Source organism: Sinohyriopsis cumingii, unplaced genomic scaffold (assembly GCF_028554795.1).
Source record: "Sinohyriopsis cumingii isolate HCF-2022 unplaced genomic scaffold, ASM2855479v2 utg001870l, whole genome shotgun sequence".
NCBI classification, from domain to species: Eukaryota; Metazoa; Mollusca; class Bivalvia; order Unionida; family Unionidae; genus Sinohyriopsis; species Sinohyriopsis cumingii.
In genome coordinates, this window is record NW_028316076.1 from 1239749 (window position 1) to 1372954 (window position 133206).

The 133206-nt window shown below is 36.9% G+C and overlaps 1 protein-coding gene and 2 long non-coding RNA genes across 4 annotated transcripts; 1 reads left to right on the top strand and 2 right to left on the bottom strand.

Moving 5' to 3' along the window:
* Positions 1 to 19269: 19269 nt before the first annotated feature.
* Positions 19270 to 21148, bottom strand: LOC149771414 (uncharacterized). Its single transcript, XR_016418297.1, has 2 exons — positions 21015 to 21148; positions 19270 to 19753 (listed from the first exon to the last, which is right to left on the bottom strand). It is a non-coding gene; the product is annotated as an uncharacterized LOC149771414 (long non-coding RNA).
* Positions 21149 to 67468: 46320 nt separating this feature from the next.
* LOC149771415 (peflin-like) lies at positions 67469 to 103902 on the bottom strand. Of its 2 annotated transcripts, XM_089948511.1 has the most exons (6): positions 103776 to 103902; positions 92435 to 92461; positions 88054 to 88222; positions 80039 to 80203; positions 72327 to 72470; positions 67469 to 68193 (listed from the first exon to the last, which is right to left on the bottom strand). In XM_089948511.1, the coding sequence occupies exons 1-6, from the start codon at positions 103803 to 103805 to the stop codon at positions 67967 to 67969; spliced, it is 762 nt and encodes a 253-aa protein (XP_089804637.1). In that variant the 5' UTR covers positions 103806 to 103902; the 3' UTR covers positions 67469 to 67966. The 2 variants fall into 2 exon arrangements, with proteins under 2 accessions (XP_089804637.1, XP_089804638.1); XM_089948512.1 differs by lacking the exon at positions 92435 to 92461 and having other exon boundaries at positions 103776 to 103901.
* A 256-nt stretch (positions 103903 to 104158) lies between these two features.
* LOC149771416 (uncharacterized) lies at positions 104159 to 113176 on the top strand. The gene is made up of 2 exons (XR_016418296.1): positions 104159 to 104232; positions 112623 to 113176. It is a non-coding gene; the product is annotated as an uncharacterized LOC149771416 (long non-coding RNA).
* The last annotated feature ends 20030 nt before the right edge of the window (positions 113177 to 133206 follow it).

Sequence of the window (133206 nt, forward strand, 5' to 3'; positions counted from 1 at the left end):
CAAACTGGAGTGTTACGACACATAAAATATCAGCTGTAACAAGATCATCAGGAAGGCCAGCGATTTATTTTCTAGATTCACTAGCGCCACAACGCGGATTTACCAAGGAGGAATTACAAATAATTCCAAATGATACTCAATTACCACCATCGTCGTTAATGTGAAATTTAATTCTACCTAACTGAGATAATTTTCTTACTCGAGACACGGCCAGATAAACTAAATTTGACCAGGAAATTCTATCATCGACAATCCAGACTTGACCATCTACTGTTAATCCTTGTGATGAATGTATCGTTGCTGCGTATCCGAGTTTCCATGGCGATCTTTCTGCGTTTATTGCATCATTGACAAGATTAATATCAACGAAAATAATATCATTCAAAACTAATATTTTTTCTTCTCCACATGGCAAAATAACATTGATATTTTGTTTCCTAGTATCAGTTGGCCTATAACACAACGGCACCTGCAACGTTGGAAATTTCTCACAGTGAAGCTTAAATAGTATTTCTTGAATATTATCACGAATAATTTTTCTGCTAGCAACGATCAAATGATCAGGACGCCACAAATTTAGAAAATTATCCATCGAAGTTTCGTCAATTATTTTTCTCATCACATCACATTGAAATTTATTAGGTTGCAATCGAATCATTTTTTTAAACTCGGTCAGTAAATTATCATTAGATCTATAATCAGCGTTAATTTCTTCATAATAATCTACAAAATTTCTAAGCCACCTGTGAGGAGATTCACCATCAATAGGATCAGGTTGGCCGTGATCTCCGCACATTATTACTGCGGTGTTTTTCTCTTCCAACCAACTTAGGAATGATTTTAGTATAACTAAATTTACTGTGCAAATTTCATCAAATATTATAATCGTATTAACGTACTTGTTTCCCATTCGAGCTGGATCCCACAATCCACCACTATATTTGAAATAACTGTGATAAGTACAAGAATTAACGCCACGTTGTTTTATTTCTCTCGCTAGTCTGTGAGTTGGAGTCAACACGATCATATCAGAGTTTGAAAATAAGTTTATTGCTCGTGTTGTTTTACCACTACCGCCAGGACCATTTAGGTAAACGAATTTGTTTCGTGAAATTGGATCAAACACTGATACTGCTGTTGATACTTCATCGCATTTATCTTTATGAAATTTATCGCAATCTTCTACATCCGCGTCCTCACAATAATCTAGAATATCCTCGTTTTTTATTCTCCAAGTTCCCCAAGAACCATCGGTGATTAAATTTTCTAATCTACACTGGAATTTCTTATCGATATAAAATGAATCCGTTGCAACCCTTACCGCGATATCAGAAAATTTATTTATCATTGACAGCAAATTAATACTCACATAGGCGAGCATTGATGATCTTAAATGAGTATACTGCGCGGATTCTCCATCGAGATAAGTTATCACTGTTCCTAATTTTTCTCCATCAATAATAATATTTTCTCTACTGCAAAATATTCCACGAGACACTGTATCGGCAATAATAAAATCCATCTCAGCATCATTGATAAATAACCTAGCGTGGCGATGTTTATGATCAACTGATCCTCCTTGAGTAAATTTACCAATTATTTTTCTTCCAATATCTTTCGCGTTCTCACAATCCGTGGGTAACCACACCTCGGTCTGCTTTCTATACGATATAATCGCTTCACTTACCGTCAATGATATCAACATCGACGAATCCAGCATATATCTCAACAATACCGTAGGGACCCATCTTCGCTGAGATAAATGCCGACCAAACCAAATATAACAAATTTTATGCAAATTTTCAGCAAGTTCGAATGAAGTAACATGAGCGAATCCGGTCATGACAAAATCGGGTAACGGTCCGTTAATTGCAACTCTAGTCATCTCGTTGGTGGGATGACCGAATTTAGCAAAGTAATCTGCACAATCACCATATCCAAGGAAACTTCCAGGATAGCATGCGCTCATATCAACGGAAATCATATCCTCGAAATAATATTTGGTATTCCATAATCCTCCATGGCCGTATTCGATACAACTAAGTTGAATATCATTGAGAAATTCATTTCTTGTAGGTTTCCACGAATTTCTTTCTCTAGCAGCATGAGCAGCAACAGACGAAATGGTAAAGCAATTTGTCAGTAATCGATCTGGATTTGACGAATACTTCTCCGCGATATTTTTCATCGATTCATGTAATATTTCATCTCGGTAAATATCTCCGCGTGGTAAGATAAATTGATCGTATCTTTCTTCGCTAGAAAATAACCAAATCGATATTGGATCGGACTTGGCTAATAGTTTGATATATCTAAACATTGCATCGGAACTATCTTTGGATTCCACGGGATAAAACTTAACAACACGATCTCGCGGGAATATCATTACCGACTGACTCCACGCATGTGAATTATGATCAACAATTTCGATTGGTGTTCCTCGAGAATTATACGGCGATGAATATAATATTTCACCCGATAGTGTTTTAACCGTAATAGGAAATTTAAGTTTCTTACTTAACGCAGCAACATCATCGATTGATGCGCCATCAACAACTGTCTTTGCCCATGAATTAATTTTATCCAATCTCAATTGAGTTAGACCAGATCCGCGACGAGCATTTTTCATGTGCTCGATAACTCGCTCAGCTACACAATTTATTATCGGAGATTCCCTCATCGCAGGTAGATTTTTCACATCAGGATTATTATTCAGCCGATAAATTCCATAAACAACAGCACTAGAAGGATACGCCCTAGCATAATAAGGACCATCAATCCCCAGCAGCAATCCTGGTTTCGAATTTTTATCAAGAACAACATTTTTCTTACCACCGCGTACCGGATCTCGTTTATCACGAATAATCCAAATGTCATCGGGCATTTGTGCAATAAATTTTATTCCGAAAATAAATCTCTCTTCTTTGTGTGAGTTTTTTATATGTTCGATTATCTTTTTCGCTCGCTCTAGATTCATCGTAGCATTAACAAAATTAGTTTTCCAAGTTGACCAAACATGAATCGCTCCATCATCGAAAAATTCCTTCTTCGCACTATCAACTTCAGGAATGATATATTCTGCCTCATCAAGATCAAATATATCCATTATTATATTTTAGACAAATATCTAAATATAATGAAGCAATGCGCGTGGATAACAGTTGGATCAACAAAATCATGTAACAAATCCTGCAGAGGTGAATATTGTGGCGCTCATATATACGAAATTCGACGAGGCAACAAAGGACCACAACGATGTTTAGTTTGCCAAGTTGGTATTCGAGGAAAAACAAGATTATGTTTCTCTTGTGGAGGGAAAAAATATCGTGAGTTACGGAGATATTATGAAAAAAGATCCTCGTCAGTGATAAAATGTGAGGAAGATTATATTAATCGATTCAAAGCAAATTACGATTTAAACAAACAGAATATCATATATGGAACTGAAATTGACGATTCCTGCAATGAAAATCACGAACGAATATAGATCACATCCTACCATCGAGGGATACGAGGCATCTAAAGATGGTAACGTTAGAAACATTAAAACAAAAAATCAAGTTGGATGTATTGGTAATACGGGATATTTCAAATTTACATTTGGTAAAAAAGGAGAAAGAACAAAATGTTATCTCAATCATAGATTTGTGTACGAATGTTATTACGGACCAATAGAAATTGGATTTGTCATCGACCACATTGACGGAAATAAACTTAATAATAAACTTATCAATCTTCGGGTTGTAACTATGAGTCAAAATTCGAGGTTTGGTAACACCGGCAAATATCCTAAGTATTCGAGGGCTGTTAAATCAGTGAATCAAGCAACAGGTGAGGAAATCGCGTTTACATCGATGAATGCAGCAGCAAAACATTTCGTTATTGACCCAAATTCGGTACGAAGTGTTGCAGAAGGAAAATATAACGCAACATTTTCTTATGATGCTGATTCGTGGATTAAATTTTCCTATACTCGAATAATATTTGATTCGGAAATCGATGAAGAATAATTGAATATCTCCGCAAAACAAAAAAAAAAGATTAATTTTTTGAAAATTCTCCTGGGTTTTATTTATTTTTTTCGCCCATTTTTCCCACGGAGATAGATTTGGAAAATCTCACTTGCGATTTAAAAATCAGAGATTCTCACGATTTCACCAAAAGATTGATACTTACAGTTTCTCCTCGTATATCAAGTAAATTTCCTTTCTGATCCGTTAGTTTGAAATTTATTCTTGTCAATAATCGATTATGACATCGCAGGTAAAATGGATTCATTGGTTCTTTTATTATCAAATAACCAGGAGATGCGCTAGGTGAAAATGAATATAAAATAAAACCCTGATGGGCTTGATTTGATTCTGACGCATCAACATTATAACTACCCTCGACAACATCCGCGTGAAGATAAATCGCGATAACTTCCGTTATATTAACGATACCCGGCGATATATGTCGTCCACCTTTGTCAGGATCGTTATTGTGTTTAAGAATCAATTCTGAATGTACTTTTTTGGTCCATGAGGCATGTAATTTCGGAAATAAATCATCGATGGTATCAGTGACGGATTTTCTCATCGCATCAAAATCAGAATTGGGAAATTTGAAATTTGGCAGTGTTTCCTCGGTTAATTCAAATACTCTCATGAATTTTTGTTTCTCACCCGAGTTCTTGATCAACTCGAATTTGCTAATAGGAAGAACATAGTCGGCAATTGATATATCGTCGACTATCGCCCGAATAAACATATCATGATAATATTCAATATCATTCGCAAGTTGATTTAAAATTTTCACGTGTTTTATAATTTCGTTACATGAACCAGATTTATTTAGGATGCATTCATGAAATGATCCTCGCAATAAATTTAATTGTAATTCGTGTTCTTGAATAAACTCGTCTAGTGTTCTTCTTACCAAGATACCGTCTATGGGGGCTATTATCCTGTTAATGTGGGTAGCGTCGAAGATTTTCACATCTGGGGGGATTTTAGGAAGAGGCAGCCATGAGAGAATTCTTTCGTTAATAAAAGTGAAAGCGAATATTACTAGGTTAAATTTGTGGTTATTCATGAGATTGATGGCGCTGTGGATCAGAGGTTTGTGTTTGATATCTCCATACCATCCTTCGTCGGTTGTAAAATCTTCCTTTTTTGGTTCCGGTAGTTCTGGAAGGGTTTCATCATACCAACCTGGAATAATAACATCCGATTTCTTTGGTTTTATCAGAGGTGCGACCTCGGGCCAACCTAATATATTTCTAATCGATGATTGGTAAATATCTACCACGTACGGTGATTTCACTTCTATCATTGACGATAGTGTTGGATCATGTGAAGATATCTTTATGCCCGGTTTAGCATCGCCGGTTAAATTTGATATTCTAGTGGTAAACTCATTATTTAGCTGATCAATTTCGTAACTACCGGTTGGTATACCAACGACGATCCAATCGGGTGTTCCATCGGGTTTATTTTTATTTGCAAAAACAAGTGAATTATTTGGCATCAAATTACCGAATGATTTCGATCTAACATTAGGCCAGCTGTTGTAGACACGCAACTGTGTTAATGCAATTTCGTTAACGCTAATTGGTGTTGAGAAATTAATACTAAACTCGGGTTTCGTTGAACTTAGCGATATTAACGTTGTTGTCGGCGGTGTCGTGTTTGTCACGATCTGGGCTAGCTCGGACATTATTAATATTCATTTGTTCAATCTCCGAGTAAATACTAATCATTGAAGAAAATTCTAGATCGGATATAATACCATCGTTGAGACTTTCAGAAAGTAACAATGATAACTTCGAGTACGCGTCATTTACCTTAGTTAGTTTACTTTTGTACGAAGATAACTTTTCACTTGTGCACGAGGATATCTTTTTTGCGATGATATTAAGAACACCCGCGATTGCTGTTGTTGACGAGATTATTATTGTTGCTACAATTGGCGCTATCATTGTTACCGCGGATAGAATTATTCCTGCACCAGCGACTACCGCAGATACCGCGTACACTGCAACATCAATGATAACTAATTTGCGCTGGTACTTATTTATTTTTGTTTGATAATCGTCAAGTTGTTTTCGCAACGAATCCTGCCATGATCGCGCCTGATTGTAACGGTAATCCGATGCTGTCATTTATTAGTATCTTACAATAACAATTGCGGATAATATGGCGTACGTTCGGATAAAAATTCGAAAATTACAGAATAATACACTACTCCCATGCTGGTTCCTGGCGTGAATATTGATCTGTCTGGCGGTTCTAGCGTGAATGTTGTTTTGCTATATTCACTTAACGAAATAATAATAAAAAATCCAGGGCAGAATTCATAAATTTTATTATTCTGATTCGGTTGTACCTTAAATTTTATATCGGAGATAATATGTGCTCGATATATGCCAGCAATTGGCGCGGTAAATTCAAAAAAATCATTATCGGGTGTCCAGACAAAATTATTCATGGTTAACACAAATGTTAGATTGCATCGTATAATTCTATTATCTATCAATTTATTTGGTATATATAATTTCTTCAATATTGGGATATCCAACGATGATATTTTTGTGTTGATATTGTTAATTTTTGTGGTTATTTCGATAATTTCCTTATCTAATTGCTTTACGTCAGTGACGTGACCAGTTTTATCGACGGATTGGTCAATCTTTGCTATTGTAGCGAGAAGTTTCGTGTTTAAATCTTGAATTTTTTCATCGTACATTGATGTATCTAACTTTTGACGAGCCAATTCACGTACCACGTTAATTTCATCGTTGATGGATTTTATTTGTCCTTGCATCGCGTTAATCCCTCTGGTAAATTCAGGAACAACAACATTACCGAGTTTAATAATTTCCTCGTTGATTTTTTTGTTGAGATCGTCGATCGATGGTTTCTGACCCATCGAGATATTTACTTCGTTAATTTTGGCAAGAATATTAGTAATTTCCTCGTTGATTTTTTTTATTTTTTTGTTGAGATCGTCGATTGATGTTTTATCGATTTTCTGACTCATCGAGATATTTACTTCGTTAATTTCGGCAAGAATATTAGTAATTTCCTCGTTGATTTTTTTTATTTTCTCGCTAAGATCGTCATGTGATGCTTGATCTGATACGGAGGAAGTATCAATGGATGTTTTTATATTCTCGTCAAATTTTTTGCTAAATTTAGCTAAAATATCGTCAAGTTTTTTAAGATCGTTATTTAGTTTGTTAAGTCTTTTTGTCATTCTATCTTGAAGTTCGTCGTGTAATGCTTTATCGGCCTTCAGGGGTAACTTTGCTATAATATCGGCGATATCAGCAACAGATTTTAATACCATCTCCGATTGGCGAGTAAATTGACTAATGTGATCGCGGTATTCGTCTCGCTTGATTATGTCAGTTATTTTAACGTTGCTAGTTTGTAATCGCCCTTCTGTATTTTGAAAAACAGCAACTTCACCAGGATCAACTTCTGACAGCGATAAAAGATTGTTAATATCGCTCTTGGTTGCAAACTTTGATGTATCGATGTCGACTGCGTCTTTTTTTTCTTTCCTAAAGAGAGATCTACCGTAAATGTCAACCATGATATTTATCTACGGTATATTCAAATAAAATTTTGCGATAAGAGTTGGATGATTTTGAAATTGCATCAAGGACGTTAATTGTCTCCCGGCCGCATATTGGTGGATCTACTAGTGTTTGTGTTGGAAGTGTTGAATACCAAACCGGAAGTTTTAATTTTGACACGTATTTGATAAATTCATTTGGCGGTGCTAATCCGTATGAGTCGAAGTAAATAACTTCGCGAGGATTAATCGCATACGCAACCCAGTGAGTGCCAGGGCCGGAATTTTTATCAAGGTTTATTATTCCTGTCTCGGTGAGATTTGGTTTATCTGGTAGTTGATCTCGCATAAATACGCCTCTGAAAAATTTTATTTTCTTTTTTTTTGCTTCACTTATTAAATCTAAATTTGAGGCTGGTAGGCTCGACTTAGACCGGATCCGTACGGGGGTCGTCTTAGGTAAAGGCCTGATCCTTGTTGCGGCTGCAATAATTTTGTGAGAAGGGGGAGAAGAGGGAATATCCCTCCCTTTTTTTTGCGATATCTTCCTCCGACGATCTTTTTTCCTAATGCGGTACTTATCCCACCGAGTGCACCTAATCCTATTGTTTTTGCAATCATGGGGGCCGCCGCAGCTATTAATCCTGGAATAGCGGCGAATAAAGGAAAAATACCACCTACTTTGATCATATCTCTGATTGCTCCTATTGAGAGATTCAGACGAATACCAGTATTTGCTGATCTGGCTTTGGTGAAATGTCCGTGTTGATTTTTAGTTAACGATAGTTTGTTAGGTCCACCGTGAAGTTGATTACTTTTCAAAGTTAAACTTAAACCTCGTCGCGCTGCTGTTGCTGATTGAAGTTTTTTCACCTGACCGGGGGTCAGAGTTACACTAACGTGATCGTATGGCATATTAATAATCACTTTTATCTAAATTTAGAATTTGTTACATGTTCTCTACGGGCGCGTCAATAACTCTCATTCTACCACTGATACCTTCCAGGATCATTGTTCTATCACTGAGAATTACTGCGAATACCTTATATAAATTATTTCCTGTTCGAATTCTAGCTTTGAAATGAATATCGACGACGGATTGCTTTATCAAATCGAGATGTTCCAAGGAAAAGTAATAAATAGGATAAAGTTTATTAAAATCTAGTTGTGATATTTGCAATCCAGTATCGATATTTTGATCGCGACCCATGAAACTTAACAATCGATGATATGCGCGAGCTGTCGAATAATTTTCAAAATTGATGGATATTTCCTCGGATGGCTCCTGTTGGCCATTTACTCTCAGTGACACATTTGTTGCGCTGATATTATCGAATATCATGTGGCTATATAATTGATGATATCTTCGTGTATGCAAAAAAGCGACAAAGATATGACGTGGCGCAGAGGTACCTTGCTGCGATGCAATGCGCCAAGTAAAATCACCATCAATATCAGTAGTTGTGGAATCTGTTGTTGTTGTTAGCCATGACATGATAGATTTACCACCTTGATTCATAAATGATAATAATTTTTCTTCCACGATTAATGATGGAGTCATCGCTGGCATCCACAAGGTAAATTTTAGTAATCTTACCCTACCTCCATGATTCGTGGTATCATTTGCACCTACCACGTTCGTTTGGTAATTGATATCACCTTCTCGCCAAATAGCATCATTACTATCTGCTTTTCTAATAAATGTTACGGTATGCTTTGCTCCGTAAATAACTTTTCTAAAATGCCTGCAAAATCCAAATATATGAGATAACGGAATAGCACAAGAGAATTTTCTACGTAGATCCCACAACATGGATTTTCTCGTGGCAAATCCAAGATTATAATCAGGATTAGTGCCGAGGGGAAGATCTTGGACATTATTAATAAGGGCTGGGGGGGCGGCGCGATCTCTAGGTTGTCCGATATCAAGCGGTCTATTATCAGGACGATCAGAATTATCTTTGGCAAACATCATACCCGGACCAGCTGATCTGGTAAAATCATCCGAGTATCTCGCTAGACCTATTATCGTTGTTGCTAAATCAACATCATTGGTAATTGACTCAATCTCTTTTCCATCAATCATGTAAGTGGCGCTCTTGAATAATGCCATAATACCGTTATTAACAAATCCGACTCTAAAATCTGCTCCATAGAGAGTAACGCCGTCATCTCTAGTAATTTCACCGGTAACTTCGATATATGCCTCAGATGGAAGAAAATATCTTGTTGTATCGTGAACTTGAATTTCCAGGCGATTATCAGTATTTGGTGTAACTGTGTCGTACGAGAAATACTGAAGATCTCGCATTGATGTGTCTCTACCTACTGGCTCGTCCATGTCAAATACTTCATTTGACATTTGTGAAAACATTATTATTAATAATATCGTCTAAAACGAAGACCATCACCTGAAACAAAACTTGTATTTGCTAGATTTGTCCTAGCAACATCCTGCGCTAGATTTGTCTTAGCAACTTCCTGTGCTAGATTTGTTATAGCAGCTTCCTGTGCTAGATCATTTATTTTTTTATTTGCCGCATCATTTATGGCCTTACTGACTTCAGGTGGCATTTCGCTGGTAATGGGTAATTTGACGGGTTGCTTTTTACGTACTAAACTTAATATTTTATCTTTGATAGCGTTGAAGCCTTTACTGGCCAAATTACCGATACCAGAAATGGCAGTCTCGCCGATCTTTCCTATCGCTTTCAACCCAAATTGCTTAATCACGGGTCCAATTTTAGGTATTACTCGCGTGACAAGACTTCCAACGATATCGCCGAATCCATTACCGTGAATATATTTGTATACTGGCAATCGAGAGTTTACTACGCGAACTAGTGTTGGTCTGCGTTGATTTTTGTGAATAATCATATTATTTCAATTATGTTGTTTTAATCGATAAGCTCATCGACAAACTCCTTGTAAATGTGAGAATCGATGATACCACCACGGAATAATCGCTGACAAATATCTGATGCTTCGTTGACTATCTCACGAGAGTTATTTCCGGCTCGCTTTCCTCCGATTAATACTTCGAGGCGAGATACGTCGTTGACAACACTGTCAGGGCAAACTGAATATCCATATCCTTTTCCTTCCCTTTTTGTTTCTGGAGATTCCAATGGCGTTACGTAAAATACTTCATCTGACGGCGTTGAAGATAACCCTGACGACGATGACCTCGGTGGCAAATCCCCTGCAGGACTATCTTGTTTAGGATATTTTTCCCTTATAGTAAGAAGATTACTAATATAAGCCTTTTCAGGAGTACCACTACTTTCAGGTGGCGAACTTTTAGGTGGCAAAATTTCCTTACCTGTAGGTAATGAAAGGAGAGTGGGACGAGGAGGAAGAGGTTGTAATAAAGTAGAAATTTCTTCAGGTGATGGTTCGAGTTTGGGGTATATTAATTTAGAAATAAGTTCCTCTGTTGGATTATAATATTTTTTAGGACTATCTTTTTTAGGTGTTGCTGAAATTGATGTTCTTGTTTTTCCTTGTGATAACTTTACTCTCTGTTTATGAACATCTTCTGTAAATTTCTCAAAATCTTCATCGGAATATCTTACTGGTTTTCCTAAACTACCAAAATACATCATCGCATACCAATCAATTGTGTTAACTTTATCAGCATCAAATTCTTTTCGCAAAAATAATCTTTTATTTTCCGTAGAATCATCCGCAGCCATTTGAACTACTGAATCATAGTTGCGAGTTAAATGCAACATGTTTGTATTCAAATAATTATCCGCTGTTACACTAGGATCAATTTTAAACACACTACTAGCCGGTGATGATTTATATTTAGGTACAATTATCGGTTCATCACTCTGATCTTTTTTCCTTCTTGATTTTCTTTCCTTTTTCTGAGGTGGAGTTTTTTCTTTTGGTCTAGCTCCTAATTCCTCTGGTTGAAATATTGGCTCCTGTGGTTGAATATCTTCCTGTGGTGCTGCTTTTCTTCCTCGTGTTTTAGTTTTTTCCTTCTTCTCCTGTTGTTTTCTTTCTTTCTCTTGCTGTTTTCTTTCTTCTTTTTCCTGTTGTTTTCTTTCTTTCTCCAGTTGTTTTCTTTCTTCCGCCTCTTGCTTATTATATCTTTGTGTATCTCTTGCTGTTTCTAAAAATCTTCTGTAACGCGGATCCGCTGTCTTCCTTATTGATGTTGTTTGTGTGTAAATTTTATATACCATATCATACCAACTATCGCGAGTTGCATATCTTTTTTTTCCCACTGCAGTCAAATATTCAGTTCGACCACTAAAATATTCCTCCGCAAATTGGCCAACCTCATCTATATTATACAATGTCGAGAGGGGCTGCGATATTATTTCCCATCCCTCATCGGTGAAATTTTCTCTTAAATTATCGATATTAAACTTCCCTTTTATCATTGCGATTTTTCTTCCTCCCGGTTTTCCACCTCCAGGTTTTCCTCCATCAGCAATTGCAAGTTGTTGCGCCGCTGCTGCTATTGCTAATCGCTCGGGTAATGTTCGTGATTGATCCTCAATACCTTTCAACATAGGAAAGATTCCACGTTTTCTAGCATCTGGATCTTTTTCGTCGCCATATACAACCTGCTCAATTGTTCCGGTCACTGGCTTCAACCATTTTGCCGAAGTTTCTGAAATTCCATGTTGCATATCTTCGTAATCACGAACATTTCTCTTAAATAATTGTTTTGTCGGAATGAACTTCTTTAATGTCGCTAATTGCTCTCGTGCTAATCTGGCCGAATGAGGTTCTCCAACTGTGCTAACTTTTCGACTCATCTTATTTTCAACTATATTGTTTTATTGTGAAATAAAATTAGTATCCGCAGTCCGAATTTGCAATCACAAATAAATTTTACAATACCCCCCCCAAAAAAGCTGCTATTTTTTTTATGCCCGAAAATGCAATTTTGGGGGGAATTTTGCGGATTATTTTTCGTAGAAGGCGTTATTTTTGAATTCTGAGGGTTCTACGGAGAAATGTTCGGTGAGAGGCTTAAATTTATCTGAGCCACCTGGTCTGTACACCCTCCCTGCTGCTTGTAGTTATATCTCTCTTGAAATTCGCAGTTTATTACTTAACTAAATTCACGAATCACTGTGCAACACAGCTTTGCAAACAGGAAAATTATGAAAAGCTAATTGCACCGAATTGAATGGCGACACACCCCATATAATAAAAGTGTGTGTGTGTGTGTGTGCGCGCGCGCGCTGACAAGTAAATTTTAAAAATAGTTCCTGACTGTCGAAGTTTAGACATTTTGAATCGGTGCGTGATTTATGGTGGCTGTCTACTAGGTAATGGATATTAGTCCCGAGTCTCTCACAAGATGCATTTAAATCACACCTAAATTGTCAGTGCAGGATATAGTGTACCAGTAAACATTATACACAAAGTCTAGTGTCCACTTTCCACTCATGCCAGTATGGCTCCGACTTATGTACACTCAATTACAATGTGTAATACCCAATGTTTGTTTGGTTAACACGACTCAAGCTACACATTGATGTGGGGTGGTAAACTTTGTTTGAATTACAAATTGTTGCGTTCCCAGGTTCGTCAAGGTCATTATGGAAGGTATTATAAAAAGTGACCCAAAATTCGGGGGTGTAGTGTTAATGACCGCTCATGTCATTAACTTAGTGGTTTTTGATAAAATTGTTACTTAAGTAGTGTGTATTCTGGATGAACATGCCAAAGATGAAGTATTTTTCATGAAGAAACGTGTTGTCATCAGCCCTCAGTGTTCATAAAAGACCTCACTTTTTTTAGGACGATTTTTATCTTGAAAACAATCACATCTTCCATGATCATTGTACTGTGTGTGTTTTTTTACGACCAACATAATTTTTACATTAAAAATGTGGATCAACATGTAATGGCGCGTTTTTCATGAGGAAACTTAACATTCATCATTAATATTATATTTTTTATGAAGAAAGAATGTCTATCGTGAAATGGGGCACTTTGTTCCTGAAATGTATGCATCGCCATGTAAAGACACTTTGTCATCAAGAAAGTGACATTCTTAATAAAAATTATACCTTTCACAAAAAGGAAAATTGTGCCTCACCCCAAACCGGCCCCCGTCTCTGTGACTATGTTACAGCCCCTGTATTCATATGTAGTACAAAACCTGACCTTAGGGATCGACCATTCAATTTTTACGGGGGAGCTTGATATATGTTGAAGAATAAAAATCCTTCATATAACATGAAGATAATTTTTTGAAATACATCATGTCCATTATATTAGATGCTAAAAAATATAGTCTTGTAAAAGATAAATCCTGGCTTGAGAGAATATCCCAGGAACCTCCATTCCTCCAAAACTTAAATAAATGGCCGGTCCTTTACGTGTCTAATTTAATTTGCTTGCCCTCGGGGTTCGTGCGTCCAACAACTACTAGAAGACAGGGCAATAAATGCGCATCAACAAATGTGCGTTAGCCATGGTATCTCCGGGGTTTAGCGATAATAAATATGCGAGAGTAATTGACCTCGGCAGCTCCATTTTATTTTAGCTAGCATTACTTATCTAATCGATCTTTTATTGTCATATTATCCTATTAGCAAATAAGGATTCCCCGGACAGTAATTGTGTTTTAAATAATATGAACGGAGAGCTTACACGATGGTCAAAAGGACGAGAACTAAAATGTGTCATAAATGTCAGTAAAACAGTGCTGTTTTCGAGTAAAATGTAATAGCTAGATGGTATAATAAAATAAAGTTAAGCAAGTAAAAAGTTAATATTCAATTTGAACTGATATTTGTTACATATGAAATAATACATAGTAACAGTCTTCAATTGAGATTCACTTTTTCGTGAACAAGAAGTATAATATTCTGAAAAAGCGCACGAGTGTCATCAGTACGCGTTAGACACTTGTTTTGTCTTGTTTTGTTGTTGGGCTTTTGGGAGGAGGGTAATACATTACTTTTATTTTAAAAAATATAATGCTCATAAATATGGAACTTATTCAAGAAAAGTATATTTATGCTGTATGTTGAAGCAAAAGGGTATTTTCTGATGGAGAAAGGCCATTGTCATCAAGGATAAATGTGTTATGAAAACAGTACCCGTTCACATGCAGTGCAAATTTTCCTTTTGCGTGAAGCATGTTAAATAATGATGAAAATGTTAACGTTTTCGGAAGAAAGAGTAACAATCACAAAGATTTTTGACTTTTTCGTTAAGATAAATGGACTTGTACTCATACGTTTTTTCACTGAAACATCGCTTCGTTTCTTATATATTATGATAGGGTACAGTTATAAAAATTTAATTTGTATTGTTTGTTAGTGTGTTTAATCCATGACTGTACGGTATGTATATTTGTATTTTGGACCTGACCTCGTCTAAAATTACGTTCCTGTTCTACATGACCCATAAACTTTTATTTGGGTTAAAAAATAATATTAACATATTTCCCTATGAGTGTGGATTAAAAAATAATACACAGTTAATATTTCCCTATAAGTGTGGGTTAAAAAATAATACACAGTTAATATTTCCCTATGAGTGTGGGTTACAAAATAATACACAGTTAATATTTCCCTATGAGTGTGGGTTAAAAAATAATACACAGTTGATATTTCCCTATGAGTGTGGGTTAAATATTAGTTTGGTATGAGTCATGGATATGTTTAGCATGTTCTTTATTATAATTTTGATAACAGATTTCATCTTGTAAACAACCAAGTGTTCTAGAAGGAGAATTCTGCAAATAGATTTGTTATTTTTAGAAAATGAAGTTTTCTTAGCATTTAGTTGTGGTATGTATATTTAATTTAATTGTTTGTCTTTTATTTTTAATTTTTTATTATTTCATTAGATGTTATTGTAATGTAACATTATTCGCTGGACTTGACCTTGTCCAACTGTGTTCATTTCTACTTGACCTGATTCTCTGTTGTTCATTTTTTTTTTTATTTCATTTACGTAAACAACTAATAATAGCTTCATTATTTTCTTGTTATTCAGGTAAACAAAGAAGGAGTAAATGTGTTAATCATGGTCAGGGTTTTGGAGATTCCTAAGTGAATTTTGTAGAATATTGTGTTATAAAAAAAAACAAGGCTCATTAGATCATTCTAGGAGGTTATTTTCCATTAGTTAATGGTTGACTTTAAAAAATTACAAGGGTGACCTGAGGTCAGACAGAGAACTATATTATCTTGTGACTATGTGGATTGTACCAGTTGTGCTTTAACATCTAGCACTTTACGTTGTGTTATGTTGGGACCAGTTTGGGGTGAATTTTATTTTCTTCAAATTATTGAATTCAAGTGATTATTTTCTCTGGAAATGTAAACGTGCCCTGACAAAATTCTTGGATAAAGACATTCACTGGAATTTATACTGAATTCAAGTCTGGAATTATAGTTATGTGATTCAACAAGAAACATTTGACACATCAGATCAAAACATACATCATCGCCTTCAAATTTTGAATTTCTTCGGAAATTGAAATGAATTGTATTCAGGACTTTTTATTACTAGGACTTGTGTCTTTAATTCTTGGATTAATTTTGGATTTAATTCGCAATACCGTACGTTCTTTTCTTCTTCTCATTTTTCACTTTGTATTCTAGGGAAATAAATTGTTTGTTAAATTTTACAAAGCTTGTTGTCTTCACTCTTTTGTGTTACTTCTTTTAAGGACATAGACTAGTAACAGATGGCTAGTATGCCGCATTAAAATCTCCTACATTTTGCAACCCCACCCCACCCCGAATTTGTGGATCAGTCACGATGACCGATCCTGCTTCCATTTGAATCCCTAAGCACGTACCTAGATTTCCCCGAGTTCCCTTGATATTAATCCTAACGCCTAATTCAGAAAAAGCACACGATACCTGCAACTGCGCTAAAGTGTGTGGAAAAGTGTAAAGAAATGTTAAAATAATAATCCAAGTTTGTATCTTAAACAAAGTGTATTTAACAAATATAAATAACTGAGCATGCTGTAATGATCATTATAAGGAATGATAAACTAGGATGAAATAAATACTAGTCATTTATTTTTGTATTAGCTCGGACGATGTGACTGGTGGTCTAATTAAGAAGGACAGTGTTACCATTTAGAGTAATTACACATAAATAACAAAAAGAAACCAAAACGAAAAGAAAAACATTACAACATGAAAGATTAACAAAATTACACATTGACATCAATACATATTGTATGTGACTGAGCTTATACATTTGTGTCTTCCCCAGCCCTCGCTCGCTTGTCATCTAAGAATTCCCTCTACTTCTTTTCTGGTTCCTGGTCTCTCAAATTCATCCAGACCCCCTTTCTTTTAACAATATCTTTAACGAGAGAAACTATTTATTAGTTTTCCTCGGAGCTTAAATCTGGCTTCCATTAGAACTTAGACTAATGCAATTCGCGAGGGAAATTTCTTAAAACTTTGAATTCCGCATGGGAGCACACACACACACACACTCTCGTTTAGCTTAGGCATTCGTGATTACTTCCTTTAACCACCAAATACGATTTATAACATACACGCCGATGTCAGAATAACTCTCTCTCTCTCTCTCTCTCTCTCTCTCTCTCTAGTCCGCCTTTATTAGCAACCATTCTAGAAAATACCGTTATAAAACATCTGTTTCAAATGACCCAAGATTTCCCACAATTTTTGTTCTGGCTTGTCTCAACTCTGTCATTTTCCACTATTCAACATTACGTTAACAATTGTCTCTTCCGTTTATTTGACCATTATCGAACGGACTTTAATTAAAATTCACTTATACCTCCAAACAAGAGTTTAACTAGCACAAGCTACCAAGGTATAGCGAGCCTAACACATGAATTATAAGGTGTCACGCTGACCATGACAGAATGTACAGTGAAATTATGTATGAAAAATATTTTGCATCATCTCGAGCTATTATAGAAGCTGTAGAAATCATAATGCTACTATTGACACCATAAAGGTGCTACAGAAGCCACACAGACTGTAAAGTTGCAATTAAAGCCTTAAAAACCCTAAAAGTGTTATAGACCACTTTACGGTTGTTATCTCCCCTTGAAAGCACAAGCGCGCGTCTCGGTGCAACTGACATCCGGATAGTTCAATCAATAAAGATGGCAGATGTAGATTTTTTTTTTTAATATGACAGAGCGCTCATGTTCCGCAAACAAGATCGATATCTCACTATCTTATAAAAAAAAATCCATCAATATTTGATCAATTGTTTTTACATCTTCCCCCCCCCCCCACTAACATGCGTTGTTCCCAGCTTTCAAGTAAATGTTTTCTGCCCTTTCAAAACTTCATTATCTTTCCATTACTACCTCTAGTTTGTATTATTTGATTATGCGAAAGGTTATCCTGCCTAAAAAGATTGCTATTGCAATTTATCGCGCTTGAAGAATAATGAAAATATGTTTATTGTTTACAGCTTTAATCATTGCAGTTACTGGAGGTTGAATGACAATTAAAAAAATTCTAACTTGACTTTTGAATTATTTATTTAGGTTGTTACATTTCTATTACTGTTCATTATATTTGTAATGAAATAACTTGAGTTATACCTAGGAAGGATAATTTTTCAAAATGCACAAATGTCATCCACGCTTGAGCAGACAGGCGCACGTACGAGTCTCATTGATGATTATTTTATTTTTATTTCTTCGAACCGTTGGAATGTTTAGAGTATACACTTTGGAGATATATCGCTGCTAGACACACTTTGCATGTATAGGACATTTATGGTTCCCACCTATCTTATCGGCCTGTTTGTATGTCTGTCTGTCTGTCTCATTTCATCTGGTGCATGTGTTCATACGTATATTACATAAACATACTTTTGGTTAAAAACGAGTATATAATGGTGCTAAGATAGAAAGAATGACTGATAGATAAAGATAGCAAATATGAATTTGTGTGCGTATCAATTTAATTGAAGAGCATGTTCTTACAAACTGAATCGGATTACAATTAGTACTTCCAGTTCAGTACCCACGAATGTAGTTCTAGTCTATTCCTAGAACATTTTTTCCTCTCTCATTTTGGTGGTGATAGAAGAGTTTTATTTATGCATTTTTGGTAGGGACTTAAAGGTAATTGTTTATTCTTGATAATATGAGATCAGGGTGTTGTTGTCTGTGTGTATTTCGGCGACAGTGCGCAGTGAGTAATAAGGCCTTAGTGATAATCCGGAAGTGAAATATGTGTTTTGTTTACATGCTGCTATGTTGACAGTTCAACATCTCAAAAAAGAGCAGGTCAACCCTTGACAAGAACTTCACCGCGAAGTCATCTTTGAAGGTATTTTAGATGAACATATGATTTGCATTGATTGTCACACAGTGGAAAAGTCAGTACTGAGAAACAAATGTAGAGAATATATAGTAAAATTAGTTGTGTTCTATGTCCTGAGAGTCTCTTTTTTAAATCATACTGTCTGCAATTTTACATCCGGTCACCTGGATCAATATTGATTTAATACATTAAGACCTCAAAGCTTTTATACAGGCCATGAAGACACTGAGCCCATAAAAAGCTACAATAACAACCTTGAAGACCCGAACGCTAGTATAAATTTCCATTAAGGCCATAAAAAGTAAGCAGAGATCGGCGACGCGTCATGTAAATGTGTTATGCGTATCATGTGATCCACAAAAGTGAAAATGTAGGACAAACAATGACAGCCGCTGATAATATAGCATGTGTATGGAAATACAAAACAATGGCATGGAACTGCACTTTTATTGCTGATTTTATACAAAATATATAAATATAACGAGTAATTGACATGAGTATTTGTTTTGATTTAGTCGATATGGAAGACATTTTTAATTCATGTTTTTAGAACATTTTTGAAGAGTTAATCTACATGTATCATTTCAAAATAAAATAGCTGTATATTCCTTTAGTGATAATACACTTGTACACACACTAAGTTTTAAAACTGACGGCAATGTAGAAATGTTTATAATTTGGTAAATAACATGCCATCCTGAAAATTTCATGAATCATTTCACTTTTAGACAGATAATCAAAATAAAATCTATCAGTGATGCAAATTTTTGTCATTTTTAAGGAAGTTTTCACCATTTTGGAATCATTGTTTCCTTTATATTTGTATTGGCAACCACACCACTGCCATATTAGGTAGTTTGCGTCCCAGCATCACAAACAGGCGTTCCTTTATACATAATGGCCTCTTCTGGTATCTACAAAAGACAGAAGTACATATGTTACATATCACAGTTGAATTTTGAATGTGTAAGATTTATAAGTTTGTTTACTCGTGTTTTTATTTTTACCATTAAAAAGAAATATCTGAATAAAGTTTCCTCCCTATTAAATAAGATGCCATATGAACAGTAACATTGTCTCACTATGTAACTGCAAATTCTGGCAATACATAATTTATGCCCCATGGGTCCCACTACTAGTTTTATGTTGTTGTATAGAAACATCTTTGTACAGTTTTGTATACCAAGCCTGTAATAATCGACCCCCCCCACACACACACACAAAACACACAAACACACTTGCACTGAGCAGTCCTTTATATATAATAATGAAGTATACAAATGAGTGAGGAGTCAGGACTCCATACAAACATAACTGGTCTATTCTAAACAATGCAATAAAGTTACTCAGTTCACTAAAGGGGCCCCGAGTGGCCGAGTGGTCTAAAGCGCTCTCCGTTACGGATCACTGCCATCTCACCTCTGTCTGCGTAAGTACGAGTCTCGGATTAGCTAATGTGGGTATGCGAGAAAGCTTGCCAGTAGCTTCTCGTGGGTCAGTGGTTTTTTCCGGGGTTTTCCCGGGTTCTTCCTCGATCATTAATACTGGCCGCTATGTATAGCCTATCGTGTACTGAAAAATGGCGTTAAACCCTACAACAACAACAACTGTTCACTAAATCCTAAATGTGTTTTCTTATTTATGTTGTATATACATACACTCTTTAAAGTTTGAGCTCTTGTGTGCCTTTTCATTTTTTATTTATTTATCTAGACCCCTTTTGTTTCATTATTGGGTCCGCTCCTGTGTCACGGAACTGATAGGCTTTGCATTACTAGTACATCTATTAAAAACACCCCCACCCCCGATGTTAATCGAAAATGTTTTAATTTCTAACTAGATGTAAATGACGAACCTTATTTGGTGTAAGTGTTGCTGGGATAGGGTCGGGATGATCTTTGGTCGGTCTATTCCCACCTATGAAATGTGTACTGCAGACATATGTCAATCTTGTGATTATTTTGTCAAATGTACAAATTCCCCTTCCACAAGCACGCACCTAACACCCGCAATTCTCGAGATTTTTGTCCGGTTTTGGAAATGGAATCCAAAATACACACGTCATATGGACATAGTACACAATTAATTTTACTATATATTCTCTACATTTGTTTCTCAGTACTGACCTTTCCACTGTGTGACAATCAACGCAAATCATATGTTAATCTAAAATACCTTCAAAGATGACTTCACGGTGAAGTTCTTGTCAAAGGTTGACTTGCTCTTTTTTTTAGATGATTGACTCAACATAACAGCATGTAAACAGAACACATATTTCACTTCCGGATCATCACCAAGGCCTTATTACTCACTGTGCACTGTCGCCAAAATGCACACAGACAACAACACCCTGAGCTCATATTATCAAGAATAAACAGTTACCTTTAAATCCCTACCAAAAATGCATAAATAAAACTCTTCTATCACCACCAAAATGAGAGAGGAAAAAAAAAGTTCTAAAAATAGACTAGAACTACATTCGTGGGTACGGAACTGGAAGTATTAATTGTGATGTAATTCCATATGTACACGATCTGACTAACTACTATCACTGTTACAAAGTCCAAAGTAACAATGTCTTGAAGCACCGCGCTTTTTTCGCTTTTCAGGGATAGATGCAATCTATTCAGTGTGTTCCGCCATTTATATTGTAGTACAAAAGCCGGTTTATTTGTCCTACATTCTGCAGCTGAGTCTGCGAGCTATCAATAGGCGTGCTATTTTTAAGAATTAACAGTGTCGGTCGATCTCTGCTATATAATACACGAGCCTCGAATCCAGATCTACTTATTTAACCAACCGCCTGGGTATTGTAACTGATAGGAAAGCATGACAGACGTGCTTAGGGTGACTAATCAAATGTTGGGGTATATCAATTTGCTAATTGATTTCAAATTTATGTTTTATAATGGGTTTCAGTGCTCACTAAGTATTTATTACACCGCTCCGGTGGCCTTGTGGCTAGAGCGTCCGCCTCGGATGCGGGAGGTCGTGGGTTCGATCTCTGGCCGAGTCATACCAAAGACTTACAAAAATGGTACTAACGGCTGTCTCGAGGTTAGTGTTAGGACTGGTCGGCCTGGTGTCAGGATAATTTGACTGGGTGGGACATCATGATACATGTCTGCTGGACATCTCTATAAACTGTCACACTGCAGGCATCGTAGCGATATGAAACATTATTAAAGCTACGTTACAAATCCAACTCTCACACACCCACTTAGTAGTTATCATGTACAGGTAACATACCTCAACGCGGGCGCACTCAACCAAACTAGGTATTTGATTGTGCGTTTCTGACACACGCCAATGACCTATTTTATATAATTTCCTGCATACAGATCAGAGACAAAACGGTCACTTGATCTCATTCCTACAGCGTAAAAAATATGTTTCATTTGGTTTCTTGTTTACAGCACACCAACATAAGTAGGTTATTCAGTGCCGAGGCAATGGGAACGTAGGCGCCAGCACTTATGGACAAGGAGGGGAAGAGGATCTGCCGTCCCCCTCCGGATTTCACCTTTAAACATGTTTTTGGCATATTTCTGTATAACTTACTATCTGAACACTACATGCTTGCTACCCTCCTGAAAATAAATCTGATGGCGCCTCTGAATGGGAAGTAAAGAAAGTGTCTTGCACAAGAACGCACCACAGTTGCCGACATCGACTGGTGCAATGGTAGGATTCGAACAGAGAAAGCAATCAAATTTACGAATTATGATTGTCTCTTGATCCATAGAGAAAATCCAGTTGCACCTGTTCCACTATATCTTTATCCTTAAAATTTAAGACATGCACACCTTCAGCTGGAAACTAACGAACAGGTTTAATTTACAGATTTCAGTTACAGAAAATGAGTAGTTCAGCATAATATAAAATATATCGGTTGCAAGCTTATATTTTTCGTTATTATTTTAGGAATAAATAATAATAATAATGAGGACTTGTACAGCGCCTAATCTTTAGAAGCTCTCAGCGCTTTACAACATTAGACAACACCTAAAACATAAACAAAACATATATAATGATATAATTACAACCAACAAACAAAAAACACCATGAAACATACGACATGCTGAAAATATTCAAAGTAGGAAATATTATTAGGTCTTTAAGTTTGTTCTTGCAGTTGAAATAAGTGAGTTTTAAGAGCTCTCTTGAATGAGGTCACTGTGTCGTTGTGTCTAAATTCAGTGTGCAGTTCGTTTCACATTGCTGGGCAGTGGTATGCAAAAGAACTTTGTCCATTTGACTTCGTTTTCATTGTCGGAATAATGAATATACGATTGTCAGAGGAGGAGTGTAAATATATTGCTGGTGTGTACACATGGGTGAGGTCGGATAGGTATGTTGGACTGGGGTCCATCAGTGAAACGTAGCACAGAGAACAAATTTTGTGTTTCATTCAGGATCGAATGGATAGCAAGTGTGCGGTACAGAGCAGCGGGAAGGTGTGCTCTGATCGTGGTACTCGAAGTATGATCCGAGCAGCTGTGTTTGTAACATTTTGAAGTTTCTGGAGTAGATATTGAGACGAACCAGACATAATTGAGTTACAATAGTCCAGTGTTGAAAGTACTAATGAACACACAACTGTTTAGTGGCATCAAATGAAAGATATCTGAGAATTTAGCTGATGCGTCTCAGCTCAAGATATGCATCCTTGTATATGTTCATGACATGCTGGTGCAATGTGAGAGTACTGTCGAGAGTAACATCTAGGTTTTGTACTGACTGTGAATGTAATGTTGATGTTTCTGATATTTATTGTTTGAGATAACGGATGTGATTGAGAAAATAGTTTGTGTTGTGATCATAACAGCTTCAATTTTATCATCATTCATCTGCAGCTTGTTACATGTCATCCATGATTTCACATCAGAAATGAATCTCTCTACACCTTGGATGGTAGCACCAACTTCCATTGGGTGGCTAGATTTGTATATTTGGGTGTTATTAGCATACAGTTGTTGAGACACTGGATGATGATCTATGATACTTGAGAAGGGATGAGTGTATAGAATGACGACAACAGGTCCAAGAACAGACCCCTGTTGAACATCACAGCATAGATCAGCTCGGCTGGAGTGTACTCCATATGCGGACACAATTTGTGTCCTGTTGACCAAGTAGGACTTGAAACACAGTAAGGCTGTATCATGAATGCCAAATACATGCTGGAGACGGCATAGTAATATCTCATGATATGTTGTGTCCAATGCTGCAGACAAATCAAGGAAAGTGAGGACTGTAATCTTGCCGCTTTCCAAAGCAGAGAGAATCTCATTAACTAATTTTAGAAGAGTAGTTTCATTACTGTGGCAAGAGCGATATGCAGGCTGTGCATTGCTAAACAAAAAGATTATTTGAATTCAGATGAGTACAAGTTGGGATAGGACAACGTTTTCTACGATGTTTATTTTTTATATGAATGGGAGATTAGAAACTGGGCGGTAGTTCTTTAAATCGCTATGGTCGAGTGTTGGTTTCTTCAGCCGAGGCTTTACAGTTTTGAAAAATGATAGGAATCACCCAGATGAGATAGAGGCATTACTAACATCAGTTAGTGAAGGCAATACTGGATCTAAGCACTCAAGCAGCAGTGATGTTCGAACTGGAACAAGTTCACATGAGTTTGGTGCAGTCTTCATCACGAGTATACGTACTAAATCCATAGAGACAGGTTTAATTCTGTATTGCAACTGTATGGTGACGACGAGCCAGTTAAAACTGTGTTGTTAAGCTTATTCTAATGGTTTGTACTTTGTCACGAAAGAGCAATCTCAAAGAGCTCTTTGCAGCTGAAACCTTCAGTGATCTTAGTAGTGTATAGGGTTGATTTCGCTGCATGGACTATATTTGTGAAGTTCTTAGCGGCTTCGTATGTTTGGTTATGAGTGGTAAGTCTGGTGGAAAGCAAAAGCCTCTCAGCTTTACCGCGGTCTCTTTTAGCAGTACGAAGCTGGTCCCTAAAACTGCTATACCACGGAGAACACTTTTGAATTCATACTCTGCGCTTGGTTGCTGGGGCATGATTGTCAAGCAACGAACGCAGGCAGTTATCAAGTTGTTCTGCTATAGGAGGTAGGCAGGTTGTTACGTTTGCTTGGATGTCTCATGCATTAGTTTGGTTCTATTTCTCTTAGTAGAAAATAAAGGTGGAGGGTTAGTGACTGATAGTACAAGATGGCATACAATGCAGAGGTTATCTGATGCAAGTTCGTTTGATACCAGGGAGGACCGTATAATATTATCATCAGGTCTATGAAGAATCCAGTCTAAAATGTGACCATGTTTATGGGTGAGTTGGTTAATTGACTGTTTAAGGTTGAAAAGTGTAGGAGTTTTGGTGTGTATGGATTTCTAGGACAGTCAAAATTAAAAGCTGAAATCTCCAAGAATAATCAGGTTGCCACCTATCGAATTTTCCATACTCAGGAGATTCGGAAACTGCTACAAAAAGAGAGATTCAGTCAGCTTGTTTTTTCTACTAGGAGGATGGCCGTAGAGGCAGAAAAAATGGACTGACCTTTTCTCCAGTTTGAGTGTGGTTTGAACTAGTTCAAACGATGTGTGGTAGAAATTGAAGGTTGTGGTGTGGTTAAGACGTTTGATCATGGAGTTCTGTGCGATGACAGCAATTCCACCTCCGCGAGAGTGGCGGGGGAACGACTTGATGGAGTAACCGGTGGGTGTTAGATCCGCACACTTGGGGTCATTGCCTGATGTTTTTAGCCATGTTTCTGTCGTTCCTTCATAAATGTTTTCAATAATGCTTGTGTATGTAATGTTCATTCCTGCGAGTATGTGAAAAACCTCATTAGTAAGAATTGGTAACATTTAAATGTGTAACAGACCAATCAGAACCCTCTGTGCATGAGGCATAGTCCCACTAGTACTATCTACAGGCGTCTGCCTCTTTGATAATACTCTGTGTTAAGACCTCACAGTAGTCATTTGTATATTTTACAGTTATTGATAGAACACGGCGTCTCATCTTATGTTTGAACGCAGTAACACAACATGGTGTCAGAAGTGTGATCATAATTGGAATAGCACGTGGAACGTAAATTGATATTTTGATACAATAACTTTACAATCCACGGAAGATTTTGCACGAATTTCAAACCTTCAAAACGTTGAAAATTCTGCATACGAACCTAATACCTTAAAAATGGGTCTTTCCGGCGTGCCAGCCCCTAGTCTAAACCTGTAGTGCACCTTCCGCGGTGAGTACTTGTCGCACTTCAAGACAGACTCATAACTGAACTTGATCGCATGGAAAATGAAAATATCATCGCCTCGGCTATATCACCTACAGCATGGGTAAATTCTATGGTTGTCGTAGAAAAGCAATCGCGTAAACTAAGGGTATGTCTCGACCCACAAGATCTTAATAAAGCAATTTTGCGTCCCCATTACCCTATGCGCACATTAGACGATATCCTACCCCAATTATCAGGTGTGAAATACTTCACCAAATTGGATGCATGGTCCGGATACTGGGCAATAAAACTGTCACGTGACTCTTCATACCTCATAACTTTCAACGACCCTTACGGCCTTTACCGTTTCTTGCGTCTCCCATTTGGTTTGAAATAATCTCAGGATGAATTCCAAAGGTAGTTCGATGAGAGTTTTGAAGGTTTATGTAGTATCGTTTCGATTTGCGACGATCATGATACAAATTTGAGAAAGGTTCTCAAACGTTCCCTATAAAAAGGAATCCGGCTAAATGAGGTAAAAATAGAAGTATGTGTTACAGAAGTACAGTACTTCGGGCACATTCTATCAACAGAAGGTCTCAAACCCGACCCTGACAAAGTAGCAGCGGTCAGAGAAATGGAACCCCCTCGTAACTTCGCGGAGTTAGCAACACTCTTGGCATGGTTAGCTACTTCTCCAAACTAGCGCCAAATTCGACAGAGGTCACCAGTCCGTTAAGACAACTTTTAGCGAAAGACGTAGAGTTTCCATGGGACTCTCCGCAAACAGAAGCATTTCAAAAAGTCAAAGACATAATTACTACAAGCCGGTGACCTGTTCAGTCCTATTTTGACCATAAGAAACCACTGACTTTGCATGTTGACGCGTCAAAATATAGGCTCGGTTCCTCCCTAATGCAAGATGATAAGCCCGTGGCTTATGCATCAGAATCCTTGACTACAACTGAAATTAATTATGCTCAGATAGGGAAAGAAATGTTCGCTATACTGTTCGGATGCAAACGGTTCCATCAATATGTATAGGTGAGAAATTCACGTTCAAGCTGACCACCTTCCACTTGTCTCTATAATGAAAGAGCCCCTCTATGCAGCCCCAAAGCATCTACAACGCATGCTTTTGCAACTGCAGCGTTATGACCTAGAGGCAAAACATTACCACGGTAAGAACATACCCGTAGCAGATACGCTCTTCCGTAAGTTATCTGATACACACCCCACCTTATCTGAAGGTATAGATATGCATGTGCATATGGTGTTATCGGCATTACCTGTATCTGTTCAGAAGAAGGAAGAAATTCAATCTCTCACTGAACAAGACCCACAGCTGGTCATATTGAAACAGGTCATACCTGAAGGTTGGCCTGAAAAGAGGTCAAGCTGTCAATTTGAGATTATTGACTATTGGAATTATAGAGATACACTTTCAGTTGTAGATGGGTTAATCTTGAAAGGTCAAAAAATAGTCATACCGCAAGTCCCCAGGCAGAAAATGCTAGAAACTGTTCATTCGGGAAAGTGTCTCAAAAGAGCCAGAGATGTCTTGTTTTTGCCAAGAATCTCAGTTGACATTTCCAATTTAGTGTCAAAATTCTCTATCTGCTTTGAGCGCAGAAGTTCTAACCAAAATGAATCTCTCATCCCCCATGACGTCCCTGAATGCCTGTGGCACAAAGTCACATAGGATAATATAGAGCACATTATTGTAGTAGATTATTTCAGTCACTACTTTGAGGCTAAAGCACTCGCAAGCTCAGAAAGGTGCACTATTTTCAATCACATAAAAAGCATATTCGCACACTTCGGAATACCGGAAGTCGTTGTCAGCGACAATCACAACTGCTATTCTTCCCAATAGTTGGCAAGCTTCGCAAAAGAATGGGACTTTAAACATGTTGCATCGAGTCCCACATACTCTTAGTCAAACGGCCTAGCGGAGAAAACAGTTCAAACTGTAAAAATAATTATCTCAAAAGCAAACACCGATGGCAGAGAGCCGCTTATAGGCATATTAGAGTATCGAGCCACTGCTCTTGATATTGGGTACTCACCAGCACAATTGTTGATGAGGAGACAACTCAGATTAATAAACCCAACAACCCGCGAAATAATTAATTCCCAAAACACCCATCACCGCTGAGAACAAAAGGACAATTACACTTCGCAAGACGAAAACATAATTATTATGATAAGAGTGCAAAAACAACCAAAACCACTAAAACCACTTAAGGAAGGGGAATCAGGCAGAGTTCAATTGAAAGGTCATAACTGGGAACCTGGCATTATAATAAGAAAACAAAACGAAAGGCCATACTCAGTTCGCACCAAAAGATGGTACCATTTATCGACGCAATATACGTCAGCTCCTGAAAACTAATGAAGCACACCCCCTGCAATGTAATATAAATGAACCCTTCTCTCAGACTGAAAATACAGTGTGTAAACTGTATCACTTCCCGCAAATGCCAGTAAATCAGTTTCACAATCAGTGGAATCTCAATGTTTCAGCCAAAGTACGCCTGAGCCTGACGCAATAATCTCACAAGATTGTCAGCAAAGCGGATACTACACACGTATTGGAAGGCTAGTAAAACCAAAGATAACAGAATCAGAGTAATATCAGTTCCTAAAACCTGCATATATCCAAGATAAGAAACAGTTATGAAATCCTGTGCTCATAGATAAGAGAGACTCAGCTAATAGAACAGACATTAGTGTAGTCCTAGTTTCCCCTGATCCTTGCCATCCAATTTTTGATATTTGGACATTTATGTCGGGTGTAGGGTCAGAGTCCACTGCCTATCGAAAAGTTGGAATTCGCCGACACCAAATACCGCTTACCAACCGGCCTAGCAAACTTTAATGACCTTTCATCGAGATATTCCTGCATGAAATCGATAGGAATATGATTTATTTTCTCAGAAATCGCCAGTATAGCATTCTTTTTATCTTTAATCCGCTGACAGAACAGCCGAAACTATAGCTTTATTGAAATTTGACTTGGAACTCGCCATTTGCATTCCGAGTCACATGACTACACAACTCTCGCGACCTACATGTCAATGACGACAGAGTTGAAATAATCATATACTATCAAGAATACACCATTCCTAATGTTGCTGTAGGACAAGAAATCGAACATATAATTGAAAGTCAAGTAACGATTATTGAAAAATGAAAGAACACAAACTTCTAAAAATATATTTATTCTGAAAACAAAGACCAGAAATCTGTAAATGTTGCAGCAACTTAGAAACAAACTAATTCAGCAAGCGGAGAACACAGATCAGTGCGGTAGTCACGTGATACCAACAAAACACATCACGACACATCCTAAGTACTTGATGAATCTGGGTTTCTTTTCAGCGATATCCACAGGTTTCTGGTAGTTGTTATCAGAATAGATATAACGAGAATTAAGGGTGCATTATATTTATGTACAAACATTACGTGACTTTTAATTAATAAATTAGAATTCTATGTACAACAAATGTGGAAATGGTTTTTGCTGACATCACGTGACTATGGACCTCTGGTGTCATTATCATGTAGGTTGCGAGATTTCTGTAGTCATGTGACTCAGGATGCAAATAACGAGTTCCGTGTCAAATTTCATCAAAGCTCATGTTTCATCTCGTCTGTCAGAGGATTAAATATATAAAGAATGCTATATTCGCGATTTCTGAGAAACTAAATCATATTCCTATCGATTTCATGCTGGAATATCTCGATGAAAGGTCATTAAAATTTGCTAACCTGGCTAGTAAGCGGCTACCCTGTGCCGATTTGGCGTCGGCGAATTTTCGATAGGCAGTGGACTCTGACTCCACTCCCCCCTCCTCCCATTACGTAAAAATGTCCAAATATCAAAAATGGAGTGGCACTTGCAAGGGTCAGAGGAAACTCGGACTACCATTAGTGAAGTACAATGTATGGTTTTGTTGATAAACACAGACGGTGATTCAAGATAAGGACCAGCTGTGTACATTAAATCCGAATCAAACAAGCAACTGGATCTTTAAAAAATGTACAATGCTTTCTCAGTCTGTCCCAGAGATTATTCTTGAATCATTGTAATCATTGCTATCAAAAGAGTTTGATTTTGATATATTATTTATTATGGCTCACCATTAATTTAGGCAGTTTATTAAACGTTTAGTAAAACCTTTTCTTTGTAAGAAGAGAGATGTCACATTATACAGGTGTAGGAGCCCCGAGTAGCCTAGTGGTCTAAAGCGCTCTCCGTTGCGGATCACTGCCATCTCACCTCTGTCTGCGTGGGTTCGAGTCTCGGATTCGGCCAATGTGGGTATGTGAGAAAGCTTGCCAGTAGCTTCTCGAGGGCCGGTGATTCTTTCCGGGGATTGCCCGGGTTCTTCCTCCACCATTAATACTGGTCGCCATGGATAGCCTATCGTGTGCTGAAAAATGGCGTTAAATCCTACAAAAACAACTGACCAATCAGAACCATCTGTGAACGAGTCTTTGATACCACTTTGTGCTAAGACCTCGTTGTAGTCGTTTGTATATATTAAAATTACTGGTAGTTATGTTTTAACGCAATAACGCAACAGAATTTAATAGAAAAATCAGCTAGAGAATTTATACCAATTTATATCCGGACTCAAGGTCAAACCATTCTTAATTAACCAGCTTAGTCGGCCTCGCCTTAACCACAAGTGGTACAATGACACGGGTATGTTGGCACAGGTATGTAATCAAAATACTTATGTCTTCCCACGCATATCACGCTGTTACTCGCGTGAATTCGTGCAGAGAAACGAAATGAAGAGGCGGGATACAAATAATATTGACTCATGTCAAGAGGTTCAACCAAGTATTATATATATCGTTCTTTCTTTCCTTCCTTTCTTCCTTCTTTCTTTAGCTTGTATTGTCCCCTTCTAATGCATTGTTTTGCCCGCTTTCTGTCTTGTTATTGGGACGCGAAATTACACAAGAATGTATCTCTCCTTGTCAGTGTCGATTTGCTACCTTGGCATGTCCGTTTGAAATGCAATTGTCTCCCATTTCCATGTTATGATACAGCCAATAATGTATTATAAGTGGTGTTAAAAGCAAGATAATACAACTCTGCCTTACCAAATATATGTCATGCCACAGAGGCTTCGAATATCCTACAGTACCGTACACCAAACTCTCTCTCTCACACACACACACACACACACACTCTCTCTCTCTCTCTCTCTCTCTCTCTCAGTATGAGTATGTTGTGCAAGTGTTATTCGATTGTCTTTACATTTGCAAAAGATATGATAATCTACGATGCAATTTTATATATATATATATATATATATATATATATATATATATATATATATATATAAATTTATGCAACTTAAAATTAAAAGTTGCGATTTAATTAAAACCGCCTAATTGGTTAGATTTGTGCTCGTGAATGAAATGTATATACTTTCTGTACTAGCTTATAAGTCTGGTCCAGTTTCAATCAACGCATACCCTGATCTACTGGTACATTATGCGAGGGCAGATCAATGTCAATTTTGTTTGTTCTATTGATTACTCCTCAGTGGGACTCGACTTACAAGCGAGTAAAGACGATATCATTTTGTATACCAATTGGCTGAGTTTTAGACCTGGGTACCACGACAAATTTTGTGCTACGGTATTTTTTAACAAACCGCGACACGTATCACGGTATACCTAGGTATTTTTTAACCTACCGCGACATTTATCACGGTATACCGCAAATATTTCAAGGACCAACAATATAATTTTTTACGGTAGGGTCCTGTCAATTATTTTAAAAACATTTCCGTCTCTCAGTAACGTGGGGAAAAAATACCTTGTTTTAATTTATAGCACACCTGTACCATACTATATTCATTATATTATTTGAAGAAACAATACTGAGGTAAAAGAAAAGAAGATATTCCGGCTCAAAAGAAAATCTCTGCTTCACACAATCCACCCCCACCCCTTATTGTAATATAAACACTGAAAAAAGAGACATGGTTAAGTTATTCTCTAGCTGACATCCTGTTAAAAACATTGTGTTGACGTTAGAGAGCTTGTTGATAAAAACTTAAAGTATTCACAATGCAACCTACGATTTGCTACCTTCACTATTGATTCAATAGGTAGGGAAACTTTGAGTGGGACGCAAACACCTTGACAAAATGTGTATCAGGGAGGGCAAGTAATTTTAAAATAAACTTACGTAAACAAACGAGGAAATATTTAGTGAACTTGAGAAATTATGTAAAATTTAAACAAAAACAATTGCTCCCCATAAAATCGTAGGATCGTTCGCAGGCTTTCAAAGAAATACATGTGGTTAACACATTAACATACGCTAGTAAATTATTTCATAAGAATATCTTTCACAACATCCCATCTGGCCACCATTTTGGCATAGGCCGCATATGTCAAACGTATTATTAAAAGATCATAAATATAATATTTGTAATATTCAAAATCAATTTGAGACAAAAACAACTATTTCATACAAATAATAATAATCATATGAATAATAATAATAATAATAATAATAATAATAATAATTTTTAACAAGCGTTAATATAATTAAATTCGTAACAAGGTTAGTGTGGGATTTCCGCACATTCCTTACTGATGGAACTAAATGTACCGGTATAGCGAAAATGTACCTTGGTATATGTCATCGGACAAAATTCTAAGGTAAACCTATATACCGGAAATACCGCAAACATGTATTCCTTTTGGTGTTTGCAGTAAAAAAAATTTTTAACTTATACTGGTATAAAATGGAGAAATTACAAATCCAAATACCGTTTTATGCCGTTTTAAAAGGAAGACGTCATATTTGAAGATAACTTTGCAACTGTTTGATTTTATGTTGTAGATTTGTATTTTCAAATGCAAATTGTTGACTTTGGTTTTGGTTTTTATGGGTTTAAAAAACATTTATCAGCACATGAAGAACCACCGACCCACGGGAAGCTTTATCCCATACCCATGTTGATTGAGTCCGAGACTCTAACCTACGCTGACAGAGGTGAGATGTCAGTTATCTTTATATTAGAGTGCCTTAAACCGCTTAGCCACCCGGGGCATTAAACCACTTTGCCTCCCCCCCCCCCCCACTCCCCCGGCGTTTAGACCATTTTGACACCCGGAACCCAAGAAACTGACAAAAAATCGACTAAGATGTAAGATGTAAAGAAGGCATGTGTTTTTATGTTGATGCAATTTGAAGTTACTTTTAAAAAATTTACTTCCGAAAATTATTAAAAACGGAAAAAATATTCCCTCTTTAACAACAGCAACAAACTTCGCCGTCATAAAGTTCTTCCATAGAAATAAAGAGTCAGGTCAACAGTTCCATCCAATAGATATCCTGCTTGTGTTTCTTTGTGATTGTCCTTTGATCTCAAGTGCTAAAGTACCAAGTGTGGACCTAATTTGCAAATCAATAGGGGGTCAGATATAGGTTAGAAACCAAACCATGTGTAATTCTGGACCCATCTTGTTGGTTGATTAACTTTCCTTCTTTCCGTCATTATTTCTTTCTTTAGCACGTTTTCTTGATGTTTTGTTGGTTTGTTTGTGTGGTTTTGTGTGCGAGCATGTTATGCTGGTGTCTATGTAATATTGTGTATGTCTTCTGTATATGGGCACTTTATGATGCAGTCTATGTATTGTGTATATACCTTCTGTGTGTGAGAATGCTATTCTGGTGTCTATGCGATATGTGTATACCGTATGTACGTGTGAGAACATTATAATGCCGTCTATGTATTGTTTATATACATTCTGTGTGCGAGCATGTGTAGACATGTATACCGTCTGTGTGAGAGAATGCTACGCTGGCGTCTATGTAATATGTGTATACCTTCTGTACGTGTGAGAACAGTATAATGCCTTCTATGTACTGTGTATATACTTTCTATGTGCGAGCATGTGCATACATGCATACCTTCTGTGTGTGAGCACGTTATGCTAGAGTCTATGTAGTATGTGTATACCTTCTGTCATCTTCGCTAGCCAAGGTTCCGATTAATTACCCTATTTGCAGATAGGGTAACTTATCGGAACCTTAGCTAGCGAAGATGATCTTCGGTGTGTGTGATCACATTATACTGGTGTCTGTGTATTGCATATATAATTTATGTGTTGGAGCATGTCGCGCTAGTGTCTATATATCGCATATATACTTTGTGTGTGTGAACACGTTATGCATGCGTCTATATATATATATATATATATATATATATATATATATATATATATATATATATATATACATTTTGTGCGTGCTGCCGTCTATTTATTGTTTACATATTTTATGTGTGTGAATGTATTGTGTATATTCTTTGTGTTTCCGACATTCTCTGTGAGCATGTTATGCTGGTGATTGCTTAGAAATCTTGACATTTTCTTGGATCTTCCTCTCTCACTTGATTATCGTTCATACGTAAGCCCTTATAGGACTGGAAATAGTTAATGAAAACAAATGTTACATTTACTAAAGCATGTATTGCAGCGTGTTGTATAAACGCCATATCACAGCCACTTTCTGGTTGGAAATGAAACGTACCCTGACACCAATATGAGCTATTTTATCGTGACATTCGAACTGTTTAAACATTTTGAAACTTTTCAGCTTCACTCATCACTGTATGTTGACTCTGTGCTCGAGGTACCATCCGTATTTAGAGCATTTTATTATCCAGTGTATCAAGTACTTCACAAATTGACTTACAACACGGTCACTATCATATTGTTACAAGCATGGGGTCTCGAGTATGTGAGAAAGCTTGCCAGTAGCTTCTCGAGGGTCGGTGGTTCTTTCCGTGGATTTCTCGGGTTCTTCCTCCACCATTAATACTGGCCGCCATGTATAGCCTATCGTGTGCTGAAAAATGGCGTTAAACCCTACAACGACAACGACGACATGGGGTCTCGAGATAACACTTGTCAATTTAAGTGTTTTTAATCGTGCAAATATTGCACTCAGTGTTTTTTTAATCACCCAATGACCACAAACCACGAAGCATTAATTTCACACTTGCATGTATTTCTCTTGTTTCAGATTTGTATGACTTAAAAGTGAGCCTTTTTGATCCAAACACCTTGTACGAAGATTGTTTCCTATTTCAAATTACTAAACTCGTGAACTCGTTTACCTAAAATTTCCAGAAAATTCCAGGGGTCACGAAATTATCTAGGGCCCAATTTACGAAACTTATCCATGCTATCATAAAGTCTCGTGAATGATGTAAATTGTGACGTCTGCTTCTAAAACTTGGCTAATTACTCGGTTTGAGAAATATACTCCAAACACCGACTCCCTCTAATTATACAAATATTCCCTAAAATCGTACTAAGCTACAAACGGAGATGTAAACACAAACAGCACATACCTTAGGCTTATTACAATATTTATAGAGACATTCCATAATTAGTATAATATTCACTACAGTTACAAAATCATTATCTTCATACACATTCTCAATGCCATCATGGTCACCATCTATGTCATTATTGTCATTTTGATTATTATTACACAGTGAAATAACTGACTGAATTTGTATTAGTGAATGTCTAATGTAATACAAACAATGTGTCCTATTATTTTACTTTTTATTTTATTTTTTTTCATTTCTCTGTGAACAGATAATAGATACTGAATATGTGAAAGATTTTTTTTTTAATCATACATGTAACATATACATTATTATTAAATGCAAAACTCCAAACAGGGGATACTAAAAGAGACCATTGACCATACGGACATTAGCATTTCAAATGTAGGTATCCTCAGTAGATTGCACTCTCAATGACCCTAGATATTTGTCCGTATTGTACCATACTTCGTGACGGTCATTAGCACAACACTCAGGTATATAGAGACTGTCATTCTCAAGGTTAGGATTATCAATTATAAATCACTTTTACATCATGGTCAGCGAACTATTTTATTTCGTCACGAACACGGGCTAGTGCAAACTTTTCTATTGAGAGCCTGCATGTTTCGATCACATGCTATCCTTGTCATATGAATGATCTCTTCGTCTTCACAATTATCATATTGAATGTAATTCTTCCTTTTGGTCTGACTTTTTATCTTTTCTCCATCGTTACTAACATTTTATTTATAGTATGTTCGCATCTTTACTCTCAAATATCCCATTTGTTAGTAACTATGACATATTGCCATTCATATAAGTAACAAAGAGGATATTTTATACCAATCTGTCTGAGTATTTACTGATGACCATAAAGAAGGGTAAGATGGCGAACTGATGAAAAAGTCAGCAACACAAGGGGGGACGTAGCTACAGTGTATAGCAGATCATGAAATTATTCAACTGAAATCTTATAACGAAGGATGGAATACTCTCTCTCTCTCTCTCTCTCTCTCAACAAATCTTAAATATGTAAAGAATGTAGACAGTCAAGTCTGAATTAATGATGAATCCGGAAGTGCCGTCAAATATGTCTCAAAACAAAATTCCAAACAACAAAAGTAGGCTTAAAGTATTAACTTCATTTAAAAAAAAAAAGTTTTCCACGTGGGTCGTACATTACCAGTGATTGAGCTTCCATGACCAGTTTCTAATCGATCGATAATCATTGCTTCAACCAAGAGACAAACTGTACAAATATTTAGGAAAAACTATGTACTAAACATAAGTAATTTTTACTCTCATAAAAACAATAAAAATCACATTTGAAAACAATGGAGAGATCGGGGATTGATGAGTACTGATTGCAAGCGAAACTTGACTACGAATTTGGGTGTAGAATCGGTTATGCAACTAGACTGCAGACACGTCACGATCATACAATGCAAGTTTTAATGCAAAAATAAACAAAGTAAAGAACCAAAACCCTTATGGTTAACTCACAATCATCAACTTCTTTTGGATACAACTGTCGTGATGTTTCTGCAGTGCCCTATTCAACCAATGATCACTGTATCATTCCGCTCACGAAATATGTTAAAGAAAGTAAAAACTCTCAATATTTTCACACGAAGACAAAGTACACACTCTGAAGCACGATGCATGCGAGGTAATTTGTGTAAAGTCCTGTCCTGCAAGTTTTGTAAAATTTTGAAACTTCTTTCTATCGACGTAGTAATGCATCCGTCGATGACTCGAAATGGAGAAAAAACATCTACATACGCAGCTTTCTCACATACCCTCACTGACCCAGCTCGAGAATCGAACCCACGCTGGGAATATGCGAGAGCCCACATATAAATAACCAGTCATGATTATGTCAGGTATTATATCTTTCCCTTTGCAGTATAATTAGGTCATAGTGACTTGCGTTTTGTTGTGAGTGGGTGAAAGTTTAAGATGCATTTAGATACTAATTTTCATAAGTATATGTGAACTAGTGTCTAAAATTTGTAGGAAGTAGCGAGTTAATAGCTTAAAATACAACGGTCTCTTAAGCATTCAAAAAATAGGTCACAGTGAATTAATCCTTGTCTGCCATGGTCACGTACCCAACGAGAGATCAACATAGTAATTTACTTAAGTGTAGGTAATAAAGGGTCCAATATATGACGATGATTAAATAGCTGAAAAGAAACAAGTCACAAAAGAATTAAAAGTGCCACAGTGACCTAGTATTATAGTTGCTTTCCATGAGATGCATCCACTGACCCATTTTCATGAGTGTATGTGAAATGGGGTCTGACAAAATTCGGGCCTAACCGACCGATAGCTGAAAATGATAGCTGAAAAGTGGGTCACAATAATCTAGTTTTGCATGTTTGAGTTACTCCTGTTAACATGCATCAGTTACCCATTTCGATGAGTGTATATCCACCTGTCTACGATATAAAGGACATTACGAACCAGTGGCTGAATATGCAAAAGCCGTTCAATCATTAGAGTGACCTACTTTTTGTTATTGTTGAGTTACACGTGTTGTCATATCCACTTAACCAGATTTCATGCGTGTTGTAGAAACAGTCTCGAACACGTGTTTATGTTAGTGTACAACTATAACTTTTTGCTAATCAGAAGATTAGTTTTTCGTTTTCTATTCTGGAAACGTTGATATTTTACGAACATATCTTTAAAAATTCCTATATTCTATGTTATGTGTATAAGAAGACGGACTTCCCAGTTAAAAATATTATCCAGGTAGTAATTATTCGCTTCATTAAACATACTTAGCCAAATAACATATACTTGTCATGATACAAATTAGTAAACCGCACAGGTGGCCTAAGTGGTTAGAGCATCGACCTCGGATGTAGAAGGTCACGGGTTCGAACTCCGGCCAAGGTCACGCACCCAACGAGAGATCAACATACCAATTTACTTAAGCGTAGGTAATACATAGCCCAATATATGGAGGGTACGATGACTAAATAGCTGAAAAGAAATAAGTCACAAAAGAATTAAAAGTGTCACAGTGACCTAGTATTAGAGTTACTCTCCATGAGATGCATCCACTGACCCATTTTCATGAGTGTATGTGAAATGGGGTCTGACAAAATTCGGGCCTAACCAACCGATGGCTGAAAATGATGGTTGAAAAGTGGGTCACAATAACCTAGTTTTGCATGTTTGAGTTACTCCTGTTAACATGCATCATTTACCCATTTCAATGAGTATATATCCACCTGTCTACGATATAAAGGACATTACGAACCAGTGGCTGAATATGCAAAAGCCGTTCAATCATTAGAGTGACCTACTTTTTGTTATTGTTGAGTTACACGTGTTGGCATATCCACTTACCAGATTTCATGCGTGTTGTAGAAACAGTTTCTAACACGTGTTTATATTAATGTACAACTATAATTGTTTGCTAAACTGAAGATGAGTTATTTGTTTTATATTCTGTAAACGTTGATATTATACGAAAATAAAACAACTTTTATCTATAAAATAAATCCTATATTCTAGGTTATGTGTATAAGAAGACGGACTTCCCAGTTAACAATATTCTCCAGGTAGTAAACTTGTCATGATACAAATTAGAAAACCGCACCGGTGGGCTAAGTGGTTAGAACATCCGCCTCGGATGTGGAAGGTCACGGGTTCGAACCCCGACCGAGTCATACCAAAGACTTATAAAAATGGTACATATAGCCACACACACACACACACACACACACACACTTGTTTGCAAAGAAGCCAAAATATTAGCATTTGTTAGTCAGAAAACCAAAGAAGAAAACGCTGCAAACAATTACAAAATGTTTTTTGATACAGAACAAAGTTGATTACGTCACTTCTAGTTTGCGTGTATTTGTATTTTAAAGGGTGGAAAAATTCTCTCACACACAAACATATTTACGTGGTCGCTAAAAGGCTAAACTCACAGTGTGCACTGCATATACGTTTCTCCGCGAATTTTGAGTCCTAGCGTGCGTTTATGCAATAATCATAATGGTTGTTTGCTGTAAGTAATGAGACGGTCTATAGCGATGATCTAACCACATCCGCGTTTATTTCTATAACTTCATTTGAGATTGTATCACTTTGTCAGATAAATTCTTACCAGCTTTTGTCGCGTTAATTTCAACCAGCAAATGTTCCTACTAATGGCTACAATTGGGGCAATTCCCCTTAATAAAAGGGCTGGAAGCATTCCCGTGAGAAAGTTTGAAATCCGTCCATTGTCCTTGAAAAATGACGGTAGTCAGCATGAAAAAGAGCGGTTCACAGTGTTATATATAATGGTCTGTACATAAAATTATACTGTATTCGTGTATAATGGTCCATAAATAAAATTCTAATGTATTTATTTAGTGTTTAGTTTTGCCCGTCACCCCTACCGGGGTATAGGCCGTCCACAAAAGATCGCCAGAGGCTTCTGTCCTGTGCCATCCCTTCAAGCCGACTCCAGGTGTGACCCATCTTAAGAAGACCCTCCCTCCCTCAAGGTTTTCAGTTTCTGGTTTTTCTTCTGTTGGCGTTTTTGTAGCAAGTTGGGGTTTTACAGGGTCGGGTTGGTAGCCCGACGCCCAACCCTCCTCCTTTTACACCCGGGCTTGGGACCGGCCATGGCGGAGTTTATTTAGTGTTTACTATTATATAATTCCTTATGTCAGATTGCACTAGAATGATGGGTTCATCCTAAAGACATCATTTGATCCTTTACTTTGTGCGCGCGATAAACACAAACACACACAGAGTCTGTACTGAGTTTTGAGCTTTCATGCATTTCGTCTAAATCGCCTTCAGCAGTGGATACTGAATGTAATCAAGTGTGAAAGACTGGTATTTTTCATGACCTCACATTCCATTTGTTTAGATCCAATGTTGAAGGCGAATTAGTCGAAACTCGGAAAGATTTTATATTTTTTGTATACAACAAAAGTCTCTTAAAGTTTCCAAATAAACCTGCCGTATCACACTCAACAGTCGAATACGAATGTAAACAAGTAGATGGTGACGTTATGTATACAATCTAACGGTTTGGTCTCACTAGAGCGAATCCCATTTGAGCGACGCTCAGTGAGGCGCTGAAAAAAAGAATTCTCATTAGGGCTAATCCCATTAAGGCGCAAAAAAATCTCACTAGAGCGCATTCCCAATAGGGCGCGGAGAAATAAAATTAAGTTCAACAAGATTGAATTGCCATCACGTTTGATGTTATATATATATATATATATATATATATATATATATATATATATATATATATATATATATATATATATATATATAACGGCGGTCTCGTCACTATTAGAAAATAATTACTAGACAGAAACCAGAGAACCATGAATACACATAATTTTATACAAATATTATACCTTACACCGGTTTATTCTTTTTTGTACGCAAATAAACAAGTAGATAAAAAATGTAATGTAAATTAAAATATATAAAGTGGTCATTCCTAGCACAAACACGATATTACATGAATAAAACAATATAGATACATATATAACACAAACACAATACTGCAATAGATTGATCCTTGGTCAAGATCACTATAATTTAGAGACCATGTTATAGAAACCAGTCGCAAGACCTAGTGTCTGAAGAAGGAAGTATATGTCATAAAGAAATATACCGGGAAGGAAAACAAAGAAACGAGCTCCAGGGACACTATGAATACGACACATCGTAAAGTAATAAAATGCAAAGATCAATGATCAACCCCCCGAACGAGAATAATAAATACTTTGTTTCTTCAAAATTCTTTTGATTAGTTCGCGCTCTAGTGATACTAGTTCTTCGCGCTCTAATGTGATGCGCCCTAATAAGATTAGCTCTAGTAGGACAAAAATATTTTTTTGCGCTCTAGTGGGATAAGCTCTAATGGTTTGCGCTCTAATGAGACGTTACCAATCTAACGTTATAAGAGGGGTGGACACAGCGCGATTCGCGAGCGGCATGCGGTTCGCGAAAGTTTGTGGAGCGGCTCTTACGACGTACATAAAATAATTAGATTTTTTTTTAAAATTATTTGTATCCAAATTTGCTAAATAACAATGAATAATTTTTCATATTTACGTTTCCAAGATGTTTGCAAAAATATATGGACGGCTCTTTATAATACTGCCTCCAATAAGGTGATCTAGTTGGCCACATTGTTATAAAATAGTGAGATATATAGTTACCGCAAATAATTAAACAGCATTCAACCAGTCATCTATGAGAATGTATGTAAACCGTTTGTCTCATATGTATTGTAATATTTATGTATGAAAATTAATTGAGCAGAATTTAGTTTGCATATGCAGTAGGTGTTGTTTCTTTTCGTCTCATTTTATATTTATTTTTAACCTTCACCCATATAAACCCATACAAACATTGTGCACCAAATGTTTTTTGTTCATAGGTGACTTCGTTAACATGTGGTTTGGCATTCTATGATTTGCTTCTCAAGTGCAAATTCCGTTAGATATTCCTTCGAGATACTGCTTAATTATGTCCGTTCCCGTTTTTGCCTCATATTTGTTATGTGTACACATGCATATAGAATTCTCACTATGGAGGAGACAAACAAGAATGAATGAGCACGAATTTAGGGCCAGCGTGACCTACTTTGACAGAAAAACAAGACACTCATCAAGAAGTAGCTACAGAAAGACACATGACCTCAGGACAACAATCTTTGGAGATCTCGTTGGATCGTGATACTTAATTGTAAAAGATGAACGGATACGCGGGTGGACAAGTTTCACTGTATAATCAACCTTCTGCAACTGAGTGCATATAGCCATCTTTTTATTCTAAATTACACCGCATAGTGTATCTGGCAAAATTTACTCTTTCTTAAATCGGAAATGTGTTCTACATGTAAAAAGTACTTTGATCATATATTAATATTATTATAGAAAATACATTTATTTTCTCTCGTAATAAGACAGACATTGTGCCATCTCAAGGAAGTATAACTACCCGCATCACTATATTTGTTAATTATGAATAAAATGCGTCATTTCCAAAACGAAGAAATAACTCAGGAATAATAGTAACATCACATGTCAATGTGGAATTCCGATACTGAATAATTCTATTTAATTAAAGCAATTTTGCTCATTTGAATGAAACGTATTGCTGATTCTTATTGCATCGGCTGAAAAACCGCTGTTCTTTAGCCTCTTGTCACGAATTATAAAATTTAATGTGAAAACGTGTAGCTCAAGATCAACAAAATGGAAGTGAACTAAAACTACTTCAGCCATTAAACAGATAGTTCACATAATTTTTTAGATCTCTCTCTCTCTCTCTCTCTCTCTCTCTCTCTCTCTCAGAATTAGAAGCCGCAAGAATAAAGTTGCAACTTCGCACTCTGTGAACATGACTGACAAGGGGGGGGGGGGGAGCAACCTGGTCTGAACAGCACTTTTAATTTTATAAAAGAATTGTTTTGTTTTGAACAAGAACTAGGAGGGACCCAGTGTTTCTTACCCTATGTCCCATGAGTGCTTTCTACGGCCCTGTCTGTGAAGACTTTACATCTTGCTCAAATATAACCCAAGCCCAAACCTTTTGGCGCTTCTATCGTCATTGTGTAAGTATTTCGATTGTTGCTTAATAAGACATTACACCTCGTCCTTCCTCGATTTCCGTCTTACATAGTGTGATATGTGATTGATTTACACCTCATTTCTTTGTAACAGTTCGCGTAACATCTTATTATGTGGGGGAGGTGTGAAATTCTTACTCTAAAAACAGAATGGATTTGACATAACTTTGCGCTGCATAGATTTATTTGGGTCAATGATATATTAAACTATAAACTAGCCAACTGCATTCCATATATCGTGACCGAAAGATGTGACACCTTATTACTGACATACTTAAATGGTATGCCGTCACCCTGTCGCCATCATGTCCTCTAAATATCCAAGTTTGAGTAATCACAAATGTCTTCTAGTTCCCACGTTTCAGATCAGTTAATTTATATTTTCATAATATGTTAAACCACATTGCAACCGATGGTGTTTAAGCGCGTGCATACATACGTATATTATAGGTATTACCAGACGGAAATGCATTATATGTTAAAACTTGTAAAAACAAATTAAAAAATAAAGTTGAGAACTTTTTTGGTCGTACAAAATGGAAAAAGGCATCCTATTTTTTGCACAGTTCAAGCTTGTAATCCTTTATGTCACTTTTTTCTATTGGATTCAGAATGTCGCAAAATAGTGTGCAATTAAGCCTGTGTTCAACGAAAAACAAGCAAACAAAATTTCCACCTAAAATTCAGGTTTAAAGAGGTTCAAGGTTAGGAGGGGTGTCTTACAGCTTGACAATTGTGTTAATGAAACACTAGGAGGGGTGTCTTACAGCTTGACAATTGTGTTAATGAAACACTAGGAGGGGTGTCTTACAGCTTGACAATTGTGTTAATGAAACACTATTTAGGAGGGGTGTCTTACAGCTTGACAATTGTGTTAATGAAACTCTATTTAGGAGGGGTGTCCTACAGCTTGACAATTGTGTTAATGAAACACTATTTAGGAAGGGTGTCCTACAGCTTGACAATTGTGTTAATGAAACATTATTTAGGAGGGGTGTCTTACAGCTTGACAATTGTGTTAATGAAACACTATTTAGGAGGGGTGTCCTACAGCTTGACAATTGTGTTAATGAAACACTATTTAGGAAGGGTGTCCTACAGCTTGACAATTGTGTTAATGAAACATTATTTAGGAGGGGTGTCTTACAGCTTGACAATTGTGTTAATGAAACACTATTTAGGAGGGGTGTCTTACAGCTTGACAATGCGCAATATGGTCGCTTGATCTCGTTCGAGCGTTTGTTTATGCTGTCGTATTAATTTTTGTGCTAATGAAACGCCATTTTTTATATTGTTCCCAGTGGAATGAACTAGTTTACGTGTATTTTATTGGGAGTGACGCAGATTTCATATTCTACATGGTGATTTGCAAAAGATAATGCAACGCCATTGTTGTGTAATGGGCTCGTCAGAGTCTTCTAAAAGTAGAAACAATGAAAGTGCACGATAATCTCTCTCTCTCTTGCTCACATGTATGGCTGTTAATACATTTCATCATTTTTTCTCTCAATATTTCAACTTTTGAAGGTAGAAAGTGTCAAGTGTGTGTCTTGTTTATGCCTGTAAAGAATTTTTATGTATTATATTCTAGACATTTTCATTTAAATGTAACCATATAAGGAAAGCACACAAAGAGGCAAGCTGGTAAAATTCGAAACTGCTTTTGTATGGGTTGAAGTGTTTGGTAATTCGCCCTTATCGTGTAAGCTTGAAAGCTTGCAATAGTATTAATTAACGTCTCCAGCCCGGGCATGCAACCGAGTGTGAAACAAGGATCAGGGGCAATCAGCTATTATTTATAAGCACTTGACTCAATTAAAACGTGTATAGACATAATCCAATCTATTTTGAAAATATTTTATCATGTTTATTAAAAATTGCAAAACAAAACACTTCACACGTTAATATGGTTGCGGAGTGACAAAGTTATTCGAACGTCCAAGAGTGACAAATACGCTGATAAATACAAATTCAAAAGGCATAATTATGAAATCTGGCTTGAGAAATTATTTCACTTTAGCTTTTCACTGTAAAGTTAACAATCACAAGTCACGTGAGAGCATATATTACAGCGGAGCGTTGTAACATTTTCAGTGGTAACTGTTGTAATTCGTGGAATCTCCCCGCTCCCTATCCCCTGCGTGTAATTAGCCTAAAGCTGGCGAACAGTAGGGTCTACAAGCAGTACCTTGATTAATACCTTATTGTTTGCTACGTAAAGAGTCACGTGATACGATCAACACAAAGATTTTATATATGGAAAAAACTTATACAGTGGAGACAATTGTAAAGACCACAAAACGGGTATAGAGTGATTAATGAGGTTTTTCTGTTTTTAATTGATAACTTGTGTAATTATGCTGACGTTTGATACGAATATAAAAGTTTTCCTATTTTTAATTGATACATTCAAAATTATATTAATTGATACATTCAAAATAAGTCGCATTTTAACGGATATTGCAGTAATTAAACAATTAAGTGTGGACTGTCGGCCTAGACCATAAAAAGACAAATAGACTACAATAATGACAACTCTTGGAATCACTCATATTGCTTCTGACTAAAATAGGAGCGAAGCAATAGCAAAAACGCTTCCATTATAGAGTAACTAAATTTTTAAAAAATAAATCTGGCATGTATTTGTATTTGGCATTTAACTGAAACAAATCTGCATTCACGGAAACTAATAAGATATTGACTGATAGCTGATAAAAACAACTTCCTTCCACGTTGTATGGAGGTGGATTACCGCCATAATTCTATGCGCGTGTTTTCTAATCTTACTTGATGCGTTATTGTTTGAGGAGTGATTGAATTTTAATGAAGCTAATCTTTGTCAGTGACGTCACGGAGGGGGGGGGGTGCGGACCGCACCGGGTGACACAGCCAGAGGGGTGGAATCAGGTCACAATTAGTACTTCCAGTTCAGTACCCACGAATGTAGTTCTAGTCTATTTTTGGAACATTTTGTCCTCTCTCATTTTGGTGGTGATAGAAGAGTTTTATTTATGCATTTTTGGTAGGGATTTAAAGGTAATTGTTTATTCTTGAGAATATGAGCTCAGGGTGTGGTTGTCCTTATGTATTTCGGCGACAGTGCACAGTGAGTAATAAGGCCTTGGTGATGATCGGGAAGCGAAATCTGTGTTCTGTTTACATGCTGCCCTGTTGACAGTCCAGCATCTCAAAAAAGAGCAGGTCAACCTTTGACAAGAACTTCACCGTGAAGTCATCTTTGAAGGTATTTTAGATTAACATGATTTTTACTGATGTTCACACAGGTGAAAGGTTAGTACTGAGAAACAAATGTAGAGAACATATAGCAAAATTGTGTTCTATGGCCGGGTGACACCAAAATGTTTATAAAATTTTTAAACTTTTGTGCAGGAAGGGGTCCCGGGGGGTGGGTGGGTGACACCATGAGTTACCGCACATGACTGTCTATAAATATTTTGAAATTTGTTTTCAGGAAGGAGGCCCATGGGGGTCACACCATGAGTTACCGCATTGGGTGACACCAACCCTAGTGACGCCACTCATCTTTGTATACGAGATAAATGTCGCGCCCGGTTTTCTGGAACTTTTGTGCAGGAGTGGGATTTTTTTTAAGTAAGACTTCTTATTGGTGGCGCTATACAGTTTTATATTTTCAGAATTTTAAAGAAAAAGAATTTCCCCGGCTTTCCTCACTGGTTATACTGGCTATTTAAAAAAAGACCTTGTATATCTTATGTATAGTTCAAAGAACCTTTAATTCCCTTTATTTTGATGGATGATTGATGGGTGTAATATGGGTTATAGAGTATACAGCTTGGCCTTTCTCCAGATGTGTACCTTTCAAAAAAGTGCTAGCTCCACTTGGTCATTTTCACTTCCTGAACTTCAGAGGTAAATTGTATAAAAAAAAGAGTCGATAACTTTTTTTTAACATTTTATGTATTTGGCAATTCATTCATTGCACTTTTCCTTATTTTATTAGCTGATATGGATAGTGTACTTTAGACTAATTTTTTCAGGCTGATGTTATGAACCCAAGGGAGCAGTCATTTTAGTTAGCAGTGTGCTTAGATCATGTACAATTTCCAAATATCCAAAGAAATGTCAGTCACATTACATTAATGTAGCATAGAGGTATACCAACATACTCTCCCCTGTGCATGTTTTAAATGCAAACAACTTCACCTTACAGACGTCACTCTCTCAAAAGTACATAATAACTGGTGAGCGCCCCCTTTGTCATGAAGATGCAACTATGGCCTACTTTTCATGTTCTATTAACCATAGGTACATGTTTACTTACTTGAAATATTTTAAATATTCATTCGTTTAGCGTGTTTATGTGTGATTTGGATTTTTAACGTAGCTTTAACTATGTATGCGGTGTGTCAGTTTATAGTTACGTTTAGCACTGGGGCGTTATGCCGTAGAGCTGTGGCATCATGTCCCACCGTCACGTAATCCTGATACCAGGCCGAACAGTCCTAATACTACTCTCTCTTAATGCTGAGCGCCAAGCGAGACAGTTACTTTTATCATTTTTTATAAGATGTTGGCTTCCGTTATTGCAGCTGGAAATGTTATAATGTCGAAAACAAATAACTGTTATCGAAACTAGAATGGAAGTAGTTCGGGATCAAAGTTATGGAGGGGCATGTCCGCCATAATTATATGCATGTATTTTCTAATCTTTCTTGATGCGTTATTGTAACTGGCTGCTTGCAAGTGCTACTTTCACAATTATATCCATGTATATTGCATTCTTCATTGATGCAAACTGTACATGGCAGGTTGCAAGTGCTATTTTCCTTCTGCATTATTGTCAATTGCCGCTTGCAAGTGCTGCATTCACAATTTTAGTCATGCATTGTCTAATTTTCAAAAATAAAACTCTGAATGGCTGCTTGCAAATGCTTAGATCTACTTTCCTTCTGCATCATTGTATGTTGGAATTTGCCAACTACTGAATTGTCAGTTATTACAAGTTTTAATATTCTATTTATAATCTTGCCTTATCACAAGTTAAACAGATTTAGAATCAAGCACATTGCAAGTTTGCATCACGGAAGTTAGCATAATACCTCATACTGACAACAGATGGCGCTGTGAAACGTCAATTTGCAAACAATACGACTAATCCCCTAACCCTAGCAACAAGAATTTATATCACTTTACGGCATGTTTGGGGCGTCTTCGAATTAAAGGACCGAATAATAGCCAGCTGATTTATCAGAGTAGTGTGTGTGTGTGTGTGTGTGTGTGTGATTAGGATTTTAACGTAGCTTTTAACAATTGTTCAGTCATATCGCTACGATGTCTGCAGTGTGGCAGTTTATAGTGATGTCTAACACTGGGCATGATGTCCCACCCAGTCACATTATCCTGACACCAGACCGACCAGTCATAACACTAACCTCGTAAAACTGAGCGCCAAGCGAGGTAGCTGTAAGCACCAGCTTTGTAAGTCTTTCGTATGACTCGGCCGGGGTTCGAACCCACGACCTCCCGCTTCTGAGGCGGACGCTATCAGAGTATTAACATTCAAAAGAGAGGTGACATGCAAGAAGCACAAAACAAGCTAAATGTATTAAATTGTATACAATTAGATGTATTTACACTGTTATATTTTCGCTGACCCTTCCCACTCCGTTTTTATTTGGACATTTTATGGGTGTAATTTATCACTTCCGCACGGTGGCCGAATAGGGTAGCCACCTACCAGCAAGATTTAAGGTAAAATTTGTTTATATTTCCTCATTCACAATGTTATCAATTTAGAACATGTTTATTATATTAGAGTAATGCAGTGCAAATTCTGCTTTTTGTATCAGTAAAGACCTCGTAAAGTTTGAGCAGGTAATTACACCTCAAGGCCGTACTTTCTCTTTCTTGCTTATTCACGAGAGAGAGAGAGAGAGAGAGAGAGAGAGAAAGAGAGAGAGAGAGAGAGAGTTGTTATTGTAAGGTTTAACGCAATTTTTCAGCACACGATAGGCTATACATGGCGGCCAGTATTGATGGTGGCCGAAGAACCTGGAAAACCCTCAGAAAGAACCAACGACCCACGAGAAGCTACTGGCAAGCTTTCTCACATACCCACATTGGCCGAAACCGAGACTCGAACCCGCGCAGACAGAGGTGAGATGGCAGTGATCTGTAACGGAGAGCGCTTTAGACCACTCGGCTACTCGGAGAGAGAGAGAGAGAGAGAGAGAGAGAGAGAGCATTACAAAGCCGAGGATTCTGTTTATTCTCTCATCCCTATCAAATTTTTGCTGTTAATCTGCAGTATACAGCGGCAGCTTATATATGATGTGCTATCGATGTTGCTTTAAAATATATTATTTTTGGCGGGAGCTTATCCTTTGTTTTCACGTGACGTCACAAAACGGGTGTACTTCCATATCCGCCATTTTGAGCCCCTAGCCCCTCTAATCGGCACCTAATAACATTGTTCTTCCCGCATAATTACGAAGGCACGTCTCATTTTGTGCATAAGAATATAATAATATAATATAATAATACATCATATTCTATTGTGCATGTCAACTGCACGAGACCAAATGCTTGACTTTTCTACTCGTTTTCTTCAAGTCAAACATTAAATTTCAACCAACTTTGTTATTCTTTCATAAACAAATTGATCGATCGATAAACAAACGCATACACAAATGGATACACACACAAGTAGAAGCATTTAATGATTTTCAATTTTCATGGGCTGAAATCAATCATTTGGTTATCTTTCAAGTTAAAAAGCTAATTGTTAATATATAATTTCATATTTCTAAAAGCATTTCAGGAATACTTCGTTTTGACATTCGACACAAAGTCATGTTCCGTTTGGCAAGTGTTTCGTTTGAACACACTGAAGATGACACTTCTTTCAATAAATATCGCTTTCATTCCGTATCATCATGCGTCCATCATCTCCACAACAAATACAATATTTGACCATACTAATTAAACTGGTTTGTCAACTGTCTTGGGCACAAACACCTGTTGTCGCGAAAAGTATTTGTACATAAAAGTTCTGGCATAAAACACATGCTATGAAATTGTAATTCGTAACTGATATTGTATCCCGAAAATCATTGTCCGGAAATACTCTTTCAAGATGACAAGCTTAGGGATATGATACGACACACTTTTTAAAAATGTCAATATTGTCTGTTTGTTAAAAAAGAATGCATTACTATTTCATAGCAATATACGTGATTACGGTTCAGATTCACTATTCTGTATTTCGATAAAAGCAAGGGCACTTCCAGCCTTATTTTTATTTTCGTTCTATAGGGCACTCAATTTCAAGTTTAATCTACGTATTGTTTCAATGAAGTAAATGTCCTTATCGACAGTTAAATCAGATTATTATCTTGAATATATATGATGACCAATGTTGACAAAGGTTTGTTTGAGACTCAAAATGGCGGCACAAGGTGCGCGCGCATTGCATTGTGGGTATTTGCGTACTCAATCGTGACGTCTGTGAAAACAACCCATATACAATAGTGTCACAGGAAAAGACAGACGTATGTGAGGTGCGTCAAAATGGGTGACGTAGAATACGATCCTGACAACCAGGGGTTGACTGATGAAAGCTCGTTAAGAACAGTACGAGGGAATATATCTTTGTCATTTCTGACCATTTATTTGCTAAAATAACGAATGTTTCCAAAGTAATGACATATATCACTAAGAAGTAGATTTCTTAAACGGTTAAAGTAATCAAGTGCGTAAAAACTGGGGTTAATGGACCACCCTGATGTAGTTGTTGTTGTTGTTGTGGGATTTAACGCCATTTTTCAGCACACGATAAGAACCCGTTTTTGTTTTTGTAAGGTGCTATAAATCACTTTGATCTTCGAGAAAGCACACGGTTTTAGAGAATGATTAAAACTTCTTTCCTAACGTACACCTTAAAAAAGGGGACTTGTGGGGGCACTCACCAGATAATATGTACTTTTGAGAGAGTGACGTATGTAAGGTGAAGTAGTTCGCATTTAAAACATGCACAGTGGAGAGAATGTTGGCATACATCTATGCTACATTAATGTAATGTGGATGATATTTCTTTTGGATATTGTACTTTTGGAAATTTTATAAGATTTAAGCACACTACTAACTGAAATGACTGATCCCTTGTGTTAAAAAATCAGCCTGAAATTAGTCTAATGTACACTATACATAGCAGCTATTAAAATAGGGAACATGAATTTTGCCAGGCTAGACAATACCAGCTTCTGAAAGTGCAATGAATGAATTACCAAATATATAAAATGTAAAAAACGTTATCGGCTCTTTTTTTATACAATTTACCTCTGAAGTTCAGGAAGTGAAAATGACCAAAAAGAGCTAGCACTTTTTTGAAAGATGCACATCTGAAGTAAGGCCAAGCTGTATACTCTATAACCCATAGTACACCCATCAATCATACACCAAAATAAAGGGAATTAAAGGTTCTTTGCATTATACCTAAGATATACAAGGTCTTTTTAAAATAGCCAGTATAACCAGTGAGGAAAGCCAGGGAAATTCTTTTTCTTTAAAATCCCAATGCAAAATACGAAACTGTAGAGCGCCACCTGAAAGAATTACAATGTTTATCGACAAAAAATGAATGCCGTAAAGCTCCGTGGGGAGCATTCATTATTTGTGATAAAGGATAAACGTAAAACCTTTAGAACGCCGTCTGTGGTCATAATGCCATGCTAATCTCTAGTATGCCATTATGACAACAGGTGGCGAAAGGAGTTGGACAACAAAGACGGTACTGATAAAACTTAGTATTTGCATTGTTGTAAGGCCATATCTTCGTGAACACAGCAGTTGGAAAGATGCAATTGTAATATGGCAAGTTTATAAACAGAATATACAAAACTTGTAATAACTGACATAGCATTTGCCATATGACAAACTATAGAATCAATTCAGTAATTGGCAAAATGCAAGATACAATGAGGCAGAAGGAAAGGTGATCTAAGCACTTGCTGGCAAAGTGCAAGATACAATGAGGAAGAAGGAAAGTTGATCTAAGCACTTGCAAGCAGCCATTTACAGCTTGCATCAATGAAGAATATTAAATTTATGACTAGAATTATGAATGTGGCACTTGCAAGCAGCCATCAACAATACTGCAGAAAGAAAGTAACAATTGCAAACTGCCACGTACAATTTGCATCAAAAAAGAATACTATGTACATGGATATAATTATGAAAGCAGCAATTGCAAGCGGCCATTTACAATAACGCATCAAGGAAGATTAGAAAACACACGCATAACATTTTGGCGGTAATCCACCTCCATAAACTATACAGCATTGCTGCAGTAGTCCAACTGTCCTTGCAACGGAGGGGTTAAGCGAGGGGAAATTTCGTTTTTGTTTCAATTATTGAAACAAAAGTAATGATATGATACTTGAAACGAGCATTGTAATTTTATTTAAAAATGAAAAACTAAATTTCCCATGTTCGCCTCGTTTTGAAAACCGCAAGCTGTACGCCTCCGAGTATAAAGTATTTGATCTATTTGTTTATTGTCGCGTGCCAACACATTTCCCTTAAGATGAAAGAAATTAACAAATCCGCCTATTTCAAGGGGCGCTCAGGGGAACAGTTTTTACATAATTTTCAAAATATAATAAAATTTGTATTAATAAATTTGAGATGGGCACACTTTTAATTATTATTATTATTATTATTTGAAAATGATATTGTTTATGTCCTGGATTGAAAAATGGATCAGTTAGATCTATTTAAAAAAACAAAAAACAATTTCCTTTTTTACAAAGATGGGAATTATTCATATTATGGTTTCTTTATAAACACGTGTGTGTGTGTGTGTGTGTGTGTTTGTGTGTATTTATAACGTAGCTTTTGAAAACAATTGAGTCATATCTCTAAGCTATGAAAACAGTGTGGTAATTAATATTGATGTCTAGCACTGGGGCATTATGCCGCAGACATGTAGCGTCATGTCATAACACTAACATCTTAATGCTGAGCGACATGCGAGGCAGAAGATAGTACTATTTTTATAAGTTTTACGTATGACTTAGTCGGGGTTCGAACCTCAACACCCCGCACCCAAAGCGGACGCTCTAACCACTTAGGCCACCAGAGCGGTCCTTTGCAAACAAATATTGGAATTGTTCATATCTTTGCACGGGAATTATACATATTTTGTTCTCGTAGCAATCAAATGTACTTTTTTTTCTAAATCATTGTATTCATTTCTTCAAACTGACTAATAGGTGGATGCAAAGCGTTGTCAAATGTAAGTTCCATTAAAAGGAAGTTAAACGAATTACATTAGTAACTGGCCTGTATTAAAAAGGCCGAAATTATAAATGTATTACGTTGGACTAAACCATTAGCAGACTTGTAAGCATTGGCAGTAGTTGATCCCCAAAGAATCGAAACCATCAAATGGTGTAAATTTAATAATTCAATTTTCAAAGTTATAAATAAAAAAACTTTTTAGATCACAAGAAACGGTTGTGTGTGTGTGTGTGTGTGTGTGTGTGTGTGATTTGGATTTTTAACGTAGCTTTATAATTTTTCAGTCATATCGCTACGATGTCTGCAGTGTGGCAGTTTATAGTGATGTCCAGCACTGGGGCTTCATGCCGCAGACATGTAGCATAATGTCCCACCCAGTCACATTATCCTGACACCAGGAACCCACGACCTCACGCATTCGAGGCGGACGCTCTAACCACTTAGACTACTGGTACGGTAGAAACATTTGTTAAAAAGGGTAGACATACATGATAACTAGCACATTAAACTTGATGAGATCAATATTGTTTTTTTAGCCTAGCTAACAAAAAAAAAACCAAATACAAAAGCAAATCATATTCTTATCGAAATCTCTAAGATTTTTCTTAACGAATAATGTCAATTTTGGTGATCTTAAGGAGTTGGAAAGATGACTGCATTTGCATGAATATATTTTCAGAAGCAAAAAAGAAGCAACGAATGTAAACAAGGTGACAAAATAAACAAATAGCGGTGTTCAAATGGACGGAGGGGCCACGAGTGGCCGAGTGGTCTAACGCGCTCTCCGTTACGGATCACTGCCATCTCACCACTGTCTGCGTGGGTTCGAGTCTCGGATTCAGCCAATGTGGGTGTGTGAGAAAGCTTGCCAGTAGCTTCTCGTGGGTCGGTGGTTCTTCCCGGGGTTTTCCCGGGTTCTTCCTCCACCATTAATACTGGCCGCCATGTATAGCCTATCGTGTGCTGAAAAATGGCGTTAAACCCTACAACAACAACAAATGGACGGACTGTGTTGACACCAAAGGAATAGCGGTGTTCAAATGGACAGACTGTGTTAACACCAAAGGAATAGCGGTGTTCAAATGGGCAGACTTTGTTAACACCAGAGGAATAGCGGTGTTCAAATGGACAGACTGTTAACACCAAAGAAAAAGCGGTGTTCAAATGGACAGACTGTGTTGACACCAAGGAAATAGCAGTGTTTAAATGGACAGACTGTGTTGACACCAAGGAAATAGCAATGTTTAAATGGACAGACTGTGTTGACACAAAAACAGGACCGACAATGATAATAATAATAATAATAATAATAAAGGGTTGGACTTATTTCTAGTAAAGCGAACAAATAACGACGGGTATAATGGAGGAAATGGACAAAACGACAATCCTTTAAGCATTTTTTGTAAACTACTAAAGCCACAAAGCTGAAATAGCCGTAAACGTCGAACGTTTACTGACACGCATACAAAACATAATGAATTTTCTACATAAATTTGAATCCATCCCTAATAGAAAATAACATTCTAATTTGCATTGATGCAAAATCTATATCTTGCATTGTCCTCATACCCAAAATACGCGATGCCTGAAAGAAAGCGCGTGAACTTCGAAAATTCAAGTCGATTCCAAAGAAAATAGTCTTGCAGCATGTGTACGTGATTTTAGAAACAGCTTTTAATTTAGTGATGTACATCATTTTCAGAAAACATGCATGGCTATCAGCACTGAAATGGGCAAGAGTTATGCATGCAAGTGTCTAGGAGAATCGAGAACATTTATCTAAACAACAGACAAGAGTTATGCATGCAAGTCTGTAGGAGAATAGAGAACAACCATATAAGTACAGCTCAGAAATATGCAAGAGTTATGCACGTATGTGTCTATGAGAACAGAGAACACCTACCTAAATACAGGCAAGAGGTATGCACGCACGTGTCTAGAAAAATAGAGAACACCTATCTAAAAACAGGCAAGAGTTATGCATACACGTGTCTAGGAGAATAGAGAACACCTATCTAAAAACATGCAAGAGTTATGTGTGCACGTGTCTGGAAGAATAGAGAACACCTATCTAAGTAACAGACAAGAGTTATGCATACACGTGTCTAGGAGGATAGAGAAAATCTATCTAAGTAATAGGCATGAGTTATGTATGCACGTGTCCAGGAGAATCGAAAACATTCGTCCAAGTACAAATCTAAACAAGCTGGCTGAATCGGGAGTTAATGCGCTAGGGTATGTGGTTGATATGCGCCTTGCCCCTGTTCCCTCCCCCTTCCAGATGACCACGAAACAATTAGAATGTTTAATATGGTAGGTTTTTATTACAGTTCGAGGGTTAAACGTATGTCCTGGAATTGCTTTAAATGCACAAACGTTCACGAAAGGTTACATTCCACAGACTCCTCGCCAGTTTGTTTTGAACCCTCGTCCACTCCCACCCCCAATCCATATTTCTGGAGCCGTCCATGTAAATTTTATAGGCTTGTTTATACTTGGTGAACATTAAATTCATCCAAATATCCAAAATAAGATGTCCTAAATTCATTTAAAGAAAAGGAAGAATTGAGACTGACCTTCTCTGTAAACCAACGAATAAACGTAAATAACTATATATAAAGTCGGATCGCCCGAAAACATGTCCCGCAAACAATAATATCTGTCTGTGTACGGGTTTTAAAAAATATGCTCAGAATGTCGCTGCAGGTTTTTTGTAAAAATAATAAAGATATATTTTAAAACAAATAGAACATTTAAGATATCGGGGGTAATCATAAAAATGATTGCTAGAGAATTCAACTGGATAAATGACTTGAAGTCATTACAAAATCAGATATAAGAATACCACTGGCAATAACCTATTTAAATATTACACCACATGCGTAACAGGAAGGTGGAAAATACTATATCAACCTTCATATTTTCCCAGAACCACCATTAATAACAAAACAAGCTCTGTCTACATCATACATAAAGAAGGTCTTGTTACCTATAAGGAAATAAAACTGCAATTTACCCAGCATCACTTGATGGAGGAAACTTTGGATGCATATTGAAGCATTATGCCACATCGATTGACATATCGATTGCCGGATTATACTCGTAATTTACAGAATTTACTGTTCAAAAAAGTGACAAAATCATATATTGTAAGATAGATCATTAAATAAGTAACGAAAACGAAAGTGAAACCAACTATTTAAGTAATTTTCTAAGTTACAAATTGTAAATTTAAGAAACACTTCAGTATGTGAATTAAATACCAAATAATCCTAAATGTCCCATCACAAGTCGAAAAGTATAGAATGTTCCGAATGAAACCCAGTAGATCCTAATATTCTGGTGTTCCGAATGAATTCCAAAAGTCCTGAATGTCATGATGTGCCACAATGATATAATCCAGATTGGTTTTCAATGAGTCTTCAGTACTCCAATTTAGTAGTGAATAAATCCACATAGTTAATGAGCACTTTATAATTCAGTGAATATTTAAATAATTCATCTCATGGCCACTTAGCAATTCCAATGAATGATTTAAATAATTCCTCTTGAATTATATCTGAACACAACTAAATATTATACAAAAGAATGATTATGAAACATGAATGAATATATTTTCAGAAATGCTCTATTTATAGAGATACAATAGAATGTTCTAGAATCCCCTAGACGCGAGTCATTTCTAACGGGGAAACTTCCATCACATCGTTTCTAAAATAATCTGAACTCATAATCTTATTTACAACGTATACTCATGGACAAAAGTTAACTATATAAACATATCATTCACAATTTATATTAGCCCTAAACACAATCTACAATCATGGACAAAATTTTGCAAACACTATTGCTCTATATAACATGAGTGCGTTAATGAAGCAATTAATACATTATATAAAATAATGTAAATCGTTTTAGGGTTTGGGTTTACACAAACTAAATAAAGTAAGTGTGTGTGTGTGTGTGTGTGTGTGTGTTGGAAAAGAACTTTTTTTTTACTGGCTACTAACTCGTAAATGGTAGTGTGTTCATTCGAAGAAGAAGAAAGAACCAATGAAAAGTGAAGGAAAGAAACAAATAAAATGCATGATAGGAAAATGTTCTTGTAAAGCACATTTATTTCCTATGCTGCACTGAACAGCAAGGGTCGACACCAATTCTGGAATAAAGAAATCATTAGCCTAGAATATATTCGACATTTGTACAGAAATAAATGCATAAGAATTACAAATAGAAATTTCGTGTCGAGTGATATCCCTTCTTTCTTGCTTGAATTTATTCATTTGCATCTTTCCCTCAATGGTGCCCCATCATATAACGGCACTTTTTCGCGCTATTGGACAATAGATGACGATGCAGTTTCAACAGCTGTCAAGTTCATACCAGGTGCAAGCGCGTGCGGGCGTGCAGACAGAATAGGGACACAGAAAGCAGCTGCGTACCGGGCTCGCGACAGATGTCGACGATGAAATTTAATTAAAAGGCACTTCTGACAAAATGTGACGGAATTACAAAGCATACATATATCTAAAAGAGAGAAATGTTTGATTGCATTTTGCATTTGAGATTGCATTTAATTTTATTTTTAGTATCAAAAATTCATTAAAAATGTATTAAAATTAATCACCAATGAGTGGTACAAACATTTGTACTTTCTGAAGTTGCCTATGAAGCTGCAAGTTTCCCCCAACACCAGTCCTACCATGCCTAACCGCATGAGGGCGCATCCCCAAACAATATAAGAATGATGTGTACATGTACAAGCATTCAGCATTCGCACCCCAAGGTGACTGGATGACATCAATGAGCTGCGTCAATTTATGCATAATAACGCGTATTTGCACGCATACACGTGAGTGTGGTATTAAGTTGCAGCAACACCCATTATATAACAAATATGAAAACAGTATTGACCATACAATAGAAGTAGCTGGCTGAGAGAGAGAGAGAGAGAGAGAGAGAGAGAGATTTTTAACGTAGCTTTAAAATTTTGTCAGTAATATCGCTACGATGTCTGCAGTGTGGCAGTTTATAGTATGTCTAGCAAAGGATAGTAGCGAAATGGCAGGGAAAAAAAATCTACTTATATCTGAGGGAGAAAAAAAAATCATTTGGTTTATAGAAATAATATTCGGTTAATAGATGTAACAAAGATCAACACTTAAATAGTGTACAGCTTGTCTCGCCCGATCATTTCTTTCCACACGGAATGTGTGAAATCAGGTTGAAATTCTAAACTACGAAACGCGAGGAAACTAAGACACTATTACGATGAAACAGCCGCTGATTGAGGAGTGGCAAAGTCACTCGAGGGTTGATTTTATCGGCGGTATGCAAACATAAAAGGTCCCCACGATTATCGTTCATTTTATCAGCACAGGGTATTAATTCAAAGTAACTGACGCTAACAGTGCCCACAACAAACTGCAGGCTTTTATCCTTGTTAAAATTGCTTGATAAGTAAAGACTAAATTGTGTAATCTACATCCATATTTTATAACTACGAATTAATCCAGCCATAGTAGTATACTATATCCCGTCTGAGATACTTTAAATCAATGGACACGCATTATCACATACAATACACTTAGACAAACAAGGCCCTTTCTCCTCTCGTGTTAGTATATATACCACGAACAGCATAAGCTAACTAGCTAACCATCTAGGCGGCAAGCTATCAAATAGTTACTTGAATACAAATGATCCTGAAGAAAATTTATAAAACTTTAAGATGGGCAAAAAGCAAATGACTCTCTCTCTCTCTCTCTCTCTCTCTCTCTCTCTCTCAGACCTGTTTTGACTTCACACACAATTATTTCATAGAAACAACTCAGACTGATCTGAAGCTCGGACGCTACAATTCTTGGTTTCATTTGGACACAAACTTTAAAAGTTTCTAGTAATATTTTCTAAACGATAAATGTAGCTCGAGCTGATATGCTAATGTCATCCATAAGATATATTATCTGAAAGTGTCAAATCGTTTAGGAGCCTCGGTCTTGAAAGTTTTATGAATTTAAAGGCATGAGGCCACTGAGGTCAGCACATCAGGACAAGATACGTCTATTAAAATGTTTTTCTGTCCGTCAGGCGGTAATCAATTTCAGCTTCCGTTTCCATGACACTAGATATCACTGTCCATTAAATCTCGCTCTCCTTTCGTTCATCCACGAAAACACACAGGGTCACTAATTATGAGCTGAAATCCGCCCCAGATGTCCGATCCAATAATTTCAATGCCCAACCAGTGATTAATAGTGTTTGTTTTATTTTCGTTTCGCTCACGGTAATTATTTTTGTTTTATCAGTTTGACTTGAATATTATTATCTGTGGCAATAACATAATCTCGAGTGACTTTGACACTCCTCAATCAGCGGCGTTTTTTTCTTTTTTCTTTCTTTCCTAATGGTGTCTTAGTTTCTTCGCGTTTCGTAGTTTAGAATTTCAACCCGATTTCACACCTTCTGTGTGGAAAGAAATGATCGGGTGGGACAAGCAGTACACTATTTAAGCGTTGATCTTTGTTACATCTATTAACCGAATATTACTTTTATAATCTTTAAATTATCTAAGAATTACAAAGAACTGTAGACACTACAGCACCATACTGACTACAGTATACGTCATCGCCTTTCATTTTGGATTTTCATTAGAATATTTCATTAGTAGGACTTCTAAAATTTAATTCGTGGATTATTCTTTGATTTTTGTTGGATTTGATTCTTAAAACCATAGGTTCTTATTTTTTTATTGTAACATTGTTTTTCAAGGGAAATAAATTATTTTTTAAAAATTTCAAAGTTTGTTATGTTCACTCCTTTTGTTACGGTTTATTAGAGCCTAACCACGTAACCTAAGATGGTTTCGCTCTAACATCTGAGTCGTCGAGTGAAGGTGGTTTAATTGCTAAGAATTTGCTACATAATAATCTTTAAATTATATAATTCAGAAATGTATAAAATATTAAATCTGGTAAAAAATAAAAATAAAAATTTACCAAATGCAGGCTTACCCCCTTTTTTTTCTCGTTGTGGGCGTGGTGTGTTGTCACTATAAGGCATCATGCTGATGTTTAACCAAAGACATATATAGCACATATATTGTCAACTTCCCCGTTGTCTTTGTCTTATTTAGTGGCACTCTTTTTAAGTGCAAATAAGGGCAATGACACAACGAGTGTCAGGTAAGGAGCCATTCATGCTTCAGCGGTTGCCAACGAGCCAGGGATGTAAACTACTGGACCACGGTATCTGTAGGTACAACAATTACACTTTAGATGTTTGCTTTTAAGAGCGACACGATTTGTGAGTCGAACACTTGTGACGTCATTTTGACAATATAATATCAGTTGATACAGATATATGTGATACAATGCCTCAGAGATTTCCTTATCATCAGACAGAGATGCAGATTTCTGCTCATATTTACACCCTAAAAACTGTCCTTAAACCTTGAATATGGCTCTTAAAATTAATATGGCCCTTAAAATTAAAATTAGCTTTTGAAATCGTGACACATACGACTTAAATGAATGAAAGGGGGAAGGATGTATAAAATAGACCAAGTTGTATGTAATTCACAGTTGCAATGGTGTTGCGGTACAAGTTAGTTCGAAGACAGAATTTTATGCACGTGTTTAAACCTTGGAAATGGCATAGAACATTAAGATTAACTTTTCTAAAGCTTTATACAATCGGAAAAAAATATTTAGCTATTAAATGATATTAAATATGGCTTGAAGAATTACATAAAAGATAGGCAACGGGAAGACACGCCCACCCCCAATTTGAGTAACGATGCTTATGCTTAGACCCTAAATATTAAACCTGGAACATTTCCTTTAGAATTAAAAATAACTTTGTTATAACTAGTGCAATCAACGGCAAAATTATTCAGCTTTTAAAATACGGAAAATATGACACCTGAATGGAAGCTGAATAAATGCATAAAATAGAATAACTGATAACGTATGTTGCAATGGAAATGAGGTAGACATAATTTTGTGTGTGCTCGTGTTTAAACTTAGATATAGCTCCTAACGTTAAAATTAGCATTTCGAATGCATGTTCTATCAGCAATACCTTTATTTAATTTTCCAATAATACAAAATATGACTTACGTGAATGCATCTTGCATGAAATAGAGCCCTAATAAGTATTTGAAATTATTTTAGTTCAAAATATTTGCAAGACAATAATTTTATGTTGGTATATAAACCTTTGATATAACCCTCAAACTTAAAATTAGCTTTCCTGAAGCAGAAAAATTATTTAGCTCTAAATGTAACAAAATATGACTTCATTTAAGGAAATGTGAATAAATGCATAAAACAGAACAACTTGTAGGTACAACACTAAACGTTATTTTAAAGACAGAATAGCATGTTCGTATTTAAGCCTTTAAAAAGGCCCTTAATATTAACATTAGTTTTCTCTAAGGTTTTATGATATTAGCAGAAATTTATTTAGCTTTTACACGATACCAAATATGACTCGATTTATTGCAAAATGAAGAAACGCAGAAAAAAATGGACAATGTATTACCCGCCAATTTGACTATTTACGCGAACTCTTAGATTTGTTAGCCACTTACGGAAATCCTTTTTCTTAGAAAATATCGTAGAAGCGATTCAAATAATAAAACCATTTTTTATTTTCGAGTTAAATTTCAATGATATGTTCAAGAGAGATCACAGGAAATAAGAGCAAACACAATTTAGAGATGCAATATTAAGAATCGTGTTCTTTCCATCGACTTGCAATATAGCTCCCATAATACTAGTAGTTTTCTCGCTTAATCACGCAGTGCGACGAGATCTTTTGATAACAAAATATCTGACCTGGCCTTACCAATGCCTCTGTTACATATATATGTGTGTCTGTGTGTGTTTCTAGTTTATACACAAGTTCTAAAGTTTTACAACTTTCTCTTGATGTATTAAATTTACAATGTATTTCATGAGTTTAAAGTTTTCTCATCTGTACTAGATGAGGACACTCAGAAACAAAAGTCAGTTTTCATCTCTCTCTCTCTCTCTCTCTCTCTCTCTCTATTTTATTGGAAGAGGGTGGCACTGATTGACTTATTTGACACTAAGTAATCTTGATCTGCCTAATATGACATACATTACAACACCTAATATGACGTACATTACAACACCTAATATGACGTACATTACAACACCTAATGTGACATACATTACAACACATAATAAGACTTGCATTACAACACCTAATAAGACTTGCATTACAACACCTAATATGACATGCATTACAACACCTAATATGACATACAACACCTAATATGAAATTTGTGTTTTCTCGAATGCCACATGCTAGTGGCTTCATAAATATTTAATGAATACAGTTGATACTAAATGCCATCAAAATGTAATATTTGTAATGCTATGCAAATGCCACTCATATTGTGCTCTCTGATACTACGTAAAAGCTCAGACATGTAGACAGGTTCACATACCTCGGCAACACCCTCTCACAAGCAGTCCACATAGACGATGAGGTCAATACCAGGATTGCCAAAGCCAGCGTAGCATTTGACAGACTCCGGTCAAATGACTGGGATAGGAGAGGCATCAAGATTGCCACCAAACTCAAAGTCAACGTAGTGGCTGTTCTCCTCACCCTCCTATATGCTTGCAAGACCTGGATTGTGCATAGCCGCAATGTTAAAAATCTGAACCACTTCCATATGAGCTCCCTGAGAAAATTACTGAAAATCAAATGGCAGGACAAGGTACCGAACACAAAGGTGCTCACTAAGGCCGGCATGACAAGCATCCACACCATGCTGTGCAAGGCACAACTCCAACAACTTCGATTGGCTGGCCATGTTGTCCACATGCCGGTAGAATACCTACCTAAGAAGGTCTTCTATGGAGAGCTACAGCAAGGCAAGAGATCTCACGGTGTTCAAGAAAAGAGGTACAAGGACACCCTCAAGGCATCGATAAAAAACTTAGGCATTGACCCTGACAACTGAGAGTGTCGCTGCTGATCTAACTACTTGGTGTAGTCAAGTCAATGCTGGTGCTGCAGCCTTTGGGCAGAAAAGACTGGTGGATGCAGTAGAAAAAATTAATATTTTTGTGTTTTTTCATCATGTGCAGTCAATATTCTTTTTAATTTTTAAGTAATTGTCTATGATTTTCTAATTATTCATGTTCTCAGGTGGGAAAAAATATCACTAAACAATGTGAGTGGCTCAGCTGAAAAAATTTCATTTCCATTTATACTGCCAGCTTAAGCAGAGAGTGCTGATTTCAGATCAAACAACTCAAAGAAAGCAAAGATAAATAATGTATCATTAACAAACTGATGGCTTCAAATATATGTAAATATTCATACAAGAAATGAATGTTCTGAAACAGATCCTTTGCACTGGCATAGAATGCATATGTGATGATAACATGTTCACAACAATATTCAATACTGCTATTGTTGTTTGTTCCTCCATTTCAATTTCGAGCACCACAGTCAGTACGCACAATATATATCAGTCAGTACGCAAAATATATATCAGTCAGTACGCAAAATATATATCAGTCAGTACAAATAATATATTTCAGTCAGTACACACAATATATATCAGTCAGAACACACAATATATATCAGTCAGTACACACAATATATATCAGTCAGTACACACAATATATTGTTCTGCCAGTGCATACATCTAAATATGTACTTGCTACACCATGTATTTGCCCACTTCACATCATATGCACCAAATTTCAGTAATATCTTAAAACGGTTTTCAAGTTTTGCCCAGACACAAAAATTTGGATAACTGATAGATGAACAGGGAAATGGACAAAATCATTAAATATATTAAAATTGTAAAATTGTAAATAGCAATAAACACATTTGGACCAAAAGTCTAATGAGCACCATTTAATACAGTAGAACCTGTCTTGAAAGACCACCCCATCTGCCAAACAAATATGGTATCTCATTACAGGTTATAATACTATATAATCTGTGCTTTGAGGACCTGGTCTCTGAAGAGAGGTGGTCTTTCATGACAGGTTTCACTGTAGTGATATCTTTAACAGTTTGGGTGTCACATTATGCAAACAAAAATGTGAATGATTGATTGGTCAACTGATTGACAAATGGACAGACAGATAGAATCCATTTCTATATCACTGCTAACTTTGGTGAGGGATAATTAACCTAATGACTGAATAAGAGTGGAGATGTCCATTGAAAGTAGAAAGTAGAAATCAAACCCCAAAAGTCCTTTATGTCAAAACAAAGGATATGGAACAGTTAGCCTTAAACATGCTGGTGAATTTAAAACAGAGCCCAATTGCTACAATTTGCATGTATCCCATCTTTTGCAAGCCTACGTAAGGTAAACTTCGAAATCATTCAAGTTTCATTTCCAAAATGATCATAGAAGTAAAATTCTACTTACATGGTGAAATGGATTTAACTTAACAATTCCAAAGAAATGATATGACTTGGCAGTGCATTCAGATATCCAAGTCAGGACTCTTTAACCCTGTATGACTTTGCAGTGTATACAGATATCTAAGTCATGATTCTTTAACCCTGTATGACTTTGTAGTGTATACAGATATCCAAGTCATGACTCTTTAATCCTGTACGACTTTGCAGTGTATACAGATATCCAAGTAATGACTCTTTAACCCTGTATGACTTGGCAGTGTATTCAGATATCCAAGTCATGACTCTTATCCTGTATGACTTTGCAGTGCATTCAGATATCTAAGTCGAGACTAAAGATGCCAATTGAGTACCCGGATAATAGGGTACCTGCCTGTTAATAATAACCCAGGCAATAAAATGAACAACTGGGTACCCATTAAAAAAATAATATTCCAAATTCAGATCTACACACAGAATAATGCTTACAGTTCAAGGCTCATGTCATGTTCATGTTTAGTCATCATCCCAGGGGCTTGTATGGCTGTTTACTATTTACTTGTCATACATGTACTAACTACAAGGAAGGACACTTCTCTCCTTTCTCATCTGACCTATTTAAGAATCAATGCTAACATCTAAAGCTAGACTCATAACTCTGTGCCTGTCCATGGTTTGTGCGCATTTTTCTTGCGACTTAAACGCGCTTGTTTTGAGATACTGATGACATTAACTAGGTCAGAACCTTTCATTGACAGCAACAATAAGTACTGATTAAGAAATATTCAACGAAATAAAATTAAAATATGTACAGTATTACAATTCAAATAAAAGAAAGCACACTATAAATGCCCTTTTAAACTAATGCTGTTTTACTGTTCACGTTTGTTTACTGGACCTTTTTTTATTATTAGCAGAGGCAACACAGAAACTTGGTTACCGCAATATGCATTCCTCGTACCATGTTAGGAAAAAATGAACGAAATGGACAACTATACAGAATGAAATTTTTCACTGAAATATTTCAATATAAAGAAAATCTTTGTTATCTAATAACACGGAAAACAAATCTAACGAAAACTAATCACGTGTAAATATGGTAATTTTTGCATTAATTTTACTTGAGACAGTTCCAAGAAAACAGACAAGATTGTTGTCATAGATTCATTCTACTTTGATACTACATACATAGTGGACCAGTCTAAATTTAAAAAAAAAGGTACCAGATATAAAAAAACGGGCTGTATTGATGTGACTGAGGGATGTTATATAACTGAAATATGTTACAGGAGAGGTATTTTTGTGAAACTTAAAAACGTGTTGCACCGGACCGTTGTTGAGGGATGAACAATGGCAGGTTGAGGATACTGCAACAGTCATCATTTGTTGACTTTACAACTATTCACGAAAGTTACTGTAGACAAATTAAAGTGAAATAATTTATCGATTTCTTTTTTGTCTATACTCTTGTATTAACTACTAATCCACATGGATTTAGCCGATTTGTGACAAAAAATTTAAACTGCAGATCCAGGCAAGTAGCAAAAATGTACGTTATATAAAATAAATATGTACATTTTCATGAAGTTTTCTGTAATTATGGCAGGTAATATATAGACCTCTTTTTATGCTCAGATTACACTTTTGTTACTTATATTAGTAATAAATAACACTTATATCTCTCTTGGAGGTTGTTATGTGTGAACCTATGACAAAGAACACATTTAATACAATTATCCTTTGATCAGGTACCAGGTAACAGATCGCTAGGATTGATTGGTACCTGGTATAAATTTCCCAAAATTTTGATATCTCTAGTCAAGACTCTTTAACCCTGTATGACTTGGCAGTGCATTCATATATCCAATTCACGATTCTTTAACCCTGTATGACTTGGCAGTGCATTCGTATATCCAAGTCACGATTCTTTAACCCTGTATGACTTGGCAGTGCGTTCAGATGTCTAAGTCATTAATCTTTAACCATACAGAACTTTGCAGTGTATTCTGACACACACCTCTTTTACCTTGTATGACTGGCAGTGCATTCAGATATCCCAAGTCATGACCCTTTTACCTCATACAGCTTGGCAGTGCATTCAGATATCCAAGTCATGACTCTTTTACCCAATACAACTTGGCAGTGCATTCATACATCCAAGTAACGAATCTTTTACCCTGTATGACTGGACTCTTTCACCTTGTATTAAATTATGCCCTTATCTAAGATGTAATGATGTGCACGATTGCACATGGATTAAAGAAACTCAACATTCATGATCTTGGCAGCCATGTATAGTTAGTATATATCAAGCTAATAATCCAAGAATTTGGTACCCAGACCTCGTCAGCCACCTCAGTGTGTCCCTGGGAAAAGCACTTAAATCCCATTTTCTAAGCACTGTAAAGCCAATAACATAATAAAACCAACAAAATGAAACAATAAAAACTTCCACAATGTCACATGATCAATAATGATATGATACGAGTTTGGATTTCCACTAAAATTCACAAAAAAAGTTCAACGATCTCTCTGACAAGCATAAGATTGAAATCATTCATTATATTTCGTTAACTAAACCCATGCTTTAGCGGGCAATACTGTTGTAGCCTCAATCTATCCATACATCATATTTCTGGATAAACCACTCAAAGTAAATTTATGAAACTCTGAAGTTGTAAACAAATTTACATAATTATATTTATAAAATAAAAAATGAAAAAACAATTCACCAGAAAAACATTTATTTGTGTCAAATGACAGTTGAACAGCAGACATGTTTTAATAGAGAATTAACTATGTTACATGGCTAAACATATAAGAGAAAAAGTGACCAAAAAATAAATGAAATACAAATTAATGTCTTAAAGTTATGCAGGATAACAAATAAGTAAACAGGAATACAAATTTTCATCTGGAAAAGACTATATTCTGCAATATGGTGTTCAGCGCACTGGCTCTTATATGGGTGTTCAGCGCACTGTCTCTTATATTTTGAATGAACATCCACAAAATAGGACTGATGTCAGGAATTACATTTCTAATTTTCTACAAAAAGAGTGATGCAGCTACCGTCACTCATTTACAAATTGTCAAAACCCTCAATTATGTAGTCTTTTTCTAAATTCCAATACAATCTAATCTTGTACAAAGAAACTGTCTTTTTAGTGGCTGATTAATTCTGTTAAAAAATGTGTTAAAGTTATAATTCTGTTAACAGTTAACTTAGGGTTTATTTGAAACAGCCATTGTCATGAAATCCTCATAATTTATTCTAATTTGTCCCTGCATGGAAGTATCCCGCTGTCTGAACATGTCTGTCAGGGATTTCAACATGACGCATGCCTGGATGAAGTTGTCAAGGGTTAGACATCTTCTGGATTGGATGTCAAATTTGATCACTACCATTTGGACAAAGTTGTAAGAGAGATTGTAGCCCATGCTCTGCAGAGCTGTAAACAGAAAAAGTTATTTATGTTTCCCAAAATATGCATAAAACTGTAAAGTAGGAATATGAGTGACAATTTTTTAAAAAGGATTTAGTGCTTTCAGACTGAAATTATGAAAATAAACCTTATTACCTTTAATAGTGCACTATCTTTACTTTTACAATTGTTAAAATTAAAATCCATTATTTCTAGTCAAAAGTGCCAAATTTATATGCCTTTAACAAACACCTGCTGTATAGCATGTATAATAATTCAACTTTTTTAAGTGGGAGAAAAGCATAAAGAAAATTATGCATTCACAATGCTTATAGCATCCCCACCCGTGCAGTACTAATTTTCTGAAACCTGCATGAACCAAAACATGCCTTTCTGAGCACAAAGCACAAACATCAACACCCTGTATTCAGTGAATCAACTTTTAATTGCTACATTTTGTCACAAGAATGGATTGGGTGTATCAATTCAGATGGTATAGTAATAGAGTACTTTTCAATAGTTAAGGTTTTCAGCCCAAGTTTGGATGTGACTTTTAATGCTTCATTTGGTGGTAACAGTGAGATCATGCACACAGAAGGCCTTTAACATCTGACATAAAGTTCAACTTTCAGCATAAGTATGAGGGTTTACATGGTATGGATAATGGTGAGACAAGGACAAGTCTTAGAAAAGCATGGGGACTGTCAAGGTGTTGTAACACTGATAACTCAAGTCTTAAAGTGCCCATGTATATATGTGGAGGCACATATCTGAGGTTAACATGCATCTGACTGTCCATTTCAGAGAAATGATCAAGAGTCTGTGCAGAGGGCTTTTCCATTATCAACAACACTAAGCCTGACACATTAAAAGTTCAGGGAAGTTAAATTCTTGGTTGGGCTAAGAACATTTTTCATAAGTCTTGTCTGGGACAAATTTCTATCAACTTGATGGATTTACAGGTAGCATGTCAGATGATCACTCTCAAATAAATCAGCTGCTTTCACAACTCAACTAATTTTTTTCACCACATGTATGATATATTGTATATCAATGGGAGATAAACACTAAAAAGACTACTCATTTACCTAAATCTGTTACCTCCCTTGATATTTATAATTTACTTGAAAGTGTTATTAAATTTGTTCAAAATGTTAGAAAAACAATAGTTTGTTACTATTATTAGCAACAGAAACTACAATTTTTCAAACAGAATAGATGCTATGCAACAGGCAGGGTTGTACTAAAATACCACCAATGCAAAACTGAAAATTGCTGTTATATTTTGTTTATTGTCCAGCTAACCTGAACTGATTCCAGACAAATTCTGAAAATGACAGACTTAACAATGTAATTCTGACTTTGGATGCCTTGTTGAGAATATAACTAAATGGAGTGAAAATGTCTTCCTCATATCCAATACATTTTTTCATCCCAAAGCACAACAGAACATTTTATCCTGTGTTTTGGAATTAAGTTGGAACCAGTTGTCAAAACAATTTATTAGAAGTACAAAAAAAGCAAAACAACAACACCCGATACACATTTTTGATAGCATTTTCTTGCATTTAAATTAAACCACAATCAACCATCTGCCATGCTCAAACACAACTGTAAATCCTGTGATTGGATGCCCCCTGGTTACTTGGTTTCAATGCCTACAGTATCCTTTACTGCTGGATGAATTTTTTTCTATTATCATACACCACAACCCACTTATAATCTGGCTGGAGTTAAACTAATTTTAATTATAGCAATGTAATAATTGTTGTTGTGGGGTTTAACGCCATTTTTCAGCACAAGATAGGCTATACATGGCAGCCAGTATTAATGGTGGAGGAAGAACCTGAGAAAACCCCGGAAAGAAAAACCGACCCACGAGAAGCTACCGGCAAGTTTTCTCACATATACACATTTGGCCTAGCCCGAGACTTGACCTACGCAGACAGAGGTGAGATGGCAGTGATCTGTGATGGAGAGCGCTTTAGACCACTCGGCCACTGCAATGTAATAATTGCATGCAGGTATATTACATATAGCTTTTCCTGGCACTTTTCCATTCCAAACTGAATTCTCCTCCTCACTTAGTAATCGGAGAACAAATAAAACACTGTTCTCATTTGAAGCCTTTGTTACTTCTGTCACTTGAAATATCATCTTTCTTTGACATGGACAAAGACTAAAGGACATCGGAGTTGGGAGGAAGGAGGTATTTGCTACTAATAGCAGCAGGTATTACATAATTAAACTTAGTTTTATCTAAGCAACTACATTCTAATAGCAGCAACACATTATCTGCTATGATCATATTTCTGATGTTTTCAGCGCTGAGGGAGGCTGATGATCCACTCAAACTGCTGTCAGAAAGAACTTACCATCTGTTCCCAGTATCATGCTACAGTAGGTTGGAATTTGACTTGCTGGGCTGATACAATCAGACCCAATGAATAAATGCACTTGTTCTGGTGCACTATCAAACTACAGTCCACTGAATAAATGGTAGAGAAAGACTGCCAAAAAATGTCTATCATGATGTCATCTGAGAGGAATGATTAATAAAGGCTCAAGATGCAGTAATAACCCAAACTTCATCAACTCAGTTTAAGTGAAATACTTTGAAACCCTGATTGAAAATTGGTCTTGGTGGCTTGATCTTTTGATATGAGCCAGCAGTAAAGCTGTAGATTGTGTGCAAGAGGGATCCTCTGTGCAGAGAGTGCAGATCCCACAAAAAGTGCCACTGATCTCCATGCCCCTTCAGGAATCAGCAAGCTGGTGACTTCCTTGTAGGGCCCCCGAGTGGTCTAAAGTGCTCTCCGTTACAGATCACTGCCATCTCACCTCTGTCTGCGCCAGTCTGAGTCTCGGATTCAGCCACTGTGGGTATGTTTGAAATCTTGCCAGTAGCTTCTCATGGGTCAGTGGTTCTTTCTGGGTTCTTCCTCCACCATTAATACTGGTCGCAAAGGATAGCCAATCGTGGGTTGAAAAAAAAGCATTAAACCCCACAACAACAACAATTTCCTTATACCAGGAAGTGCCATTTATCCCTTTTGGGATCAGTTGGACAGACTCTGCCTGTCTCTTTGTGGGACTGACAAAGTCTTTACACCAGAAAATGCCTCTAATCATCACCATCTATCTGGGATTGGTGAGTTGGTGGCTTCTTTACAGCACAAAGTACTACTGATACCTCCCAGAGCAGCCTGACATATTTCCTTACACTGGGAAGTGCTACTGATCCCTATTGGGACTGGTTTGTCTGGTTTTTAATGCCCAGAAATGCCCCTGATCCATCTTGGGATCAATCTACTTGTGACTTCCTTACACAGGGAAGTGGCAATAGTTGCTCCAAGTACCAAAGTGGGGATCCAAAGGAGAAGATTCAGTTCCTTTACCTCTACTTTTACAGAAGCAGTGCTCTTTGCTAGGTCCCACACATCACACACACACAACATGCAGAGTGGACAGCTGACCATGCAAGCATACTAAAAACACGTAAAACAAGTGTGTGTGTGTATTTGCGTGGGTGGGGGTGGGGTATGCTACAATAAGCATTTTTTTTGTGGTCATGTTTTCCAATTTCTTGCGACATCCTTTAAGGTTAAAAGAAAATCACTAAAATAAATGAGCAGAATACAATTATAAAGGGTGTTAGCTATCATAACACTAGTACCAACATTGGCGAAAATTTACAGAAACACTGCTTCAACTAGTGTTGAATTTTACCAAAATAACAGATGGTGACATAGATAATTGAAAATAAACATAAGAACTGGAGCATAAAGGTCAACTTCAAGACCAAAATGGATGTAACTGACTGAACATCAAAATGGATATACCTGACTGAACACCAAAATGGATATAATTGATAGAAGCTATGACAAAAGATACAGAGACACATCTTATACCGCACTAAGTACAAGGAAAAGAAGGGCAATATTTCAAATTACAAAAAAGGACACAGGCACCATACTGAGACTGTTTTTGTTCTAGACCTTCCATTAGTAACTGGAGGAAGGAATTTTCACATTAGACTGGGGACTAGTGATAGAAGAGATAACAATGTAATACTTGCAAGTAATATTTTGCTACAATTAAAGGTTTTCCTAATTTGCTGCCCTATGTTACTATCTATCTACAATATACATAAAACCAACCTGTTTGTAACTCCTGTGCCTCAATGCTGCCAGATCTATTGATGTCAACGCTCTCAAACACTCCTTTCCACTGCTGGATGTAATTCCACAGTGCTTGAAACTCATGAAGTTCAATGGTTCCAGTTTGGTCTCTGTCAAACATTCCTAGAAAATAAACAATAAATCAAGACCAAAAGTCCCAACATCAAGGATTTGTCCAACTACCTACCCCTCTGACTATTACAGCTGGAAATGTTAACAGTTAAATTTGCCTAAGAAGCCAGTAGGTGTTATTACTTTTGTTTTATCCAAGATACAGCCAGCATTATTGAAACTTCTCAACTTGAGTTCACGTGCGACCCAATTTATGACACAAACTCCACAAAATACTCTATGTTGCTTACTTTGCTGAGGCATATTCCAGGAAAGTCAATGAAGCATGAAAAGTTGGACAATGTTACCTCCTTCTGCCCGAGTTATGCATAACCCTCTATTACGAATATACCCATAAAGTTTCATGATTGTATATGAAAGTCTAAAGAAAACCTGAGCTGAATGTTGAACCCTAAACCTGATGCCCATGCCAATATAACAACACACTATTTTCAAAAAGGTGATACCTGTTTCTTTCATTCCTATGTGATAACTATTTCTCACATTCCAGAGTGAAACATATTTTTTTTCAAACCCATAAATGTGTTAAGTTTGCCTATGTGAGAAAAGGATGAACATCTATGAGCACTCACTGACAACATAAATAACAGTTCTCCATTTAAGAAAGGTATGTCCATACCTGTGTACTCATTCACACTACATATAACAGCTTGTCCATGTGAAAAAAGTATACCACATAGCTGGACTCATTGACACTGTAGATAACAGTATCCCTGTGAGAAGGGTTTGCCCACATGGATGGACTCATTGACGCTGTAGATAACATCAATATACAGATGACATCAAGAATGGTTGCAATGTTACTTGTGCTTTTATGACTGACAAGCCAAATCTTGCTTACCTAGATATTCATCCACATTTACAAATTCTTTGTCTCAAACAATAATTTGCATGCTCTTTCTAATGAAGTAAACTGTTTAGAAAATACTAAATATTTATAAAGGTACATCCATACCAGTGATATGCCGTCTTTCTTTCCAACTTTCTTGTAAAAAATTGGAGCAAAAATATCCAGCCTATGCAAAACTGAGTTCCTGCCCTCAAATACTAATCCCTGGTTAAGACTTCTCTATCCCACATCAATGCATACCATGGATTCTATTAGTGAAACAATAGTTATGAATAATGTTATCTTCAAAGTTTTCATAACTGCAAAATTATCCATAGAGTCATCAAAAACAATGCCCTCAAATACTAATCCCTGGGTAAGACTTCCTATCCCACATCAATGCATACCATGGATTCTATCAGTGAAACAATACTTATGAATAATGTTATCTTCAAAGTCTTCATAACTGCAAAATTATCCATATAGTCATCAAAAACAATGCAGATGGTTTATTTGGTCAGATTCTTACAAAAATTTTGCCTTGGAATTAAATATATTCTTTTAGAACTGAGTATGTACTCAAAATTGAGGATATATTGCATAACAGCCATATAAAGAGTGCATGTACACAAGACCTGGTCCATGTACAAAGAGTCTGGTCCCAAACTCATGTACACAAGACCTGGTCCATGTACAAAGGGTCTGGTCCCAAATTCATGTACACAAGACCTGGTCCATGTACAAAGAGTCTGGTCCCAAAGTCATGCACACAAGACCTGGTCCATGTACAAAAGGGTCTGGTCCCAAATTCATGCACACAAGACCTGGTCCATGTACAAAAGGGTCTGGTCCCAAACTCATGCACACAAGACCTGGTCCATGTACAAAAGGGTCTGGTCCCAAACTCATGCACACAAGACCTGGTCCATGTACAAAGGGTCTGGTCCCAAATTCATGTACACAAGACCTGGTCCATGTACAAAGAGTCTGGTCCCAAATTCATGCACACAAGACCTGGTCCATGTACAAAGGGTCTGATCCCAAATTCATGTACAAAGGGTCTGGTCCCAAATTCATGTACACAAGACCTGGTCCATGTACAAAGAGTCTGGTCACAAATTCATGTACACAAGCTCACCACAAACACTTCTGAAACCTTCCACCATCACTATGGTGATATGTCTCAGATCACATACACCTCAAGGCAAGTTCTTCAGTGCAATGTTGCTAATTTACATTCAATGCTGAAGAAAGTACAGGAGTTTTGAAAGCTGTAATTCATTGTTGACTACTACTGAAAAAATATTTTTTATAACAAATTTCAATTATATATATATATATATATATATATATATGAATGAGATGACTGAACACTGTACCGGTATCAACACCTAAGAGAGTTAACTCTGTCGCACATATGATGCATTTCATCTTGTTTTCCACTATGTTCTGCATCTTTAAAACATCAGTTCACATGTTTTTGCCAAACAGTATTTTATCAGTATTCTAAACATTTTTAACATTATAAATCACGAACTATATTCATTTAAACAGAATATTGATTTTGTACATGACAAACTCAAAATGTTTTCGTTTACACATTTAAGCATGACAGGCACAGGTGACATGGGCAATGATTTGCCAAGAGATACCTGTAGACTGGTAGCCTCCAGTCTTTTATGTCTCGTAATAATGCAAATTCATAGATTCCTATTTAGATAAGCCATATTTTGCTGAGGATAAAGTAAAGTAGTAGTTAAGCAGATAGTAAGTAGAGGTGCACAGTATTACCAATATACCATTTTACTGCTTGTACATTGGTAGTTTCCATCATAAGTTATATACCGAAAATCCTGAGGAATCTTGTTACAATTTTCATGATATTAACAGCATGTTTCAATATTCTTGACAAATAGTTTAAGAAAATATCATTTTTTTTTACAGACCGCTCTGGTGGTCTAGTGGTTAGAGTGTCCGCCTTGGATGCGGGAGGTCATGGGATCGATCCCCAGCCGAGTCATACCAAAAACTTATTAAAATGGTACTAACAGCTGCCTCACTTGGCGCTCAGCATTAAGAGGTTAGTGCTAGGACTGATCGGCATGGTGTCAGGATAATGTGAATGGGTGGGACATCATGCTACATGTCTGCGGCATGATGCCCTAGTGCTAGACATAACTATAAACAGCCACATTGCAGACCTCATAGTGATACAGGGATCGTCCTGGGCTTCGCCAATGTCGCAAATTGCGATTTTTTTTCCTTATTGGCGACAAAAATATCCCATCTGGCGATTTTTTTGGCGACAGACTTTTTGGTTATTTAATTTGTACATACAATCATAGATTTGGACTGGATAAATTAAAAGGGAGAACAAAAGGAAGCCACAAACTTGACTAAGCAATGCATTGGAATCAATCTGTTACACAAACAATCCTTTGTTCGTATTGACAACCCCATCTTTACAGTGCATTGTTACATCATAATCTGCTTATGCTGACATCTGGGCTGAGTACTGTATGCTGTGATACAGTCAATCATGCTACCGAACTATACCTACAACTGACCGACTTCTGAAGACGCGAATAGAACAGATACAATTAACTGAATGTCTAAATCTTCTGTTGTTGTTTTTTTTTTTTTTTTTTTTTTACATATACCAGTACAGTAGTTTTGCTGAACCTTCATAGAAAACTGATAACCTTTGAAGTACCGACTACTGTGTATAAATACAAAGGAAATGGAAAAATCTCAATCACAATTATGTCTGTCGCCAGTGCAGCATTTTACTCATTGATCTTTTCCTTTTGCCATCAATCCGTGTTACGGCTGCTGACACTTAAACTCCGAAACGAGAAATAGCACAAAAAAAAAAAACAACAACCAGTTTTGCATAATTAATAATAATTATTTATTTCTCAAAATACAAGAGTGAAAGAACCTCTAAATTGGGTGTGAATTTTATGCTTATATATACGGTCCAATATTGCCAGGTGTTGACTCGTGTAAGTTTCATTCGTGGGAATGGAGATCCTATTTTGTTTGTCGAGAAAATTTATACAGCATTCAGTGATCATTCTTGGGATTTAGGAAGCAATTCACTACAAGCTTTGTGAAGCTAGCCATAAGGGGGGATGGACTGCTGATAGACTACTGGTGTCACCTGTCAGTGCTGTGGACTGTGAACGTGGATTCAGTAAGATGAACCTCACAAATACTGACATCAGAAATAAACTCTGCATCTCATCTCTCGAGAATTTCATGAGAATCAGCATGTACAGATGTGAAAAATTAGACTTTGAAACTGCATTCAACAAGTGGGCAGCCCTAAAATTGCGACGGATCTTCATGTAACACTTTGTAAGATTTTGTTAATGCTTGTTGTAATTAAAGAATTAACTAACCCATCTTTTGTAATTTTCATTGCCTGTTACATTAATAGACTGAATTAACACTTGGAAAAATGTACACTACTTGTTCTGGCGACACTTTTTGAAAATTGGCGACAAAATATTGAGGTTGGCGATTTTTTTGGCGACAGCTTTTTAAAAGCCAGGACCATCCCTGGTGATATGACTGAAAAATTGTTAAAGCTATGTTAAAAATTTGAATCATATCACAACATCATTTCTTGTACAAAACAGTTGTATCTGTCAATGACAACAATTATAATTCTATTCATAATCCTTGAATCACATCTTTGATACTTGTCATGTATGCCAATGTGGTGGACAAACGAAATGTGAAACAGATTTGGGCAAAATACTACTTTCAGATCAATTTCTGATTAAAAAAGCACACTTGTTCTCCCTCTAAGCTATATGTAATTTCTCAATCCACTAATTTTGTCGTCTGTTGAGAAAGCATATTAATGTTTACTGGTCCTCTATGATAAATATCTTGCATGGGTGTTGGCATCTTATTATATCAATAGTGTACAAGCAATTGGTTGGCTTCAGTATCACCACTTCATACTTTTATCAATAGTCCTCATCCCACTGGAGTTACAGCTTTTCAATTGCAACTTGTACGACAATTGACTTACAAAAAGCAAATTAATTTGCTGTAAGGTACTGGCCATTTGATTATCAAGGAGGGGGACAATGACTTTCTTTTATGCTGAAATATTTTCTTTTTCTTTTATCTCAAGATAATTAATATTCTTTCCTAATAACATCATGGATATAATATGATGTTATTTTGTCCTAATAACATTGTGGATATAATATGATGTTATCTTGTCCTAATAACATCATGGAAATGTTTTTTTGTTCTAATAACATCGTGGATATAATATGATGTTATTTTGTCCGATTAACATCATGGATATAATATGATGTTATTTTATCTAATAACATCATGGATATAATATGATGTCATTTTGTCCTAATAATGGATATAATATGATGTTATACTGTCATAATAACATCATGGATATAATATGATGTCATATTGTCCTAATAACATCATGGATATAATATGATGTTATATTGTCCTAATAATATCATGGATATAATATGATGTTATATTGTCCTAATAATATCATGGATATAATATGAAGTTATTTAGTCCTAATAATATCATGGATATAATATGATGTTATATTGTCCTAATAACATCATGGATATAATATGAAGTTATTTAGTCCTAATAACATCATGAATACAACATGTTTTTTTTTTCTAACAGCATCATGGATATAATATGATGCTATTTTGTCCTAATAACATCAAGGATATAACATGTTATTTTGTCCTAATAACATCATGGATGCAATACGATGTTATTTTGTCCTAATAACATCATGGATATAATATGATGTTATTTTGCTATCAATCAGAGCAAGATTTGTTTTTGCCCAGTTATTGACAAACAGAATCAACAAAAAAGTGTCAGGTTCCTGCCCCAGAGTATTGAATTGTTGGTTCCAAATATAATTGTGGTATACCATGGTACATCTCACAGTATGTTCAGAAATACTGCAGTAAAATTTTGTTGGCAGTACCCAGCTCTAATGATTAACACGGACATGTGGGTGGGTGGGATAATATAAAGTGTTCTGTTTTAGTGCTTGTATACCCAAGTCACATATTGCTTGAAATTTGACCAAATCATCAATAGCAAAATAAGTCACTTGATGTTAGGCCTTATTTAAGCATAAATTGTGTGTTGAAAAGTTTGAAGAATCAACAACTAGTACATCAACATTATATCTTAAAAATTCCAAACAAATACATCCAAATATGTCCTATCCAATTTAAAAGTGACAGCCTAAAATCAAGGGAAAAATATTTCTTACAGGTTTAAACTGGACCTTTTTATAAACTCGATCAATGAATTAAACATATAGCTGGTATATCTGCAGTTCTTCACAAAGAAATCACTGGTTAAACTATGCATAACCAAACATCAGATCCCAAATTTTGCACAGCTCTGATTTCCTCCTCCATTCTGCCACAGAAGTCTGGTCTGCATGACCCATCAAGTCATTGCCTTTCCAAATGTCAGATACAATGACTGTGGAATAAACACGTCATTTTTAAAGAGGCCATCCATTCAGTATATTATATACACACATAATAACACAAACTATATTATTACATCTAGTACTAGTAAAACATATGTGCTTTATCCTACACAAACAGCCTATAGTATTTGCACACCTTTCCTTTTGTACCCCCTACTTAATTAAACAATGAAATGCATCATGGATATAAAAACAAATGCTTAAAACTTGTAATTTTATTGATTAATTTATAAGTTCTAACCTGACTGCAGCTAAGGGACCCCTAACACTGTGAACTTGTTTGCATTTCAAAGCAAACAGAAGCTCTTGATGTAAACAAGCATACATAATGCTCACTGGGTTCCAGAACAGTCCACTGCAGCCCAAACTGTTGTCTGCATGCAATATTTGCAATGTATAGTTTTAATATTTCTAAAGATAAATCGTACACACCTGTTCAAAGAGATACAATTCCAAATTATACGGAATTACAGAGATTATAAAAAATGATGAAAAATCATATCTGTTGCTTGAAAACTGAGACTCACTCATGCAAATATGGTGAAATGGAGGGGTGGGGTGGGGCTGATATTTTGCATATGTACTAAATAGAGGGCCCCCATATATGTTTGATAAACTGTTCCTGTTTATGGAATCACATGAAAAAAGTTAGGTTTATGAATCTAAAATCTACAAAGATATCACCAGAAAACTGATTATGGTGCAAGAGTAACATACCAGTGACCAGATGGTCTTGTACTTATATCAAAACTCTAGAATAAACAAAGATGCAAAACACTGCATTCAACAATACGCAAGAAAATAATTTAAACCCAGGTAACAGTAACATCAAATACAGGTCACACTGACTTATGTTTGCTTATTATTATGTCGTGCTTACCACAATGCATTCAGACACAGATACATGATGCTGCAGTAACAAATCTTAAGAAACCGAAAACAAAACTTAACCGATATCACTGAGGCATAAAATACCAACTACACTAATCTGCCATTGGTGGGACAGTGTTGTACTTTCCGAAACACATAAACATGCAATGTTGTAGGACTGTGGTCAACAAAACAATACCTGAAAAACTGATATAAATGAAAAATGTCACTAGATGTAACAAATGGTCAGACGTACACTCAAGGTTCACATTATATGCCCCAGTGACATAACAAAAAAGTAAATACACAAAATGTATCAGATTAAGAACTAACCAATCATTAATCGACATGTCTCTGGGTTGAAATGTGACCAGTTTGAATTAATGAGGGCTTGCTGAAGCTCATGGGCCGTAATTCTCCCACTTCTGTCCTGGTCCACTGACATAAACCACTGGTACACCTGGGGGTCAATTCCTGGAGGTATTCCACCATAACCACCTAAAAGAGAAATTCATTTGGCAGTGCTTTCTTCAGCTGATAAAAATGTTAATTAAACTCCTTTTGCTAAGCATATCACTAAAAACAATTATGTCAACTAAAGAGACTGCATTATGTATATCACAATGCTGCTGACATAATATCGCACATACACAAACAAACTCACTTGGAATATCAGTAATTTCAATGACCTATATATACCTCTGACCTGGAATATCAGCAATTTCTACAACCTATACATACCTCTGATTTGGAATATCAGTAATATCTACAAGCTATACATACCTCTGGCTTGGAATATGAGTAATTTCAGCTAAATTCATAGGGGTTATCACTTGTGTATTGAATGTTTTGAAAAATGTATATTTTTACACAAGTAAGAATCCCAGCCCAAATTTAAAGGTGTGCTACTCTAAACTGAATATATATTCCCAAGAGCAATAGGCAAAAGAAGATGCCACTTGCTGACCATAAAAGTAAACATTTAGGGATAATTTTAAGCCATCAAACTGACAACAGTTTAAGATCAGAGACTCCTCTTATAAAATAAGTAATGAAAAGGGTTTGGAAAGTGACTTTGTCAGCAGTGTGATTACCTAGTACTTAATGCTCAAGATTCCTGAATGTACTGCACATATTTCACTGACTTCCTATTTTTATTCTGCAGTTTTATTTTGGTGCCATTAATAAACATTTTTAGGAAAAAAATTTAGTAAGAGAATTAGAGACATGCACATCATTTTAGGTCCAAACTATCTCAAGAGTTCATAGCGTTATGATATTATCTCACTGTGCTTTATTTAATTTTACCTCAGCTTTTGTCTGAATTTTGTTAAGCATATAATTGTAGATACCTATATCTTGCTAAAAACCTTTGAGAACTAATGTCAAGGAGGCCATATTGATTATTCCTCGAGGTAGCCATAATGAACTGACGATATTCTTCTTATTCCTTTATTTATTATTATACCACTATGCATCTAACTATGAACCAATGCACTTTCATCTTCTCCATCCAAATTGGATCTTAACCCCTGCTCCATTCTAACTCTACTTACTGCAGTCTTACTGACCATGCCTCATCTCAGATCCTGCACCCCCCTCCTTAGCTTCATAATTAGCATGGGTCTGGGGTACCCTGACAGAGCAATAATCTTATATAGTGACAATAGTGTCATTAAAGCTTCACAGTAAATGTTGATTTTTATAAAAAGGATTACCTTAAGTTTTATAAGGCGTGAGAGAACAAGTTCAGAGATGCTGAAATTCTAATGGCTGTTGCAAGATATTTTTTCCAAAACTTAACAGGGCAGCCACATATTTGTGAAATTGAACATAAAAACATTCCAAAAAGATATAACAAGTTGTGACTAAAAAAAACTTTCGCATACATAATTATTAAAAGTACTGGAAAATGTAACATTTTCAGGTCTGGTTATACTTATTGCTTTAGTATTAGTATTATACTTCCATGATTAACTGTTTCCTTTCAAACTAATTATTTGTACAACAATATTATATTCCACTCTACTGTCTTTTTTAAAACAATAATTATTCACTGACAACAAACTGAGGTACTACTTAAAAAATACAAAACACATACTTAAGGGAATTTCCAGTAAAATCAGATGGTGAATTTCTTTTAACAGGTCCATAAATACGTCTTCAGAGAATTATAATAAAAGTATATTGTTCTTGCTAGTATCTTAATTTGAGGCATAGGATTTATGTGCTGTTTTCTCTAGTTATTATGTTCTGACACAATAACATAACCACACAGTATGAGAGATCGATGTAAGGGAACTGATCATACAATTGGGGGGGGGGGGCATGGCATACTAATGGGAGTTTAGAATTGGGGAGGATTACGGTCCTTAAATATAAAGAAAATATTTTTGCTCCGATTCAATGAAGAAAAAAAACTATTTTATTCGTTATGTTACCATGCTTAAAAGAAAAAAATATTCCAGCTTGAAAGAAAATCCCAGGTCCCACTCCACCCCACCCTAATGTATGTAATACAGACCTGAAGGTAATTAATAAATGATAAAGATTCTGATAAAATTCAAGAGATAAGCTTTCATGTCTCTTTTATCTTGTATTCTGAGGCTATAGAGTACTTAAAAAACTGGGGGGAAAAAATCACCAAACACAGTCAAGAACACATCCATTGCTTGTCCAACAAAGAAACGATGTAAGAAGTTTAGTTGGCAATATCTTTATTGACTGTTTGGCAAAGAAACAACTGGTAAAATTGAACCAATGACCTATGAATTAAAGTTCATGATGGTAGTTAGCTAGCAGTTTAATGCATAAGCAAATCAAACGCAAGCTGATATTATATTTGAAAATTCCTATGATGGATGTAAAGTTGCTCAGAGTATGAGCTGGTCAAAACCTTTGACCTATCAGGCATGTCCAACAAACACACACACATATATATATATATACAACACACACACACACACACATATATATATATATATATATATATATATATATATATATATATATATATATATATATATATATATATATCTCGCAAGCCAATTGGGAAAATTCTATAGATCATACTGTACTAACTTAAAAGATTCTAATAAGCTTGTACCCAGAACCTAGGGGTTACCAAATTTTTGGGGAGGTGTACCAAATGCTTAGAATTAGATAGCCAAAGCAATAACAGAATTCTGGGTCTGTGCTACTCTATGTTAATTCAGATAGCTTAGGGATGCCAGAATTCTGGGTCTGTGCTACTCTATGTTAATTCAGATAGCTTAGGGATGCCAGAACACTGGGTCAAGACTAAACTATGTTACATTTAGGTTGTTGTTGTAGGGTTTAATGCCATTTTTCAGCACACAATAGTCTATACATGGTGGCCAGTATTAATATTGGAAGAAGAACCTGGGAAATCCCTGGAAAAAACCACTGACCCTCGAGAAGCTACTGGCAAGCTTTCTCACATACCCACATTCGCCTACATATAGGTAGCCCAGTGAGTAACTACATGGTTTCATGGCTTGTTCTACATTTCCCGACTCTTAGAAGTATTTCAGGAAGAAAATACTTGTAAACGTTTCCTGCCTTTTGCTGGCTGTAGGTAATCCTGATTATGTATAGGTAAGGGTTAGGTGACAGTGGTGATAAAGCACCATACAATTAAGGTACCTTTGTAAAGGAAGAAACAAATAATAATGTGAACACTGACAGTGGAATCCAGGTGAGTTCTCATCAATATTAAGCTGCATATAAAATATCAGTTCAATATTCAGGGGCCTAACTGTACTAAATGATGATACTGGAGATGATGATCAAACTCACTAAAATTAAATCAATATAGATCTGCATCTAAACTTTTATTGAAATCCAAACATATCAACAATCCTGCAGATTGAACACTGACAAATCAAGCAATAATATGGTGTCATCAACATATTGTTAAATACCAAGGTTATTTTTTGTAAATGGAATGTTGACAAGCCTGAAAATCAGAAAGGTGATGCTACAAGCTGACCATGAACTTAAGAAACACTGACAGTCAAACTCAGCTGTCATCTCAATCATATAAAGCTGCCTAATATATTTGTTTAAAATTCAAATTAGTCATGTATAGAAAAACAAATGTATATGGGTCTATCTATCAGGGGATCTAATTCTGCTTAATAATGTCGAATTCTGACAAGTGAATTTAGAAGAGACCTCATAATTGTCAAGCTGCATTTCAAATCTGGTTGAAATCTAATTAAATTTAACTACATTTTTGTGCAGAAATGAAATTAAACCAATCTTACAACCAGAGGCTGTAACTCAGCTAAATAAAATGACATAAAATGCTGATACATGCAATCAACCTCAGCCAAGGTCCTTATCAATATCAAGGTTTATCCCCAATTTTGATCAAAATGCAATTATAAATAAAGTGGGTTAGTCAGTTATGGTCAATAACTCCACTAAACAATTATGAACAAAGCTAAAAATCAAACTCAACTAAGACTTCATCAAAATCCAGTTGTCTATAAAAGCTAATTGAAATCCAAGGCAGTTAACATAACTGTAGATGGGCATGACAATCATGGGTTATAACTTGAGAGAGAACTGGTCAAAGTCTTGAGAAAATCAACCTGCAATCCGAATTAGGGGTCATCAAGATGATCTGCAAATTCAACTTAATTAAAATCCAGTAGCAATCCAGTGTATAGAAAAGGTGGGTGGATCACTGCTAATTGATGCTGTAGAAGGCTGACAAATAAACAGAGATCTCAGCTAATATTAAAAATGCATACAAAATTTGGTTGAAATTCAATAATTATGAGATCTGTTGTGTGGAAAAGAAAGTGATGTGATCACTAAGGAAAAACATGATGCAGAAAACTAATAAGGTGGCGCCCTACCGTTTCGTATTTTGCATAGGTTTAGAATTTTAAAGAAAAGGAATTTCCCCGGTTTTCCTCACTGGTTATACTGGCTATTTAAAAAAGACCTTGTATATCTTAGGTATAGTTCAAAGAACCTTTAATTCCCTTTATTTGGTGTATGACTGATGGGTGTAATATGGATTATAGAGTATACAGCTTGGCCTTACTCCAGATGCGCACCTTTCAAAAAAGTGCTAGCTCCACTTGGTCATTTTCACTTCCTGAACTTCAGAGGTAAATTGTATAAAAAAAAGAGTTGATAACTTCCTTGTACATTTTATATAGTTGGTAATTCATTCATTGCACTTTCAATAGCTGGTATTGTCTAGTCTGGCAAAATTAATTTTCCTTTATTTAATAGCTGCTATGGATAGTGTAACAAAAATCATTACTTTATTAGACAGTTCAAGTTATTTTTTAATATATTGGTGATTAATTTACTCCAAAGAATCTCTCGACTGTTCAAACAATGAGTCCCACCCAAAACTAAAGAGTACCAGCAAAAATAACATAATGTCTTTAGATAATTTGGTTTAAACTGTTGGAACCTTTGGTATTTTATGCTTTACAGTGGAGGCTGATCACATGTTTACATCTTGAATATCAGATGAAGAAACCGAATCGAGCATATCTGTGGAATGTGAATCATAAAACAAAATACACCACTCCCTCGATAACGCAGGGTCAAGGCGTGGCTCCCATTTTACCAGAAAATACCCTAAAAACTGATCCCTATTTGTTCAACTTGAAATGCGATCAAAATTGGTAATGGAAACTTTGATTATGCTCGTTTTAACGTAGAAAACGGTAGATAGAACCTGGAAATTTTAATCAACACTTTGAAATATCAAATTTAAAAATAGGTCATCACTTTTACATTTTCTTTCCAAACACTGGAATTAACTGCAGTTAATGATATTTAAGGAAATCTCATCAATGAAAATGTCACTTATGCTGAGTAGATGCAGAACTAGTTTTATCTTTTAGCTCCCTTAAAGTGTAATCATCATAAATGCAATGTGTCCTCTTGTAATTAAACATAAAATGCATCAATCTACCTTAATAGCTATGTCCGTGAGCATTTCTCTGAGAACCTAATTAAGTGCCGACCGTGTTTTGATAAATGACTTCTGGAAGTATTTGTTGTATTGTTGCACTGAATTAAAAGCTGGCATTCTTTGTATTACCACATTAATTATGTCTTTTGAATCAAATAAAGGAGGTGGAATAAAAGACAAGTTAAAAGGCATGAAATTCCTACAAACTTAAAATCTAGTGGCCCTGGTCTTTTGTCAGTGAACTCACTTCATTTGATCAATCAAACACTTATAAATGTTATTGTGTATGTGTGTGTGTGTGTGTGTGTGTGTAACATTAACTACCTTAAATTAACCAACTCATGAAAAACTGTGATCAAAGATAACAAGGCAGCCAAGCGAAATGAATACTTCATAAAATAAAGAGCCTGATTTCAGATACGGATCATTGTGGGCAAGCAAGTTTCAGAGGATCCTTGAACTGAAACTTAGAGATATATTCAAGGATGATAAGAAGTTTAATTATTACTTCGAATGAAATCACGACATCAATAATGTACTAATTGAAGAAAAAAACAACAACTCATAGACGATTGTCTCACAAAATAAATGCTGCGTGTGTTTGAAAAAAGGAATCGTTTGGTAGGGTATCAACAGTTAGTCTAGTTTACTGCTCTGAAGACTCCTGATTTGACAGGATAATACTAAACACCACTACGGGAACCAGACTCATCAAGAAAACAAAAAGCAGTGATGTAATGCACAGATTTTTTTTGTGTACATGTGATGGTTGCTGAAACCAGTTGGAACAATCTTTCATATAATGGACATTTTGAAAATAAATGTTTTTTTAAAAACAGAATAATGAACAACTTTATTAGAAAAAGCACGTTATTAAAAATTATTATTGACGTGATTGTAAAATGAGGATTTAGTCAATAAACAGCCCAGTTCCTCAACGCCACTTCCCCTCCCTAAGGTTTTCTCGATGTCAAAACGATTTTTTTTTCAATTTTTGGTGGTCACTCCATAACTTGTGCATCCCTTATAGTGCGGTCTATGTTTGGGGGCCCCATTGTGCGCGAGTTATCGAGGGAGAGGTGTATCAAGTTCCTTTGCTGGGGGTCAATTTTCATGATCTTCTTTGATGGCATTTTAATTGGCAACATGATGTTGTTGTTGTTGTGGGGTTTAACGCCACCCTTCAGCACGATAGGCTATACATGGCGGCCAGTATTAATGGTGGAGGAAGAACCCGGAAAACCCCGGAAAGAACCACCGACCCATGAGAAGCTACTGACAAGCTTTCTCACATGCCCACATTGGCTGAATCTTAGACTCGAACCGCCGCAGACAGAGGTGAGATGGCAGTGATCCGTAACGAAGAGCGCTTTAGACCACTCGGCCACTCGGGGCCCCCAATTGGCAACATGAGGGGAACTGATTACAGCACATAATAGTATAATATTACAAAGCAAGCAGTACCATGTGACAGGTACAAAGATATAATTTACCTTGTGAAAAAAGTTCTGGTAAACAAACAAAAATCATGGTAAGCACCTTGTTGTTCCCTGAAAATTTCTTGTTTGCAAAAAACTTACATATGAACAACTAATGATTCCCTGCCATTTTTTGTGTATGCAGGACACCGGTTTAGATTAACCACTGATCAATGCAAATTTTCAAGAACTTGAATAGCCCAAAGATAGAAACCTAATAGTCATCTACTATGTGGGATTTTAACAAGAAATTAGACCAACTCTATACCAGATGTCACTATGACGGCTTTCACATACTGTCTTCGACTAGAGACAATCTGTTAATAAGGCTGTGTCATAGGTCCTCAACAACTGTCCAAATAAAACCTGCTCTGCCACTAAGGAAGCAGTATTAATGATTGCTTTCCCCCAATAATTTCACTATTACTTCCACACTCCCATCATTAGACTTGAGACTAAAGCAGTTTACATGTGTATATGGTACAACACTCTTTTATTCCCCATTAATATAAAAATAATGGGAAATTTTTGCATTTAAATATTGGCTGTCATGTTCAGTATTTTTTACTTTAAAAAAACAGTCTTACTTTTTGTCATTATCCAGTTCATTATTTTCTTGCCAACTTTAAAAAAGATGGTATCCAAAGATCTTGTCATGTTATAATCAGTCCTACAAATTACCTGAACCTGTGAGTGGTGTATTTCGAGTTGGGCAACCTGGTTCATCTCCATTTTAAGACAATCAAAAATAAAAGAAACAAGGTTTGCAATAATCAAATCAAACAACAAAAAAAACCTACTGATTGTTATTCTAGTTATTTAGATGTATACCAAACCCATTTTGGTAAAAACATGTATGCATTATGTAATGGTACAATGCCCTATATTCCTATACAAACCTAGAGATTGTGGAACCCCACCAGGAGCTCCATAACCCCCTGCAGGGGCTACATAACCAGACATTGCACCACCATAGGTTGCTCCATATTGTCCACCTGGTTGGGCTCCATATGGGTTCTGACCAGGTATCCCTCCATAAGCTGACTGACCATAGCTACCTGGAGGTACCTGCAAGGAAAGTTAAGGCACTTTCACATACATGTTTATGATAAGTGATGATCCAATCAACATGTATGGAACCTAATGCACAACAAACATTCAACAACTAATATAGCACTCACTTATCTGCAGTTCCTTGAATTACATCATGTTGGTACCACTCATGGTCAAATGAGACAACTAGATGTGATGGTTGATTGATTTCCAAGTCTATGATGAAACTGCATTGTTATTATTAACATTTAAAATCTGCATTATTTGGTAACAGCCATGTTTCATAACCAAATCTGTTCATCCTTTGTATTATAATCAAAACTATCACCAACTTTTATATCCTTCTGTCTAACAGCTCTCACATAATCCTGCTGTATTATAAACAGTCCAAATGAACACTTGAATGATGCTCCACTGACATGGCCAGTGGCTTTCAGCAACCACAATGATATTGAGATGCAGAATAAGCCTGTCTTGAACTGACTAAATACCATGGCCAGGCCTACATTAACAACCACAATGATATTGAGATGCAGAATGAGCTTATCTTGAACTGACTAAATACCATGGCCAGGCCTACATTAACAACCACAATGATATTGAGATGCAGAATGAGCTTATCTTGAACTGACTAAATACCATGGCCAGGCCTACATTAACAACCACAATGATATTGAGATGCAGAATAAGCCTGTCTTGAACCGACTAAATACTATGGCTAGGCCTACATTAACAACCACAATGCTACTGAGATACAGAATGAGCCTATCTTGAACTGACTAAATACTATGGCTAGGCCTACATTAACAACCACAATGCTATTGAGATACAGAATGAGCCTATCTTGAACTGACTAAATACTATAGCTAGGCCTGCATTAACAAGAGGCTCAAATGGTCCTGATATCACTCACCTGCCTTATATAACTTAAGAGCCGACCATTTCACTAAGAAGGCGTATAAACTACGTGAACTATCTTCCAAACTTAAATATAATGTCAATATCTTCCAAACTTTAAAATAATGTCAATTTTACATACTATACTATGGCCTAACAATTTTTTCCCCAAAGACAAAGGCATAATATACATAGTGTTTTGCTCGTAAATGAACTCATCCCAGATCTGTATGATGGCTTTATCAAAACTGGATTAAAAATACTGTCTTTAGATCTAGGATGGTAACGAGCATTTTGATTTAGAATGCTAAAAAATCTGTAGATCTAGAACGGTAACACGTCTTTGGATGAAATGTGGGTAACAAGTCTTTGGTTGAAGAATAGTAACAAGTTTTTAGACCTAGACAGACAATACTTTGGTGGATCTGGAGTGTAAAAATCTTTGGTTCTTCAGAGGTAACAAGAAAGCCAATCAATTGGATGACTGTCTACTTATTATATGCTGATCTCACTTTGTATAGGACCTATTAACAATGATGATATAAGCATATTTGCCTAGCTGGAGAAAAATGATATCAAAGTGCAATCTCCCAAGTGGTAAAAGCTCTGCTGATTATATACAAGATAACCTCACAATATATGGAAGGATCTTGCCCATAATCAATAAGCAGGTAATAGTAGGTAGGTATGTCGGTAGGAAGAGTTTCAAGTTACATTAGCATGGTTCTGGCTACATGTATGTAGTACAGATTAAGCTTAGGTATTTAAAAAAGGCATACAAAAATGATATAGGTAAAAATAGATAAATCATTACAATACAAATTGAGGTTCAAACCTCAATTTGTTTTAAAACATCCAAAACCTACTTAGCTGAACCATGACAAGATGCATACCATGGCAAAAATGGTGCCCTACTAGTCACCTCTTACTACATGAAATAAAACTTGTTATTCTATTGTACAACCCAAGACCATTGGGGGGGGGGGGGGTCAAATCAAACTCAAGCAACATCTTAATGATGTGAGGCTCTTGAACAGATATGAAACGAATCTGATCAGTAATTCAGTTGCCTGCAAAGGAATTGACAAGTTTAGCCAATCAAATGAAAGTTCATGAAATATGCATGGAACTCATTTGTAATATTCCACCAAGTTCTTGATGATACAAGCATAATTACAAGATTCCATAAAAAAACACCAAAAAAAACCAATGCCCATCAGATCAAGTTCACCTCATAAATATGAATAGGTCACATTCATCTGTCTGGGTAATATTATCCCCATTACAAGTCTGACTATAGCTGAGTCAGAGATACTGTCTCGAGAGCAATAGGAAACTCTACAAGTCAGATGCAAGATTACTAGTACTATGCAACACTTGTAATAAAACTCAATCAAATTTGATAAAATCTATCAGAGATTTCCCCATACATGTTGAAAAGCTCTGCCAATCTGATGCAAGATAACCTCAGTAATATGTGTGGATCTCACTCATTATTTTAATCTCTGAGATCATTTATGATTTTAAGTAAATTTCATCAAAACTGGATCCGAAATACATGTGCTACCTCAAAGTAGCAAATCACAATCACCTCATTATCATCGTTCTTGTCTCCTTCTCAAACTCATGTGATATCTTGATAATACTAATATTCAAAGTTTGATCAAAACCAAATCAGATATAAAATCACCCGATTAATAAACATGGAATTGGCTGATGATAAAAACCTGTATGAGCTCGTGATGATACAAGAACATTTTTCAAGTTTAATCAAATTATGATCAGAAACATGGTCTCAAGAGTAACAACAAGGGCCACTAATCTGATGCACCTGATATCATTATGAAATAGGCCCACATTCCAAGTTTGATAAAAATCTGATCAGAAATATGGTGTTCGAAGTAATATGCATGAATGTGGCTATATGAGGCCAACAAAAGGTAAAGTTAAAAAACAGATTGTACAAAAATTAAGGATGTTAAACCCTTCTAAATAAATGTAAACATGAGGCACAACAACAAATTTAAATGGCAATATTAAAATTCTGTAAAATGAATAGAAAACAGAACATGCATCAAGTTCTTAAAACATACAGTCATAATATTCCCTCTGAATGACTAAGATTTTCTTTAATGGTACAGCATATCAGTTTCTTCGTGCTGTTCATGTAAAAGTACTTCTGTTTTACAAGGTCCTTCAAAGTGGATAAAAATAAACAATTGGTCAGAAAGACCAAATCATAAGCTTGCTTTCCATTATGACTGGGTGAACTAAAAATTGCAGGTTTGTCTTTTACAAACCAACTCAACTTGCACCTCATGGCAAAGCAAAGAAAATTTAACTTGTCTCAAGCATCAGAATCATTTTTCCTACCCTGGTAAAAGATTTAGTCTGTACCCAATCCTGATAATATGAGTGCTTTGTATTTATTTAAGTCTTTTCAATACTGAATCAAGCATTTAGGAAGGCACATGCCATTTGCAAAACTTGCTGACAAGCACAGGAAATGGAGTTACTGCTATGCGAAATGATGCAGTGATGATTTCGATAAATAAAGAGTTTTGTTAGTAATTATATATTAAGCTGTTTTCACCGTGTTCTTTGTTACTAAACAATGGTTTTCTTCCACTTAATTATTAATAAGCTGTCATTAGTGATTTTTGTCACTTCATAATTATTAATATACCATATCAGAAAGTAGGACTATTTTATTCTGGAATTACAATTGTCCGGTAAATCATGCTATAAAATAATTTTGTTGTTGATGTAGTGTTTAATGCCATTTTTAAGCACAACATAGTCTACACATGGTGGCCATCATAAATGGTGGATGAAGAACCCGTGAAAACCCCCGAAAGAACTACAGACCCAAGAGACGCATAATTTTGTAAAGATCTATTTTGTGCTGACAAATTCAGGTTGGATTTTTAATTATTTCACTGGAAACATTAGTGCCTCAGTTTTAAACATGTCAAATAATTAAACTGTGATTCATGCAGTTGTGATTTTATTTAGCATAACGTGCCAAAAATGACCAATTTACATGGAGCTGTGCTTTGTGTTCATATCTTTTGATGGCAAAATCTACATCTTTTTTTATCACATGCCAATTGGGCTTATGATTACATGTGATGTTCATCAAGGTTATACTCAGAAATTTCATCAAGTCTTATAAGAAACGAGTCTTAGAGTGATTAAATTCACAGGATCTGTAATGAAGGATTTTTGGAAATAACTTTATTTGTGGTGTGTTAGGCAGCTAAAATTTTCTTCAATGAAATGTATGTGTTCAACAAAAGAGTCAAGGAGAGAACTTGCAATTGTACTGACCTGTCCAGCCTGAGCATGCAATGGAGTCTGAAAAATTAAACATTCGCATAATCACTAGAATATAAACAGAGGTAATTTTCTCCTCCATTTGACAGAAACATGAAATTATACTTAAGCGAAATGCACCAACTGTTAAACAATTACAAGAATATTCCAGCTTTAAACAGATATATACCCACAACCTGCATATATGGCCACATACAACTTAATTGTTTGTTTCCCTCTGTCCTAGCCAAAAAGGGAATTGAATATACTGGAGCCAGAAACCTTCTGTAAAGCTAATTGTTGCTGATAATTAACTTTCTCACATACCATGTATTATTGCTTACAAGTCAGATCCAACTGCATGTAACATCACATAATGTACAAGCATATCTGGATCTATGCAGGAGTAATCAGTAGAACCAACAACAGAACTCTTGTTCGGTGTCAACATAACTTTAATACAAGGGTCAAACTGTATACTATGGCAGGCAAGATTTGATACAGATGTACCTCACTGGCCATGAATATCACGAATAAGATAAGCATATATATTTGACACCAACAAGAGACCTGGGCCAACATATGAGTCTGGTGGGCCATGTCCTGCCCATATATTTGACATCCCTGCTTTAACATATTGGCTACATGATGCTGAGGAAATTGGAGCTACCGGTAAGTGCTTTCACCCCCAAAGCTGGCCAAGACAGGTATCAAATACATGACCCTTAGGTTACAAGTCTGACTCGCTACCAACTGTGCTACTACAGCTCGCAACCAACACCACACACCATGATCTGCTGGCACAGTTCAGGGTCTATGTTGTTTGAAGACTTACAGGCAAATACATGGTCCATTATATTCCGCTGTCTAAGCTTAGTGAAAATCCCACCTAGCTAGTGATGAGCTCCTTTATTTTCCAATGTGCATGTTCATACCAATATCAAGAAAATTTGTGTGTTGAAAGAGAATTTGGTATTAAATATATTTTTCTTTGCATGGTAGTTTATGAGAAATAAAATTTACAATGAAAATACACTATACAGATTGAGATTACACATGGCTGTAGGAATGTGAGTATGAGTGTGGTTTGGATTTTTAATGTAGTTTAACAAATTTTTTTTGTCATATAATAATAATAATAATAATGCTTTATTTAAGGAGGGTGACTCATTAGTCAAGGACTATTGTCCCATAAGGCCCTCTTAAGGAGAGTATAAAAATGCACATTATATGAAGATAGCAATAATTACTGTTTATTTTGAAATGTTTAGTATTAAATAATAAATCCCATTTTCTATTAGAAGCACATACATGCTCATGATATCTCTTCTTAAATACTCCAATATTTTCACTACAATGCCTACAGTGTAGTAGTTTGTATGTATGTCTAGCACAGAGGCATCATGCTGCAGACATGTAGCATCATGTCCCACCCAGTCACATTATCCTAAACACTAACTCTTAATCCCGAGCGCCAAGCGAGGCAGCTGCTAGTACCATTTTTTAAGTCTTTGGTATGATTCAACTGGAGTTCGAACCCGTGACCTCCTGCATTGGAGGTGGAACGGTGCAATAGGAATGTTATGAAGCAAGTCAATTCTAGATGATTTTCCCATGCTATTTAAAACTCATGACTGACTGAAAATGCATACACACAAAGCCAATTGGACTGATTACGCATACACACAAAGCCGATTTGACTGATTACGCATACACACAAAGCCAAAATAATCAGATCCTTTCTTAGAGCTTGTCCATTCAATCAGGTCTGAAAGACACAAGTCAGAATTATAAACAAGTGATCCTTTTATTTCACTTTTATATTTTGATCTGAGATTTTGTTTCATCATTGACAACAAAATTACGCATCAGCTGGGATTTGAATTGCTGTGGATGTTGTTGGGGATGACACAGTTGTCATGACTTGAAAAATTCTGCTACTTATTCAATTATTTATTTATTCATAACACTTTAACTAAGCTAAACATAATTTTGAATATCCTCAATCCACAACAAAACAAACATGAATAATCAAAAAATAGGGTGGTTTCACACACTATCTGTGTGTATTTCTGATGGTGTTATCTTGAACACATATCCAAAATTGGGAGATGATAAAAAAGAAAAAATTTTCTTTCCGTACAAAATGCATGTTTTTTTAAAAAAAATTATTGCATTTTACAGCAAGACAGCTACTAACTTTACCTAGCTTTCCATCAATATTTCAGTCACATACAGCTTAGTGGATAGTTTTAACTTCATTAGAATGCTTTTGTGAAAAAAACATCCAAAATGGACCAAAGGAAAAAAGCACATGCTTATTGTGCATCTGTACGCACATAAACATACACCATGCAAGTAAGAGAAGTTCTTACAATCACACTTCTCAAAACAATTCCTTTTATACAAATTTCAAAGACATTTCCCCAAAACTTGACTTAAGGGAAAAAAAATCAAACTTTAGTGAGTACATACACTAACCATTAATCTAGCCAACAAAGTTTGAAAAAAATTGTTTAAGCGGCATGATGAACTCAATTCCCAAAATGTCTCTATTTTTAAAAATATTTTAACAGAAAAATGGCTCAGTTTAAACAAGGAAAACTTATTTCACATCTACACCAACTGCCTGACCAAAAAATTCATCTATGCAATGTGGTAGGAATAGAGCAGCCCCCAAATGTCACTGAGTAAAATAAAATGTGAAACTTATTTGTGAATCTATATAGATTACATATCGAACTCACAAAGTTTCAATAAAATCCAGCGGGGTTTGGAATGAGAAGCAATAAAGAATTTAACTCTCACAACACATTTAAAAAACGTGAGTGATCTCTGCAAAAATGAATTGAAAGGAAAAAAGTAAAAGCTCACTGCAAATCAATGCCAACCACACATCTAGCTTACAAAGTTTTGATAAAATCCTCAGATTAACCAGGTACAAGAAATGAAGATGAACAGAATTCATAAAACATGCCCGTTTTTTTAAAAAATAATCTAGCTTAACAATGTTCTGATAAAATCACAGAAGTGGTGTATATGATAAACCTTATTACAGATGGATAGACTGAAGCATATGAGCAATGATTCTCCCCTTTTCTCAGGCAAAGTATGAGGCATGGCCTGAAAATGTTATAAATTTTCTGATTCACAGAACTGACAGGACCCATAAAAAAGGCTACATTGCCCTGATTCACATAAGTGAAAATTAACATGTGCAGCTTGATGAAGCTGGTGAAATTCCATGCATCTGTAGCCCCCCACCCCCATCAAATTATAGCTATGTCTAGGTTTATAGGCTAATTGCTGGGGCTCCGAGTGGCCGAACGTGCTCACCATTATGAATCGCCGTCATCTTACCTCTGTCGACATGGGTTTGAGTCTCAGACCTGGCCAATGTGGGTACATGAGAAAGCTTGCCAATTGCTTCTTGTTGGTCGGTGGTTCTTTCTGGGCTTTTGCCAGGTTCTTCCTCCACTATTTATGCTGGCGTCAAGTATAGTTTATCTTGTGCTGAAAAATGGTGTTAAACCCCACAACAACAAAAAATAACAGGCCAATTGCTGATATAAATAAACAAGGTTTTTATTATTTCATTTTTCACCCTATCAAAGTAGTAAGATGAGGCACATCACCTGATTTGGATAGTAAACTTTTTGGAGGTTGCCATCTTTTGCAATAATAAAGTCACACAACATTATTTAATCTAAGAAAAAAAAAATTCATAAAATTTAATGATTTGCTTTCTAACGAATCCAAAGATTTACTAAAATGACCATTTTAAGCTATTGTTGTAAACATAAATTTTAACTATTCTACACTCACTTCTCCCTATTTTTCAACTTTGCATAGAGAGACAAGGAAGAGAAGTCTCTTTGCCCAACATTTGAGCCTGGCATGAAGAGAAGTCTCTTTGCCCAACATTAGAGTCTGGCATGAAGAGAAGTCTCTTTGCCCAACATTAGAGTCTGGCATGGAAGCCTCATTTACAACTGCCTGTAACCCATATGCATAGCTGCCAACCTTCCAGGCTCACAATTAGTGAAAATAGGGATAAAAAGTGAATCTGGACATGAATTAGTGAAAAATACCATGAAAATAACTCCATCCACTCTGATCATCAATACTACACTATATCAAGATAGCAATATAAAACTAAAACACTACATATATGCAGAAATATTTATTTATCAAGACATGATACTGTGGTAGACTTGAACTTCCTCAACTGCTAGTTTTCTAAATAGTTCAGACTTCTTGCCTGCTGGTTGATCTTTGTGACTAAAATTGCTTACAAATTTTCTGCAGCTAAAGAGGCCCTGAAGTCTGTCTTATTTTTCCTCACTAGAGAAAATACTCTTTCGCTGTCACTGTTGCTGTGAGGAATGCATAAGAGCTGCAGCACTTTTGGTTCTTCCACATGAAAATTTGAAAGCGATTTTCGAGTCCGGGAACATGTGTCGGAACAAATGTTTAGCATGGTCTCCAGCTGATAAAGGTAGATTGTGTTTGATAAGAAAACTCACAAATAATGCTTAGCATTGGCAGCTTGCAGGTCTCCCACTGATGGCTTAAAATATTCCAGAGCTGAAATCTGCGAATTCTTAATTTTCCCAACTTCTACGTGTTTTTTTTGCAACCGATGTGCTTTCTCACATTGTCTCTGTGACCATGCCCAATATTAAAATTTGTGGCACATTGAGTGCAAAAAGCATGATGAATATCAACGTTTAATGGCAGAATGCACGGCCAATTTTTTATATATTCCAAACCAAAATTCACTTTTTGAGCAATATATTTCATTTTCCTTGGTGGTAAAGACATTTTCAAGATCTTACATGCGATGCTGAATGGTAACTCAAATTAGTGTTGATAACGCATGCGCAGAGCAAAATTCCGGTTACGCCACAGTTTCTCTTAAAGCATTTATAAAACTACTCCTATACATTTAGATCAAAATAGGCTAAAATGCTTGCTACTGGCCAACTGTACCAATCGGCTGTAGTTCTACTAATATCACAACCAGCAGCACCAGACCTTTTCGGCAACTGCGCTTATCATGACTAGTGCTTAACGGGAAATCGGTTATTTTATTAAAGATTTAAAATAATTCAGAATCAGAGAATTCGTGAATTTTTGGCTTGTGGTGTAGATCCGTGAATTGCTGAAAAAGTCTTGAAATTCACGCCAAATTTGTGAGGGTTGGCAGCTATGGTGGCGCTATACAGTTTCACATTTTGCATAGGGTTAGGAATTTAAAGAAAAAGAATGTCCCCGGCTATCCTCACTGGTTATACTGGCTTTTTGAAAAAGACCTTGTATATCTTAGGTATAATGCAAAGAACCTTTAATTCCCTTTATTTTGGTGTATGATTGATGGGTGTACTATGGGTTATAGAGTATACAGCTTGGCCTTACTTCAAATGTGCACCTTTCAAAAAAGTGCTAGCTCTACTTGGTCATTTTCACTTCCTGAACTTCAGTCAATTGTATAAAAAAGAGCCGATAACTTTTTTTACATTTTATATATTTGGTAATTCATTCATTGCACTTTCAGAAGCTGGTATTGTCTAGTCTGGCAAAATTCATTTTCCCTATTTTAATAGCTGCTATGTATAGTGTACTTTAGACTAATTCAGACTGATTTTTTAACACAAGGGAGCAGTCATTTTAGTTAGCAGTGTGCTTAAATCATGTAAAATTTCCAAAAGTACAATATCCAAAAGAAATATCATCCACATTACATTAATGTAGCATAGAGGTATGCAAACATTCTCTCCACTGTGCATGTTTTAAATGCGAACTACTTCACCTTACATACGTCACTCTCTCAAAAGTACATATTATCTGGTGAGCGCCACCATAAAGAAGATGTAGGTATTATTTTTTTATGATTTAATTATGTTTATATGGCTGAAACATTTAAGTCGCAAGCATCAAAACAATCCTTATGAATAATTCTCCTGCCTTTTTCCCCACAGAACAGTATTTATGAGTGTCAGAGTCTCTAACAAGTCCAGCCTACCCCCCCCCCCATGATAAAAGTGAGCTATTTTAAGAATGCACATTACATTTTGTAAACATAGCAACCAATGTTATGCTGAATGATAGGAACATGAAACTAGCCAGAATTATTTCTGAGATATCATCAATGAATTTTACAATTAGAAAAGGGAGGTAACTCATCAGCTTCATAAAGGTCAAAGGTCAAAGTGTAAAATATTTGCCTATTGTTTAATATGGAAGAAGCCAATTCACTTTCTCATCATTTATTTTTTTATTTCATTGCAAATAAATGAAAAGAAACATTTTCACCATATATTTCTGTCACTTATTGCAACAGTTTTAAATTTAAGTAAGTTGACTCTATTCCTATATTCTAAGTCTTCTAATTTCCCCATAATTAAGGTCACTACTCACACAAACATACCTCATGGCAAATTATGCAAGCAAGAGAAAACCAATCATAATTAGCTTATTTTCATGCTTAAATGCAATATGAATGTACCATTTTATTCAGAACATCATACATAATTATATGAAAATAAAAAAAAATAATTGCAAACATTTTTTTATTTTCTTTAAGGTGGCGCTATACAGTTTCGCATTTTGCATAGGGTTAGGAATTTAAAGAAAAAGAATGTCCCCGGCTTTCCTCACTGGTTATACTGGCTATTTAAAAAAGACCTTGTATATCTTAGGTATAATGCAAAGAACCTTTAATTCCCTTTATTTTGGTGTATGATTGATGGGTGTACTATGGGTTATAGAGTATACAGCTTGGCCTTACTTCAAATGTGCACCTTTCAAAAAAGTGCTAGCTCTACTTGGTCATTTTCACTTCCTGAACTTCAGAGGTCAATTGTATAAAAAAGAGCCGATAACTTTTTTTACATTTTACATATTTGGTAATTCATTCATTGCACTTTCAGAAGCTGGTATTGTCTAGTCTGGCAAAATTCATTTTCCCTATTTTAATAGCTGCTATGTATAGTGTACTTTAGACTAATTCAGACTGATTTTTTAATACAAGGGAGCAGTCATTTTAGTTAGCAGTGTGCTTAAATCATGTAAAATTTCCAAAAGTACAATATCCAAAAGAAATATCATCCACATTACATTAATGTAGCATAGAGGTATGCAAACATTCTCTCCACTGTGCATGTTTTAAATGCGAACTACTTCACCTTACATACGTCACTCTCTCAAAAGTACATATTATCTGGTGAGCGCCACCTATGCGATATGCCATAATACACGTACAACCAACAACCTGGAAGCTCAGTCAGTCATATGTTTGTTCCAACAACATCATGAATGATATCTGCATTTGTAGCTTGGTGAGTTTTCAGGTTCGCATCTTTAAATGTAGCTAAAAGTAACTGATTCATTTTGCGCAAGAAGTATTTCAACACTGTTCGAACTGACATAGAGCATAACATCATATTTTGTAATGCTGCCATGACCAATTGATTTGTTTATTAAGGAGTGATCATCTTTCATGCTCGGCTGTCGGGAATGAGCTGTGTGTGTGTGTGATTTGGATTTTTAACACAGCTTTAACAATTTTTTTGTCTATGTCTGCAGTGTGGCAGTTTATAATGATGTCCAGCATTCCAACCCAGTCACATTATCGTGACACCAGGCTGACCAGTCCTAGCATTAACCTCTTAATGCTGAGTGTCAAGCAAGGCAACTGTTGGTACGACTCAGCCGAGGTTCGAACCAGTGACCCCTCGAGCATCTGAGGCAGACACTCAAACCACTAGGCCACCAGAGAGTATGCGGAAAACTTGCCCCAACGTATCTGCTGAAGTTGCCCCCATAGTGGTTGGAGAAGTCGCCCCAAAACTTGTCACACAGATAACCTTTTAAATATTTTTCTTTGAAATAAATAAGTTATTGACACAATCTGAATTGTTCAATTACCTAGTTGAGAATATATTTCATCCTGGTTTACAACTGCACTGTAATTTAAAGATATAATGGGAGGAAAAGAAATAAAGTAAGGATAACAAATTAAGAGAGGTTAAAAAAAAAAAAAAACTGTTAAACCTCTCACGTAGAAGATTAACTGATAATGACTATATACTTTTAGGCAAAGGCCTAAAATTTTGTCCCAAACTAAAATGTCACAATAAATTTAAATTTAAATTAGAAAGAAATATTTCTAGACGCCTAAAATGAAAAGAATTTTTTTTATGATAAAGCATACAACAATTCTAAAAAAAAGGGTTATTTTAACAGAATTAAATTATCTTTTACACCACCTAGTGGACATGGTTCATATTTAGATTTTTATATATACGCGATCACAAAAGAGATATCAACTGGCAATCATAAAAAGCAATATCATAGTAATATTTCTCAGGACAAAATTAAGTCTTTATATACTCGAATGAATGACAACAGTATAGTGATTAAAAAGGATGATAAGTCAAACACTATTATTATTTTGAATCAAGAAGATTATGTTGAAGAAGTTGAACGTGAATTAAATGATGAAAAATACTACAAACATATTAACGAAGACCCAACAATAGAAATTAAATAATTTCAACATGCATTAATGAGATCGCTAAAAATAATAATTCCATATATGAGGAATTTGATACTTTCCCTCTTAACATACGTACACCTCAATTCTACATATTACCCAAAACTCATAAAAATCCTGACTATAATTTATCTTTAAATTATCCAGGATGACCCATTATATCAGGCTGTAATTCATATACTGAAAACCTATCCAAATTTATTGATAACATTTTACAACCTTTAATGAAATCACTTCCTTCATACATTAAAAATACTACTACTTTCATTAAAAAGTTGAAGTCTATTCCACAGCTATCTGATAACTCAGTCCCGGTATCATCAGATATAACTTCACTATATACCAACATTCCACATGCAGATGGTATTGAAGCGTGTAAATATTTTTTTGATAACAATCCTAATAATAGCACACTATCTATTGAAGATATCTGTAAAATAATAAAACTTATCTTGGAAAATAATTATTTTCAATTTAATAATACGAATTTGATACAAATAATGGGTATGGAAATGGGTAGTCCTATGGATCCTTCATACGCTTCCCTTTTAATGGGTAAATTAGAAAAAGATTTTTTTCAAAACAAAAAGTTTAATCCATCTGTTTGGTTCAAATATTTAGATGACATATTTATGATCTGGAACCATTCAACTGAAGAAATGAAAACAATGTATTGATCGCCTAAATCATTTTCACCAGATGATTACACTTACTTATGCTGCTTCTAGCATGCATGTTTCATTTTTAGATGTAGATGTAATAAAAATATTGATAACACTATCTCTACAAATATTCATATCAAGAAAACTAATCTCCACCAATATGTGGAATATTCTTCATGTTATCCCATGTCATGTAAAAACAGAATACAATATAACCAGTCCAAAAGATACCGACACATTATTTCAGATGACTGTCAAATACAAAATTTGTTGAATAAATTACAAACATATTTCCAAAGCAGAAACTATCCTACACACATAATTGATTCTGCGCTGAACAAAGCCCGTAATCTTACTCAACATGAGGCTTTAAACACAGCAAAATGTAAAATAGAGAGATGTAATTCCTTTTACAATACAATATAATCCTTCATTATCTAATACAGGTCGTATAATTAATAAATATTATAGTCTCCTAAATTTATAAAATTAAACCAGCGTAAAATCACTTTACAAAAAATAAACTAATTCTCGCTTATAGAAGACCCAAGAATTTGTAAGATTTTTTAATTAGAACTAAACAGACAGAAAAGAAGAAAATGTTTTTTCGTACATACACTGGTGCTCTCGATGTGTAAACATAAGAGAAAGTACTTCTTTCAGTAGTGCTAATACAAAAGAGGTATTTTCTCTACGTGATAACACTAACTACATATCAACTGATGTGATTTATTTGATAATCTGTAAAAAAATGTAGCATGCAGTATGTTGGACAAACACTTCAACAAGTTTCTAAGAAAATGAATAATCATCACTTTCAAATAAAAAATGATAGAGATCCTCAGTTTTCCTCTAATATTTCAACACACTTTAACACGATAATCTCCCTCTACTCGATTTGTCTTTCATGCCAATATATATTGTGCATGGTGACATGAATAGACTCATAAAAGAAATGTATTGGATTCATAAGTTAGATACTTTGTATCCTAATGGAATTAATGGCAATGCACTATATAAAATTGTATATATTTTTTTAAATTGCTATATTGTATAACCTTTATAACAATATAATCATATGAATGACTGTTTGTCTCTATTTTATTATTTTGCTATTTCAATTTTTATTAGAGACTCGTGTATCTTTAGTACTTATTATATATATATATCTAATTGTGATGATGTTTATCATTTATGACGTTATGTAATGACATAATTGTTGTAAAATAAAAGATGTCATCTGTTTCTTTCAGAACATTTCGTGCCTGAAGAAGCATAAATTAAATGCAAAACTATTTGCACAGAATTTTATGCATTTTTTTTTTTATTACAATTATTCCACGCCACACGTTGTCTTCCATTTCCATCCAGTTTTATCTCCATCCATCAAATAGTTGACCGTTCATTGTAACAGTGATTTAACTATTTTCAGTGGAATTTAATCTTGGCCTCTTATTTTAGTAATATCTAAATTATATCAGCGAGTACCCTTCTTAAGTAATAGAAACAAACCCAAGTTAGAAATACTGAAATGGCTGCAATACGTTGCAAATTTTATACATTTAATAAGTTATTAAGCTTAAGAAAAAACAACAATAAAGCCTTAACAACCATGTGGCGACATATCAAAATTAGTATATATTATCATTGGGGGCGACTTCTCCAGGCAATATGGGGCAACTTCCCCAACCACCATGGGGCAACTTCTCCAACCACCATGGGGCGACTTCTCCCAGGGCGAGTTCTCCATAATTCCCACCGGAGTGGTCCCGGAACAAGCTGTATTAGCACCATAAATGATGGTGGGATTAAATCCCTTCCAATACATGGCACCTTGAAATATGTGCTCGGAACCATGTAGCACAAGGACTTTAAATCTATTTGGCTTCACTAAGCACTTACAAATTTCATCAGTTTGACGCATATTAGTATAAAATTTGCATATAACCGTGCCCCCCAAACACGATATCCACTTCCGTCTGCGCCATGCCATCTTACAAGCGTCGTGGCCCTGTGTTGATTTGCCATAAATTATAACAGTGTATATCAGTAACGCATTTCTGTATTTTAACTGAATGTGCTTAAATTATCGCAAACTAACAAGTCAATATGTTTTCTGCCCAAATTATCAATTTACCTGTCCGTATCCTTGATAGGGGCTCGCCATCTTTGTTATTGTTCGCAGACTATACAGTACAGTCTGGTACCTTGACCTTTACTGCATTTAGACCACATTTCCATTCGGGCTACATCGGCTGTTTATCCCAAACACTAACGATGTGTTTTTTTTTTCTTCTTCTCACTCCCATTTGTGTAATTTACGAAGGTTTAATTTTGAAAGAAAAGAACTTATCAGTTTCCTCACTGTTATCTTGGTTACTTAATTAAGAAAGGCATGGTTTATCTCAGGTATTGTGAAAAGAACTTTGCATTCCCTTTATTTGGGTGACGATTAATGGGTGCAATTTGGGTTATAGAGTGTAGTGCTTGGCCTTGCTTCAGATGTGCATCAACTAGAAACTGCTAGCTCCGCTTGCTCATAATCATTTTCACTTTCTGGATTCCAAAGGTAAACTGGAAAAGAAAATGAGAAGGTAAGCTTTATTCTGTATGTTTTGTGATTCATTCATGAAACTTTCAGAAGGTCTTATTGCGTACTCTGGCAAAATTTATTTCCCGATTTTGTTGTTTTAGGGGTTTAACGCCATATCTGAGCGCAGGATAGACTGGCTATACATAGCTACAAAGTCGTAGCATCAACGTCCAGGAAGTATGAGCTACTAATATTAGTACTCGACTAAACATGGCGGCCAGTATAGCTGGTGACGGAAAAACTAAGGGAAACGCTGGTAGAAACCACGTACACACAAGAAGCCATCCTTTACATCAAACAATAAATATCAGCAACACCAATATTAAATTCACACAATCAGTACGAAACCTAGGTGTTACTCTGGACAGTGCTCTCACATTGCACCAACATGTCATGAACATATGCATCTTTCAGCTGATACCGCTAAAACAGTTGTGTGTTCATTAGTACTTTCAAGACTGGACTATTGTAACTCAATTCTGTCTGGTTCATCTCAATATCTACTCCAGAAAGTTCAAAAAAAGGCTGCTCGGATCATACGTAGAGTACCATGATCAGAGCACACCTCCCCGCTGCTCTGTACCCTACACTGGCTATCCATTCGATCCAGAATCCAGAATCAAACACAAACTTTGTTCTCTGTGTACGTTTCACTGACGGACTCTAGTCCAACATACCTATCCGACATCACCCATGTGTACACACCAGCAAGATACTTACGCTTTTCTTCTGACAATCGTATACTCATTATTCCCACTATGAAAACAAAGTCATATGGACAGCGTTCTTTTGTATACCAGGGCCCAGCAACGTGGAATGAATTGCCCACTGAACTTAGACACAAAGACACAGTGATCACATTCAAGGGTGCTCTCACAACTTACTTATTTCCACTGCAAGAACAAATTTAAAGACCTAATAATGTTTCCTACCTTAAATAGTCTCAGCATGTTTTTATCTGTTTTCTAATTTCATGGTGTGTTTGTTTGTAATCATAGCATTATGTACGTTTTTTTTATTATCTTACAGGTGTTGTCTAATGTTGTAAAGCGCTTAAAGCTTCTAAAGATTAGGCGCTATACAAAGTCCTCATTATTATAATTATTATTATTATTATTATTATTATTATTATTATTATTATTATTAATTTCCACAAGCCTGTACAGTTGGCAGTCATAATACCATGTTTGTACTAAAATGCCATAAATTTTAAATATTTCTGGTATTTTGGGAGCATCTTAAGCTTCTACCTTAACCACTATCTTGCCATTGTATAGTCTTTGGGAAGGTTTTATATGAGTCTTTTCTTATCCCTATGGGTTTTATTCCTGTTCTTTTATGAAAACCCTCTTGGAATACGTCCAAGGGGATCTCCTTAGGAAATTTGGAGACAAATATATCCGTAAATTTCTTCCCCACCAATCTTGTGATTGGGGGGAGGTGATGACACCTTTGCAACCTTGTCTTCTATCATAATGTTTCCTTTTTTAATATAAGCTCATTCTTTTTGAGGTAAAGGATGCAGACCCCCTCCATATGGGTCTTTCCATTGCTGAAATTTCCGAGATCAATAGCTTGAGACCACTGGTCTCTACAGACTTGAAATAATTTTGCTTGTTCTATTTCCTCTTCTTCAGTCCTAAAAATGCCTTTAAGGAGGTCTTCTCCTCTGATAAATTTCTTGGACGCTGTTGCCATTTTTTATTTTGTTTCCAAATTTCTACTTCTAAAACTAAATACTCTCTGTTTTAAATTTGTATGGATTATTATTGATAGGACTTATCCAACAATTACTTGTGTGTGTGTGTGTGTGTGTGTGTGTGTGTGTGTGTGTGTGTAAAGAGAGAGCTTTAGAAGTTACACTCCTTTGTTTCTGCACTCTATCCAAACAGGTACTTCTTTTCCTCTATTGTCTTCCCATATAATCACTGCAGTTCAAGACGGAAGATGAAAGGTGAAAAAGCGCGAAAATTCTAACTTTATCTTGGAAAGGCGCTGCCTACTTCTGATTACAATAATTGGGACTTCGTCCATATCTTGTGACGAGAACAGGTGAAGGGAATTCAGTGAACTGTGGTTATCTATAGTGGAAGAGCAGATCAAAAGAAACTGAGTTTATTAACCAATCCTAACACGCGTTACAAAAATCAGTAACAGGGTTGAGTCTGTCTTCCAAACAGAAGATAGCTACATATGACGTCACATTCCCTATATATGCGCGCTAACGTCTGTGCGCAGTGAATCCATGCGATAGTTTTCAAATATGACTGAACATAATAATTGGGGTGCACCGATGGTGGAGACGAGAAGCGATGGCATAGTAGCGGCTATCAAAGTCAACACAGGCCTACTTCCAGAAGAGGTCGATATTAATTGGGATTTAGTTGATTTTCTTTCTGCTTCGTAAACATTTGTTCCGGTACCAGTACATTCGCCACCTTCTCCTTCTGTATCACACATCATTGACTGAATAATTGGAGAAATTTTTTCAGCAGCAGAAAGAAGCAGAAAAAGCTTTTCTCCTTCAACAGCAACAACGAGAAGAAGAAGAAGCAAGAAGGAAACAATAGGAAGTGGCAGCAGACAAGAAACAAGGTCTAAGAGAGAAGGATGATAGTGAATGTCAGATGGTAACGGTACTCTTAGACATTCTGGCAGAGTTAAGGAGTCTGAAACAAATGTATCAGACTTCGTTCTTACGGTCCAAGAGAAAAAGACCTTCCCGAGCCAAGCAACACAGCCCTGTTAATACGCCTACGATACCACCCCTAGTGATTTCTACCAAATCATCGACAGGAGTCAGTCCAGAAGTAGGCCTTGGCCGTGGAAAAGGCTTAAGACAGTTAAAGCTGATTATGTCCCCGTTCCTGAGGTTTTTTTTTTTAAATTAAAAAACAAGTATCCAACGGTCCTTTTTAGTACCACTTCCTTTTCTCGAAAAGAGATATTATTCATTTTGCCAAAATCAATTAAAACTCAAAAACCCTTTTTGCCAATGATGTACGTCTGCGAGTGAGTGCGTAAATGTAGGTCCAGATTCTAAAAAAAAATCAAAACCAAGAGACACTTAGGTTCTCTATCTAGTCTATTCTGGTACAAATTTTGCAATCCAGCTCACAACACAACACTTTAAAAAGTTCATAGACTTCTTCTGTGTCGATATCGCTTCATTCCTGAGATACAGTTATCACTGTGAGAAATGTGACTATGGATATAATAATCGAGAGCAGCACAAACATTGTGGATCCAAATGTGAGGGATATATTCGGCCTCTCAACCCTGTCCAGACAAAGGACAAGAACGAGTGCATTGCCCTGCTTGTCTGCGCACTTTTGTCAGCCAACAACATCTCAAGAAACAAGGTTCATTGACGAAAAGTGTTTGTCAACTCTTGAGAGTCCTACTTGCGGACAATGTATACGTACGAACAATGTCAAGGCACACGTATGTTCAGGAAAGAAATGATGTCACATTTGTCACCAAATTGTGGACTTGGAAGACGAATGCTACATTCAAAAAATACCATTCCAAACAAGAGGAGAAAGATAACCATAAGAAAGGGAATTTCATCTCTTTCGATTTCGAATGCACACAAGAGACTGGCATTCACATTCCTAATTTCTGTGTGGCTCATTGAGCGTGTGAGAAGTACATCCTAGAGTCTATCTTTAATCATTGCCCTCACTGCAGCAATATCCATGGAGAACTTGAAAACTTATTTTGGGGACCGAACACGCTAGCTGATTTCGCCTAATGTGTCTTAGATCCCATCGGCGAGACGTGGAGCCAAAAGGACATCGAACGTTACGGAGATCGTCATCGCCAGGCCACGGTGATGGCTCACAATTTCTCGGGATATGATGGGCAATTTATTCTTAGATACTTTACGGAACAAAGCCCCTAATGTCCGAAAGTGACTGTGAACGGAGCCAAAATCATTTTCATGTAAGTGGGACAAATACAGTTTAAAGATTCGACGAGTTACTTGGCTATGCCTTTGAGTCGAATGCCTAAAACGTTTGGAATGACAGATATGACCAAAGGTAATTTCCGCACTTTTTCAGTACCTAAGCCAATCAACATGTCGTTCTACTCCTTCTGCCTGAGGATCACGACTACGACCCCGACAACATGCGTACCGAAGAACGAGAAGCTTTCTACGCTTGGTACCAGACTCACGCCTCGGACCCCTTCGATTTTCATGAAGAAATGTTAAAGTATTGTCATTCCGACGTGAACATTTTACGGTGTTGCTGTGGAAAATTTCGAGAACTGTTCCTGAAACACGGAGGGATCGATCCTTTGAAAGAAGCCTGCACAATTGCCAAAGCGTGTTCCTTAGTGTACCGCCAACGTTTCATGCCCGAAAACATCCTGGCTGTCATTAGTCCTCAAACGACAAAATTTGTCACACTTCAATACTCAGTCAAAGCCCTACTCTGTCTACATTACTTGTGAGACAAGGAAGACAAATGGATCCAGTATGCCCGCAACGGGGGGGGGGGGGGGGGGCGAAAAGAACATCGGAACGTATTCGGTGGATGGTTGGGACTTAGAAAACCCCAAAATTGTGTACGAGTTTAACGGTTGCTTATTTCACAGATGTTCTCTCTGTTACCCTGAACGTGACACCAAAATACAGTTTTTACAACGGACCATGGAAGACTTGCACCAGGCCATTTCTCAGCGGCTCTTGAAGTTAGAACAGCAAGGATACCAAGTGGTGGAAATGTGGGAACACGAGTACGACCACCGTTTGAAAACTGATCCCTAGTTTAAACGCACTGTAGAGAGTTACAAGCTGGTGGACCAACTTAACCCAAGGGACAGTTAGTACAGAAGACAGACAAATGCCACCTGTTTACTGTACCAAGTCGACGAGGAGAGAGGAGAAGAAATCAAATACTTGGACATGTGTTAGCTGTATTCTTACGTGTGCAAATATTGCAAATTTCTCGCAGGGCACCTGCAGTTGCTAACAAAACAAATCGACCTGGATAATATTCGACAATACGAAGGATTGATGAAGTGCAAAGTCTTGCCACCCACGGACTTTTACCATCCCGTTTCATCTTACAATTGCCAAGGAAAACTGATGTTTTCCTTGTGCCGTACTTGTGCCGAAACGTGCAACCAAGACTGACCTTGTCAGCACACACAACAAGAACGTGTCATTACAGAAACGTGCCTCAGCGTGGAATTGTTCAAAGCTTCGGACATGTGATACCAACTGTTAGAAGTGTACGAAATTTACCACTTTCCCAAGACACAAAAATACCACATTCGCGACGAGACTTAGAAAGGCATTTCGCAGACTAGATGGATGCCTTTTCGAAACTGAAACAAGAAGCCAGCGGCTGTCCTTCCTGGTGCCACATTCCCGAAGTCCTAAAGAAATTCAAAGACAAATAATGGGAGTAGGAAGGCATCAGTTTAGACCACGTGGGAGAAAACGAAGGAAGGCGATCGTTTACCAAAGTGATATTAAATTGCTTGTGGGGCAAAATGGAACAACGATCGTGTTTACCTAAGACAGATTATTTGACAAAACATTTCCGGTACTTCCAGATGATTCACGACAAAACTATATACACGAAACACGTGGACGTCGTTCGTGAGGACTTCGTCTTAGTCAATTCCGAAGTAGAACTGGACTTTTACAAGCTGACGAATTTGTAAATATCGTCATTGCGGCTACCGTGACAGCCCATGCTCGCTCATAATTGTATGAAGTTTTAGAACTGTTTGGTGATCGCGTCCTGTACTTTGACACGGACAGTTGCACCTGCATCGATAGCCTGGGTCAACATCTAAGGAGACCGTTTAGGAGCCTGGACAGACTAACATCCTGACGAGAAGATTCTAAGTTTTGCTAGTGGCGGTTCTAAAACTTACGGCTATGAAGACCGGGACCAACAAGGAGAAATGCATACCGAGTGTAAAGTGAAAGTATGGTGAACATTGGGATATTAAAAGAAGCCTTGTAGTCTGGAAAGGATGGACATTTTAAAGTGACCACCTTTGAACCGCACAAGATTGTCTGTTTACCCATTTACCGAATCGTCAGTCGGCCTTTGGAAAAAGTCTATCAAATCGTGTACCAGAAGCGAGTGCGGATTCCCAACCACTTCACTTTCTGGTAAGGTCACGTCGATATTGGTCAGCATATAAAAAGAGACAACATCCGAGACCAATTGTTCATTGTCACTACCAAGACCAAGCGAGAAAGATGAATCCTTTTAAATAGACATCATTCAAGTTCGGTGATTCTCAAGTGGAGTAGGATGCTGTGCCTTGCGATGAGATCGATGCCGTACGCTGTAACCGCAGTGATTCAGTACCACATCATCGTAACTTTGCTATGACTACTACAATACCTACAATGGAAAGGGATGGTGTGCGTGTCAAACCTGACGAATGAGAAAGCGATGCCACTCGTTATCGTGGTCTCTTTACTGGTCTTCATGGTGAATGTCATTTTCCACGTGAAACCATACAGTTACAACCCTACGAATGCCGTACAAAACTGAGCAAACTCATGCGCTTTTCACCATACCTTCATAGAAATGAACATGTGAGAGACGAATATTCATTCCCTGTGCGTTCTTCTGATTAATGCAACTTTGAAAGTCAATTCTAAACCTTCCAAGGAAGATGGCCTAAATATCTAGGATGACCTACCCTCGAAGAATTAGCCGGAGCCGGATTTTCTAATTGGGCGAAGGGGATACAGTCAAGTGTTTCTGTTGCGGTATGTCACTTCACGAGTGGCAACAGAAAGATTCGTTTTACCTGGAACATGCTCGATGGTCTCCGGATCGTCACTACCTACCTTTAATAGGACAGAGTCATTGAAATAACATTCCATGTCGTTTAAGAAACCAGATTGGCTAGGAGTCAAACGTTGGACAACACCTAGACAAGTATTTAAACCCCATTTAAACATATTATTCAAGGATTACCAAACGAATTGCAAGAGAAGATCTACAAGGAAGTTTGGCAGGGACTTGCCAGAGCAAAATCTCAATTGGTGACTGTAGAACTTTTGTGTCGAGATATTCACAACAGGAAAGATTTTATTGACATTCTTGATCGCTGCCCTAAATGGCAGTGGTCAGAAATTACTCATTATGTCCATTACTTTCTGTTTAGAAGAAGATTTTAAATAAAATAATACTGACTGACATGATCATGAATACTTTACAAGAAAGCATTCGTGGTTTACCTGTTGAGTTGAGAGAACACATTTACTGAGAGCTGGTCAAAATACAAATCCAACGCAAAGAAAAATTGTACACATCGTGTTTGTGAAAGGCATTCTTAGTGAAGTCGACGGAATCGTGTCTGACCCCAGTCAAACTCATCTGGTCATTTTCGACATGTTAGAAGACGAAGAAGAAATTAAACTGTGGTATCATCGAAATGATAGTGTCATTTACATTACTCAAAATTTGTTTCAACAAAGTAAAGTCCATCTCCCCAGCAGCCTCAATGCTCATTACGTGGTCTAGTTTAAAAGCCCTAGAGATAAATCGCAAGTGCAAGTCGTAGCCAAACACCCAGGAACGCCTTGGCTGATTCATGAGTACGACGATTCCATTCAAACCCCACACGTCTATTGACTCATGGATTTAAAATCCACCCCACCCCCAATTATTTGCGATTTAGTACCCATCTGTTTCACCACTGGTGCTAAGACGGATGTCACGGAATGAGGCAAGAAAATAATTCGATTTTGCATTGAACGATGACAACGTATACTTGATTTTTGCCGACGCGTGCAGCGTTAACTAGAGTAGCTTGTTTTATTACCTTGACATATAGTTACTAAATGAGTACATCTCGCTGCAAGTCGCTCGTAGCGGGATGCCCCTGTTTTTCGACATGCACGGGTACTTCACCCCTGGGTCTTGAAAGTCTTTTTTTTTTTTTTTAAATAGTATAAATAGTAAGGTTTTATTGCAAGTGGTACATTATCGCTTGGATCTTGGCACGGAGTGTCGGTTTGGAACCGTAAAATTACAGCCATAGAGGTAAGTGATTCCCTTGTATATTTATGCTTTTCAGTGTGTTTGTGACATACTTATTTTACTATTATCGTAAATTTGGTAAAGCTTCGATATATAATATAACCACGTTTAACAGACAATTCACTGTTAGACTTTATTCCTTTTCATGTGTAGGACTCTGCGTAGAAAGTCGCACGTAGAGTGCGGGTTTAATGTATTGTTTTCGTTCATATAATCCATTACTTACAATGATGTAATGTGATGGACTATAGGCATTTGTAGTGGATATGTATCCATTTCATATACATGTATTTGGGTATTTTAAGTATTTTGTGTGATAGCGTATTTCGTATTATACGCTACCAATTTCATCTCTTTGTAGCTGAAACTGGTGGAGAGGGAGGTGTAGTTTGAGCCAGACTGAAACTGGTGGAGGGTGAAGTGTTGTTGAACCCGACTGAAACTGGTGGAAGGCGTTGTTGCGCCAGACGGAAATTGGTGGGAGGTGTTGTTACGCCAGACTGAAACTGGTGGAAGGCGTTGTTGCGCCAGACGGAAATAGGTGAGAGGCGTTGTTGCGCCAAACTGTGACTGGAGGGATAGTAGTTGAGGCAGACGAAACTGGTGGAGGGTGGAAAGTGGAACTGTGACATTTTGTGTTCGGAAGTTGAATCGGAGTGCACCCGACGTGGGTCGGAACTGACATTTTGTTTTGTCATATTTATATGTATTATATCGGTTATATGAACGGACGTCATCATTATCATTAGAATTTCAGCATTGTGTCGTCATCATCTCAATCCACGTCATTATATATATATATATAATTCTTTTGTGAATGTGTGTTTAGGGTGCGTGCGTGAGTAGGATATTACATATATTGTCATTTTATATCATCATCTTTTCATACAATACACAAGTCTTGTCATTCACATACATTGTGTTTGTGTTATTCATTTAATCCAAAACCCACTCGGTTTCAATTATGTTACAACGGAGGGCCTCTCGTGTACACGTCCTCGTCGTCGACTTAACAAAGAAATCTATAAAAACCTCGGACATTTTGGGTCTGTCTCACACAGCGTCCACATGACGTCCCTTCAGTCTCATCTTCCGGACAAATTGATTTTGCCTTGTACGGTATCAGTCGCGAAAACATTCCACAAATACGTGCTCGTGTCTTAGAAGCCAGTTTCAAGGCAGTCTTACGATGATTTACGGTGCGAGCAGGTCAATTACTGCAAGGCATCATTAACATTCCTCATCAAACCAAACGCTTTTCTGAGAGAAACAAAGTAGCCTTGACGCAGCTGGCTGATCTCCGCATCGATACTCAAACCAAAAAGCAAATTATTTGGAAACCTTGTGGTAGCGGTTCTCCAGGAGGTGTCATCGTTCGTTCCCTCTTAAAATGAGATCATAATGCCCACAGTCCTCCCCAAGAAGAAAGCCACTCCCAAAATAGTCAAACGAGCCCCAAAGAAGGAAAAAGAGCAACAGTGTCAAGACTAGGTCACAGCTCCAAGGAAAGCCCACATAAAAATAATAAGAAACGTCCTCAGGAGAGACCTCAGGAAGCAGCGACTACCCACAAGAAATGTACTTCGACCAGCACCCAACCTTGCATTCGCAAAGCACGACCTGCACCGACGGTGATTGCGTCTCCATTACCTTCATGTTCTTCCACTTTTCCGTTGTTGGTGATGTATGCCAAACCCGATTTGACACCCGTTTTTCCTCAGTTGATGAAACAATGGAAACTCACGTCTCCAAAAACTTCTCTTCCAGTGGTGACACCCTCCTGCTCTTTAGCTGCATTGGCAGCTGCTCACAAAGCACCTGCCCCCAAAATCAATGTCCATGAGAGATCAGGCATGTTACAAAGAGTACTGGATTTGTCGAAGAAAGAGCTGTGCCACTTTAGTCCGATGCGCACCTCTCCACGAGGCCTGATGCCTGTCATCCAGTTGATACGACGTAAAGACAATCAGTGGCGACGCATTGCAGAATAAAAAAAGACCTGAGGCAAAGAATGAGAATCGGTGATTTTGTGCTCATGAACACCCAAAGATGTCACACCCCAGAAGTCACCACTCTTCTAACCCCAATGGAAAGAAAAGGAAAGGACTGCCTCCTCGTTTAGTCAAACATGGAGACATGTCAGTCCTGTCCAAAGCTTGTCCACTTATGAGAAAAAACCGCATTCAAACAGCCTCCAAAGACGTCATCTATACCGTGTGCGAATGTTGTTTGATCGTCTTGAAATGCACGATACCTTTGTTGAAACACCAGAAACAATGTTAAGCCAAAGATCGTCACATTCTTCGCCAAATGGTTTAAAAGAAAATACACTTTCGTCAAAAGATGTCGGTACAACGCGGAGGAATTTGTCCTCTGTTGTTAGGACCCTTGCTGAAAGGAGTATTGGGAACAATGCTGGGAGGACTCACGGGAGCAAGATAAAAAAGGGCCCAAGAAGATAAAAGGGAGCTCTGGAGTAAACAAATCTCAGACGTGACCGTTCAAATCCGATGAAGGAAGAACACCGGTTTTAGTGCTATACAAACCATGATTTGCCTCCCAGTCCTGATTTAACCGAGATCTCCAAGCTACAACACGAATTTCAGTCGTTGATGGATCGCAACTATTTGTCTGAAACAGAAAAATCGCAAAAGTACGGTCAACTCTTGCAACGACTGCAACTCTTTCACCGGAAAGCTTTATACGAAACAGTTCAGCAGACTGATAGATTTTAAGACCCTGATGAAAAGTCCACCATCACCATCACTACCACCAGTGACCAAGACAGAAAAAGGAGAAGAGTTTCAAAATCCACCAGAATAAGTATACAAGTTAACAGCACCACCTACATCCAGAATTGGATGGACTGAAAAGATGATTGCCACCCCTTGTTGATCAGAAGAGAAAAGGAAGGTGAAGAAAGAAGTGAAACAAGAACCGATTACCCCTGTTCAGACATCCTCCTCCTCTTCGACACCTGTAGCTAGCCGGACACGAAAAGCATTCCAAGCCAAGAAAATACCGCACGAAAAAATTAACATCAATGAAGAGTGTGTGACTTATTAACAAACATGGAGAAGGTGTTAGGCAGAATTTACTACGATCCATCCCATACTGCGTGATACGGAGGAGTTCCGAAATTGTATCGTGTTGACAAAACCTGTCTGAAAAAGTCTCCGTTACCTCAAGTGCAACGAAGGTTACAAAAACAAGCCACGCACACTTTACACAAACTCATTCGACTAATATTTTCCAGAAGTCGCACCCGAGTGGATGGCATCGATCATCAATGGCAAGCCGATTTAGCCGATGTCTCTCATTTAGCCACCTACAATCGTGGCTACAAATATTAGTTTTGTGTCATCGACATCTTTTCTAAATATGCCTGGGTAGTGCCATTGAATTCCAAATAGACCAATGCATTAGTGTAATCCCTCCAACTGGTGTTGTAACAAATGGGTCGTCACCCTTTTCGATGGTAAACCGAAAAAGGCACATAATTTCTGAACCAAGCTTTCCAAAAATGAATTAATGAAACGTGACATTCATTTTTTCACCACTGAGAATCCCGAAACCAAAGCCAGCATCGTGGAACGTTTTCAATGCATATTGAAAGAACGCATGTGGAGTTGTTTTACTCATGAACACGCTCTCAAATACATTTACGTATTACCACACTTAGTTCAAGCGTACAACCACTCTTCTCATCGAAGCATCAGAGTGCCGCCCCCCCCCCCCACAAGAAGTGACTCCCGACAGCGAAGTGATCGTTTTTAAGCGCCTGTTTGATACGTATCCGACGGTGGCTGTCCCCAAGAAAAGCGGAGTGTTAGCAGTAGGTGATTGTGTACGCATTGGCAAAACCAACCGCACCTTCGAATAAGGTTACTTACCCAACTGGACCACTGTATTGTTTCGTGTCACCGGACGAGTGCGTGGCCGTCATCCTGTCGTCTATAAATTGCAAGACATGAACGGAGAAGTGTTAACAGGAACGTTATAATTGCCCGAGTTACATCGCGTGACCGAAAAAGACGAAGTCTACGACATGGAAATAATTCTCGAACGAAAAACCCGTAAAGTGGGAAAACAACGTGTCAAAGAAGTCAAAATGCGTTGGAAATTATATCCTCCCAGTTTTGATTGCTGAATCGACGCTTAGCAAGTCATCGACTATAAAAAGAAGTGACCATCATGCCCTTCAACACAGCCTCGGCTACCACAATCACTTGACTTATTTCTTTTCTGCAAGAACTATAAAAGCAACCCTTGTGGGCGAAGCGTGCCAAATCTTTGTGGTGTTGTGTGTCATCGGTGCGGCCATTGCCAATTTGAGTTTGCAACAAGGAGAAAACCAATTATGGACCATTTTACTGAGTAGCTGCATCGATTACCTTCTTTCCAATCCTTCTCTGAAATACTCCTCGAACGGAAACAACGGGAGCCTTACGTCTGACGTCAGTCACCACTCCAACAATAATCACCAAAATTATCCTCTAACATTCAGAGACCCATCGGACAGCATATTCTGAAATTATAATCAACAACAATCAATCTTACTTAACATTCCCTAGTGACAGTTACATGGAGGTGTTTCCCAATAACACTTTGTGTTGTTACACAGCCAAATTACCTCAGGCCATCCAATTAGATCACGAAGCCCATTGGGAAGTGGCTTTGGTGGAAATGATTTACCCTACACAAATCAAAAACTTCACTGAAACTCAAAACGACTTTCCAGGTCGAAATCCTGAACGTTTAAATGCAAGAAAAGATGAATAAAATCCGGATTTTTGGTGACACAAAGTCAGCATGCAATGCTTCATTCAGCATCTACACGTTGAAAATTTCGTCAGGCTATTATTTTATCGGTGAACATTAGGTGGAAATAATTGCTGACAGATTTGAGTTAGCATTTGGCAAACCCTGAACAGAACCAAACAAGTGTTAAGATTGAGTACCATGAAGTGGCTCGTCGCCTACTGATAATATTTTAGGATGCCGATACGTTGCACAGATGGTAGCACATAATCTGAGCCCGAAGATCAACAGTAATATGGATTTTTACACTGCTTTTGGATCCCCTGTAGAACTGAACGAAGGACTCTATTTGATCTTTTTTTACTCCGATGTGGTGGAGTACAACGTGGTCGGACACACCTCTGTACCGTTATTGCGTGTCATTCCTTTCAAGGTGGATTCTACCAAGGCCAATGACCAGGAATGTGGAAATACCTATCACGTTCACCGCGAATTTGTACATCCTCACTATTTACCCGTCGTATTCCGAACTATTAACATTACTATGAAAAGAGATCTGGGACAAAATATTCCATTCTCTAAAGGATAAGTCACGGTGAAATTTTATTTTCGAAAACGATTCTCTAACGAGTTGTAAGTCATTTATCCGGCGTACAGAGGAGTCGCTCGACAACGAGGACATGGTTTAGGATATATGTTGAAATCGGCCTGTCGTTCGGTGCCCCGTTTTGAAACCGATGGTGACACAAGGATTGCACGACTTGAAAGATGCTCTGTTGACGCACGGTAAAGAATTTCTTTAAAATGTCATCATCGACAAACGAAACCCCAAAGAAGCTTTCTCGAGAGCAGATAAAAATGTCTTGCTTCAAACAGGCAAAGGCATTTTGGGTCGGCGAGAAACTCCTATAAATGCCCTGGACGCTGCCGAGTCAGGCATTCCCGCCTCCTTGACGCCACAGCAAGGACAAGGAAGAAAGAGACGACAAAAACACTCCTTCAGAGAACTTCAAACTCATAAAGCGTGAAAGATTAATAAAAAAGAATTAGACGCTTTTGGTTATTAAACATTCACATAGACAGAAAGAAAGAAAATGATGCACCGAGAGTATTGTGCCTGTTCCAATTCGGAACTGGATCTGTTTGTCATGCCACCCACTATGATGACAATGCAAGAATCCCAATGGGTCGAATTTCATCCCATCTCCTCTGTTAAGGACTCAGGTTGAACTTCCATCGAGTTTGAAATCAAAGGACAGTTCGAAGATTACATTGATCTGAATAGCAGTTACTTGAAAGTGAAAGTGATCGACACATCGACGGAAGTTCTTGATATAAAGGACGAAGATAAAATATCATCATCAGCAGCATGGACACTTACCCTTTTCGAGCATATCTGAAGAATCTCTTGACGTACGGAAAAGAAGCCAAGAACACCCATCTTGATGCTTGCGTGGTATGGAAACCTGACATAGCGGGCAAGTTTGACGATACAGATTTGATTACAGATAAAGACTCCAACCACAATGTGGGATTCAACGCCCAAAGAAACAAAATCAAAGGATCCAACAAAAACTTAGATAATGATGGATCGTTTGCATTTAGACATGTGGTTAGAAGAGAAATATTAGCTGAACGGAGTGGATGTACGCCTGAGACTGATTCGTGGCAGTGCCGCGTTCCATTGGATAAGCGATGCTGTCTATTATAAAACAATCATCAACGAAGCCAGACTCAATGTACGACGCGTGGAAGTGTTACATAAAGTGGGAAACGACTCACTTTGAGCAGAACCATCGCAAGTATTCGATACGACGCGTGAAATTGAAAACTTTCACCATTCCCGCTGGACATCAATGCATATTCGAAGATCATCTGTTACAAGGTTAGTTACCCAAAGGTTTGATCCATGGTATCGTCAAAAATACAGCCTTCAATGGAGCCTTCGAGGAAAATCCTTTTGAGTTTCACCACTACAATGCGTCCAAAATCGAAGTCAGTCTAGATGGTAAAATCTTGTGTATCAGACCTTTCGAACCTGACTATAGTGACGAGAAGAAGAATTACTTGAGATCGTAATTGTCCCTGTATGAAGCCACAGGAAGTTAGGAACCAATACTAGTCACGGCATTACGTACGAGGATTATGTAGAAGGTTGCACTTTGTGGGCCTTTGATTTCACCCCAGACCAAGGCAGCAACGAGGGTCATTTCCACCCTATAAAATCCTCCCAGATTCGTGTGAAACTTCAGTTTGCAAAGCCGATACCCTTAAACAACACGGTGAACGTCATCATGTATGCCGAATTCGCCAATACCATAGAAATCAACAGCTTGAGAGAAGTCATTTTAGACTATTAGAAACTATGGAAGACTGTAATCCCTCTTTGAATAGGGGATAATCTATCGAAATGGTATGGAAGGATACAGTGGAAGTAGAGCCCCAAGACAAAGGCGAAAAGGACGTAGTGATGAAATCCAGATGGCCAGAACAAGAACAACATTTAGTTTCTTGTTTTGCCAAACACCTGGCAGAAAAAATTAGGAAATTGATCAAGAAAGATTCCTATGGATGTCAAAATGATCATCCTATTCAAATTCAACACGATAAATGTCCGATGCTGAATCAAGAAGAAAAATTGGATGAGTATCTGGACGAAGCTTGGAGTCTTATCTCGGAAGAAGCCGTGTTGTATCAGTGGTATAAAGACTTGCGTGATCATTCCTCTCCCCCAATGATGACTCTAGAGATCCAGTACATCGAAGCTCTATCGGCTCTGAGTGCGGAGAGGAAAGAAAGAAAAGGTTACTTATCAGACGTTTTCAAACAAAAAGTCCTGATTGAATTGATAACGTATCATTACCTGTGAAGAAAAAACCAATAAAAACAACAAAAACAACGCAAAAATGGATACCTAGGAATTTTATTACCTTTTCGTAGACTGCTTCTTGGAATCCGGTCGTGTGTGGCAAAAATGAACTTCCTCATCGCAAACCTCAAGACCATCACGCTTATGTCATCAACACGAACGACAGTCATCTCCCAGGAACCCACTGGCTAGCCGTCTAATTTCCTAAAGACGGTTGTGTGGAGTATTTCGATTCGTATAGATTGCCACCTTTAGAAGACGAAATCATCGACTTTATGAGAAAAAATATCCAGGCGACACGATTCAATAATATGAAATTACAAGGTACAGATTCCATGATGTGGGGATAATATTGTGTGTATTTTCTTCATCAACGCAGTCTTTGATATTCTTTAGAACATTTAGTAACTTATTTTGATCGTCACTCTTCTAGAAACGATGACAAAGTAGATCGATGGTTTTGTGACCATTATGGTTATTCTTTGTCTTTAGCTAGGAAACGTAGTGCAAATCAATGGTCCATTGACTTCATTTCACTTCACAATTTTGTCAACCGTATCAAAAATATTTTGTTATTTGAAAAAACATTTGTTTTATTGATGATTGTTAACTGTTGGTTGTTAGTTATTTAAATAAAAATTGTGTTTTGAAAAAAATCGTGTCCGTCGTTTATTTCCATTTTTTATGATGAGACCGAATTCCTGATAGAAGAGCTCTTCAGAGAGGAAATAAAGAAAGAGAAAGAAGAATCGACAGAGAAGTACAGACTTCAGAAGCAGATAGAGCAGAGAGAGAGCAACAGCTACAACAGCAACAGCAACAGGAACCAGATAGAGGTTTTGTCGACTGCCATGTAGACACGAAAGAGTTCTCCTTCTCTTTCCGAAGAAGCAATCTCTATCGTGTGGGAAAGCTCGTCACCAGACGGAGACGCAATCTAAGACAATAAAAGATTGCCATAACTCCCCGTCCACAAAACACAGCCCTTTTCAGGGCTACCCCAATACGCTAGAAAAGATATACTAATTCACTTGTCAATGGTCTGTTAGTAAGTTTAAATAAATAGAAGTGTGTCTATAAGCACTTCGATTTTTTATTTTTGTTAGAAGTGTGTTTATAATCACTTCGTGTGTTTGACTTAGTTAGAAGTGTGTCTATAAGCACTTCGTTTCGGTAGCTCGTCAGGTAGTCAGTGAGATTTTATTAGTAGTTAGCGCATGTAAGTAAAATGTGAGTGAGTGTGTCTTTTAAGTCCGCGCGTTCCATGTTTCTTTGGGTAATTATATGGACAATCAAAGTTTTGGTGACCGGTATGTTTTCCTTATTGTCTGTGCCTGACAAATATAAAGGTAAACAATCGTCAGTCTGGCTACCCATCGTTGACGCATCAACTAAAGAGCAGGATAAGCAAATTGCTTGAACTCCAAATTCACCTGTAGTATGCCAGGCGCATCCTGGAGGAACTGGCTACGGAGGCCATAGCCGAAGCGGCCAGGATAGAAAAGAAGGAGTAGGAGAGAAAAAAGAAAGAAGAGGAGGAAAAGAAGAGAGGAATCCTGCCTCACCTCGTGCTAAGACTTCTGTGTGAGATCAAGCCTGAGATGAGGACACCTCCACAGACAGTACCAGCACGACAGCCACAGCCTCTGCCACCAGTATAAAGACCAGTGGTTCGCCAGACTGAAAACTGGGAAGAGGAAATAATGATGCCACAGCATCCATGCGTGTGGCATAGAAGAGAGAGAGAGGGAAGTCTTCACTATGCCTGAAAATGAAGACTGAGAGAGTGAAGCCAGCCAACCTCAGTATGCGCTTCCAAGCACAACGGTAAATTGAGATAACGATTGGAGTGGTCGTTCTGTATGCAGTGCCAGGCCTGGGAGATATCACCATTAGCGAGGTTCATCTGGAGTTTATAAAAAAACACAGTCCTTCTCAGGGCTACCCAAATCTCTAGAAAAGAGACTATTCAAGTTGTCAATCGGTGTAAATGTGGAGTAGTTTGATTATAAACACTTACTCATTTACTGATGGGATAGTGTGTGGGTGTGTGTGAGTGAAGGACTGTTGCTACTGGATCATGGATGCAGCCTATGGAGTGGAAAGGCTCGAGAAGGAATGGAAGTATCCAGGTATCCTAGACATTGACACTAGCCTGAAAGTAGCCAGGGATCTGTTAAAAGGTATAATAGAGGAGGAAGTATAGAAGTTAAGAGGTTTAATTCAATCTCCATATGTCAGAGTGGGAACCTTAAAGGAGGCACTTGGTGGTGTCATGAAGGTCAGGTGCTTTCTAAAAGACTAATTGTATTGGCCAGAGTGGTCATTTGTGAAGTGGGGACTAGGAAAACTAGAGAAATGATAAGAAATAATGAGAAAACTGATAAAAGACAGATGGGCTAAAGAAAGAAAGGACAAAGAAAACAGAAAGAAAAAAGAGGAGTTTGAAAGTATGAATGAAAACTGGGTGAAGATACAGGAAACATTTAGATTGATGGGACATCCTGACTGGATTCCAGAGACGAAAAGGAAGAAGAAAGGAATTATTGAGAGAGTGAGGAAATTGTGGGAAAACTGGAGAAAATAGAAGAAGAACATAAAAGGCCCTTTTCAGGGCCACTCATATGCCTATAAAAGATTTGCTTTCTCGCCTTTTTTTAGTCAGTTATATAGTTTGTGTTTGTATGTTGTATGTGTTATATATGTCTTAGGTTTTAGGTTTTATCCCGCTCTTTGGTCCGATTGAGGTCAGTTCCTTGCAACATTGTTGCCAATCTTCAGTATTGTGACGTCACCTCGCCTGTTCCGTTCCTATTTTCCCTATATTAATGATAAGTCCCATTGTCCCTATACAGGCCCCGACTTTTTTGACTAGGTTTTCCATTTTCTCACCCATGCAACAGAGAAATCTACTTATTTTGCTAACCTTACTTTTCCTGTCTCAGTCTAGTCATCTCAGACCAGTCGTCTCAGTCAAGGTGTCCACGCGCTCAGAACTACTTTTAAAGAAGAAAACCTTGTTGTCTTCTGCTGTACCTGACGTAGTTGTACTAAAATCAAACAACAAAAACAGCACCAAAAATATATAACAAAAACATAGTACCTTAAGTTAAATCCATGTTTGAGAACACACCATACAAAAACATTTCGAGAGAGACAAAGACAAACGCATATGATGTGTCGAGCATTTTGGTATTATGCTTGTTCGTTAAACACAGCACAGCATGGTCAATTTTATCCTATATGCAGTCTTAGCTCAGTACAATTTTAAATCAGCGTCATTAAATGTAGCTAAAGCTACCTAACTAGTTTTAAATGCTTCGTGTGAAACAAAGTATATGCTGTTAGCTACATTTAATGACGCTGACCTGAAAAATGACTGAGATAGGATAAAATTCTCAATGCTGTGTGAAATGAAACTATAACAGTAAACACTGATCCATGCACATAGACTATAGACCTATACACTTCATAGCCTCCCAACTCTCATAACAGCTAAGGAAAACTTAGTAACAGACAATCTTGTCCCTAAACAGGCCCCATTTTACTACTAACAAGCTATAAAACATTTATTATAAACCTAATAAAACATCGGCGTAATCTTTACATTGCAAAACATAAATATCACAATAAAAATGATGGTCTGACATAAATACCACGGGTACAAAATGATGATTGGACTTAAATATCACCAATATGATGATTGGACTTAAATATCATCAGACAAAATGATGATTTCACATAAATATCACCAGAAAAAATTATGGTCTGACAATGTATATCATAAATATCACCAGACAAGTAATAATTTGACAATATTGCCAGATGAAATTACGATTTGAAGGCTCTGAAAATCACGAACAAATTATACTAGGATGCTTATAACACTAAATTAGAAGTAGTAAAGATAGGTACTGTTTCTCCCCACTCCAACATTGCAGGGGGCCACGGGGTTTTAGGTACGTCCCTGCTAAGTTCCCATTAGCGTGGACTCTGTTCTACTAGATAAAAATTGTCTTGAACGCATTAAATGCATTGTGACTAGTTATGAAATATATTTAGAACTTATATTGATTTTTATTAATAAATTGGCATGTATGAGGAAGTGTGGTTCTCTTTCAATCATACGACAAGATCTACACACGCAGTTTCATCACGCAAAATCTACACACCCAGTTTTATCAGGAAAAATCTACACACCCAGTTTTATCAGGCAAAATCTACACACCCAGTTTTATCAGGCAAAAAAAATCTACACACGCAGTTTCATCAGGCAAAATCTGCACACCCAGTTTTATCAGGCAAAAAAAATCTACACACGCAGTTTCATCAGGCAAAATCTACACACCCAGTTTTATCAGGCAAAAAAAATCTACACACGCAGTTTCATCAGGCAAAATCTACACACCCAGTTTTATCAGGCAAAATCTACACACCCAGTTTTATCAGGCGCATGGAATTAGCTTCAGTATAAATCCGGTCGCATAGTGTTTTTTTTTTTTGTAAAGTAGGTGATAGTTATGTAATTGTTAAAAACAGACGAAGCTTGCTTATATTTTTGGGTCCCTGTGGTGAATTCTACGGATGTGCACAAGTGCCAAGTTGAATCACACACACACTCACACACACACACACACACACACACACATATATATATATGAGCGAATAAAAACACTGAAGGAATTTGTCGCACTTGCTTTTATTCAGGGACATCATTTTGGGATGGGCAAGGAGACATTTGCCCCCCCCCCTCCGAATTTGCATGTGCTGTAAAATGTAAAATTGCTGTTGCCTATATATTAAAATTATCAAGCCCGTCAAGTTTTGACCCCCCTCAATCAAGTTTTCCCCCCACCCCGAAAAAAGTTGAAATGAGGTCTCTGGTTTTATTGATCAAGTCCTTTCTTCCATGTACTGAACTATACAACGAATCATGTCGTTGCCAGATTTTGTATAAGAGACTTTCACTAATCCACACTAATCAGTGGCTAAGAAAACTAACCTAATAGTAGTACATTTTGATACATTCAAGGTTGGCGCTAAAGTATGAACAGAAGTCCAATCTTATCAATATAAACTATTTTCAGTACATGAACCTAATGAAACGAAAGGAAGGAACAGTGTCTGCTAGTGTAAATGTGGAATACCTTTTGATTCATCAGAAAATAAAATAACGAAATATTTGTGTATGTTGATACATGTATTATTGTATTTTTGACAGCTGTTCATCGCTCGAATGATCAACAATAGATTTGTTTTGCAAATGAAAAAAATCTGAGGGATAGCGAAATATGGGGACCAGATCTCGTGACTGTACTAGCAGATGAGTTGTTGACGATGTCATCGGCTGTGCGTTTGTGATCGGCGAGACTCACAAATCTCGAAAGAGGTTAAGTTGACGTTTGTACCAAATGATTTCCTGGATGTTCGGATATTGCTGAGCGCACTGATTAAGCAGCAGGGAGGGCGAACAAGCTCTAATTGGTTCACCCGTATTTTCGCAAATTAAGCCTTCCTGGGGGATCAAAAAAATCGTTAAAAAAATTGCGCGATCGTCGGTGACGCCTTGAGAGCTTCGCCCTCCCTGCTGCTATGAATTAAAAATTTATGTTATTGATAATGGCAAATATTGGAGAAGCATATGCCACTAGATTAGCTCGAGAGCGACTAGAAGCAATACAAAAAATTTCTTCCTGTTCGTAATTCTGTAACACAAACATTACAAGCTCGGCAAGAAGCACAAGTTCAATATGCTACAGGCACAGAACAATTATTTAAACCCGTTACCACAGCCACTAAAAAGCTGCTGCGGTCACTGAAAGAGCTTTATTGGGGGATATTAAGGATGAGGAGGAGCGAAGAATATGTATTCTTCCAATATTAAAACAGACCGCTGAGCAAGCTGAAAAAATTGCAGGGAGAACTAAAAAGACAAAAAAAGATTTTACGAGATCTTCAAACTGATATAGATGCAGCTCACCCTCGACCCGGTGAAGAGATACCTGAAGGTGTCGGCAAAGTTCGTACTGAAGTCGGTGATATAGAAGATCGCACACCAGAAACAGAAACAGAGCAAACCAAGGCTAAGGTTGATATAAACGATAAATTTACCGAAAAGGCTATTAAATCCATAGGACTCGTTCCAACCGTAGATGGTTTAGCTGAGTATGCCGTGCGAAGTTATCGTGAACGAAATAAAGTTTTAAAACAGGAGTATGCCAATGTTGCTGTAAGTCGTGAAACCTGGTACAAGTGGATATTTCGTATACACTACACTGCTGATCAGGCTAGAAATGATGATGATAGATTTGTTAAATTTTCTGACGCATTAGATAGATATCTTGCACGACCACCACAACCTACCCACAACAAAACAAAAAAAAACAACCACAACCTACCCACAGCAACAAAAAAAAAAAAACGAAACAACCACAACTTATCCCCAGCAACAAGCGAGAAAAGGGTTGTATTATCCAGAAGAAGATGAGTCTGACACCGGCGCTACTGGCAGTGGTCTAGGAAGTGGTTTTATTGACTGTCCTGACAATATCATCAATGATGCGCAACGGCTAGAAGTTCTCATAGGAGGAAAACGAGCTGGAAACAACTCACCAGAAATAATTAATGAAACAGCTGATATTTGTCGACGATTATTTCAAGGTGGTATCATGGATATCGATATCTACCGAGAATTTATTAATGAGCTCGCTGATGACTATCACAGTGACTAGTTGTTAGATAAATGAATAATTAAATAAAATGATTGTACATATTTCTCATCGTGAACCTCTACCAGTCTACGTGGTAAACTCGCGATTACCAAACTATAAAGCATCTTACGGAGACGGACTTGGTGATGTTGTTCAGGGTTTATTCAGAAGGATAGCCCCCAAAGCAGTACCAATCGCAAAACAATTATCAATGAAATCTATTGATGTTGTTCGTGATAAAGCTATTGGCGCTATTGCTAATGTTGCCAGTAAAGCGTTTCTGACAATCAAGGATAGACTAGCACGATTAATACGTAAACCTCAAGGAGGTTCACCAAAACCACAACCGGTGAAATTACCAAGCACCGAAGTGATGTCCGCAAATGTCAGTAAAGTAATAAATCAAGCAGCAAATCAAAAACTAGCAGAGTTGATAAATCAAGGGGCTGAAGAAAATACAAGTTTTATATCAGGAAGTGGTCTTCGTTTTAGACGATAATAAATTATAATAAAATGTTTAAACGTCAATCTGACCCAGCGTTCGACATGGATGCACCAGTACTCAAGGACGAATCCGTGCGTGATTATCAGTATTATTCTTATGAGGCAATATCGCCAAATCAACGTGGACGAATTGAATTACGAGTTCAGGATACAAGTAGGTATTTCTTACCCGCTGAAGCATTTATTGAAGTCACAGGTGAACTTGTAACAAACGTCGCCGCTAATACCGAATACGGAGCTAATGTCAGAGTTGGATTTGTTAATAATGGCATCATGGCGTTATTTAAAAATGCCGCCTATATGATTGATGGAAGAGAAATTGAGACAATCCAGGATAATGTTGACATTGCTACAACGATTATAGGCCTAGCAAGATATTCAGATGATTATATTAGATCAGCTGGTCCGACTATGATGTCTGCCAAGGATAATTCTGACCATCCCGATGGGAGACCTGATACTGTAAGACGACCAAGAAACTTTGCCAACAACGCTGACGCTGATGTATGGCCGGTGGTTCATAGCAATCCAGATTACAACTTAGGATTTAGAACACGTCAATTAATGTTAAAAGATGTTCGTAGAAGATTTTCATGTGCAATTCCACTATCCCACATCTTTGGATTTTGCAGAAATTTTCAGAAAAGTTATTTTTGGAGCCAAACACACAGTTGTTCTTCATCCAAAAGAGAATGATAATGATGCTATCTGGCGAGAAGATGGCGTTGCTGAGGGTAAAGTAATATTATTTAAGCTCACGTTATTGATGCCGGTAATGTCACCATCAATCGCTGAGGAACAGCGTCTACTTTCTTTTATGGATCAAGGCGGTAAATCAATATTGTCGTGGTTAACGGTAACTACCGTCAGTAATCAAAATTTTGTCAACGGTTTATTCACTTGGCATATATCATCATAGCAAGGTGTTTCTGCACCAAAACATATCTTTGTTGCTTTTCAGCTGGTTAACCGATTAAACAATCAAGAAAGAAATCCAATGGTATTTGACCAACTTGGCGTCTCTGAAGTATCTTTAAGAATAAACGGGCATCAAAAACCATTCGAGTATATAACGTTGAATTTTGAAAACAATCAAGTAGCACGTGCATATCATCGCTTGATGACATTTATGGGACGCGATCAAAACATAGACACTGGTTTGCAAATATCACAACTGGATTTTGCAAAGCTGTGCCCGATTTATTACTTTTCGTTGGAGCATCTTGATTTAGTTAAGCAATCTGTCGTTGATGCACACTTCAGAGCCATGGTAAATTCAGCCGAAAATTATAGAGCAATTGCTGTCATACTCAGTGACAAATCAATGATACTTGAAGGTGTTGGTGGCCGAATAAAAGTTATTGATGCACCAGTAGAAAACATGTAACGTTAAAACCGTGTAGACAATTAGATCAAAAGTTAATTAATAAAATGTTATATAGTCACGTTAATGTCACTTTGACTTCTGGTCAGGTAAAGAAATTACAATCAAAGAACGCGAGTGTATGTGGAGCAACGATAACACTAAAAAACGATCAAATCACTAATGGTCCAAACAAGTTATCGCTGACTAAAACCCAGCTAAAACATTTCAATAAAGCAAAACAGACAAAATCCGGAGTTCAACTTGATTTTGCTCCAAATGCCATCAAGGATATGGTTAAAACAGGCGGTATATTTCCTCTTCTCGCAGCAATACCAGCGCTGATAGCTGCTGCTGCACCAGCTGTCGCAAAAGCAGCCGCATTAGGAGCTGTTGGAACATCTGCCGGAATGGCATTAAAGAAAGCAACTGGAAAAGAATACATAAAGGGACCGGGTCTCAGACTTCCAGGAGCTCCGCCTTCATGGTACTCAAAACGGTTTTGACACAATACGAAGTATTGCACACACCGATGTCAAATTTTGATTTACTCGATGCTGCTAAACAACTTAAAATAAAAAATTTCAAAGGTATTTTTATGTGAGATCAGTTACCGCAACAACCGAATAATCCAGAAACTGGAATTATTAATCTCGATAACAGTGATGGTCCAGGAACTCACTGGGTTGCTTACGCTATCGATCCACGTGGAATTATCTATTTCGATTCGTATGGGTTAGCACCGCCAGTTGAATTCCTCAAATATGTGCAAAACACTCCTATTCCAGTCTGGTATTCAACGCTACCAACACAAACACTAACCGATCCACCAATATGTGGCCGTGAAGTATTAAATGTGCTTGACGCGATATCAAAATCAACCAAACCACCTCACAAAGTCGTGCACGAGTATACCGCGGGTCGAATTAAATAATCCTTAAGAGAATAATGGTAGATATTTACGGAAGATCTCTCATCGAAGCAAAGATAAAAAACGCGATGATGTAGATTTATCAAAATATACGACCAAAGATGAAATCTACAATCTTTTATCGTTATCCGGGATAGACCCAGTTGAGGTTGTTATTTTTCAGGACCGACATGGCAAGCTAAAAACCAGCAATATCAAATTGAATGACAAGTTCTCAGGGTTCTCGGAGCTACCCTGGGATAACATTCCTGTGTTTACTGACAGCGGAAAAATCAGGGATTCAATTGTATCAGTTGCAAGTTTCAGAGACGAGATGAAAAAAGTTGTAGCAAACCGTTTAAAAAACACCGGTGACACAATGACAGGTGAACTCAGCATGAACGGAAACAAAATAGTTGTTTTAAGAGATCCAACATCCGACGAAGATGCTGCAACGAAAAAGTATGTTGACGTTAACTATGGCACCCTAGATAATAAATTATCCACGTTGCGGGCCGAATACGACGTTCACGTAAACGCGTTATCAAGACTTCGTAGAAACTTTCAAAAAATTAATGAAACCACAAAAGGATTCTTCGGCACTCCGCACACCGTTGACATAAATCTTTCTGATATCAAAACCATCATTGACACGATCAAATAAACACAACAAGATATCGTAAGTGGGATTCCTGATATCGTTAATAAAACCAGTTTGATTAAAATCCCACCTTTAGTTACTCCCGGGCATTTTACTAACATAGTATACACGGTATCATCTGGGTTTGCAACATGGTCTAAACAAAATAATACTATCAAATACATCGCAACAGCCACTGGCGTGTACAGGTTTTCTGTGTTCAGTGCTGCAAAATTTGAGATTTTCACAACATATCCCTGGCGACATTCCACAGGTTTTCCGGGGTTGTGACTGTAATAATAAATAGCGGAACCGAAGAGGAATTTATGCTAGAAGCAGCCGATAAGACATTAAACGCAACATCATACTGGTGGTGTTTGGAATTTGCACCTGTAACACCTCAGTTGGTTACTGCGTAAAATAATAAAATGACTTCCTTGACGAAGTCAACGACAACAGAATCAACAACAAGATTAGATGCGCAACAATATAGATATGATCAAGTGCGCGACTGGCAATCAGAGTTAAAAACCCACATCGACAAATACAACCTAAAAGTAAAAAAATATAAACGACGAGCAGTCATCCTGGATGTGTTAGTATACTCAGTATCCCCGTTAGTTGCATCCACCGGAGTAGTATTATCAGCGCTAACATCAGTAACAATCGCAGTAACGATATGCGTTTCTTCATCAACTGCAATCGCAGGGGTTTTTAATATAATCACGGAAAAAATATCCTCGTGCACGAGCATAAAAATTGCACGATTATGTCATACAACTAAACACAGCCACAGCCGCATACTCAAAATTATCGTCGTTGATATCATAAAGCATCGATGATACAACAATATCAGATTCCGAATTCGCGTTAATGGTTAAGATATACGAAGACTGCACCCGCCATTTAAAAACAACAAAGATAGATAATGACGGAATTACTTCAACAGATAGTCGAAAATACAAGCTCCAAGAGAATTTCAATGATAACTGTAAGTTCGACTAACCCTGAATTTAGTATTAATTTTCCAACTGCAATTCCCGTGAAAGAAATCGCACTAGCACAATTACGAGTATATCACAGTTGGCCCAATATTAGGTCAAAATCGTTTGGTGAATTACCAGCAAATAATTCGTTTGTGTTTGCACATAAAAACCGACCCAATGGTACACCAGACTGGAACGTCATTGGGATACTAACCGGGTCTTATCAAATCGAAGAAATCAATGAGGAATTACAACGGCGAATAAAAAATATCACAAGAAAAGAATCCAAGATAGCAATAACTGTTCATGAACCAACCCTGTCTTCTGCGATCGAAATAAGTACTGCAGACTAAAGCTGTGGATATATATCGGAGTTCGATCAGAACAGTGTTAGGATGGCCTGAAATACCACCACCAACACCACCGATACCACCAGAACCGAAAAAGTCTGATTATGTCACGGACAATAAATCATATCACGATGATGTCTTCACCATAATCCTTTCTCGTGTGCGAGATCTAGCAAATCCAAGTGAATATCGTAATGGGGTTTGGTTTTTTGAAAACAATGGGGTTTGGACTTCACTGGATCAAGCTTATATTTTGGGACATTTCGATACCCTTAATAAAAGATATAAGGACATGTTAAATGAATTACGGCAGAGTTTTCAAGAACATATTTTTGATTTATCTTTAAAAAGCTCAGTTATCAAACGCATAGAAATATTAAATCAAATTGCACATGACATGGAATTGTTTAACCTACGACTTATTCACAGTGTATTAAATGCCAAAGATGGTTCTGTCAGAGTAGGGTTTGCAAATAGGTATAAAATACACGTAGATGATATTTCAACATTTAAATTTCCAGGGTATATTCCACCAAACGAACTCAAAAAGTCAGTCAGTGATGTCATTGATGAGTTCTTTGATGACATACTCGCACAATACAAAAAAAAAAAACCCACTGCCATCGGCAACTATTCTCCGGCACAACAATAACCCAGAAGGGACAGGCCGACATGTATCCTCGGAAATCGTAAATATAACCCCTGTGGTTGCGGTCAGTCTTGTGTGTGATGTAATCGATGGCAGCTACAGCACAGACACAACAGTATCAAATCAAGCCCAGCAAGGATTTGTTCTTTATTCGTTCACCCCGAAAGAACCACCTGGATATCCGATTGTGCAAGAGCCGATCAATCAGGTTTATTTGCAGTGTTATAATCCACTGTTCTCAAGAATAAATTTCAAACTAACAGATCAATCTGGCCACCTTCTGGATTTAAGAAATGAAACGTTACGTATTAATATACTTGTGAAATCGTAAAGATTTCTTTCCTAAGGATTTCTATCCTAAAAATCTCATTAAACAAAAACAAGATTCTCCTGACAGTCAGCGTGTATATTTTCTTTTACTGTCGCTCAGAATTATAAGAAATTTATTTTTTACTGAAAAACTGTCAAATTTCTCAATTCTGAAGGGTACTTAGCTAGTCAAAATCATGAAAATCGACCGATTTGCTAATTCTGAAGGGTAATATGCCTGACAAAATCACGAAAATCGACCGAAATTCACAAGCAAATATAATAATTTTATTTTTGTGCACGAGCAACAGTAAAAATATTTTATTTATATATATTTTGTGCACATCGACCGATTTGCTAATTCTGCAGGGTAATATGCCTGTCAAAATCATGAAAATCGTCCGATTTTGCTAATTCTGATGGGGGTTTACTAGTTAAAATCATGCGAATTCAGTAAAAAAAAATATACCTGCAAAGAATTTTATTTTTTTTCTGACAGACCCTGATTTCTAATTAATCAAATGAGTATTATATATGTACCAGCACGTGAAAGTTTTTATACACGACAAGCAAGCACTTGAAAACTACATCAAAGAGGTGTTTATGCAGTCCCCGGTCAGCACAGTTGATTTAGTTATTGATGTATTCGGTTATGAAGACTTTTTATTAACGCAGGGACAGTTAGATGAACTGCGGCAAAAACGTATTTGTGTGATCACATGTGACAGGGATCAGATTTTAAATTACGCGCATTCCTGCATTAAATTTGATCGGCTTAAAGAAATATTATTTAAATCTGCAGGTCAGATTGATACAAGTGAAAATAACTCATCAGATGCAGATCAGATTGATACAAGTGAAAATAACTCATCAGACTGATGCAGATCAGATTGA

Coding starts and splice junctions, on each gene's coding strand:
- LOC149771415 (XM_089948511.1), bottom strand. CDS start 103,805: ATGGCGAGCCCCTATCAAGGATACGGACAG. Junction 88,223..92,434: donor TGCATGCTCAGGCTGGACAG/GTCAGTACAATT, acceptor CTTTCCTTGCAG/GTACCTCCAGGTAGCTATGG. Junction 68,194..72,326: donor GGCACAGGAGTTACAAACAG/GTTGGTTTTATG, acceptor TTCTGTTTACAG/CTCTGCAGAGCATGGGCTAC.